The sequence below is a fragment of the Lutra lutra genome, chromosome 1 (assembly GCF_902655055.1).
Source record: "Lutra lutra chromosome 1, mLutLut1.2, whole genome shotgun sequence".
Lineage (NCBI taxonomy): Eukaryota > Metazoa > Chordata > Mammalia > Carnivora > Mustelidae > Lutra > Lutra lutra.
The window spans coordinates 95,656,120-95,800,298 of record NC_062278.1 but is presented as its reverse complement, the minus strand read 5'-3'; the positions used below and the strand labels follow the sequence as shown (position 1 = coordinate 95,800,298).

At 41.6% G+C, this 144,179-nt stretch overlaps 1 protein-coding gene across 1 annotated transcript; it reads left to right on the top strand.

The window, feature by feature from the left end:
- The first annotated feature begins 24,164 nt into the window (after nucleotides 1–24,164).
- Nucleotides 24,165–133,341, top strand: SLC7A14 (solute carrier family 7 member 14). Its single transcript, XM_047730361.1, has 8 exons — nucleotides 24,165–24,423; nucleotides 81,565–82,021; nucleotides 103,133–103,369; nucleotides 105,065–105,282; nucleotides 113,840–113,986; nucleotides 116,516–116,724; nucleotides 119,013–119,890; nucleotides 131,783–133,341. Exons 2-8 carry the CDS (start codon nucleotides 81,718–81,720, stop codon nucleotides 132,103–132,105), a joined length of 2,316 nt encoding a protein of 771 aa, XP_047586317.1. The 5' UTR covers nucleotides 24,165–24,423; nucleotides 81,565–81,717; the 3' UTR covers nucleotides 132,106–133,341.
- Nucleotides 133,342–144,179: the final 10,838 nt, after the last annotated feature.

Below are 144,179 nucleotides of genomic sequence, written 5' to 3'. Positions count from 1 at the left end.
CTTATGGTAAAGAGGGAATGGAATGGTTCCAACTGCCTGGTAGGTGTCTAAGAAAACTAGGTCTCCTTCCTCCAGTCAGGAGAAAGGACGGCATGGGAGTAGCTCTCAGAAGGTGTACTGTGGAAGCATGGACTATGAGTCCCATTACCTGAGACTATCCTGGAGGGACTGGGTAAGCCCTGAATCTTAACAAGAGTGGTAATGCCATTTCTTCACTAATTAAGCTGGTACATTCATACAGCAGATACATACTGAGCACCACAATAAGTCAGGCATTCATCTGCTTCACTGTCTGGTCACGTAAGTGAACACACAAAAATATCCTTACCCCTGTAGGGCTCAGATTGCAGTTTGGGGGAGAGAGATAATAAATGATCATCATATAATACACTTTTTTAAGCTAGTGAGGAAGTGGGCTGAGCAGTTATCTGCATTCTTGCATTCAAACAACCAACTGACTCAGCATTGAAAGATTACCTTTTCCTCTGCTATTCTTTTCCAGCAGGCCATATACCACATGAGCAACTTCATATAGTAGTGTCAAAAGGTTATCCATCATTGCCCTGACCTTTGATGTCAAGAAGACTTACAGTGAGCAGCATGTGCCCCTCCTTGAAAAGACTATCTGTGATAAAAATTATGTACACTAGACCAAGCAAAACAATCAGAAAACATTGTCACTTTCATGCTGTGCTCAGAGTACGTGCACTCTTTTTTATATCTGCAGGTTGTATTAACATTTAAATTAGAAAAGAGTCTTTCAAAAAACCTCCAGATCCTGGCCATTTCTCACCAAATCTGTCACTCTCACACTGATGTAAGTGGCCATCATTTTTTATTTTAGTATATAATCAAAGTTACAAACCAAAACAATAGTGAAAGAACTTATTATTTAGAAAATGATATTGGGAAAATATATCAGTATTCAAAAAAATTGAGGGAATCCCCATCTCTTACTATATATGAAAAAAAAAACCCTTCTTGTGATTAAATTTCTAAATGTGAAAGTAGATACAAATGAGTAAGGACAGATTTCAAATCCTGATTTTGGAAATAGAACAAAGGTATGTGCCACCATCCCTTCAATAGAACATTGTACTGAAGTCATAGCAATGTGAGGTGGGGCAGAGGGCAGTATGATCTTAGAAAAGAGAAATAAAACTGTCGTTATTTGCGCATGATATGTAGCGTAGACAATTCACAGGCTGTAAATATAAATTTTTAGAGTTACTCATTTAATTTAGCAAAGTTACTGGATACTAAGTCAATATTAAAAAATCAATAGTATTTCTATATATAAACAAAAAATTGGAAAATAATATCTTCATAATAGTATTAAAAATATAAATTCCCTGGAATAAATTTAACAAAAAATGCACAGAACCTCTACCAGAAAACTCTAAAGAATTGCTGAGATAAATAAAAGAAACCTAAGTAAGTGAAACTTCCAGTTGAAATCCTAAGTAGGTTTTTCTATGGAAATGGACAAGATGATTCCAAAATTAATAAAGAAATGTGAAGGGTCATGAATGGGCAAAAATCTTAAGTAATAAGGAAAAATGGAAGTACATGAATAAATTCAAGACATATGAAGATATAACTTTAATAGAGAGCAGAGTTGATTGGGAATAGACAAATAGATCAATGAAATGAACAGAATGTAGAAACAGAGCGACAACCACATGGATCTGTGAAGTGTTTACACAGGTGGTACTGCAGAGTAGTGGGAAAAGGCCATCTTTCAATGCTGACTCGACTGGTTATTTGAATGACATTAATTGATCTCTACTTCACCTTACACAACAATTAATGCCACGTGAATTGAGAATCTATCTGTAGAAGATAAAACAGTTCAACTTAATGAAGGTAATATAGACTCATGTCTTCATATTAGAGATAGAGAAAGATTAAACAGGTACAAAAACATTAATAACAAAGGAAAAGATTGATAAATTGAAGTAACGTCAAAAACTTCTGTTCATCAAAAGATGCCATTAAAAGAGTGAAAAAAGGAAGTATAAAGTAGAAAAAGATATTTGTAATTCATGAAATGAAAATTTATAAAGAATTCCCATAAATCAATAAGAAATAAGAAAACGCAATAGGAAAATGAACAAAATACCTGAAGAGACAATATATAAGAAAAGTTATCCAAATGGTCAATGAAATGAAAAGGAGTTCAATCTCATTAGAAATCAGATAAGTACAAATTAAAACTAAAATGAGATGTTGCTACACATTTCCGAGAACAGTTAAAATAAAAAAGACTGATAATACCTAGTGCTAACAAAAATGTAGAGTAACTGGAGCTCTCATACACTGCTGGTGAGAATGTAAATTGATAAAACCACTTAAAAAAAACTCTGGCATCATTTACCAAAGTTGCATATATGCATACTCTATGACCCAGCAGTTCACTCCAAGGTACATATCCATCAGGAATGCATGCACATGTGTACCAAAAGTTATGTACAAGAATATTTATGCAATATTATTTGTAATATTCCCAAACTGAAATCAACCCCTGCCTACAAATATACCAACTGTGAGATATTGGACTGCTATCCAGAAATTAAAGCGAATAGCATACTGCTATACTTAGAAATGAATCCTACAAATGTAATTCTGAGTGAAAGAAGCCAGATACAAAAGAATATACTCTATTTCTTTAAAGTTCACTCAGAAGAAAAATTCAAAGTTGTTAGAAGTAAAGGTAACTATAGTGATGATTTAAAAAGTGTATCTACAAATATTTTGATGTTGCTCGCTTTGGGAATTGGAGTCTAATTATCTTTTCTTGAAGTGTGGGCTGGACTTAGAGTCCAGCTTCCAACAAATAGGATAAAGTGAAAATGACAGTGTGTGACTTCAGACAGTAGGTCAGAAAAAGGCACTATAGATCTTCTTCCCACTCTCTCTTCTTCCCTCTACCACCTCCACTCTGGCAAAGGAGGCTAACACATTCTGGGAGTTTGAAAGGCTCACATGGTGAGAGAATGAGGCCTCTTACAATAACCTAGAGAACTAAGGACTCCAGTCAAGTCATATGAATGAGGCTTCTTGGAAGAAGATCCTCCAGTCTTAATAAAGCCTTTAGATGACTATAGCCCTTGACCACATCTTGACTTCAATCTCATGAGAGTCTGAGTTCAAATCACCAAGTTAAGCTGCCTCTAGAGTTCTGACATTCAAAACCTGTGGGATAATAAATGTTTATTATTTTAACTCACTAAGTCTGGGATAATTTGTTATGCAGAAATAGATGACTAAGGCAGAAAGAAAAGGTAGTAAAGAGAAGAGAGCAAAAGGGAGACATATATTCTTAATGTTCTATTTCTTGAAAGTGAACAGAGAAGAGTGCTCATTTAGTAGTAAACCATTAAGCTGTACACTTAGGTTGTGCAAAATTTGCATCTGTCATATTCCAGATATACCCCAACCTGAAAATTTTGCTAAATTCAACTACCTCATCCAAAAGGTTTCTGCTCTTTACAGAGAAGCTATAAACAAAATTTACAGTTATATAACTATTTAAGAAAAAATGTTTATAATGTCCATGACTGACAAGATCTAAAATATGCAAGAATTTTATAATGCAAAGAAAGGTAAGCAAATACTAAAGTGGTAAATAATAAAACCAATTCACAAGAAGCACAATTACTTAATAACCACGTAAAGAAATGTTCAACTTCACCAGTAAGCAGAGAAATTCAAATTACAATAGAAACATACCTCTTTGTATGCATCATGTTGGCAAAAAAACAGATAATTTCAAGTGCTGATGACAATGTGTGAAAACAGAATCTCTCTTACACTGCTGGTGGAAAGGCAAACTAGAATAGCCATTCCATAAAGCAATCGAGCCTACAAAGCCCACTTGACAGCTCTACTCCTGGATGTATAACCACAGAAACAAATGCACAGAGAAGCATATAAATTAATACTAATTGGAGTGTGGTTTGAAACAGTAAAGAATAAGATTCAACACCAGGGGATTTCATAAGTAAAATGCAGTGGATATACAAGAAGGAAACCTAGACAGGTGTCTGATAGAATGAACTAGGTCTGCATATTGAAATGACAACAAAGCTCAAAACATGGTTCTGAATTTTAAATTAAAGAACAAAATGATATTTCTGACAAAATGCCATTTCTGTACATTTAAAACACACAATACTATGTATTTTATTTATACACCTATGTGTACACAGGCATATGAATAGCAAAATGGGCCTTCATAAAATAAGCAGGAATGGGTCCTTTGAGTGAAGGAGGAAAGACAGGTTGAGTTTAGAGGGATATGGGAGTTAATATTGAAATAAAGTATAAATAAAGGAAGGGTTTTCTATAAACCAAGGTTGAGAATGAGGCATGAATTTAGGAGACAGTGAAGCATGAACTTGGGAGTATATATGATAAACTAATTCTGTACTCCAGAGTGAAGAGAAGAAAAGGAAATTCATGAACAGTGGATAATGCATTTGACTACCCTGGATAGGAAACTTAGCTTCAAAGCTCTCAAAGCCTCATTCTTAACTGCCCTAGCCTGTGCCATACACTTTACCATACAGCTTCTTTCTCAGTGAGAACAAGGGGGAAATGAACGTGCTCTGGGCCTACCTGTAGTGAGACTGCATTGGCTCCTATTGAAAGATAATATCTTCTTCTTCTCTGCCCACACACCCAACTCCAAGAGAAAAAAAAAACCTTACTGTAAATAGTAATATTTAAGTTTAATAACCACCATTTATGAGGCACCTACTGTCTGTCTTTTTTTTTTAAGATTTTATTTATTTATTTGTCAGAAAGAGAGAGAGCGAGCACAGGCAGAGGCAGAGGGAGAAGCAGGCTCCCCACAGAGCAAGGAGCCCGATGTGGGACTCGATCCCAGGACGCTGGGATCATGACCCGAGCCGAAGGCAGCTGCTTAACCAACTGAGCCACCCAGGTGTCCCCCTACTGTCTATCTTGAACTGTGCTTGCACTTTACATGTAAAGCCTCACCACAATTCTGTAAGTTAAGTTTCTTACCCCATTTTATAGATTAGCAAGCCAATGTTTACAGAATTAATTTCCCCAAAGTCATATATCTGACACATTAACAAACTGAGCTTCCAGGCCTCTCTGGCTTTCTACCACACTGTGCTGCCTCTACACTGGTTTTTGAAAAAGAAACCTATACAAACTCTTTGGGACAGAAAAATCTAGACACCATCTGACTAAGGTATAGAAAAAAGTCCCATGTTTAAACATGTTTTAAGTGTGTCCCTGGAAGTGGTGCATTTGTAAATACAGTCTCAGCCACAACCCTGACAATAACTGCTGGGAAAAGTGGTCCAGGAACAGCTGCTGAACTATGTGTCCAGACACCCACAGCCCGGCTGCCTACACATACCCGTGGCATTTGCTGCATCAGGACATGGGGGCAGAGAGCACCTACACTCACTGTGCTTCCCCCACACGAGTGTACTGAGCCTTCCTTGGAGTCAATGAATCATATAAGGAATTAAACAATGCACGACCTGTGCTGTCCTCAGTGATGACTGCTCATAAACATTTCGTTCTCTCTTAGTCCAAATGGAGTCTGCCTACCCTTTGCTCAGCCTTTCCTCTAGATAAAAGTCTTCATTTCTATCCCCCTCCCCCAATTTTAGAAACCAGTGCCATTTTTACAATCTGTTTTACCCACACAGAAATATCTGTTCCAGCACCAAGGACAGAGACCCCTGGCATCTTGGCTCTGTGGATGGTAGACCCTGCCACTCTAAGAACCACATGAAGTTTAAGGCAAAGGTCTTTAGCAGGTGAAAGGGACTTATAAATACTGTCTGATCATTACTGTCTAGCTGATCAACCCCTACTTTATTTCCAGGCCAGCTCATGAAATGAAAGCCATAAACACTAATGATTATTTTAGGCAATCCCTGATTATCTTAGGGCTTTTCAATAGCACCCACCAGAATGTACTATAATTTTCAGTGTACTTCTCTGCCTCCTCAGTTAGAGAGTAAGCTCCTGGAAGCCTAAGATTTTATCCATTTATTCCTAAAAACTAGCATGTCACAGAGTACATACAGGCTTTATAAATGATTGCTTAAATAAATGAGATAAAGACCCTGATGATGTGTCTAAATAAAAACCTAAAGGATATACAATGTTTTAAAACTAAAACCAAGGGCTAAATTTTACTATCACTTTCTCAGTCCTTCCTTGGCTTCCTCCCCAGCCCCAAGCCTTCCCTGCCCCATTTACTCAGGCCACCATCTTAAATCAAAAGAAGAATCATTAAACAATTTATTTATCCATTCAAAAATATTGTCTAGGAATTAATTGGGTATGGCTGGAAGGATGGTGAAAGGGAAATTCAATGGAGCTAAAGGGTGATGATTTCACGTAAGGTAATATCAACTCCCAAAATCAAAAGAGAAATTATAAAAGGTAAAAGAAGAATACAAGAGTGTTCAGCGAAAAATGAGAGGAGATTGTCCAAAGCCAAAGGAACTACAGGCAGGTACTGACATCATAGTTTGGAGTACAGATTAAAAATTGGAAGCAAGAGCAAGCATCAGTGAGTGCCATTATCTCTGAACATGGAGACACGAAGGAAAGTATAAGTCATATTCCATTGAGATACTATCTATTTAGATGTTTAAGAAAAGATGTTTTAAGAAAAACTGAATGCAAATATCTCTTAATGTTATTTTTCCAGAAAAAAAAAATTCCACAAATAACCCTTGGCATAAACACAGACAACTTCTAACCAAAGCGTTTAGTCATTTCTGCCATCTCTGAGTAGTTCCAGACATACTTTCACAGCAGTTCAAATTTAATATGACTTAAGATATTTTAAGAACTGTTCACTTAGTTTTACACTTAGTTCACAGAAGTACCCCTCTCCAAAATGATGCAATTTTCCATGAAAAATTGTGCTGAAGTATAAATCATGAATTCTGATGCAGATTGTTGCAGAGTGAAGCAATATGGAAAAGAAATTCTACTCATTTTTTTCTATAAATTCACAGTCTTTTGTGCATGCTCTGATTTTTCAACCACTCATCTGTGAAATGAATACAAAGCATGATAATTTAATCTGATTATAAATTTATTCCATTGGAAGAGAAAATTTTTTTTTGCACAGACATATGGAAGCTTTGACAAATCATCCATCTGAGTAGCCATGACTTACCAAAGTGATGTCTACAAAAATTATTATACACTGATTATTGGAGATGATCATTTGAGTAGTGTATTCTACCACTAACAACAAATATTTCAAATAAGAGTGGCTTTAAAAATTTATAAGTGAATTTTTCTCACACATAAAAGAAAACTCTATGTAGGAAGTCCAGGACCCAGCATTCTTCTATCTTTCTGCTCTTCTGCCCCTGCACATGGTCTCCATTCTCAAATCCCCTCCTGATCCAAAATGGCTGCCTGGGCTCTCATGATTACAACCTGCTTCAAGGTAAAGAGCGAGATAAAACAGAGAAAGTCAAGAAAGTCACACATCACTTGTCAGTTCAGCTTTTAAGATTTCCCAAAAGGCACAGAGACAGAGTAGACCAAAAAACATAGACATTAGCTGGCAATTTTCCAATCAGAACAGAAAGGCACTATTATTACTAAGGAAAGAGAAAATGGATATCAAGTAGGTGAGTAGCCCCTGTTATTCAGATAAGGAAAATAAAGCTTGAACTGGCTCGCTGGCTTGCCCAATCTCATACAGCTAGTGAAGAAAGATCCTAGACTAGTGTCTGGGCATTCATTCTTCTCTTTCTGCTGCTTCCCTAATGGAACCCTGATTTTACTCAGATATCCACTCCTCACACACATGGTGCCCTTGTATTGACAGAAGCTGTACACACATCAAGCCCCAAAGGTGGGGCTCAATTCACTTAAGACCATCCTACCTTTCTTGCTATAATTGGCTCCAGACTACTCACAGGTTATCAATTAGATCAATTAGATAGGAAAAAAATGTTTTCTCAAGGCTTCTGAAAAAGTTATTCCTTGATCTTCTAGAAGGAAGTCCCTGGAGGCAATACTTTATCGGTCTACCTTTATGCTCCCTCATTGGTAGACAGGAGGTTTAATTCTAGGCCAACACCTCAATACCAGCATGAAGCTACCATGCAGAGGGGAGAGAAGAACCAAGAAAACAGCAGAAAAATAAAGACGGAGTAAATGAATTTAGTTGGCATAGATAGTACCTACCTCTGGGTTATTGGTAAATTTCCTTATTCTTTATGATGATTTCAGTTTGGTAGTTCTTGTCATCAGACAGTCAGACACACCTGGTTTGACACTGGTCCCTGCTTGTTTGCCTGAACCATCTTGAAAGACTGTTTTTCTTTCTATAATGAGAGCCATGGTATTAACATGTTAGTGCCTAAGAGCACTTTGAAATTAACATACAAAAGGCCATGTGAGTAATAATAAGTGCTTTCTTCAATTTAGACTAACCCCAAGGATATTTCTGTATTTAGCTATTCACCGCAATAAGTATAATTAAAGCTTCCCTTTTTTCTGCTTTCACATAAATCCACATTTTCTTTCTCTAACAAAGCCTCATGTTATAGTATGGGTCACAGCATGTCTTCTTTACCTCAACAATCATGTCAGTTTTGTGGCTTGACATAGATTGAGCATCACTTGACTTCCCATTGCTTCCCATTGCTTAATACATTCTTCATTGTGTCTGATCTCTAGCTCCTCTAGCATATCAGCTGTCTCCTTAAATTGTTATTTGCTGGTGCATATATAAGGCAGCAATCTAATCAGCTGAAATTGATGCTGCTACATTTATTCCTCGGGGAGTTTCCATCACAAATACTACTGTAGCTTGAGTGAACATGCCATGACCAAAGTCCACCAATGGGTTAACCTCTATCAACACTAGCTTTTCAGAATTGTACACAAGCTGTCTTTACTGACAGCTGTTTACACATCCAACAATGTTTGTTGATCCCAGTGATTATCATAATTGGACATTTTAAATATTTTTTGTTGTGCTAAGTATTTTTATGATTAATTATTAAATAAGGAACAGGCCATTAGCGGATGTAAGCAGATTGTCAACAAATGCACAAATACTGATTAGAGGATTATTAATGAATTTTAGCCAGTTGATGGACATTTGCTGTAACAGCATATAAAATAGATAACAGTGTTTATAACTGGAGTTATTCACTTATATCAAGGTTGAAAAAGATAAGTTATTCACTTATATTGAGATTACATTTTATGTAATATGTATTAATAATGGAAGGTTATTAGCAAATTAGCTCAAAACTGGCCTATTTATATATCGATTGTCAAGTTAGTTTGTTATAGTATACTCAATAGTGTACTTATTGAGTATAAGTACTCAATAATGTACTTCAATTTCAGAAGTAATCATGAATTACACCCTTGCAGTTTACTCCCTGAGATTGGTCCTTAATCAAGTTTTTTAAAAATGTTTATATTTTATTTATTTTTTTAAAGGAAGTTCTATGCCCAGCATGGGGTTTGAACTCATGACCCTGAGATCAAGAGTTACATGCTCTACCAGCTGAGCCAGCCAAGTGCCCCAGTCCTTACTCAAGTTTTAAACAGTGATTCTTTTTACAAAGTCTTACTTAAGATTAAAAATAATGACTTTGGGGCAGTAACTGTTAATAAATTTGCTATAGACTACTCCCAGTTTTCCAAATGTAATCTAATTTGGTTCTTTAATAAGTACAGGTACCTGAGTGGTGCAGTTGGGTAAGTGTCTGACTCTTGGCTTCAGCTCAGGTCACGATCTCTAGGTCATGAGATCAAGCCCTGAACATGGGCCTGTTTTTCTCTCCCTCCTGGTCAAGCTTTCTTGTTCTCTCTCTCTAAAATAAATAAACCTTAAAAAAAAAGTACATATTACATATTAGAAGAGAAATATAAAACATTAAGAGCTAAAGGCATCTCAGCAATCATCTAGTACAACTCCCTTATTTTATAGATAACAAAGTTTAAGGCAGGGAGGTTAAGTGATTTCCCCAAAGTTGTGAAGATACTTAGTGTTTAGAACCTACACCTTCTAATTCTTAGTCTGTGATCTTTCTACTAGCCCACAGTATTTGGTTATTATTACTGTTGATAAATGTTTAATCATTCTTAAACATGAACTTCCATTCATTTGCACAATAGCTACAGCTTTTATTAGAGTACAAAGTCTACTTAGAATTCCCAATTAAATTGCTATTTCTCTATTATTTCCAGTCCAGAAACAAAGTTCTCAAGTTCAACCTATAAATATGTTTAGTGATAAGATAGAATTTGTGCCATAAATACAGATTTCAAAGAGTTTAAAATGGAACAAATGCATTTACCCCTAAGGCTGTTCTGAATGTTACTCTGCCTATGTTTGATAATTCAGAGATATTAACAATATCTTGAGAGTCACAATTACAAATATTAACCAACACTGAACTATTAATTCACATGTATACTGATCAGCATGAATTTCCAGTATATAAAGACAAAAATTGATTTTCCAAATTTCAAAAGGTGAGAAGTAGATCTATAAATTGACATATTGATAATTAATGGATGGCTATCTGTATTTTATACCCAAATCCCTCTGGTAAGGGGTTTGGTAAAAAATCAACTTGGAAACATTAAGCCAAGAATGCTAAGACACTTTAAGAAGTGTGGAAATCACCATTTTTAAATGTCTTAATGTCATCTCCTAATCATTTTTTAGGATTAAGAATATAAGGAATTTTATCCAAAATACTTATGGACTTCTGAGGTTTAAAGAAAAAGCTTCAGAGGTGAGGTCCTCCCATTATTACCTACTTATAAATTTACCAGTTACAGACAGCCTGAGGAATTACCACTTAGTAAGCAGCTACTATGTGCCAGGCACCATTTGGCACTATATAGTCACCAACTTACATAGCATCTCTCAAATATAATGAGGCCAGTGTCATTATCTCCTTTGTCATATGAGAAACCTAAGGATCGAAGAGGCTAATGATTGTTCCTGGTTATACCACAATATTGTGTCTATCTGTTCCAAAATTCATGTTTTTTACCTCTGGATATTCCAAGGGGAATAACTGGTACAGTACTTTACACTGCAGAGCATAATTTCTCCCCACATGACACTGTCCTAGGATACTGAACGTGTTTCTAAAAATAACTCATTTGATCATAGAGGCATCCATCTGGTCTTTCTCCAGCTATTCCAAAGTCATTGTTTCCGTGCTCAGCACCATATATCTAAAAGCCACTGCTGCTGCTTTTTTCGGCAACTGGAGGTTTAGGATAGAACATTTTCCAAAGCAAATATGCTGCTCTGAGTGATTGCTCTGAAATCTCTATTCCTCATTAAATGATGACAGCCATTAAAAAAATTAACAACTTACATTTGCATTGTAAACTAGAAAATGCTACTAAATTTGTAATCTTTTCTTTGCTCACAACAACCTTGTGAGGTAAATAGGGTAAATATTATTCTCATTTATCCAATGAGAGAGACCAAATTTCAGATATAAGATATGGGACTTGCCCAAGGTCACAGAGGTGGGATGTGGCATCAATGAATTCCAAATCCTATTTTCTCTCTGTTATCTTCAACCCCCTCATATAGATGGCCCATGTCAGCTTAAAATGCTTTGTAGAATGAAGATAAATAGATAATATCTCAAAGGTAAGAAAGATTGGGTAGGGGGAGAATATACAATAATATAATCCTACTCTAATGGGCTTTGTTTGAAGTTTCATCCCCTATATCTGACTCCCATTCCTTGATAACAACCCAGTTCACTCAGCCCACATATGATTCAGAGTAAATCAACCCCACATCTGACTGCAGGGACAGAATATCGATTGGCATAATCGAAATATCTGGTTAGAGCTTTTGATCAGGAAGGGGTATATGATCTATTCCAGGCCATTGAAACTGGAGAGTATATTTTCTAGGGTCTCATGGGATAGAAAGACATGCTCTCCCCTTCTTGATGGCATATGGAGCAGATGTAAAGCCTTTTCGATGCCATGTTAAGCTCTTTTTGATGACTGTGGTAAGCCACTGAATCAAACAAATGCTGAACTCTACCCTACATATTATCTATCTACCTACCTATATCTCTATCTGTCCAGTCGTCCATTCTTGTCCTAAGACTCTAAGGCAGACATAAGGTTATATGAGTCAATAAATTCCCCTTATTTTTAAGTCAATTTGAGTTGGACTTTCCTTTACTTACAACCAAATACATCCTCACTCATTCATCCTCACTCATTCAAATGTATATTCAAACACACTTATACATTCATGGTTAAAAATGAATTGCTCAAAGCTCAGTGACAACTCTAACTAGGCCATGTCAATGTCACTGCTCTTAAACCTAAATACCTTGGGGCCTGGAGCATTGCCTTCTGTCACTTTTCAGATTGAAAAGTGGGTGTTATTTGCCAGTCTTCTCCCTCCAATCAGCCTTTTCTTCTGCTAATTTCTTATGGCACTAAAATGAAAGATATTTTCACTAAGGCAAAGTTAATTAGCATACCTAACATCTTCATTACGAGTTTTTGAGTCCAGCAAGGTGACAGGTAGAGTTAAAGGGAGCTGGGAATTGGGTGTGATATTTTGACAACTAATAACAAGAAGATTGATGTCTGGTAGCTGTGGTCATTGAGTAATTAATTACATTTAATAACATCTAAGCGCTAATGAGATGGTATGTGGGGGTAAAATTTGATAAAATGTACAGTACTGAACAAATGCAGAGTGGTTCTTTTAAGAAGAAATTTAATCACAACTATCACTGTCAATATGGCTGGCCCTAGGGGTATAAAAACCACGCAATGCATTTGTCACCTTTATTTACAAACAGCTTTAATGGGGTCAGTTAAGAATTTCTAGGCATAAGACCATGATTGTTATGAGACATTTTTTAGGGATCAGATCACTTGAGACTGCATTTACCCAAGTATGTTCTATTGTATAGTAATCTCAAGGAAAAAGGATTCTATAGGCAATAAAGTGTGGAAAATCTCCATTGTTCTCACCTACCTATAATCTGTTACTTTCTCCTGATAACTGTCTTTTCCCCACTCCAAGCCCATGTGGTTTATATGGTTCTAATCTCTTCTTCTAGAACTATAGTGGACACTGGACATAAATCAGCCAATTAGCACATTCTATTTCCCTGAATTTAATGATTAGTAAAGGAATGGGCAAATGACATCAATCAGTCCAATGAGAATCAGCTCTGGGACTTGTGCTGGAACTATTAAAAATAGTTACTCTCAGGGCACCTGGGTGGCTCAGTTTCTTGAGCAACTGCCTTCAGCTCAAGTCATGATCCTGGAGTCCCGGGATGGAGTTCAGGGCTCCCTGCTCTGCAGGGGGTCTGCTTCTTCCTCTGACCTTCCCCACTCATGCTCGCTCTCTCTCATTCTCTCTCTCTCTCTCAAATAAATAAAAAAATCTTTTTAAAAAATAGATACTCCCCTTCCACTGGAGTTGTTAGCCTTTTTACAAAAAAAAAAAAAAAAGAAAGAAAGAAAGAAAGAAAGAAAGAAAGAAGAAAAGAAAAAAGAAAAGAAAAGAAAAAAGAAAAGAAAAGAAAAAGTGAGCCTGGGGCCAGTGGTGGTCATTTGCCACCTTTGAGGAGAGCTTGGCTGAGGCAGAAGCTAACTCAGAAATAAGCAGACAAACACCTTGTAATGGTCTTTCAGCACCTGAACCTGGCTGTATCTTTAGTCCCAAAATTTTCAGTTACTAGCTTTCCATTTAGAAAACCATTCACAAGAAAGATTGCAGAGGCCAAATCACAGCCACCTTCTCCTTACTGCTCACTCTAGTTTAGATCACAGCAAGGCGAACTAAATTGCTGGATGCCAACTGCCCCTCACTTCTACCTACTCTTCATTCACATATGTCATCCTAGGGTCTATATTAAAAAAAAAAAATCTCAGTTCTACTAAGCAATTCAATTTTAGGAATTCTGTTTTTCCTCTTTTTCTTTTATCACAAAGGCCCATGTTAATCCCAAATGACATCTGTCTTTCTCAAATCCCATCAAGTCAGCACCCAATATGTGTTAGCCTTTATAACTTTTTTTAAAGATTTTTATTTAATTATCTGAGAGAGAGAGACAGAAAGCATGAGCATGAGCAGAGGATGGGGGGAAGCAGAGGGAGAAGCAGACTCCATGCTGAGCAGGGAGCAGGGAGCAAGGTGCCTGACTCGGGGCTCAATCCCAGGACCCTGAGATCATGACCTGAGCCAAAGACAGACGCTTAAACAACTGAGCCACCCAGGTGTCCCTTTCATTTTTAAAAACCTTCTAGTTTTCTCAACCAGACTAAAATCACCCAAAAAGATGCTTTTTTACTTGTATCTTCCCATTTTGCCCAAATAAACATCTCTTCCAATAATTGTGTTAAACCAGCCCAAGTCTTATCAGAGAAGGCTTCAGGTCATAGCAGTCATTTCCATATCTCATATCACTGAAGATTATTTTACCTCTGACATAAACACAATACACAAAATTTAGGATTTCTTTATCTTGTAATTCACTTCCCCAACATGGCGAAAGGATATGATTCTCACAATCCTTAGTGCTATTCTCTTAACTAGACACACACCTGTCTCAAATCCCGGAGGTCATGTGCCTTTCTTGACCTCTCTTTCATGATGACCATTTTTCTCTTGTTTTATTAGAATTTCAAACCAGCCAAACCACTGGCACGTGTGACATTGGCCCAAGTTTAATACAGAGATCATAGCAAAGAATTTGGAATATTAAGCTACTTACAGAATTCAGAAGAGATGGGCACTTGCTTGTTAAACCAGCCAACATCAGCCACTGTTCTGGACAAAACAATTAGAGTCTTTAAGCTTTTGTAAGATAGGATTAATTTTGTCTCAGTTCTCACAGTAGCTTAAAGAACCTCTTCTGATGATACATTAATTGGTACAATGTTTTCAAGACTAAACATAGTGAAAAGAGCAGCAGCTGGTTCAGCCTGGGTAGGGGGCTTGGGGTACTGGGGAGTGGGAGGAAAGGCATCAACACTGTTACTGCACTGCCATCATCATCATCTTCATCACCATGTCTTCATAGCAGAAGGTGGAGATTCCAGGGAATAAGAAGAAAAGACCAAGACTGGAAACAAACCTCCTGGATGAAACAAACCTTTGCAATTACTTATCAGGACAAGGTAGGGGTAAAGGCAGCAAACCTTATTTCTCACCATTTCAATAGAGATTCAAGCCTCTATTGAACATGGATATATAAACATAGATCAAAACAAGGAATAATTCAGTGCAGCTCCTATACAATAATACAAGGCTTGGCTAGATCATTAAAAGAGAGGCATGTAGGGTCAGAACAAAAAGCAGTGAACTTGCGTCTGGTTCAAGACTTGGTCCCAAAAAGAGATGAATAGAGCACAGAAAATTTTTAGGGCTGTAAAAATACTGTGTATGCTATTACAGTGATGGATATATGTCATCATACATTTATCCAAATCCACAAAGTGTATACCAGGAGTGAATCCCGTGGTAAACTATGGACTTTAGGTGATAATGATATGTAGTGTAGCTTCATCCTTGACTAAAAAAAGAAAAAGTACCACTCTGGTGAGTGAAGAAGACTATGCATATGTAGGGGCAGAGGTTATAAGGGAAATCTCTGTATTTCCTTCTCAATTTTGTTGTAAACCTAAAATTGTTCTGAAAGAATTCAGTCAAAAAATAAAAATAAAAAAGACTTGGTCCAAGAAGCTAAGTCATATTTCAGGATCTGAAAGTTCATCAGTAGTTCCCCCAAGCTACACGGAGAAGGTGTCCCAAACGGATCTGAACACAGAATGAAGGGCCAGTGCCCAGGGGGTTCACCCAATCTGAAGACAGAGGGCTGCAGTCCTCCAAGCACTTGAACATACTGACTCTTGCTTGAATCAACTTATAGGCACCCCATACCTGAAATGATGAACATAGAAAGCCTTAATGCAAGGATAACTGAATACTATAACATTTTGTTGAAGGAGGAGTGGGGCAGCCAGGCTATAAATTCTCCCTCCCTGGGGATTCTGAAAACAGGTGTCTGTGGTCATTGACTTAGGCCTTCCCCACTAGGACCTGGAGGAGATGAAGACTGGAGTTTCATTGCCTTTTCTAAATTATCTCATAGCTTTCATCTACTGTGCTTGAATGCTTTACAGAGTCTTTGGTCTTCTTAAGAGCTTTAAGGAATGAGTAAATGGAATAAAATATTCTCATTTTCTAAAAGTCATTGAATTAAACAGGAGAAAGCTCTTACATAGCAGGTGAATACATATCTTTAAAAGGCTGACAATAAAATAATCACTGTTTTACACGATGGATGTTTACTCAGAGTGTAGTGGTTTGCCTGCCCATTTCATGAAGGGAGTGTGCTGTGGACATACTTGACCCACTACTGAGAAAATGCATCCTTTGAATGGTGGCAATAGCAAGGGTTGCAGAGACTGGAGCAAGCTTACAAACCCATTAGTGTGAGCTCCATTCTTCTTCCTGTATTTCTCTCTGATGTTTATTGATTGTTTTGTATTCAAATCTGCTGCTGAGGCTGCTGTCTCTGTTAATAATGTGACTTTCTTACATGCAAAGGTGGCTAAAAAGAGCGCCCCTTGACCCATAATCATCCTTACATTGCCTGTTGTAATGGGTCATTGGTTGATGGCAATGGCAATCGCAGCAGTTTATTGCTGTCTGGGACTCAGGAACTCTGATGATGGGCCCAGGGACTCCTTCATTCGGCACGAACTTTTCCCCTTCTCATTGCTGCACTAGGTATGACTCGTCACCTGGACTATTCCCTAGCTTTCCACAGGAGAACTCCATGACTCCAGGTTCATTGACTTGAGTTTATGGGAGAACTCTCAGAAGAAGAAGAAATCTGCTCCCATGCCCTCATTTTTCTGAAGAACAGATGAAGGCTCAGAACAGGAAACTGCCATAGTTAAACCTACTCAAATAATTGGAGGTTGAGTGTCTTCAGTCTCTTTCACATTCATCTTCTTTTTACTAATAACATTAATGATAGCCATTGATGTTGAGCAACTGTATGCAGTGGGCAGTTTATGCATATTATTTTCATTCTTCATCATAACTCTGAAGTTAGGCATTATGACCTCCTTTTTACATATTGGAATGCTGAACCTCAGAGAACTTGAATGATTTGCCACATGCCAAATGCCACATCTGTAACAACTGCTCTGACTCCCATGTCCCTGCTCCTTCCCATGATGACCTCAGCAGCACATGGGACAGTTCTAGACCACATCATTCTCAGGCTCCAGAGAAAGACCCCTCAAGGGGTGCCTGAGTGGTTCAGTCTTTAAGCATTTGCCTTTGGCTCCGGTCATGATCCCAGGGTCTTGGGATGGAACCCCACATTGGGATCCTTGCTCTGTGGGAAGCCTGCTTCTCCCTCTCCCACTCCCCCTGCTTCTGTCCCCTCTCTCGCTGTGTCTCTCTCTGTCAAATAAATAAATAAATAAATAAATAAATAAATAAATAAAATCTTTAAAAAGAAAGACTCCCCAATATCCATACTAGCCCTAACTATTACATCCCCCACCCCGGCCCGCTTAGTGGTCTCCCCTCAGAAGAAACTTGGCCTCCCGGGAGGACTGTATAATCCCACATAGTAACTACAATGAAATCAGGATGTTTCAGCTGTATGTCTGCAAATGCCTACTGCAACAGTGCCAAGTCTCAGGAATTTGAATGTCACTGTGACCAAGTAATCTATTCTCCAGGACCAATCTTGCCTTGTTCTGTAAGAGTGACTTTCTTAGACTTCCTGGGAGACATTCTAGGTTTACAGCCTGGCATTGATTCTTATTTATTCTCTGTGTTGACCTTGACAAGTTATATAAACCCTCTGGGCCTCTGTTTCCTTGAGTGTAAAACAGGCTAATAACAGCCTGACGGGAATTTTTTGAGGACAAAACCCGTAAGTGTCCTATTAAAGGGTCTAAAATTTTCTAAGCCCTATAGAAATGATCATTTCCTTTCCTTTCCTTTCTCTTTTTCTGTGCCCCTCCCCCTCTCACACCATAACATCTTTCCCTGACTGGTCTCTTTCTTTTGATGCCCCTGCTATCACTGAAGTTTTCTGGCATCCTACATTCTCAACAATTAAACTTTCTTTTCTTTCTATGTGATCCAGAAGGACCTGGGAGAGAAATGGACTAATGGTAGGCCTGTTAGCCTGGGGAGATCATGAGAAGAAGGAAAAGATTGACATGACAGAATCATGGATTGTTAGTGATAGGAAAACTATATTATCTGGTAGAGACTGTTAATGTTCACTGTTTCTGATTCTACTCTCATTCTAGGCAGATGGAAGTATTATTCTTCTCCAACCACTCTTTGTAATTGCAGGTGAGTTCTAGCCAATGGGTTGTGGAAGGAGGATGTGCATCACTTCTGAGGCAGGGCATTCAGTTGCTGGTACAAGGTCCTCCAGCTTTGGTCCTGTGAACTCTGAAGTTAGTAAGTAAGAGGCTCTTACTGCGAGTATAAATGAGGTAGAAGAGAGAATTAGTGATATAGAAAACCAAATGATGGAGAATAAAGAAGTATCACGTTGGTTGGAATGGGGCAACAAAAAAAGGCATAGAGTGACTACACAGAACAGAGCCCATAGTGACCTACAGTGGAAACATAATGTCAACAATAAGTAAACTAATTTTAGGCTACTGCCAGTTTGGGCATGTTTGCTACCACAGCATCACCTACAGAATACAGCAATCCAAATTGGCTTTCCTGTCACTGCCTGTTGAAAAACGTGGTTTTTTTTTTTTGTCCCGAGTATCAAGTCAGGGACTTTACAAGTCTTTCAGGAAAGAGCACTAGGCTGAGAGACAGGAATCCCATGAAGTGAGTTTTAGCCCTACCTTATCTACCAACTATAGGACCTTAGGTTATTCATAAATTCCAAGTCCTCACTTTCTTGTCTGTAAGCTAAGAGTTAGCATATCCCCAAACATGAGACACATAACACCACTGGTACTTTATTTAGGTCCTTGCTACTCAAAGAGTGGTCAAAGAACCAACAGCACTAGCATTCCTGAAATTGTATTAGAAATGCAAGTCCTGGGACATCTGGGTGGCTCAATTAGTTAAGCCTCTGTCTTTGGCTCAGGTCATGATCCCAGGATCCTGGGATCAAGTCCCGCATAGGGGTCCCAGCTTAGCGGGGAGTCTGCTTCTTCCGTGCTTGCTGCTCCCCTTGCTTGTGCTCGCTCTCTCTCTCTTTCTTACAAATAAATAAGTCTTTTAAAAAAGAAAAGAAATGGAAGTCCTTGGGTGGACCCGAGGATAATGAGTCCAATTCTACATTTTTAACAAAATCCCCACATAATTCCTATGCACATCAAAGTTAGGAGAAATATAGGGGCACCTGGGTGGCTCAGTCAGTTAAGCCTCTGACTCTTATTTTGGCTCAGTCCATGATCTCTGGTGGAGAGATCACACACCTCCCTCTCACCCCTGGGGACTCTGAGCCCAAGGAAACTCTGCACCCGGAGTGTGGAGTCTGTTTAAGATTCTCTCTCCTCTCCCTCTGCCCCTCCCCATTTTGAGTGCCTGTGTGCTTCAGCTCTCTAAATAAATAAATACATAAATAAATAAAGTTAGGAGAAATGCTGATTTAGATGGTACTAGGACTCAACACTAAATGGTGTATAATCACAGAGCGAGAAGTTATTCATTTTCCATTTGTTTTTCAATCTTTCTGATTACTTCATGGAGAAAGTCTCAGTTTGATGTCAATATGTCTTTAATACTTCTCTACAGTTGCTAATTTCCTTCTTTAATAAGGAAAAAACAAGCCTCAGGTTTCTAGCCAAGCAACAGTATTTAGTTTGACTATAATAGCATTGTTTTATTTTCATTGTGTTTATTTAAGTGGTTATCTTGTATTTATGGCAACTGATACCAGCTTTCTATTTAAAGTAGTAATAGAAACCTCTTCAAAATAAATTAATTTAAGTAGAAAAGTGAATGCATTTAAGGAAAACATAACAAATGGAAAGAAGTGTTTGCTCTAATGTTTCCCCCCATGTCAGGGAACTCCATTGTTTTGACACTCCTAACTCCTCTCCACAGCTTCATCATTAGAGGACTTTATTCACTCCACATGGTTGGGAGTGGAAAAAGTGACGTATGTCATTGTAAATTTGGGAAGAATGAAATGAACATGCTTAGGACAGAATCCCCCTTCTTCCTCTTAGAATTTAGATGCCCAGAGTATAATTACTCGTAAATAATTGACTTACAAACTCCCAGTTCAATTGGTAGAATCCTAGTGGCAGGATATTTATCCAATATACCTTTATCATGTGCCTATGACATACTGGGCTCTTCTCTTCTCCTCCGACTACCCAAAAACACCTCTCCCTTTGGATGGGTTTGGACCAGCCTCTGACCAGGCTGTTGTGGTGCTTTTGATTTCTCAGCTTCTAAATATGCTCAGAGGAAAATGTCAGTAGCATTGATGGACTTGGAATCCTTCCAGAAGAAAGCATCAGGTACTCATTATCATAAGTCATGAGACAAAAACCATGGAATTGTTCTTAAGGCATCCAGCCAATTCCTTCAGAGCTTAACCATAATCCACCCAAGCAGGTCTATCATGAAGGATTTTCATGATTACCCTGCTAATGACACAGAATTTTGGCAAAAAGCCCTTATATAAAAGGGTATTACCCCTTTCTTGCAGAGTAATCACTTTCATGTCTGGACCCTTGCATTTTCCTTTGTCAGTTCCCCACCATTCAATACAACGGTGCCCCTTTACTCCTGGTTATAACACACCATTTTGTTTTTATCATGGTACTTATCTCTACTTCTTTGTTTTCTTGCTTAGAGTCTGACTCTCTCCCTTAGATTGTAAGCTAAAGGAGAGCAGGAGTCATCTCTGTATCGTTTGTGGCCATATCTCAAGTGTCTAGAACATGTTGAATAAATGATTCAACCCTCCCATATTCCAACTGGAATAAATAAACAAGGATGTGTACTTTCAAGGTCTAATTAGCAGTCACTCTGTAGTATCATTGCTGAACCCTAGAACTGAGATATGTATGAAGTTTTCCTACTATGTGTGACTCTACACATTTTTATCTACTGCCTTTCTATTCGTTGGCTCATTTATGCTCTGCCAACAGCTGAAAAGTATCTCCACTGGCTTATAAAGGCAACAGTCAACAGGCAAAAGATAAGAGCTTATAAGTAAAGGAGTAGGACCCAAGGGAAATCTTATCAAGAAATCATTGTTAAGGTATAACCTTTCTAATGCAACCAATCCAAGATCTGTCCCCCAATCACATTTTTCTGCCCTTAGCTGGGTAAAAGTGATTTGGGTATTCAAAACTGGTTCAAAAAAAAAATTATTCAGAGTGCCAGAGAAATTTCTGGTGAAACTATTCAAAATTCTCTAAAATTTGTACTCATCAGAGTAACTGCTTATAAAAGCACCATTTTTGAAGCAAATTATTTCATGCTTATTCTTCCATTTCTCATGTTTTGTCGTGACAACAGAGAAGTGGGTAGGAGTCAGGGGCAGCATTTTACCTAGCCTGGACAATATTTTTAAATGATATGTTTAGAAGCATGAGTTGGCACCTTCTGGTCTTTTGATCTCTCTAAATTTAAAGAGGCCTAGATTGATACTTTCTAAGGAATATTAAAAGGAAATAAACCAGAAAACTGGACTAGAGTCTGCTTAAAGGTAGGGGAACTTCCTCGGAGGTTTCTGGTTTGTGTGAGGATTTTATTGGATTTATTGGCAGTGGATTGGAGATTCATATCACCATTTAGGTGCTGATGAATAACCAGAAATTGCTCCTGGATGCTGAATATTTTTTATTTTGAAATCAAACCCATTTTGAATTTCTAATGCAAATCAATTTTACCTAGTGAAGACAGGAAAATCTGAACTCTATTGTCCTGAAATACAAGCACTAACTTATCTCAGATATTAAATACTCAAAACCCCTGTGACTGTGGCTGGTGGTGTTTTAAAAATGAAAGGCCAGGGGAAAAAATGAGATTTAATCCAGCAATCCATCACAGAAGAGTGAAAAGGAAAAAACACAATGCTCAAAACACCACAACCCCTGAGTTGCATGCACACACACAGATTTACAGAAATACATTGACATCTTAGTAGGTGCCCATCTTATGACAAATCCTATCTTCCCATCATGCCCATAATGCATCTAGACAAATTCAGAGTTTTTTCAGTCCATATTCAGTCCATAATATTTTCATATTCAGTCCATAATATTAACAGCTTGCATTTGTTTACCCTTTTTTACCTTTCACAGTGTGTCTCCTTACACATTATCCCATTTTAGTATTACAACTATCTCATGGAGAAGGCAGATAAACATTCCATTTCCATTTTTTTTGAAAGATTTTATTTCTTTATTTGAGAGAGAGAAAGAATGAACAGTGGGGAGGGACAGAGGGAAAGAAAGAGAAGCAGACTCCCTGCTGAGCAGGGAGCCTTATGCAGGGCTCCACCCCAGGACCTGAAGATGGTGACCTGAGCCAAAGGCAGATGTTTAACCAACTGGGTCACCAAGGAACCCCTCTATTCCCATTTTAAAGGTGACACTCTGAAAGCTTGAATGATTTGCCAAAGACCATACAATAAGTAACAGGCAGAACATGCACTAAGACTCCAAACTTCTGATTATTTAACTCTATGACTTTCCTGCAATATTTCAGAGCTTCTTGGGTATACCAGGAGGTCTGACATACCCTGAAGGACTCTCATAATCTTGATTATGGGGATGTCTCAAGACTTCAGATCTGGATCCAAGATAGTAATGAGCTTGAGCTAGGTGTACTTACCAAGACTGTCCTGGCACCATTCAGTCAGTTTTCTGGGGAGAACCAGAGCCTCTAAACTAAAATCCACAAACTAAAGATAGATTTGAACTGCTCTATCCTAGGGAGGGGGTATCAGTCAGCCAGTATTCTTCTGAAACACAAGTCCAGTGAATTTATTTCCAAGGGTAGAGAGTTACATTTCATCAGTTTCCATGTATTTTTGAGGGCTTGGACCAAAGATGCAAGAATTCATGTGGGTAGTTTCCATCTGTATCAGTCTACTCAGTGCATGTTAAATAATTCTTTCTCTGATGAGACCAGACATGCCTGGATTAGTACAATGTAGTCCTCATCCTTTTGAGTCATAACATAGTTCTGGGATACTTACTATAATGGAACCAATGAAAAATATAAGTCTTGTGTCTCTCCTGCCTCATTTCAGACTGGTTATCTCTCTAGCTTAACTTCACAGATGCCCATCCCAATTTCATAGAAAATACTTGCATTCTGCTGGCACAAATCACAGTGTTCTTGTTTTCTAAAATTTATTTTAATAGAGGCAAGGGAAGAACTCTCATTTATTGAGTTACAAGTATGTGTCCAGGACTGTGCTAGGCAATTTCAAGAACATCATCGTTTAGAATTCTCATAACAGTCCTGTGAGGTGATCATTTCACAGATGAGAGAAGGAAGCATAGGAGTTAAATAACCCAAGCTCACACAGACTAGAATTCCTGGTGGGTCTTCAAATCTCAAACCCACAGTCTTTCCATTCATAAGATGCTGAGAACCCAAAGATGAATTTGACCTGCTTGAGTTTTGGAGAAGGGGGAGGGTCTTATCTTTTTTAGGAAGAAAGACGAAATCAATCTCTCCCATCCCTTCTCTCCAGTGATGCTGGGGAAGTGGAATAAATTTAAGAGCAGCAAGGCTCAGCAGAGGAGGGAAGCTTTCAGAGGGTAGAAGCAGGTCTAGAGAGCCTGCGTAGTTCAGCGCCAAGTCCAGCAAAGGTGGAGCTGCGGGAGGATGCCTTCTCAACACACCGACACTGCAGACTTCTGCCTGGCCCTGCTTTCTCAGGGCAGGGAACAGGAAAGGAGCCCCTAAGCCTTAGGACAGCCTGAGATACTGGAAACGGCACCCGGAGGCTCAGTAGACAACAGAGGAGTTGAGAGTGGCATAAAGCTGGGTGTGTGTGTGTGTGTGTGTGTGTGTGTGTGTGTGTGTGTGTACGCGCGCGCGCGTGTGCGTGTGTGCGCGCTGGGAGGCGGGGGCGTCTGGAGAGAGGCCTCAGCTCAATAATGTAATGGGCCGCCCACGTGACTCCAGGAAGGCGGAGACAGGCGAGCTGGAGAGAAGACTGACAGGCTGCCTGGAAGGAGGTGAGGAGGGGGTCGAACTGAATAATTGAGGAGCTGTTCAGCAGCAGCGGCTACCTCCAGCCTTCCTTTGCCACCGCCACTCCGCATCACAGTGGGAGAGACAGACTCCGGCGCTGTAAGTGCAGACGACTAGCCACCAGTCCCCGCAGCCTGTTAATCGCCTCCAGCCCTCTGGTGAGTTAACGTAACCCTTCGCCGCAGTCTGTCCCCCTCCAGAAACCCTGCACTCAAACTAGACCCCCACGAAGACGATGGTCGCTTCTTGTTGAATGAACGAGGGAGCCGGAGCCAGAGGGAGGGGGGAAACAGGAACATGGCGCGGAGGCTGAGGGCGCCCTCCGGGAAGGGGTCCGTTGGAAGAAGGAAGGAGCTGGGTTGGGGTCTCTTTGTATCTGGCCAGAAATGGGGTCTGGACAGTGTCCGGGGTCGGGGGACGCCAGATTCTGATTCAGGGGAGGCGGGGTTGGGGCAAATGCAGCCCTGGCGCGGCCGGAGTGAGACAGAGAAGGGAGCTTCGAGCAGTGTCCGGGTCGCCTGGGTCTCCACAGATGCCGGGCCTGTCCTTTTCTCCCTGCCTTGTCATATACCCAGCTCCCGCAGCTAGGTTATCGGCCTCGGACTGAGCCCACGGAAAGGAAGGGACGTTTTTCCGGCCGTAGCCCGAGGGGAGGGCGGGGACAACATCTGTCCTTTTACCTGGGAGCAAAACTCTTCAAAAGGACTCCAGCTGAGCCTGATACCCAGACCAGGCTGGTGCGCTACACAAGGGGTATCTGTCCCCAGAGAGTGGTGATACGCGGCGGGGCAGCGAGAAGGACGTGATGGGAGAAATGTCCAGGGAAGATCTCTGGCCAGAGAGGGCAGCCCCGGGGAGAGGATTCTCGCCCGCACTTATTCATCCCATCTGAGCTTCCTTTCTCCCCCCATCCCAAATACATCCGTGTGTAAGAACAAATCCAGAAGAACAGAGTAAGGCAGTGTGGCCTCGCGTGATGGAGCCCAAACCTTCTTCCCTCACGAGAGTCACCCCCCAACACACGTGTATTTTAGATTGTGATCGAAAAGTAGAATAGAAGTCGCCGAATGACTAGAAGCAAAGGGAAAACAGGAAAGATAGAAGGAAAGCTAGAACAGCAGGGCTGTCTCGCCTGCTCCTGGCACTCCTCACCGCACTATCTGTGCGAGACTCCATTCAGAGTCCTGCCTGAACTGATAGTCTTGAACTGGATGCAAATTCAGAGGAAAAACTTGGGAGGGGGAGCAGATGGAATCTTCAGAGTGATGGGGCCAGTCCCTGGAAGGAGTTGGCCAAGGACCACAGAGTGTAAATCCGCCAATCCCCCCCGGGTAAGGGGTCCCGAAGAACATCCCAGGCAGCAAAGCAGCACCAGGGTGGAGCCTGGGCCTGAGAGCAAGGGGACAGCGGGGTTGGGCGCTGTCCGCGGTGCTGAAAGTTCGGCGAGGTCGGGAACTAATAGCGCGGGAGAACTGGCGGCTCACCGCTTCCCAGCACTTCCCCCAGGCAGAAACTGCGTTAGAACCATGTAAGGAGGATCAGATGGAATAAGCAAGCTGGAGAGATAGGTGTAGGTGCTCTGCGTTCCGCGGTTCTGTGCCTTCCCCCGGACTCCTCTTGGAAAGAGGTACTCCGATCTCGGGTCGAGGAGCAAGGAGTGGGTGTCACTCCAGAATCCATATTTGCTAACTTCAGGTGGGAAAAGGATGTGTGGCTCCGCTTTCTATGTCTTCTGTCTGTGCGGTGAGTCTCCCTACTGGTAAAGTGTTGGAAAAGCAGTTAGGTTGTTATTCTGATGAACACTTTTGTGGCTTTCAGGAAACAGAGAACTGTGAGGCTTCACTTCATTAATGGCGAACCTGGGCTATCTATTCCTGGCTATGTTTTTTTCCTCTCTTTAGCACCCTTCCCTCCCCTCCACAGATTGTTTACATCCTCTAGATATAGATCTCTAAGCAGCCCTGCATGGCTGTTTCTTTGGTTAGTCTTTTATATTATGGGTAAAATGGGAAAGAATTGAACCAATTTGGGGAGGCCAAGTTAAGAAAATATTTACTGAACATCTACAATCTGCTGGGTAATATTATCTCATTTAATCTTCATAATAGCTGCTAACTGTAAATATCACAAAGATAAGAAAAATGAAGTTAGATGTCTTGAATCTAGAGCTTGGATTCAAATTCGGGTCTGCCTAACTCCAAACTCCAAGCAATTTTCATGCCCTCATTTTGGCATTTGGCTTTGGATAGCTGTTATTGGAAAATTAGCAAAAGAATGCCAAAAGAGGAAGGTCTACTTTCTTTTTCACACATGCTACTCTTTTCCAACCCATTCCTCTTTAATCTGTTCACCCACCCACTGTCACTCACTCCCACCATACCAACTGCTTTTGTGCATGCTGATTGAGATACCACTCTTCACACAACTTGATATTTAGTATTACAGAAACAAGTTTGAGGACTAAAACAATAGGCTTTCCTGATAGAGCAGCAAAGCTTCATGGGATCTGGAGGACTAGAGCCCACAAGTGGTTTCATATTTAGAATCATGCTCTTGAGTTTTAGGGCTGGAATAACCTTAAAGATCATTCAGCATCATGCAGATCATTGTTTTCCAAGAAGGGGAATTTGGGGACCAAAAGATGATGATTAGTCTAAGTCTCATGATTGAGAAGTTAGAATTGGAACCCCAATAACTCGATTCCAAGGTCAGTGTCCTTTTCACTACCCTCATAGTGACTCGAATATTCTTCCCTGCTTCTTTCTTGAGTTATTTTTGACAAGAACATTAGCATCAGTAAAGTACATTCAATAAAAGCCACAGATACAAATACCTAAAATACAAACACTCGTGTTACCTACATTTTCTTCCTATTCTTCTTCCCTCTGATCTCACTGTTTCATTTTTGTCTGACCCAACGTACCTGACCCACCTTCCTCAGCAACAGTTCTCCCTATGGTAGTAATTTGAAAATGGGGATGTGGCTATGACATTTCTCTACTTGCCTTTGTGTTGCCTGTACTTCCTCTTCTATGGTCTATTCCCAAAAAAATAATTTTTCAAATAAATTATCCTAAGCATTTTCCTATGTTCTCACAGGTACTTGGAAGAGGCCTTAAAAAGATCCAGGCAGAATTAAATGATCATTATAAGTGCTAATATCAATCAACTGTGAGGCACTATCCTAGGTCCTTTCATAAATAATTTCATTGAATCTTCACAATTCTGTCAAGTAGATAATTTCATTAGAGGTGGTGGTCCTACAGTTCTAGTCCACTCTAACATGCAGCAAATCTGATGTTCTATGTATTTCTTCTTGCTTCTCTTCAGTCCCTAATAAAATCTCAACTTTATTAATTGGATTCTTGTAACCCTAATAATTATACTGGCAAGAAGAAAATTTTTATATTGAATTGAATTGTTCTGTCCTGTTCCAATCTGTAAAGTTTAGAAACTCAAATTCAGTTCAAATGGTAATGTTCTATTCTTTTATCTCAATATTTACCACAACATATTTTCTCTTCATTTGTTATCTTTTACTTAAAGATCCCTATATACCTTCTTAATTCTAATATTAAAGATTTGCTTCAAACCCCTTCTAGAACCAACTAAGGCACAATTCATAACTAAATACATAACTTCTATTGTGCCCTCACAGAGTGATCCTGCAAGGATGTTGTTGCTGGGATGCTCTGGGCCCTGTAAACCATAATCTTAAACTGTCTAGAACCATTCTGCCCAATATAGTATCATTAGCCACATGTACCTATTTAAATTTTAATTAATTAACATTAGCATTTAATTAACTTTAAATCTTTAATTTTTTAATCACACTAGCCATATTTCAAGTGCCCAATAGCCATATGTGGCTAATGGCTACTTAATTGAACAATGTAGATATAGAACATTTCCAGCATTGCACAAAGTTCTATTGGACAATGCTGCTTTGGAAATTGCTGAAAACATCCTCACGGAAAATGAGAACTTGGAACTGTGAAGAAGAAATAGGAACAGTGCTTTAAAACTTCTTCCAACAAAGGCGGAAAAGCCACTTGTGGCCTAGGACGCCCCCAAAAGCCCAAATAGGCTCAAGACAATAAGACTAGCAAGGACAGTACATGTCTCATTAAAGGAGCTGGCAACCATGGGATTTGCTTCATATAGATTCCATTTTACCATGAAGTGAAACCAGGAATGGGTCTTGCTAGTTTCCTGGGTTCCAGCTTAGAAATAACCTGGAAGTTCTTATTCAAAATTCAGGTTTTATACATACACACACACACACACATACACACATGCATATTAAATATACATGTAACAACATGTATATATGTGTGTGTTTATGTGTTTATGTACGTGCATTTTGTCTTAGTAAGTATAGTATGATAAATATAGAAAGAATACAGGACTTAGAGATAGTAGTAAGTGAGCCACTTCCTACTTGGTGACATTATATGGCTCTCTGGAGCTCCACTCCTTCATTTGTAAAATGGTGATGAGAATTGCTACACCCATCTCAAAGGGTTATTGTGAGACTCAAAGTATAGGTAAATGAAAGTCCTTTTCAGAGAGCATGATTGATATGTAATGGTTGATAATCTCTTATAGAGATTGTATAGCATATAAACAAATAGGGTAGTTTAAACTGAATGCATTTCTGAACACTTTTAATCCCAGATAAATATATTTTGTTTTTTCCCCATGTAAGTGAAGTTTATTTTCAGTGAGTTAGATGACTAACACTATCCAGTTATGAGTGGTAGGAAAACTATGATGTGCAGATTTCTAAATATGTTAAAATATGGTGGTATATCAAGGAATAAAATAAATTATACTTCACATTGAATTTGAAAAAATATATTTTGCTTTTGTTGTAATTTTTTTCCCTGAAAAGTAGAATGCTGAAGAAAAAATCTTGTTGGTTAATTCCTATGAACTGAAATACTGTTTATTGCTCATGGTTTACTTTATTTTGCCCTGAATATTTTCCTTTTTCCAGAAAAAAAAAAAAACCTAGAAAGCCTCAGTGGTTCTGAAACAGCTTTTACCCTTTAACTAATAGTTTTTTTAAAACGATTTGTTTATTTATTTGAGAGCAAGAGGGCATGAGCTAGTGCATGAACAGGGGGAGGGACAGAAGGAGAGGGAGAAGTGAACTCCCTACTGAGTGGGAAACCTGATGCAGGCTTAATCCCAAAACCCTGAGATGGTGACCTGAGCCAAAATCAAGAGTCAACCTGAGCCACCAGGAGCCCCTCTTTAACTAAAAGGTCTAAGTCAATTGCCAGCCATTAACCAGTCATGACAATAGTGGTTCAGATAACAGAAAAAGTATTATTGATTTTCTTCAGCATGGATGGATGAAGGAGATGATTTAATGAGCTTCTACCCATCTCATGAACTGATGAAAACAAAAATAATTCTATTTCATGCACTGATTTACCCAATATAAAAGTAAAGACTATCAGTTTGACTGAATTCTTAAAGGTACATTAGGAATTCTGACCTTAAATAAAGGGTCTCTACACCATCCCTTCTCTAAAGTAAAATCTGTTGGGGGTCATAAGTGGAAGCTTAGCTTACTGACGGGGGAAACTGGAAGGCCAGAAGATCCAGGGCACGATGCAGTTATTCTCTACCCTCTCTGAACCTTAATCCACATCTTTTATAGAACAAAGGGCATTGTGGTGAGGTAAAGGGGTAGTTACCTAAAGTGGCACACCTGTGTGCCAGTCATCTCTACTGGTCATCTGAAGTGGAGACTTCTGTGTGCCACTTTAGGGAAGGTCAGAACAAGCCTTCCCGTATTCTGATCAAGACACACATTAACTTCTAAGGGGCCTGGAACACGTAGCCCTAAGGAAGTTCACTGCATGGGCAAGAACGAGATGAAAGGCCAAAGATGGAGACAATGCTGTCAGCATTCCTACAACTTAGCTAACATTTACTGCCAAACCTGGCATCTCTTGCCTATTCCTAAACCCTGATCTACAGTGTTTATAACTCAAGTAAGAGTGCTTTTTTATACCTCTGACTGGGTCAGGAAATCGCAGACAAAAACACAATCATGCCTTCTTTAATAGATCGTCATTTTGATACTTAAGTATTTTTCTCTTATAACACAAAATTAACACAATGCTCGGGCATTATAGGAAATAAGCCTGCAAAGGAAGTTATTCCATTAGCTGAGTCTTAACTCTATTATGTGTGCTATTAATCCTGAAAATTCAATGCAGTAATAATTTTGTTTATGGGGGCGGGCAGAAGCCCCTGAGAAATCAAGCTGAGTATAGCTAAGGGCTCTAGATTCTATCTCTAGTTCCAGGAGCTCCGGCAAGTTATTTCCTTTTCTGGAACCTAGTTTACCTTTATTCAGATTTTGTTAAGGCACGAATGGTAATTGATAAGATTCTATGCCAAAGAAATAGCTGAAATAACTCTCAGCCCCACGGAACAGTCAAGTGTGCCGTTCTCAGGCCTTTGTTGCATATGATTATATTACTAAAGGGAAAACTAGTTACATTGTCAACTCTGGTCTCTAGTAGCTCATGCTGGCTTTAAAAATAGACACCTTTTTGCTGGGAATCATGGTTTATTCATTTCATTGGAATTGTTTGTCTCTCGGAAGGACTTGGATTTTGGAAGGAGGAAAATACACTACCTTGGAGCTGAAAAGAGTTTACTTTTCACTGTCTTTAGCTTGGGAGATTTCAATAATTTTATATCTCAGAAAACAAAGAGAATTAACAATGTAGCTTTGAAATTTGTGCTGCTAGCAAGCAATCATTTGCTTGATAAAGTAACTGAGACTTGCCCTATATTGGTAATCATGGGTGTTTGGAACTCCTATAGCCCGGCACATGAATGCTCAATAAACATGTTGAATTAAGGCCATGGTTTCAGGTCAGTTCATGCCATACACTCATCTAGCCAAGAAATTAGTATACGCTGTGGCACTTTCCTTTAGCAAATAAAACAGGAGATAAGCACAGAACATAAAATCTTACCCTGAAAACCACACTTGTAACCCTTTTGGGGGTGTAGGTTGTGGTGGGCCAAGACAGACTGCTCCTGAGAATTGGGTCTTGCTGCCTTCCTCCAGGAAACAAGGGACACATTAGCTGATGGTCTCGCATTTCACTGCGATGAGGCAACTCCATAAAGTCAAAGCTTAAATAGAGTTGTATGTTATTCTCCACTTTTACTTTAAAGAGATATTTATTATTTCCTTGAGAAAGTATTTGACTGGTAATTACTATTGTTCTTAAATTCAAAAGGAGCTTAGCTTAGAATTAAAGCACATGCATTAGTTAGAGAGCTTTGACATCACAGTCTGGGAGATCACAGAATATTATCCTTTTCCAGGAATAATTGGGCCTTCCTCTAAGAGTTTTAACTGGTTGTTACTGACAAAAATGAAAGAAAAATCGATCATTCTATTCTAGCAAATCAATAACCAAATGCCTAGAATTAACTGACTCTCACTTGCTGAAGGCAAAATATTCCAGCCCGATAAACTGTCCTACAAATGAGCAAGCTGGCTTCCATGGCCTGTTCGTGTATTAAATTGTTATTTTTCTTTTTTCTTAAATAATTAGCAAATTTAAAAAAAGCAATTGCATTCAGGTGTTTGAACATTCTGATGACAAAATAGTCTTCATAATTATAAAGACTTAATGGTTCATTTGAGACTATATTTGTACAATATATTATCGCATCCGTGGTTTGTAATAATCACATAACCCAACTCTCTCATTTGACAGAGAAGAGCCTGAGAACAGTCACCCAAGTTAACAGCAAAGGCAGAAGTAAGATTTGAGCCTCCTCTCTCTCCATCCACTGCTCTTTGCAACTTTCAACCTCAGGCATCTTTTCATTAGTCATAAAAACCTATTTGATCAATGAGGTTAGCCACCAAAATTTACCAGGGTGACTAGGAGTAGGAAAGTATATGTATTTGGATTTCATAGTGTCTCCATTTGCCCCTTCAGGTGAAAGAACTTCTGAGTCAAGGATAGTCAACAAGTAGAAATTTCACGGACGATGAGCCAGAAGAAAAGCATCAAAACCCCAGATCCTTGTGAGAACCTGGGCTAGGATTTAAGGCGCACATTAGCCCTTAAACCATTATCTTCATCATTTTCATCTCTAAGAGATTTGAATTAAATAACTTCAGATCCTGTGAGCCCTAACATTCTATGGTTCTATGAAGGCCGGGATTTGAATTATCCATATTCTGCCTCATTCAGCCCACATAAAAAAAAAAAAAACAAAAACAAATCAAGATTCTTATTTTTATACCATTACTTATTGGAGGCTCACATTTCATGCTAATACTTTACTCAGTAAAACAATAATAGTAACAGCTCTAATGACCATAGCTAACAATTATTGACTTATTTACACTTACTATGACCCTATAATGTTGGTGATACTAGTATCCCCATTTTACAGTTAAGAAACCTGGGTCCCAAAGTAGTTAAATAACCTGCCCAAATTGATAAAACTTTGTGCTCTTAACCAGCATGCACACTGCCTCTTTGAAAAGCACTGGTCTCTCAAATAACCGATGGGCATCATTTACAAGCCACTCAACACACAGGCCCCTTTTCTGGGGGAATTACGGTTTTACCTCTATTTTCTGGCTAGAACAGCAATCAAGAGAGTAAATAGAACTTCAGGTCTCTGGAGCTGATGAAGCTGTAGGGTGATCTGCATTGTCTTTCTGCAGACAGCTCTTGCCCTTTTGAATTCACGCCATTGATCAATTTTTTCAGAGGTTTAGTATTGAATGTCAGTGCTTCGCTGCGTGTATTGAAGACCATTCTGCTGTGTTTTTCCCAGAACATGTGGACTGCTTGCATTACCACAAATGCATGGATGCTGGTGCAGGATTCAGCACCTTCGAAGGCCACAGAAGTCACCCTACCACATCTTCATTATTCAATGGCATCTTCTGGCTTTTGTCTCTAACTTTTTTTTTTTTTAAGATTTTATTTATTTATTTGACACAGAGAGAGAGTTCACAAGTAGGCAGAGAGGCAGGCAGAGAGAGAAGGGGAAGCAGGCTCCCCACTGAGCAGAAAGCCTGAAGCAGGGCTCTATCCCAGGACCCTGAGATCATGACCTGAGCCGAAGGCAGAGTCTTAACCCACTGAACTACGCGGGCGCCCCTTGTCTCTAACTTTTTGACTCAAAGTAACAATCTAGACAGTTTTTAAGGTAGAGGAAGAGAGAGTTTCCAGAGTGTCACTTCCTGGTGGTGGGATTTAGTCCAAAAAAAGACTAAAGCTTTCAAAATCGTGTGTGAAACTCATTTTCTTCTGAGTAAGCTTACCTTACCAAATTAGTCATAAACACAGTACACCACAGTTCCCATCTATTTCACTGTAGATTTCAACATGCTCTAAATCTGTTCATGGACATCCTTCGCTTAATATATCATATCTAATAAGCAAAAATGCTCTGACAACAGCCTAGTATGTACATATATTTTACTCCATAAATATATGATTATATAATAACTTATAAATATATAAATATTTGTTTATGTATTTTATATGCATTGTTTTATTCTTTATAAATTTAAAAATTTTTTTAAAGTTTTCATTTAAATTTGAGCTAGTTAACATACAGTGTAATATTAGTTTCAGATGTACAATAGAGTGTTTCAACACTTCCATAAAATACCCAATGTTCATCACAACAAGTGCACTCCTTAATCCCCATCACCCATTTCACCCATCCCCTCCCCACCTCCCCTCTGGTAACAATCAGTTGGTTCCCTATAGGTAAGAGTGTATTTCTTGGTTTGCCTCTCTCTTTCCCTCTCTCTCTCTTCCCTTTGCTCATTTGTTTGTTTCTTGAATTCCACATATGAGTGAAATCATATGGTATTTCTCTTTCTCCGACTGACTTATTTCACTTGGCATGATATTCTTTAGCTCCACCCATGTTGTTGCAAATGGTAAGATTTCATTCCTTTTCATGGCTGAGTAATATTCCATTGTATTTATATATACCATCTCTTCTTTACCCATTCATCAGTTGATGGACGCTTGAGCTCTTTCCATAATTTGGCTACTGTAGATAATTCTGCTCTAAACATTAGGGTGTGTGTATCCCTTTGAATTAGTATTTTTGTATTCTTTGGGTAAATATCTAGTACTGTGATTGCTGGATTGTAGGGGAATTGTCTTTTTACCTTTTTGAGGAAACTCTGTACTGTTTTCTGGAAAGGCTGCACTGGTTTGCATTCCTACCAACAGTGCAAGTGGGGGCTCCCCTTTCTCCACATCCTTGCCAACACCTGTTATTTCTTGTGTTGTTGATTTTAGCCATTCTGACAGGTGTGTGATTATATAATAATAATTTATATAATACAATAATATATATATATTATATACTTAATAGCTACATATCCCAGCAATACCAAAACCAACTATAGAATTCATAAGTTTACTCCTGCTTCTGTTTTTTTCTAGATACTTTATAGAGAGTGGAGATGGTTTAGGAGTCAGCTGAGACCTAGTTTCTAGTTTCCATTTTGAAATGGCTGTGAAACTTAAGCCAGCACCATTCACCTTCTTCTTTTTTTTTTTTTTTAAGATTTTACTTATTTATTTGTCAGAGAGAAAGAGAGAAAGAGCACACAAGGAGGCAGAGAGGCAGGCAGAGGCTGAGAGAGAAGCAGGCTCCCTGCCGAGCAAGGAGCCCACATGGCACTCGATCCCAGAACCCTGGGATCATGACCCAAGCCAAAGACAGTGGTTTAACCCACTGAGCCACCCAGATGTCCCATTCTTTAAGACTCAGTTTCTATACCTATAAAATTGAAGTAAAAGAATATGCTCCTCATATCACAAGAAGGGCCAATAAGATAGCATTTGTTAAAACTCCTTACAAACTATAAAGTCTATATAAAAGAAAGAAATGGGTTTTCCATCCTTTCAGTCTTTCTCAGTCAAAAATAACTCTCAAACAGAACAGAACTCTCAAGTTGCTGATACCCAGTCTTAAACCAAAGTTGACAGTTAAACCAAAATCTTATGGGTTAAGAAGACCTTGGATTGAAACATGCATGTCAAGAAAGTGGTATTTATAATGTGGGAGTCCTTCTTCTTCTAAATCAATTGTTCTCAACCTGGAGCAGTGCCACCTCATTAAGAGGTATTTTCTATTGTCCCAATCATTGGGGATCGAAGGATGCTAAATATCTTGCACTAGGCAGGACAATCTTGCAAAATAAAAATAATATGACTCCAAAATGCCAACAGCTCTTCTTGCAATGAGAAAGAGTGCTCAAAGTAATGTGCTGTTCATAGTCCCTAAATCCCTAATTGATATGGAGAGAATTTACTTTTGATATCCTCCCCCAGCTAAAGTCCAGCCAGTCACACTCATGAGAAGTCTGCAGCAGCTCAGAAGCAGCACTGGGCTTTCCATAATTTTATTAAGAAGGAAAATATGAGGTCAGAGATCAATAGTTTTCAAACTCACCCTCAGAACCTTCTACAAGAATCCCCCTCTAACATCAGCAGGAGCAAGGTGTCCCAAGAGGTTAACATGCCATATTGCAGGGCTCAGACTAAAGGCTGGCATACAAGGACCCAAGATGGATGAGTCATGGTTCTGAAAATCTTTGCAGTTCATTGGTGAAACACTGTGACTTACTTTGTGGTGGGCGTGGGTCTAGCTGAGCACTGGACACAATCCCTCCCCTCAGCAACAATCTGACAGTCAGACAGATATAATCTCCACTAATCGTGAGTGCAGCATATCAATATATGTTATGACATGTTATGAGGAAGTCTCAAGGACAGACCAGGGAATGATTTATGTCCATAGAAGAAGTTCAATGGAATCGTACTTTGAATGATATGAAGTATTTCCTCATGTGGGTAAATAAGAGTGAAGGCCATTGTAGAAATGGGAACATCATAAGCAAATGCTAGAAATGTGCATGTAAATGACATTATGTGCTGGCTGATGTGGTTAGTCAAAGACCTGGCTGGGAATAGTGGAAGGTCCTATCAGAAAGACTGACGAAACTTGAATGCAGCTGGGTGGATGTATTAATTCAACCTGAAGTTTATCCTTCGAATAGAGTTTTTTTATGAATATTTTAGAAATACCACTGAATTCAGGGCTGGTTCTGGCCAACACCAGAATCATCAAAGTCTAACTTCATGGCTAGAAAGAACCTCAGAAATCATCCTAGCCTTCCCCTTTCTCTATATTTTACAGTTGAAGTAATAAAACCCAGAGATATCAAGTGACTTGCCCAAGTTCAGCAGCAAATTAGTAACAGGACAAAAATTGGAGTCTTGTCTGTCCTCTTAGCCCATAGCATTTTGTCCTGCTCTGTGCTGCCTTCGGGAATTTTATTCATCATCTGAACATAATCCAATGTAACACATAATGTGATTATTAAGTATTTATGAAGCTCCAAGTTTTCCATTGCTCGTTATTAAGATGTAGTTCCCTCATTACAGCCAGATGATAGATCAGATCCTGAGCTGCTTCTACATGAGCGCATTCTCTCAGAAACACAGACAAACGTCATACCAAACACACGGGCATGACATTCTTCCCCCGCCTCACACGCCCTCCCCTGCCTCCTCATTTCAAACTGCCAGAGATTACAGAGGCACAGCCTGAACAGAAGCCATCTTAATCACTGGTGATTCTGTAAATAATATGCTATTCATGCTTGCATATAAATAATCACAGCCTCTCTATTTTCTACATGAGGGATCCTTCAGAAAAATGAAGTTGCTTGCACACATAGCACATCAGAGAGGATTTCAGATCCGAGAGCACCAGACCTCTTCGTAACAGGTTTAAATTTTTTACCCATCTGCACACTCCTAATAATTTATCCAGGCTTGTTGTCTTAAATTTATTTCATGGTGTACTTTGTCTTAAATTTTATTTCATAGTTTACTTAGTATGGGCATATTTAAGTTCTGAGACTGGTTATTCCCCACTTCTTTTTCTCTAGCCACCTTTCCTCCACCTCTTATTCAATATACATCCAATAGAAATCATCTAAATTAACCCATTCATTTTACACAGTGGAAACTGAGAACCAAAGAAGTGAAGCCACTTCTTCAAGGTTGCACAGTCAAAAGCAACATTGTGGCTAGATTCCCTGAGTCACGGACTCATGCTATTCCCTCCACACGGCTGATCCTTTCTGAGGGTTTATTTCTAATGCTTTCTAACACAGCATTTTCCCACTCTCCACCACCCCATCCCCCAATTCATTGCAAAATTCCCTAAGGATGGATGGAAATGACTAATTGCATTGTCCAGGAGTTCATTCCAAAACCTTATTTAGAATATCCACAACTTACCACCTCCCATACTATACTGGCCCATCTATCATATTAAGAAGCTGGTTATGGAAGAGCTTGGCACAGTTTCTGGTCTAGAGGATATATATACAATCATGGCCATTGCTCAAGTACAGATTGTCACAGAGAACAGTGTGCCCCAGAGGAAAGAGGACAGGGTCCATGGCTCCCATCATTTGATAATAGACCAAAGTTTGTCCAAAATTCATTGTAAGTAGCAGGTTATTAGATCCATAATCCCAGAAACCAGACAATTGGGTGGAGTTAAGCAAAATTGGTAGCACCCAAGAAAATGAAAAAAGACAAATCCCACACAACTTCTTCTTTAGGAGTGAAGTGTTTTGCCTGAATTGATCAGCATGGTGTGCTTAGTTTAGTGTACATAAAGTTTACAATGATAGGTTTTTTGTTTTTAGAAAATCAATGGAATTCACATTTTCTGTTTAAATTCCTTCTGGTGAGTCATTTTAAGACAAAAAAAAAAAAACAGGTGGTGTTTGAGTAAAGAGCATATTGGAAATAGAAGTAGAGAAGAGGGCAGAGAAATCCAAGAATTGGCTTCTCAGGGAGGGCTTCATAGACTCGTGACTGTCTCACAGTCTGACCAGGCACATTAGGTAAAGAAACCCAATTTTGTCAGTTCTATCAAAAGCTCTCTAGTTCTGCAGAATCAAGCTATGCCCCCCAAATCCCAAGAGGCTGATTTATAAATAAATGCAATATAGTCAGGTGCGATGGCAGGAAGCTGTAGAGTGTTGCCTGGGTCATTCCCTTCCTGGTATTAGGACAGGAAGAAAACTAAATGAGTGATCATAGATAAGCTGTATGCACCAAATAAGGATCAACAGCATTAGACAGACAGTCTCATGAAATGTCCCACCCAGGCTGCAACAGACAAAATTCTTTCAGATTCCACCCAAGAACACCTTTCAGAACACTGGAACAGTTGTGTCCTTCAAGTGGACCCTCACAAGAGGGCCTTCTTTCCACATTCCCTAGTGCTGGAGAAACTTCAGCAAATACTTTCAGTAGGAGACAGAGACCATCTAGTCTCTATGCAGTCCTCATTTCTGTTAGGATATGCCTTCAGACATGTTACGGCTTGTTAATTCATAGCCTATCTCCTATTAGTTACATGCTAGTCTCCTTTAGGGAGTTCTGGTAGATGTCCCAGTTTAACCACCAATCATGAATAAACCACCCTAGGATTTTTCTGTAAGGTTAGGTTAGGTTATTTCTGTAAGGGGCACATCTCTTGTACTTTGTGCTGGTTCTGTTTATTCTGCTTCAGAGGGTACCATGATCTGACCTTGCTCTGAGAGCATGGGGTCTGGTTTATCCTTGTCAGTAATCTCCGTGTATGGACTCTGACATTTGAAACTGTATCCCTTAGTCACTCTCAATACAGAAAACATTCATAGGTGACTATGACTCATCCACAAAATGCCAAGGAATCAACTTTTAAAGGGTTTTTTAAAAAAAATCAGACAATTACCGCTGAAAGAGGCCAAATAACCATTTTAACTATTTTTATTCTCCCTTTGACCTGACTGGTTATCCTGGTTCCATGCAGGCACAAACTACACAGACAGTCTGGGATTCATTTTAAATTCATTTCTAGTCACACAGACTTTTGACACACTTTCTATTCCAGCATCAGAATACAGAGGAAAAAAATATCTGAATGAGTATAAACTATTGTGCCAGAAATAAATTCCTAATATAGACAACTAAAATATGCCTCTATAGAACTTCGCTGTCAAAATAGAAGCAAAACTTCTGTTTCAATACTATCTTAGTGACTATTCTGTGTTCTTCCTTTCTGCCCCCGAGTTATAGTTATAAATAAATACTATAGTGCCATTGCACAGTACGTTAAGAATCTGGTGAGAACTTGTCCATTGAGCATTATGATGTTATCTCTTTACATATGTGATTCCAATACGGCCAATTATTGAGTATTCTTCTTTAAGTCAAGAATAACAAGATAGCTACATCATAATACTTCTAAACAGAATAGCTCACATTTACTCATTTAATCTTATGAAGTAGGTGGGATTATCCCAATTCTACATATAATGACTATCAAATTTAAATGACTTTCCCAAGGCTTTACAGCTAAAGAGCTTTAGGGTTGAGATTCAAATGCTATGCCTCCTGACACCAAAATCCTCCCCACTCACACTGCCCAACCACAATTTGAAAATTCTCTCCAAAAGAGACCAACCTTAATGTGTCTCATATGAGCAGATGGTTAATAAGAATGATCTTGCAGGTCTACCTTCATGGTCTTTCAGAGGATTAAACTTGGGGGTCCAAAGATTTAGTATGGGACTTTGGGCAACTCATATCTTTTTTTGGCCTCAGTCATTCTAAGAAATAACTATTTTTCTCTTTCTCTAAGAAAGAGAAAAATAGTGGCTCTTTATCTAGTTAATTTTTCATGTATTCAACAAATATCCTTAACACTGAAGCTACAATGGGAAAAAACACAGACCAGGAGCTGTTAGTAAAAATAAGAACCACTGTATAGAATATCGTTACTAAAATAAAAAACAATACCAAGTTCCCAGTGCTCACGATATGGGGATCCTAGGATTGCATCCAAGATTGACTGTTTAAAAAAAGGGGGGGGGATTGTTTGTTTGTTTGTTTGTTTAAGGTTTTATTTATTTATTTGACAAAGAGATCAAGGGGAGTGGCAGAGGGGGAGGGAGAAGCAAGTTCCCCACTGAGTAGGGAGCCTGATGTGCTGCTCAATCCCAGGACCCTGCCATCAGGACTTGAGTGAAGGCAGACACTTAACCAACTGAGCCACACAGGCACCCAAGAATTGGTTGTTTTGCTTTAGTTTTCGTGGTCAGTGAGGTGATTTGAATTCTTCTCATGTAATTGTCAAATAAACAATATTTTGGGCCAAACTAACCAATTAATGCAAGTTATTGCTTATAAAAACAGAAGCCTGGATCCTGAAGATTCTTGTGGATGGTTTCTGGAAGATAGATTTGCCCTAAAAGTATCAGTAATATAAATTGCATCTAAGGACTTAGTAAATTCGTATTCTAGAAATTCAAAGTTTATTTTCACTGCCTAAGGAACTCATTCCTTTCAGCAACAGCTAAGAGTATTTGATTGTCCCAAAGCAAGAACACAGTATAGGAAGACTAATAAGCTGTAATGGGAGACTGACAGCAGAGAGATATTTATTAAGCAAAACAAAACAGGGGATTTGAAAGAAAGAAAACTAATTTGAAAGGCAATTTTCAGATTAAGAGAATTCTAAAGTTTAATATTATTGATGGACTAGAGTATATTAAGGAAATGTTGAATGAGAGAGGAAAAAAGAAAATGAAGTCAATGAAAAAAGGAGAGGGAAAGAAATTACATTCATTCTAGGGCACTTTTCCTTAAAATTACACTCTTTTTGAGTACTTCCTCTTTAAAAGTCATGTGAGAGATATTTGCTGGGCAATGAGAAGGGAAGAGACATTTCATTCCACCTAATATCCCAGACTTGAAAGAAAAAGGTACACCCCACACATAAACAGATAGTTGGCTCTTTCTCAGTTCTGCATTATTCAATTTGTCACCAATTTTCAGAAGCCACTTGTGAGAGGCATCATCACAAAGCCATTATCTAATGACCCCAAATGTACTAAGCCGAGAGGCCTAATTTATACACAGGGAACTATTTGAACTTTCAAGGTGATTTTCCCCTTAAAACATGGAACATTAAGTCTTTCCTAGCATAAGAAGAAAGAAAGTGGTGGGGGGGACCAAAAAAAAAAAAAAATCAAGGAGAAACCACTGTCAGAAAATGAGGTAAATTTGCCAGCCTAGTCTTCCAGCTGAGCTTACGTGCAGGGCCAGTTTCAACCACGAAGTAGGATAATATCCACTGTAAATGTGGATATTACTACATCACATCTCTCAGGGTGGTCCATTTTAACTCCACTTTTAATATTAAAGCAAAGGTTTCAGTGCTGGCTGTTTTGGATTTTCTTTTTTTAAATAAACTATATAGTGATCCTCACCAACATTTGTTCGGGGCTCAGCTTTTTGGGGTTTTTTAGAGAAGCGTTTCATTACAAATTCTGTGGCTCCAAGGTGAGTAAAACTCATCTCTCCTGGATCTCGAACGCAGCACAAAAGAAATTAGGCTCTAAGCCACAATCAGTGGGAGCCATCAAAGGTTACTGTGCAGAGGCGTTGTGACCAGAGGAGTGACGGAAGTTTCCAACAACAGTGAGAGGGATAGATCGGGGAAACACAGAGAAAGGGTGGAAACAGAAAAGCAAGTCAGGAGATGAAACTGCAAAAAAAATGTGCAAGAAACGGGCACCTGGGTGCCTCAGTGGGTGAAAGCCTCTGCCTTCAGCTCAGGTCATGATCCCAGGGTTCTGGGATCGAGCCCCGAGTCGGGCTCTCTGCATAGAGGGGAGCCTGCTTCCCTTCCTCTCTCTCTGCCTGCCTCTCTGCCTACTTGTGACCTCTGTCTGTCAAATAAATAAATAAAATCTTTAAAAAAAATGTACAAGAGGAAAAAAAAAATTCATAGCTACAGAATCAGAGGCCATTGTTGCTATTTCTAGGCTGGTATTGAACCCTGTAACCCAAATCTTATTTGAGATGAGCATAGCACTGAGGGGACTAGGGAGAGAGCACCCTTCTCTTCTTGGCTTCTCACCTGACATTAGTGGTCCCACTTTCTCTCCGCAGACAGAGCCACTCTCTGCTGGTGGTGAAAGGGTTGGTAGGGGTGGCAGCAGTGCAGAGAAGGGGGAAACCAGAGAAGAGTTGCATGCCTGGAACCAAAACAAAGCCAAGTGGAGATGTGGAGCTGGGGAGTGGTTTCACAGCCTCTCCACTGTGGGCGCCTCTGCTCACACAGGTCCTTTTGCTTTGGGGGGCCCAGAGATGCCTCATCTATAAGACAGAAAGTCTGCCAGAGATGATTGCCATGGTTCTTAACAGCTGGATAATTTTTAACTTTGGCAGCACATTATTAATTTAAAGATGCATTTCATGGATCATTTTCAATTCAATTCAATTCCAGGGTAGATCATTGCACAGAAGTCCGAAGTCCCTAAGGGCTTGATTTCCTCGCTTTATTTTTCTGCCTTCCATTTCTTGTTTTTTTCCATTACTTCTCTAAGGCAGTATTTTTCCCCTCTTCCACTTTTTCCCCCTTCATTCTCTGGTGACAGCAGGGAAGGGGCTGTTTGAGTAAGACAAGAAGCTGAGGTCATTTGTTTATCCATAGGACAAGGAGGACCCGGTGCCGAGGCAGCCCACCATTCTGCTGCTGAACCTCAGTCCTCCCCAGCAAGAAGAGAAAGTCTTACTCAGCCTCCCTTCTGACTGATTTTTTTTTTTTTTATCACTGCTTTCTCTGCCAAACTGCAGGCTCACAGATGTTTTAAGCAACTCTCTCTCACTGCTGGCAGGCCAAGCCAGGTGATTGCTGTCACCCCATTCTCGTAGAAAAAGTATTTCAGAGGGAGGTGATTTGCACAAGTCTTGGTGTAGTTTTAGCTTGGTGATAACTCTGTGAGATGCCATGCACACAGGCACACCCAGGGCCAGTATCCCTTCTGCAACTGCCTCTATTTAAACTTGGCCTGCTCAAATCCAGCAAGTCCGTAGAGCCGTGGAGGTCACACTTCCCAAGAAAGAACTGGACCTTGAATCAGCATCTTCTAGTCTCCCAGGCTACATGTGCATTTCAGAATCATCACCTCCTTGCCTTGCTCATCCCAGTGGAGGCTGAGCTCAGGTAGGTTCTCCCCTACCTTATCACCCTTCTTCATCCCCACCTCCAGCCCAGAGCTTCTGCTTGAGTGACTCATTTCCTGTACTAGCCTGGTTCTCTCTGGAGACAACTGAATATGCCCTTGAAAGATGGGGAAGAACACAGATTTATTTCTGCTAGTCCTCAGAACCAGGAGAGGCTGGAGATTTCCTCCTAATGACACAAGAACTAGAGTAGTGATTGCCAGAGTCCTTTAAAAAAAAATTGATTCTCAAGAGAGGCAATAATCCTACAAGGTGGGCGTGATCATCTCCATTTTTTAGATGAAGAAACCAAGACTCGGACAGATTATAAAACCATAATAGGCACGGTGGGGACTCTAACACATGTCCACCTGACTTCAGAGGCTAGACCCCTATTACTTCTGTGAAATGGTAAACCACTAAAACTTAATAAGATAAAACCAAAGATAGACCTCTTGAGTCATGGAACCACTGCATCTCACCAGCAGCGTGACCCTGGGCACATCTTTTGGGTTTCACTTTCTTTGTCCATGAACTGAGAGTGCTGGATCCAATTATTTCTTCCAGCTCCAGCACCTAGGAGTGTGCTTTCTAGTCCCTGTGTCTCTTCCACAGCAGCCAGCAGCTAAAATCTTACCTCAGCATAATAGATGTCTAACAACAGGAAGTGCCACTTCAGAGGCTCTGGAAATGACTCAGATAATAATTCTGTTCTCCAGAGAGAACCTATTATTTATATGACTTCGATTACCCACGGGTCAGGGCTGGCTGAGGTCACATTCACAGCTGTTTATTCTGTGGCAGGAACGCTCCATGGCATTCTCTGCCGACGTTGGAGAGAGGATCTGGGCTCAATAGCTGTTATTCCCCAGTTTAAAGATTCAAAAGTAGTGATTCAAAAGTGAAACGGAGGAAAAAAATATATTACACACTGACTCATACTTTTTTAAAAAGATTTATTTATTTATTTTTAGAGAGAGAGAGAGCGCACGTGCAACCATGGGGAGGAGGAGAGGGGCAGAGGGAGGGAGAGAATCCCAAGCACACTCTCCACTGAGTGGGGGGTCTGATGGACCCCATGATCTGGACCCCAAGATCATGACCTGAGTTGAAACCAAGACTCTGACACTCAACCAACTTAGCCACCCAGACATCTCCATTCCTACTTCTTATGTGAAAACCTATTACAAGAATGTGGTACAGGTAGATAGAATTATTTAGCAGCAAAGATTCTTCACTTAAAAAAAGGAATCACCAGGATTCCTCAATAATATGTATTTAGTCTGAATATTAGAGACTGAATTTGATGGAGAAATACATAATAAATCCAATGCTGACTGAATACAGATCCTAATCAAAAGGGGGAAATGTGTTGTTTAAAGTGAGAAAATGATATCCTATTTGCAACAGTTTGCTTTACACACAGCTGTTAGGAACCAGTGTTTGTTAAACTGAGGTGAATGTATCTTTTGTGTGGCAGGAGGCCCACTGGTGTAAATCTACACGGGGGATCTGGGTTGTACACTGGTAAGGGAAAAGAAAAGGAGGCAAAGACCAGATGTAAGTGAACCCCATTTCTGCCTAGAAAAGCATCATGTGGCAAATGTTCAACTGACTTAAAAAAAAAACTGGAATGATGTTATTAAAAGGGATGATGACATTGGTGCAATTCTTTCATTAAACAGCTAAAAATGAAGCTTTTTCTAAGCCATCTAGAATAACAGTAAGACTCCTTTGGTCAGCATATTAACCATTAAAGAAATTTTGACAAGTGAAAATAATATTTCTATAGCACAGCCTGTAATAATGCCAGAATAAGTAATATTTCCGAGGAGGAATCAGGAAATCTTATTACTGCCTCTGTGGTTTACCATGTCCTGACCCACAAACAATAACACAATATCAACAACACCCATGGATCGACTTTTAAAGTTTATACCAATTTTGCACATGGCATTTCTTATTTAATCTATGTCTCGGTCCTGTGGGGTAAACAGAGTAGATATACTATCTTCATGTCAGAGACAGAAAACATGAGATCCAGGAAGGTAGAATTATTTGTCTGAAGACACATAATTTTGCTATAATAGATTCATCTAAAATCCTGGCCTTCTGACTCCTTGTCCAGTGATCTCTTCACAACACCCCAATAGGATCTGAGGCTTAGAACACTCCCAACTTTATCAGTTTAATTGGAAAACAGCTTATATATTTTTTGTGAAGATACACACACAGCAATTGCCCGGACTGGTGGGTCTGTAGATCAGAGAACAGGAAGTTGCAGGAAGCTTGCTAGGTTTTACATTAACCCCGAAAAAGAGTAAAACATGGGTGATATGCTCAGCAAGCTGACAGTTGTGAGGTCTAGACTATGAAGGGACTTGAAGCCATAAGATGTATTATCAGAAGAAATATTAGTAAAAATTAAGGCTCAGAAAATGAAGAGACATAAGAGTCAGAGGAAAGAAATGGGAGCATGTTCTTACAGGTAAGGATGAGAGGAGGAAGAGTTATAATACCCAGGAAAGGGTACTAATGCATAAGGACTTGGATTTGAAGGCCCATGTAGGAAAGACAGCAGATTAATGCTCCCTGGAAGAAGGGAGTTGGAACTGAGACCCCTACATGAAGCTAGGACCGTCAAAGGACTTCATTCTCAATGAAAAGAGGGGCTAGAGAAACACTCCCTGCATCACTGATCGTCAAGGAAGCGTGTCCCTGCCCCAAGTTCTGAGTAGAGGACATACAATGTCTTGCATGAGAAATAAAAATCTTAAGCCTTTCCATGTAAGGATTTAGAGTCCAGGTTCATACTACTCACATGATATGAGACTCCCAAGGCTGAGAATTTAATAAAAAAATTGAGCATGGATATTTGTGAAGCACCCTGCAGAGGGAAAATGCAGAACAACCCTGGAGGGATGTACTTCCACAACCCAGGCTAGACAGGATACCCCAGAGAAAACAAACCCTGCTGAAGTTAGCTCACACACAAAAAGTCAAGAAACATACAAAATTCAGAATGAGTAAAAACAAAGAACTGAAGGTTAGCATTCCAAGAGCCTTATATAAAAGAAAATCTGAAGGAGACTATGAAATAAATGAGTTTGAAGTAATTCAAGAGCTCAAAGAAAGGGGGCAGGGAACCACAAAGTAAAAATAAGATGTCATGAGAAAAAAGTAAACTGTTTGGAAAAGGAACCAATTGAATATTTAGAAATAAAAAATATGCTCCTGAAATTTAAAGCTTAAGCAGATTACACCTAATTAGAAAGAGACATGGTGAACTGGAAGAGTTTAAGGCAATTGCACAAGATGCATTAGAGAAAGATTAAAAAGCTAAATATATGAAAATATCATTAAGAGAAAAGAAGAATAAAATGAGAAGGCCAAGCATTTATCAAATAGGCATTTCAGAAAGAGGGATCAGAGAAAATTTATAGGCAGCTATGTTTGAAAACATAATGTCTGAGAATTTTCCAGAATTTTCCAGAATGCTTAATGAAAGTACAATTAAAGAGTATTCTTAGGGAAGAAGGAGATTGAACCCAAAGGAATAATGAGCAAAGAAAGAAATTGGGAAACTTGCCACAAATCTAGGAAAGCAGCTACCTGTTAAAAATAAATAAACGAATGAATGAAAAATAAAGGATGATTATCAAGGCAGTGGGGTCTTAAAAACAAGGTGGGAATAAAATAGTAGGCAATAATACTACTGAAGGATAGGGGAAATTAGTAAGAGTGAAAGGAGTTAAAGCACTTGTTTTATGCAGAAAGTAGGCAAAGACACTGACCAGCTTCAGATTTTTAGTCAATACTTACTCAAATGTTTAGTCAATATTTACTCAATATATTTACAAATATTTAAGTTAATATTTGTAACTTACAAAAATAATATATTCTGTAGTGATAAAATAAGTAGAAGGGAGAATTTATTCAGTCTATAGAAACATAAAGGGAAGGGGGCAAAGGATGCAGTGAAGAAAAGGCACAGTAAATACACAACACAGTACAATGGATATAATTCTAACTATTCCAGCAATCCAATAAATATAAATAGATTAAATGAACAATTTTAAGGTTCTAAGATATTTTTAATATTTTAGTTACGAGATATACTTGAAAAACATAAAAACACAGTAAGTTTTTTGTTTTTTGTTTTTTTTTAAGATTTTTTTTTTTTTTTATTTGACAGAGAGAGAGATCACAAGTAGACGGAGAGGCAGGCAGAGAGAGAGAGAGAGGGAAGCAGGCTTCTCGCTGAGCAGAGAGCCCGATGCGGGACTCGATCCCAGGACCCTGAGATCATGACCTGAGCCGAAGGCAGCGGCTTAACCCACTGAGCCACCCAGGCACCCCTGTTTTTTGTTTTTAAAGATTTTATTTTATGTATTTGACAGAGAGAGATCACAAGTAGGTGGAGAGGCAGGCAGAGAGAGAGAGGGAAGCAGGCTCCCTGCTGAGCAGAGAGCCCGATGTGGGGCTCTATCCCAGGACCCTGGGATCATGACCTGAGCTGAAGACAGAGGCTTTAACTCACTGAGCCACCCAGGTGCCCCAAAACACAGTAAGTTTTAACATAAAGAGGTAGAAGAATATAATCAACACTTTTCAAATTCTGATTAAAAGAGGCTATTGTCGACACCTGGGTGGCTCAGTCAGTTAAGCATCTGCCTTCAGCTCAGGTCATGATCTCAGGGTCTTGGGATCAAGCCCCATATCGGGCTCCCAGCTCAGTGGGGAGCCTCTTTCTCCTTCTTCCTCTGTCTGCCACTCCCCCCTGCTTGTGCTCTCTTTCTTTCTCCAATCAGATAAATAAAATCTTAAAAAAAAAAAAAAGAGGCTATTGTAGCTCCATTAATATCAGACAAAATAATTACAGGATAAAAACATGATTATTATAAATAAAAAATAGTAATAACATAATAATAAAAGGAAGAACTTACCAGGAATATATCATAATTCTGAACCTCTATATCCCTAACAACATAGCCTCAAAATATGTAAAGCAAAAATTGTCAAATGAATAAAGTTCCCAAATGTAAAAAAGTAAATTTTAAAACTTTTAGATCAATAGATAAGATAAAATCCTTATGACATCAGAAGAAAAAGGATTTCTTAAACAAATCACAGACACACACACAAAACAGTAAATCATAAGGTAAAATGGTTAATGACTACATTAAAATCAAAGACTTCTATATAAGATGCTATTTAAAAAAAAAAGAGATAAGCCACAGACTCATTATAGCTGTGTATTATGAACCACACATAAAATAATAGAATGCAGAGTAAATGTTAAAATAGAAAACAAAACTAGCTCCCACAGCTCCTCATATATGTAAGAATTAAAAAAAAAAAAAAAAACAAATGGAGGCAACTGGCCAGCACTGTTTTTTACAGGTCAACACTGGAGTTAAATGTGTATGTGTATGTGTGTGTGTGATGGTGGTTATATATGTGACTGAGGCAATTTCAATGTGCAGGCTAAAATAAAATAAGTCAAACAGATTAGCTGAATATAATTGTTATTGAAAATTAAAAACAATGTCCAATAATGCTCAGGATTTTCCTGAAAAAAACTTACTGCTATTTTTGAGAAAAAAAAAATTGTTACTAAGAAGAGTTGCAAATGCTAAACCACCTTTTTTTTTTTTTTTTTTTTTTTTTTGCTGAGCCACTTTTTGATCATGCTATTTTCTTCCATGAACCAAAATCTTGCTCCATTATGTGCAGATTATATGGGACTCTGTAGAGAGACAGTGCTTGCTTTGTCTCTCAGGGAAGAGACTCATCTCCCAGTTAAATGATTTCTTTTGGCTTTAGAACATAGGTGTCATTTTAACCAAAAACATTTTTGCAGGACTCGAGCTGTTTTGAATAAAGAAAATCCAATCCCCATCCCCATAATTCCTTTTTTTTTTTTGTAAAATTTCTCTCAATGGCTTGAAGAAGTATGTGACTAAAGCATTACCCCAACTAAATTCTCTTTTAAAGCAAACTTTACATTAGCTATCAGAAGTGGTAGGAAACTGTACAGGAGGTCTACAAGTCTTAAATAATTTTATCATCTTTCGTTTTAGTTTCTGAAAGCGAAACTGCATCAGAAAGAAAACTCTCTTTAATTTTTAGGATTCTGTCACCAAAATAAGTGCATTAGTTGTAAGTCTCCTTGATACCATGATAAAAATATACTTAAAAAAAAAAAGAAAAAGAAAGAAAAACCACAGACCTGGGGAAGATATATTCAATGTCTATAACTAAGAAAAGATTAGTAGAAATCATATGCATCTTTAAATTCCTACAGATATACAAGAAGAAAATGAACAATGATGTGAACAAGCAGTTCACAGAAAAGGAAACTCAGATGGTCAAAAGTTCGTGAAAAGACCCACTTGACTAAAGGAAGAATTAGAGAAATACAAATGAGACCATGGAAGCCATTTCAAACCTATCATATAAGCAACAGTTTGAAAGTCCAGTAACAAGAGGTGTTGGTGAAGTTATATATTGCTTGTAGAAGTACAATTTCTGCCCTCACTTTTTTTTTTTAAGATTTTTTTAAATTTATTTGTCAGAGGAAAAGAGAGAGAGCATAAGCAGGGAGAGCAGAAGGCAGAGGGAGAAGCAAGCTCCCTGCTGAGCAAGGAGCCTGATGTGGGACTAGATCCCAGGACCGGGGGATCATGACCTGAGCTGAAGGCAGACACTTAATCAACTGAGCCACCCAGGTGTCCCACTGCCCCCATTTTAAAGAACAACTTGGCAAAATCTAGTCAAGTTAAACGTCCCCCCAGCTTAAAGCCCAGCAGCAACCCCAACCACACATGTCAGGAGACATGTACCACAAAGATATTCACTGCAGCTTTGTGGCTATTCATGGTGAAAAGAGAAGTAACCAAATTCCCAGCACTAAGAGAATGAATCAATAATCTAGTATATTCACACAGTGAGATACTGTACCGAATTAAGATAGATTATTTAGACCAAGAGACAGGTAAATCTCAAAAATTAAAATTTGAGTGAAAAAGCTAGTATATACTGCCTAGTATAAATATTCTGGACATTTACAAAACAATAATCTATATGGATACAACTTATGATTTTTTTTTTTTTTAAGTGTTAAATATCCATAGGAATGGTGCATAGGGTCTCTAGGATAGCGGCTCCCTCTATGGAGGGAAGAGATGAAATGGCTGGGCCTTAGCTATTTACTTTTTGCCTTTTCTTTCTTTTCAGAAAGAGTGATCTAAACCAAGAATGTTAAATAGGACTGGCTATGACATTGCTCTCTATACTTTCATATATGTGTGAAATATTCGCAATTTTAATAATTTTATTTTCATGTATTTGGGTTTCAAGGTTTCTTTTCTCAAGGAGAGGCACCGTGCTTGGTCCCATATCAGAGTAGGATGGTGTTGGTGAGGTTGGGGGGATTATAGAAAAGTCTTCCTGACAATTCATGAAAGGGTGGAGTTTTGGAGGGCACAGTCCCATGGAGAGAGATGGGGATGGTAAGATCCTCGGGCACCCCAGGCAGGGCTCTTGCACACTTCAACCAGCCCTATCCTAGTCATGCTTGTTTCTTCGAAGACTTAGGATCCTGGCAGCATCAGCCACAGGTGCTTCATACCGAAGTTCTTCCTCCTGGTTACTGCTGATCAGGATGGATGACTCAGCCAGGCCAAAGGGGAAACAAAAACTGACCAGTCCTTCTCACCTCTGAAATGTCAGGGGACCAAAAGGGTGCAGAGGAACATTTGGTTGTTAATTACACATTGTGTGAGACTGGAATCCGAGGACAGAATCAACTTCACTGGGGAGTGAAGCCTCCCAAATTCAATAAAGAGAGAGCTAAAGAGGGAGGGAGAGGGTGACGGAGAGAGAGAGAGAGATGTATGATGCCAGTTTAATCTATTTGCTTTTCTAACTCAGGTATGAGAATTTGTAATTTTTTTCAAAATCTGTGGCATTTAGTTAGAACATGGAGTAATCAGTGTTAATGAGTGGATTAATCCCTTTCTTGAATAATGCAAACTAGTGAGTATTCAGGGATTTAAAAAAAAAAAGATTTGACAGAGAAAATGAGAGGAACAAAAAATGACTCTGTGAATGCTGCATGTCTTACATAAAAATAATTAAAAGCTGTTAACAGTAGGCACATTAAAGTGATAAGAGTATAGGTTTTTTCCCTACTTTCTAAATTTTCTATAGTGATAGTTAATTATTACTTTTATAGTAACAGATTTTTTTAAGAAAAAGGGGTAACATTGCATTTCTGACACCAATTACTTCTACTGATTAAAAGAAACATCTTTTCTGCTATCCAGAAGACAATTTTATTTTTCATTTTTTCATTAATTATTTTTATGAACATATAATGTGTTATTTGCCCCAGGGTCACAATTTTATAATCGCTTTAGGAGTTGGTTTTAATTTGGCAACAATCTACTTTTCCAAAAGACACTAGAATCACATTCTGTCTTCTCCCCCTGGACAAATTTAAAATTCAAAACAACCCTTTGAAACTACTAACCTGCTGTTTAAATAGGTCCTTTATCAGTATTAATACTCGCAATTGGTAAGATCGTATTAATTAGTAATTTTGTGAGGTGCAACTTTAGAAAGCCCTGCCTGTCATTTGTGGGTTGTGTGAACAAACTTGCATGCCGTTGAACTCCTATATAAGCCTCCTAAGACAGTCACTTGGCCTGGCAGCTACTAATGTGAAAATCAACAACTCACATCCTTCAGCTCAGCGGGGCCACACACAGGGAAAACTATTTATAACAGGAAAGAATTGTCTGTTTGAGGTGTAAGGAGAAGCTGAAACCGGCCATTCCCATACTATAACCTTATACTTGCAGCCAATGAAAAAGCCCCGTCATAAAAACCCAACTTTGTAATTCTCCATTCAGAATGACACTGTAGGAAAAACATCATGTTTAACTCTGTCATTTGACATTTTTCATATGCAGTGGGTGTGTTTCCTATTTGAATTTCAGCCATGTAGCCTTATTACTGAGCTACTCACATCTACCATAGTGATCTGAAAATAAAACTGGCTAGTTGCCCAGATACCTCCGTGTACAAAACACAGTAAATTAGAAGTAGCCTGGGTATTTAGAACTTAAGAATTATAAATCTGAAAGGGAATTTAAGTAGTTAACCCCTCCCACCAGGCTTTTTCCTAAATTGAGAATATCAAGGCTCAGACAACTCTTGCCTGAATCTGGTTGTCACCGTTTCCCATTGACACTGACCACTGAAGTGCCCTGGGGGAGCTCCTGTATTCCCAATATGCCCTTCCTACCCACCGTGTGTTTTAAATCCAGTTTCTCCTTGACAGTCAGGACCAATCAGCCCAACCAAGATAGTAACCCCCTTCTTTCCCTTTTGATTCAGAGGCACGAGTCTTGCCTGAGATTTTACAAGACTATTCAGTGGGAAAAAGAAGGGCTAGAATTCAGGGCTTTTGCCGCTCAATCGTTGGTAATAAACAAGATTTCCTGATACCCTGCATTTTCTTTTTTTTTTTTTAAAGATTTTATTTATTTATTTATTTTGTCATAGAGAGAGAAGCGAGAGTGGGCACAGGCAGACAGAGTGGCAGGCAGAGGCAGAGGGAGAAGCAGGCTCCCTGATGAGCGAGGAGCCCAATGTGGGACTCGATCCCAGGACGCCGGGATCATGACCTGAGCCGAAGGCAGCTGCCTAACCAACTGAGCCACCCAGGCGTCCCTACCCTGCATTTTCTAAGCAAGTTCCATGGAACATCTCATTTAATGCTTACGGTAATACTTTTGGGGAAGATGCTATTATTACCTCTAGTTTACAAAAGGAAGATATCAAACTCAGATGTGATGAATTCAGTTTACAAGCTCACACAGCTGGTCATGGAAAGAGCTGGGATGTGAATGAAGGTAGTTGGACCCAGATTTCTGCTCTTAACCACCAGGTCATATACTCTCTTTCGGTCCATGTCTCCCAATCCAATGGCATTTCCACTACACAGGCTAGAAGCGACTGAGTAAGAGAAGCCTGAGGACAGTCCCCTTCATCTCCTGTTCCAGCACTCAGCTGACACAGAATCCGTGCTCATTACACATTTGATAAATGGGATTGAACTCTAGGTAACAATTGGGCAACTCCAGACTCCTGTTCTTAAAATCAATATGGAATGACAGAACTCAGGGAGAGTTACAAATGAAGGCTGAATGCAAACTTTCTGACCTGAAGCCATGAGATTATAAATAATAGACAGGTTGGTTTGTGGGTTTGTTTGGGTTTGTTTCTTTAGCACTTCCAAGAGCTGGGACTGGTGCTAAGCACTTCAGGTAACTTGTTCCATAGTAATTGTTCACAACAATTCTGCAAGACGGGTGCTATTATCTCCTCAATTTACACACAAGAAAACTCAGGTTTGGAGGACTGGAGTAACAACTTGCCCAAGACCACACAGCTAGTAAATGGCAAAGACAGGCTTTTAACACAGGAATGTCTTATTCCAATATGTGCATTTTACTATCATAAATACAAGATCTGTGTAAATCTAGCCATTTTGACTTTTTTCCCAAAAATCTTTTTATCAGTTGGTGAATATAAAGATTCTTGTTGGGCACTCCAACCCCCACTCCACTTGTTCAGAGTGGTCTTTGGGGCCCAGTGGCTAGAAAGAAGAAGCCACAAGGACGGTGACAAGCTCTCTCTCCAGACATGACTGGGCCCTTTCCTCTGAGGTACCAACAGTAAAGATGTAGGCAATGCCCAGGCAGCAAGCATTAAAGTTACTTATAATATGGCCCTGCCCTCCTTAGCCTGGGCCCAGCTCAGCCTACTGCCTCTGTTGATAGAGTGCCTACATCTCTCCACCCTGTTCCTTGTGGACTCAGGCTCAGCTGAGAACTGCCCGCTGCTATGTGACTTCTGTGAAAGTGGGCTCCATGTTCCACAGAATAAGCTTACCAGTGAACCCCCATAATACAACACATTAGAAAGTCTGGTGTGGCCTACACTCAGGAAAGGGGGAAAAAAAAAGATTCATCCCTGAAAAAGCAGGGATTTAGTACAGAAATATACTTAACAGAATTGTGCTCCATAATCCAACTGGAAGCCACAGGATAGAATAGACAGTGAGAATTCACAGGAAGCCCAACACATCTCCCCAGCTGATTAGGACAAAGAGAAAGGGGAAGAAACAAGATTCCTTGAGGTACCAGAAAGGCCACATGAACACTGTTTTTAAGTGAGACTCCCATTTATTCGTGTATTCCTCTGGGCTCTTATAGGACCTTCTTGTTTTTCTCCTCAGTGCCTCAGTGCTTTTAATTTTACGTTTGTTACAAAGTTTGTGACGGGAGTTGGGGAGAGCCTGATAAGTTATATTTCAGGAAGAATAATGTAGTTCTTAAAATTATTTACCTCAAATATCAATGAACTGGCTTCCTTCGGTGTGTCTATGTCTGTCTATGGTGGGGCAAAATCAAAACCTAGTTCCTCTGCATTTTCTGGGAAGTGCCCAAGTAGGCCCTGTGTCCAGATTCTGCCATTACAAACACACATGTAGAAAACAGGCTTAGACAGTGACTCACCATTTAGTGTGCTGTTACTGAAAAAGAGAATTAATGCTTTCCTTGAAGACTAACCCCGATATAGCAAACTTGTGTGTCACCATCTAGAGCACATGGTGCCTACATGGTTTATTAAAATATATATTACAGTAATAGCTATGATGATTCAAACACGCTATTACAAGGAGCCCTACATACATTATCCCATTTAGTTCTCCCATAACCCTTGCAAAGTAGGCCTGACTAATAACATTTACAGAAGAAGACCTGAAATCCAGAGAGGCTAAGGTACTTTGCCCTAGGTCACACAAAGGAGAAATTGAAGCTGGGGCTGATGGAATGCAAATCCATGACTTTCCCAACTTGTCATATTGCCTTTCAACAGCTAGACCCAGTCATCATCCAGGCTGTAGGTCATCCTGAGCACCATGGAAAATTAGCTAGCCATACCAGAAGAAAGAAAAAAAAAGAAAAAAGCTATGATCACAACTATTTGTGAATATGGTATCTTAGATAAATGTTATTAGCTCAAGTCTGAAGGTACAAAAACCATAGCATGTCTTTGCTAAAAGGTATCAAAATTCAATGCTTCATTTTACAAACAAAGGGAACTACTGAGGAAAACTGAGACCCAGGGAGGTGAATTGCCTTTTATTTTAACCAACATTTTAGTGCACCTGCTTCGGACAGAACTTTGTGCCACTTTACACAGGATAGGCACACATTTAGAAGGCGAGATAAAACAAATATGCCAATTATTAAAACAATAGGTAAAAGAGATGTAAGATACCATCTTTTAGGAATCTATTCTAAGCAAAAAAAAAAAAAAAGTATTCATCAAAGATTTATATGTAAGCAAATTCATTTTAGCATTATTTATAATAATGATGATAAAAATGGATAGAAACCTAAATGTCTAACAACACCCAACAATAGATTTATGATTAAATTATGACAGAACTAAATAATGGAACAGTGAACAATGATTCAAATCACATTTTATAAAAATGTTTGAATAATCTGAGCAAATGTCTAGGATATAATAATAAGTAAAAACACAAGACCATGATATTGTATGTACAGTTTGAGCATAATTTTGGACCATTTTGCACCAAAATGTTAACAGTGGCTAATTCTAGGCAGTGGGATATGGGTGATTATTTGCTTCTTTATACTCCGTGCATTTTCCAAACTGTCTACAATGAATAGTATGAAAGCCTAACTTTCATAACTAGCTAAACAAACAATATATTTTTTTAAAGTGCTTGGCAGCCTCTTCAGACATTAGTTTCCATCTAGAGACATCTGAGAGTCACAGAATATAAGACAGGGAAGGCACATTTGACAAATAACTTGCTAAGGGTGTGAATTTCATTCCTTTTGCATTAAAGGAACTGTTGAAGTTTTCTGAGCAAAGAGGTGATAAGCAGGGTTGGCCTTTGGAAGCAGTGTCTGTGCTGGGGCAGAGGCTGGGATGGGAGGAACTGAAAGCAGAAACTGATCTAACTTCCTGTTAGAAGTGGTCAGAGTAGCCGTGGCTCCCAAAGGCTGACATGAGTGAGGGCTGTGGCAAGAAAAGACGGGGTCGTACCAGGGACTCTGCATGGACCTAATGGAGTTGAAGGAAAAGCCACCCTCCCCTCCCCGCCAGTGAGGAGAAGGAAATGCTGAATATCAGTTAAGGTGCATTTTCAACATGACACCTTGGATTTTGGACTGAACAAATGAAACATAGACACAGAGGAGAATATGTTGAATTAATAACCCTTACAAAAATCATTTCTCCTCAGTTTAAGGAGCCATGAGCTGCCATCTGACTCAGTTAATTTTGTTCTGGTCATTCTGAATTGCATTACTGACGTCAAGCCTGGGCAATGGAGGATGTAATAGAATCAATATTCTAATCACTCCTAGCCATGCCCAGCAGAGTCCCAGATGGAGAAGAGCTGACAAACTCTGCAACGGGTTTTGTTTATACTCTTCTTGGTATTGCTTTTTTTTTCTTTTTCAGCTTTGAAATTCACAGTTTTCCCCAATGACTGACTATCAGAGTCACACCAAGGAGGGGTTAAAAAAACGAGGGAGAAAAAAAAAGTTACTGAAAGCATGTACACCAGAATATTCACAGTGCCATCTGTAGGCAGTAGAATTCATGATGGTGGATGTTGCTTCATTTTACTTAACCATATTTTTAAAAGATTTTTCCAATTAATGTGTATTAATTTTGGAAAGAAAAAATTAATTTTAAAGTGTCAAGTCATGCAAGGAAAAAAATGATTAACAGTGGCTGAGGCATCAGAGCTGACACAGGAGGATTTGTGTCCAAGGTTGACTCCAGGGCCAATGTTTGCAAACAGGTCACTTAAACATAGCAGTTGCCACTTCAGACAAACTTAGTCTTCCAAATGTTTCTTTGTAGGGACCTCTGCACTATAGTTCCTTCTAGATCCCCAGGGCCTCCTCATCTCTCCATTGCCTCTGCTTATCTTCCAACAGACGTTTCCACTATCCTTGAATATCTTACATGAAACATTTGAGTTTTAAACTGTCTCTTTACTTTATAAAAACGAAAAGGCTTTGCCCTGTTAGAGAATTTCCAGTACTTAAAAGACTTTCTGGGGGCACCTGGGATCAAACCCCACATTGGACTCTTTGCTTGGCGGGGAGCCTGCTTCCTCCTCTCTCTGTCTCTGCCTGCCTCTCTGCCTAATTGTGATCTCTGTCTGTCAAATAAATAAATAAATAAATAATCTTTTAAAAATAAATAAATAAAAGACTTTCTGTTGTTAACGATGATAATGATGGCGGCGGCAGTGGAAGGTGGGGGAGAATGTGGATGTTTTGAACCAGGAGCTTTCTTCCCTATTCTATGAAATTACACATAAAGACCCCTATCTATCTTCTCAAATAAAGGCAGGCACATGATATCAATAAATGGTCATAAATCCTTATAAGCTGCAAGACTAATCAATGTCTCAGGAGACCTGGAGCAGTAAGAACTTATGGTAGTACTGCGGATTTATTCTTTCAGTCAAAATTCACTGACCCCAACAGTATGTCAGGCAGTGCACTTGGCATTGAGGTGGAGCCAGCGTTGCCCAGATGAATAAGGCAGGGCACTTAACAGCAGCAGCAGAAAGAGAATTCAGCTCTTGCATTTCAAATGATAAATGCCGGAATGGAAGTCTCCCAAAGGTGTTTTGAGAGCTCAAGGCAGGGAAGCACCAGCTGGAGTGAAGACCCACAGGTCTTCCCAGGGAGCTGATGAAGTTGATCCCAAAGGATGAATGTGATTTCCAAAAAGCTGTCAATGTGCCCAACGGAGGGGCATTGTCTACTGGCAAGCCCAGTTCCAGAGGCCAGGTGGCATGCAGCATGAGGATTTGAAGGGTCATGGAACTGATGGTCCAGGTTGAAAATTTTGAGCTTCACCTCACAGGGCATAAGGAGTCACTGAAACTTTCAAAGAAGGAATAACCTAGAAAGACTCCTATTTTAGCCATGTAGGAGATGGGCTGAAGAGGCAGAGAAAGAAAGATACTGAAGAGTGCAGAAGGTAACTTTAGAGAAGCAGCTCTCAAATGTGGCATTAACTTTTTTTTTTTAAGATTTTATTTATTTACTTGGCAGAGATCACAAGGAGGCAGTGAAGCAGGCAGAGAGGGGAAGCAGGCTCCCCGCTGAGCAGAGAGCCAATGCGGCTCCTTCCCAGGATCCTGAGATCATGACCTGAGCCAAAGGCAGAGGCCTTAACCCACTGAGCCACCCAGGTTGCTCTAGATGTTTACAAGACCTTTTATTTTTTTTTTCTAAAGATTTTATTTATTTATTTGACAGACAGAGATCACAAGTAGGCAGAGAGGCAGACAGAGAGAGAGAGAGAAGCAGGCTCCCCACTGAGCAGAGACCCCAATGCGGGGCTGGATCCCAGGACCCTGGGATCATGACCTGAGCTGAAGGCAGAGGCCCTAACCCACTGAGCCAACTAGGTGCCCCTACAATGTCAAATTGGTTGGGGCACACTGACATTTTGTTAGATTGTAGATATATTGCAATGGGCCACACTATGTGGAACTATGCCTAGTTCCACACTAGGAAGAATTGCCTTCCCTCCCTCATGACTTTCAAATGTCCACAAAACAACCATACAGGTGAAAGCCTATTAATTGTCTGAATCCAGAACATAATTCCATTATACTTGTAAATGTTGTATGCAAATTTTATATATGCTATAGATGTACAGATCAATAGAATAGAATTGAGAGTTCAGAAATAAACCCTCACACTTACACGCAATTGATTTTGTCAAGGACAGCAAGGCAATTCAATGGGATAAAAATAGTCTTTTCAACCAATGGTACTGGAGCAACTAGATATCCACATGCAAAAGAATGAAGCTGGACTCATCTCAGATCACATACAATAATTAATGCAGGATGTATCAAAGGCCTATAGTTTTAAACTATAAAACTCTTAGAAGAAAACATAAACATAAATCTCTGTGACCTTGAATTAGGTAATAGTTTCTTAGATATGACACCAAAAGTATAAACAATAAAAGGAAAAAAGAGGTAAATTAGACTACATTAAAATCAAAAACTTTTGCAATGCAAATGATGCCATTAACAAGGTGAAAAGATAGTCCATTGAATGGGGAAAATATTTGCAAATCATGTAACTGGTAAGGGTCTAGTATCCAGAATATATAAAGAACTCCTACGATTCAATAATAAAAAGACAAATGACCCAATTTTAAAAATGAGCAAAGGATTTGAATAGACATTTCTTTAAAGGAGATATACAAATGGCCAACAAGCATGTGAAAAGATGCTCATTATTTATTAGTGAAATGAAAATCTAAACCACAATAAGATATCACTTCGCACTAAGACAGTTATGGTAAAAAGATGGACAATAATAAGTGTTGATGAAGATGGAGAGAAACTGAAACCTTCAAATATTGCTGATGGGAATGTAAAATATGACTGCTGCCTTGGAACACAGTCTGTAGTTCCTCAAAATGTTAAACATAGATTGCCATGTGTCCCAGAAATCCCACTCCTACTGTATAGCCAGCAGACTTGAAACCATATGTCCATACAAAAATCTGTGCCCAAATTCTCCTGCAATTTATTCATAATAGCCAAAAAATATAGATGACCCACATGGCCTCAACTAATGAATGGATAAAGAAAATGTGGTATATCAATGCCATGGAATTTTATACAGCCATAAAAAGAATTGAATTTCTGATATATGATACGATATGGATGAATTTTTAAAACATTTTGAGAGAAGCCAGACAAAAAAGGCCACATATTATAATATTGTATGTATATAAAATGTTCAAAATAAGCAAATCCATTGAGACAGAAAGTAGATTAGTGTTTTCCGGGAGTCGGGTGTAGGGGCGATAGACAGTAACTGCTAATGGATATGGATTTCCTTTGGGAGAGGGGTGGTAAAAATGTTCTGAAATTAGGTCATTGTGATGATCTACAACTCTGTGAATATGCTAAAAATTGCTGAATTATACTCTTTAAAGGACGGATTTTGTGGCATGGGTATTATACCTCAAATTCAAAAATGTATATGTGTTGAATTTTTCAGAAAAGCAACTAACATACAAATCAAGGAAAGACGGTATTAGGTTTAGTCTGGAATTTTACATGAGTTGTTCACCATTTCACAAAATCACTTCACGCCTAAGTGCTCATCCATGGCGTTTGAATCACACTTGATCGTGTGTGGCTGTTGAGATCTCAGGGACTTGAATGCTCGGATGCAAGTTTGAGGACTTCATTATATGGAGCTTGAGCATCTATAATTTGAAGAGCATGTTTCTTATAAATTAATTGTCCTCCAGTTCTTCTTCATATTATGAGTGCACTATATTGATTTTTCTTAACAAATACCTGTGGATTGGTTACATTTTCTATGAATCTCATGTGAGGATAGGCATAGGTGTGATGCTCCATCACATTCGTGGTGCGATGCGTGCTGTGGTAAAAGGTGGCAGGGGGGCTAGAAAAATTGAGATCCATTGACCTATTTTCAGATCACACTCACTAAACACACTGGTCGCAAATACCATTTAATTGTAGCCGCAGGTCTTCCCCTTTTCCCCTCTGCACGTAAAATCACCAAGGAGTAAAACCACAGCAAGCCCAGCTTTGGCATTTTCCTAGACTGAAGCTTTCACCTATTGGGCCTCTGCCCCTGAAATTATAAGGATTTCCTTGTAAAGAGCTTAAATTGCTTTCCACTCTTCACTCTCATTCAGAGTCCCCCCGCCTCTGTGGGTATGGGAGGAAGCTGATTTTTGCTGATTGGTCTACATATGTTTTATCCCCCACCCCCTCCACTGCTCACATTTTAAAAATGTAACATGGAAGTGACCAGGGTAACCACTGTTTATTCTCAAAGGATGTGCTCTTCATGTCACTGTTCAAACTAAGTGCTTCTCTCTAGGATGTCAGGTGGGGATAACTGTTAGCATTTTCAATTCTGAAACCATAATAAAGGTCACCCTAGGGACACTTAAACAGATGTCTTCACGTGGGCTGAGTATGGAAGCTGTAGAGGAGGGGCACGGGCAGGCAGAGAGGGGCTGGCTGGTATTCAGAAGGCCAGTGGCCAGGTCTACCTCAAGCTGTGTCAACACTGAATGAGTCACTCTCTCTCTACAAACTTTTGTCTTTTCATTTGCGAGATGGGGACATGCCTGCACTTCCTGCCTTACAGACGTAGGACAATTGAATGTGAAAATTTTTACAAAGTGTTTTATAAGGTATGTCTACTCATTTATTCTCACCTGTGTCCTGAGTGCCACCAACTTGCCAGCAGGCCCTGAGTACCCAAGAGAGACACAGCTGTGCCTTCATGGAACGCAGAGACTAAAAGGGACACAGACTCTAATGAGTAAGGGCACAGTTCATGTATTACATGGAGTGGGGGCTCCAAAGGAGAAGTGCAGAGTGCTACAGAAGTTTACAGTTGGGGTAGAATCCAAACCCACTCATAGAACAGAAGCGACATGCAGACTGAGACCTGGGGATCAGTAGGAACAACCTAATCAGCAGTTCCAATAGTCTGGTCTGTGGTTTTGTTTAAAATACTGATTCTTCCCAGAGATATAAACTCAATAGCTCCATAGAAAAGGCTGAGGAGCTGTGTTTGTGCTTTTGTTTCTTTAAGGTTCCTACGTGATTCTCATGTGCAGCCAGGTAGGGGAACGATTGAGCTAAGCAAAGAAGGGGAAGAACAGAACGGGCAAAGGGAACAGCTATTCCAATGACCCAGAGGTAGGATGGAGCCTTGCTGCTAGATGCAGACCAACTGTACAGGCACAAGCACCTTCTAGAAGCTTCTTAGAAATGCAGAATCACAAGGCATCTGGGTGGCTCAGTCCATTAAGTATCCAACTCTTGGTTTCAGCTCGGGTTGTAATCTCATGGGTCATTGGATGGAGCCCTCTGTCAGGCTCCCCCCACAATGGGGAATCTGCTCAGGGATTCTCTCTCTCTTCCCTTCCCCCCTCCACAAATAAGTAAATAAATCCTTTTTAAAAAGAAAAAAAGAAATACAGAATTACAGGCCCCATCTGGGACTTACAGAAGCAGAAACTGCATTTTATCAAGATGCTCACATGATATTTATATACATTAAAGTGCCCAGAAGCACTAAGTAGAAGAAGGCAAGAACTCTGGCTTACATGTCATGGTGCTTAGCACCCAGCCCATATTAGGCACTATGTAAATGCAGCTTAAATCAAGTTTTACAGATACAAATTTTTGTTTTATGGTTTCTACCTATTTCAGAGACTGTTAAGACTGATGGGAAATGGGCACAGGCATGTTATCCTGGGGAATCATGTAAACTGATGCAATCTTTTGAGAGGACAGTTTGGCAAAGGCCTCATAACATCAAATTTACATACCCATTAACTTGGTAATTCCACTTTTAGGAACTTAGAGTAAGGGATTATACAAAAGTGTCTGCAAAATGTATGTCCACTGAGGCATTGTTTACTAGAGCAACATAATGAGAAGAGCTTCAATTTCCATTAAAAAAATTAAACTAATTATTGAATATACATAAAATGAGCAACTCCTACAGTTCTTTAAAGGGGTGTTTATCTACATTACAGTCATAGAATGATACCTCTGATATACTAAGTGAAAAAAAGAAAGATCATAAAATAGTGTCTCAATTTTGTAAAAGTGTATGTGTGTGTGTGTGTGTGTGTGTGTATGGATAAAAAAAAAATACTTATGTCTAGAAAACATTCTAGAAAGTCATATACCAAAATCAAGTTCTCATCTCTAGTGGAAGGTAATGAGTGGTTTTGACTTTTTTTTTAGACTCCAAATTGTTTGAAATTATTTACAATATGTATAGATTGCTCTGTTTCTAAAGGATGGAAAATATTTTCATGTTCATAAAAGGAAAAAACCCTCCCACACACTTCAGAAAGTAGAAACTACCTGTTTGTCTCATTGAGTCACTGCAGTAGACACTGAGGAGGGGGAAGGGAAGGAAAGGGGGCTCCTGAGAGCCTGAGGCTGCTGGTTGCTCTATATGTTGGTCTCAGCTCTGGCTGTGCACTGGGATCACCTGGGGAGCTCTCCAACTTCATCAATGCCAGGTTTCCACCTCAGACCAATTAAATATAAATATAAATATTTTTTAAAAAACAAATAAATATTTAAAAATCTTGGAAGTGAGACTGGACATTGTTATTTTTAGAAGCTCCCAGGTGACTCAAATGCTTATAAATGATTCTAAAGAGTTGAGAACCCTTGGGAGTCTAGCTTGAAAGACCAAGGAGACATGTGCCTCATCCACTTGCATGTGATATTATTCATGGTGCTATGGCTCTCACCAGCAATACTAGTTCAAGTCCAGCCTTTAAGGTGAAAAAGAAAAATGACTGGACTCATGAAAAACTGATCCAAATAGCCTTCTAGAGCCAGCTGCCCATCTGTATGAGGGTCTTTCCATCTGATTGCTTTCCAGGTGGATGCACAAGGGAACAGCACAGTTTGACAGTGGGATAGCTCCAGGAAGGGGCTTGTATGTCTGATTGGGAGTAGAAAACTGTTTAAAACTCCAATGCGAGATGTCATGTCTTGAGAAATTATAAAATGCCTTCTTTTCTCTTCTGTTGTGCTACCATATGAGCTCGTTCCCTCTAAATGAGTCAGTGGAAGTGAGAAAACTAACTTACATTAATGTTCTGGGTTTCTAAGTACCATCAGTTTGGCTATACTGGCATTAACTCAATCATCATTTGAGATTCCCCAAGTCTAGGGTCTGTCACAGGGGAAGTAGAAGAATCAAGGAGGCCCAAATACAGATGTCCTTTCTCTCCATTTTTATAATGTCCTAAAAGAGTCCTGCCTCTGTCTCTTCTCAAGCTGCTTTCCAATGGACTCTGACTTTCCAGGTCATTGGAAATAGTGGTGTGCTCCTCCCCCCACCCCCCGGAAACATTAGATTCTGCCTCCTTCTGTCTGGGACCTGCGTGAGTCTTTGTCTCCAGATAAGACAGTGATCACATCTTGTGATCAGATGGGCAGACTGCTATCTGACAAGTGACAGCATTTCTTCTCTTTTGAAGCCAAAAAAGATTGCCTGGGTGCTTTAAGCCTGGGTGCACAGTATTTGAATTGGGTTTTTTGTTGTTGTTGAACAAAGTTCTGTTTTCTCTGTTCATGCCCAGTGGTTAAATTGAGGTTTCCTATTCAGATAATTCCTAAGTCACTAATGGAAGGTAGAAAAAGGCCAATCAATGAAATGTTAATCATTGAGAGATTACTGGATACAAGACACTATGTCTGGCTCACCATGAGTTAACATAAGGTTGATTTATTCAAAACCATGCTTAAAAAAAGTGACAGTCTTCTAAACCATTAATTTAAGGTTGTATTTTTTTCTTTAATAATAGTATTAGCCAACGAACCTAATTGGAAGAAGTTTGTTTTCGGAGTAGGGGAGCAAATAGCAAAGCTTGAAGTAGATAAAACTTTAATACTTTTAATCAAAGGTTGTTTGATTCTGCAGCATATATTTTATTACCAATGATGGGAGAATTGGGGTGGGTTGGAGAAAAGAATAACAGAAGATAAAGACAACAAAAGAATAGCCTGGGATCAGCATTCAAGAATGTTAAGAATGAGTACACCGCTTACCGCTTACTACCAAGTCAAGCTATTACAGTTTGGCCAATTAGACTCTACGGGACCACGTCCCCTCCCCCACGCATGTTGCATGATGTTCTGCTGCCATGTGCTACTCTTCTACTGTTACTGCATTCATAATAGAGGAAGGGAAAAAGACTTTGATAAGGGTGAAGGAAGAAAGATATGCTTTCCGATCCTCTTTGGAAAGAGATGCAGAGACAGAGGGCGGGGTGTGCATCTCTGGTGACCAAAGTATGTGGTGTTAGAGGCTGGCATCTTGGCTTTTCCACATTCTAGCTTCAAAGCGTTGGATAAATCCCCTAACTTTTCTAACACTCAGTGTCCTCTTCTGTAAAGGATACCATTACCTTTCTGATGTTATTTTGGAAGTTATTAAGTGCAGGTTATATAGCTTCTAGCCACATGTGGCCATTTAAAGTTAAATTGATTATAACTAAATACAACTTAAAATTCATTCCTTCAGTGGCAGTAGCCACATTTCAATGCCTGTTACTGGCATGTGGTTACTGGCTATCAGCAAAAGCACCCATAGAAGACAGCACAAAGAACATTTCTATCATCACAGAGCTCTACCGAACAGGGCTACTCCAGCTGGTTCACTGTTCTGGAGCTACACTGCCTGCACTGAAAGCTCAGCTCTGCCATTTAGTAGCTGTGTTCATTGCTCTGTGCCTCAGTTTCCCCCTATTTAATGTGGAGGTGGTTAAAAATATTAGTGAGAGTAGTGTTATTGTAAAAGTAATATAGGGATGCCTGGATGACTCAGTTAGTTAAGCATCCAACTCTTGACTTTCGCTCAGGTCATGATCTCAGGGTCTGTGGGATTGAGCCTCTCATTGGGCTCTGCTCTGGGTGAGGATCCTGCTTAAGATTCTCTCTCCCTCTGCCCCTACCCCACTTGCACTGGCTCACTCTCACACTCTCTCTTAAATAAATAAATCTTTTTTAAAAAAGCAATATATGTGTGTGCATGTGTGTGTATCATATAAGTGATGCTATTATTTAGGTGAGGACCACCCAAGACAAGGCATGGGCAGTATCTGGCACATAGGTGGAAATGGGCAAATATTTCTACCTCAGGTGTGCAAACATAGAAGACAGAGAAGGAAGACACTCTTATTTAAGTTCTATGATTGGTATTTTAGGTATATCACCACTTAACATACCATTTTTAAGCATTGCAATAAGAAACCCTCTTTTTGTCTATTTAACACGTTTTCTACTGGAAACAGAATAAGACTCAGAATCCAAAACAATAATGGAAGCTGTTTCAAACCTTTGACATGCCCAAGGGTAGTTCACCCTTTCCTACTTGGAGATTCCTCACAAACTGAATGGAATGGGGGTTCCAGTCTGACCTAAACCACAGACAAGAAGGACTTACATGTTCAGTCCTTGCCTATGGGAGGTAGAAATAATTAAGCATTCTGGATACCAGGCTCTGAGTGCAGAGGCTCATTTGTTGGGATACATTTCAGCTGCCAAAATATAAAACGCAATTTGGCATATCTCTTTCCCCACCTCGCTTGGTTCTAGAGAGATTGTGCTTCTTACAGATGAAGGACCATGTACTCATGGACCTCATTGATGCAGAACATAGAACAATGGGCTCTTCCTGGGCTGATTCTAAACAGCAGGAACCATGGCCTTCCGTAGAGAAGGCATAAAAGAATAGGTCAGATCTGGGCGGGTGTCTTCTGAGGGAAGGGAAGAGGTCAAAGACACCAGGGCAGCAGGTGTACCAGCCTCACTTGGCAAGCGGACTGTACACTTTCAACCTGAGCTTCAATCTCAAGGAAGGCAACAGCCTCAGACAGGTCAGCTTCAAGCATGGGTCAGGTGCAGAGATGGCCAGACAGTCCAGGTGGACATGAAAGTTTGTAAACCATTGGATGCTCTACCTCAAGGGTTATTTGTATTCTTGTTCCTATTGTCAAGCAAATTCTCACATTTCTTTTTCATGTCTCTTTACACTTAGGGACCACTCTTTCAGCAAAGACATTCCAGGCATCAAGACACAATGGTTTCTTGATATTGACTCACACCAATACACGGTCACACCAGAACCTCATTGTGTAGACTCCATATTGAGAACTAAAAGCCTACAAGCTGTAAAGGTCTTCTGGGGGATGTGTTCTTCCTTTTAAAATCTCATTACACTGAATAAGAAAAAAAAAAAACCACAAGAGCTTATTCTCAAAAAAAATGATAGGAGGTCACCATCCAGTTTGCATGTGACATACACACACACACACATACACACACACACACACACACACACCCCATAACTCTCATTGCTGTAAGATGAAATCCAAATCTCTTAGGGATAAAATGAGAGTGTTTTGAGAAGAGGAACTTAAACAACTGTGTTGAATGCCTCTGACAGCCTAGGTGAGAGGGAGGAGGGCTAAAATATGTTCACTGGGTTTAGCAACAGGGACCTCTTTGGTGGCAAGAAAGATGCGGAAGGCAGAATGGAGAGTCTCAATGACTGATAAGATCCAAAGAAGTGGAGATAACCCCTAGGACAGGAGTTTAAGTGTGGCAATAGCTAAAGAAGGTGTGATGTTTGGGTGAAGAAGTGTTTTTACTTGTTTTATAAAAAGCGATGAATATAGTAGAAATAATTAGAATTTTTACAACAGTTCTTGAAATTATCAGAATTAGTTGCCTTTGGGGATGACCAATATGGAAAGAAAGAAAACGAAGCTATGAGAAAGCAAAGTGATAGGACTAAGGTATTTGCTTTAGGGACTGATACTATCTTTCCAGCAGAGAGGCTGTTCTGAGCTTCGTGTAGCAACTGGGAAAATCCCACCTCCAGGTTTCTGGTAATCCAAACTTGCTGTGTGAAGCTGATTCTGTAACCAAGTCCAAGCTTTCCCTGGGCCTGAAAATTCTATCTCCAAAGTGAAAATAATGGTAGTGATAACGGCTAATCTCATTTTATGGGAGAACAGATCCTAAAACAGTTTTCCATAATAAAGATGCATAGACACGACATGTAACTACAGAAATCAAGGATATCTCTCCATGGCCAGAAATAAAATCAGGCTCATCATTCTGGGAAGGTCTGTGTTCTGTTTTGGTTTTTAATTAAATATTTCTTTTTTTTATTTTAAAGGGATACATGCTGCCCACAGGAAAAAAAATGAAATAGAAATCATTCCTACCGCCACACTTCAGTCCATATTTTTAACATTTTGGCACATTGCCTTCAGAAGGAGAGAATGAAATTGGATCACACTGAATACTCAATGTTATAGTAACTGTAGTTGATTTTTGTGTCATTAAATATTATTTTGGAATCACATTGTAATGTTTGCTTAGTATTTTATTCTTTGAATAGCTCATAATTGAAATCCATCCTTAGTTTTGGGCACTTAGATTGTCTCCAGTTTTTACTACTATAGATAATATTGCAGTAGATGCTCTTGAAAAAAAATTTGCCTCTGAATATTTCTACATGATATATTTACTTTCCGAAAACATTTATGACAGTTTATACTGCCATCATCAGTGTATGGCAGTATCCCCACCATCAGGAATGAGTGTTTTTTTTTAAACCTTTGCCATGTTAAAAAGTGAAAATGTCTCCCTTTTTTGGCATTTATTTGAATACTTGTGATAATGGACATATTGTCTCATACTGTTGGACATTTGTATTTGTGTTAACAGTTGCTTTTTACTGTGCTCTATGAGGAATAGATTCAAACTCAAGAATTTGCAGTCTGGAAAAATTTGAACTCAACAGTTTGGTAGCAAGCACTTTTCAGTTGAATAGCTTGTGGGTTGGAAATTCATTTCAAAGTCTCCAACTGAAACCTGGCATTTTTCTGTGAATTAGTGTTGTTGGCATTGAAAGATGCACCCCCAGCTTTCAGATTCCCTAAGGAAATGACTGATAACAGTCAGGAAAAGAATCTACCCCGAAGAAGAATTTTCTGGGCTATGGATCCAGAAAATATCGAGGGCCTACAGACTAACCAACCCTGCACAGACACCATTCTCAAAAGAGGCTCAGAAGTTAGACATGAATAGTACACCCACAGGGCAAAGCACATCTCTATTTTTCAAAAACATGTTAAATTCCCAGACTATCAAAAGTCTCAACTATTTTCCTCCCAGATGGGAAAAAAAAAAAAAGCAATAAACCAAACTAAAAAATATACTTCTATGGTGCATACTCTATAATTTAAGAGGTTTCTGCTGCTCTGGTTGGGAAAAAGACGAAGGTCTACCAGTTGCTGCGTGGAACATCCGTATCAAAAAGTACAACTCTAACCTTAAGTGGATTTTAATATTTTAATATTGTGTATTTCTCATTCAGGCTTCTCTTGACTTAATGGATATAAAAGAATCAAAAACATAAAGAGATAATTTATTTATAATTAGACATACTTACTTATATAGATAATTTAATTTCCCAAAGGGATTTGTGAAAGCATTCAACAAAGAGAGAATTTTCTCATTTGTAAAATCAGATACTTGGACCAGTTGTTTCTCAAATTCTGTGTTCTGTGATTTTATGCACAAAGAGTAATTAACAAAGAAAATCATCTTACATTGCAATGATATCTCAAGATCGCAAGGATTATTACATACTGCTATTATAGGGTGCCTGGGTGGCTCAGTCATTAGACCTCTCCCTTCAGCTCGGTTCATGATCCCAGGGTCCTGGGACTAAGCGCCACATCAGGCTCCCTGCTCAACAGGAAGCCTGCTTCTCCCTCTCCCACTCCCCCTGCTTGTGTTCCCTCTCCTGTTGTCTCTCTGTCACATAAACAAAATAAAATAAAATCTTTTTTTTTTAAAAATTCTATTATAAATTATATCTTTTATAAAGAAATGCTTTATGCCCAACTGTCTTTTAACCACTGTGGAGGAATTGTTACTTTACAAGTACTTATTGATTACCTCCTATGTGCCAGTTCCTGCTGTGGTGACTAGGGATTCAGCAAAACACAAGATGGACAAAATCCCTACCTTCAGGGAGTTTACAGTCTAGAGGGAGAATACAGACAATGAAGACAGAAACAAATAAATATCAAATAGGGATAAATTCCTCAAAAATAGGTAGATAAATGGACAGATGGATGGATGGATAGAACGCGAGGGAAAGAGTACAAAAGACAGGGCTACTTCTAGCTTAGGTAGCTCGGGAGGGCCTCTTCTTTCAGGGCAACACCCCAGCTGAGACTGGAATTACGAGAAGGACAGAGCCACGCAAAGACCTGGAGCTGGAGATCCCAGGTCGAGAAAGAAGTGCAACCGCTGAAATAACAATTCGCTGTGTTTGAAGAACAGAAAGGAGGACAGCATGGCTGCATCAAAGAGAAGGCTGGCAGAGATGAATTCAGGGGTGAAGTAGACACCAGACTGTGTAGGAGTTTGGCTTTCATTTTCTTTCAAAAATAGGAAGGTTTTAAGGAGACCCTGGTCCTCAAGTGTATAACAATCTGTGCAAGGCCATTGAAAAATACATGTGGACTTGGGGGCTCCATAGGAAATCAGAGAAGAGGAGGCCCAAATGGTTAACACACATTTAATGGCAGATGGAGGACGAGTTGGGTTGCCAAAAGAACAGGAAAATGTGGAGGGCTGTGGGGGAAAGGTGAAAAAAACAGCCCAAAAAAAGGCTAAGAAGTGAAGTCATTGTAATCAGTGGGGAGACATACTGTATCACACTCGCTGGTCACTGCCTTGGCAGGCCCACCTTCCTGGGCCACTCGGGAGCTCCTGGAGGAACAGGGCCATCTTCTTCCTCCTTCTGTCCCTGCATCTTGCACACGTGCTGCCAGACATTTACTACATGCTCCGAGCCCATTGAAGCAGATGGTGTGTATTGAGAACAGTACAAACGAAGAGGAGAGTGGGGCCGGGTGTGTGGAGTCAGGCTTTGTTCAGAGCTGGAAGTTCATGGAGCATGGAAAATGACCTACATCGATTAAAATTAAGATTCTGTGCACTTGTCTGTTTATGGCTGTATTACATAAAAATGGCCATTATCAAAACTTGAACGGTCCACTTGAAATGATCTGATTTAAAATGCAGACTCTTTAGAAGAGTAGAAATTTCCTTTGGGGGCAGCGGATGGAAACTCAGGTGACTGGCCTCTGGAATACTGAATCCACAGTACAAAAGAGTCCTGGGTATCGGTTAAGACATGGTGAATAAAGAAAACAAAACAGTTTCAAATATGAGCTCCACCCCCAAAGGCACAAAGTCAGTTACGCAGTTGTGGATTTGTATTTAGCCTCTCTGGGGAGAGCGGCTGCAGGGTTACACCTACTGAAGGATTTTCCTGAGCAACCCTGGGGAAGCTAGCTAGCTCATCATGTGAATAACAGCATTTGGAAGATTCCTATAGGAGCCATGCTTCTCCAAACTGGGGGGAGGAAATGCCCAGTGAGGCCAAGCCACCAGGTAGAGTTCTGCTTATTTTCCTTTGGGCATCATCCCAAGCCTGGCATGGGAGTGATAGCATACAAAGAAAATATAGGTAGCTCCATTCACCTTCTTTTATTTTTTTAAATTTAACTTAATTTTATTTAAATTCAATTAATTAACATATGGTATATTATTAGTTTCTTAAATGCAGAGCAGTAGGGAAGGCCCGGGGTGGAGGAAGGGAGACCCACATCACCACATTACCTGGTGCGTGGCCTTGGGTATGTCCCTTCAGTGCTCAGTCCCCAGAGCTGCTCATCGAAAAGTAGCTGAAAGTAACTGAGTAAATCACTCTACCGAGGGTATTCTTAAAGGAACAGTGGGCAAACATAGTTTTGGTTAAGTTTTAGTTGGAATTAGGGATGGAACCCTGGAGAGAGGGTACAGAGAAAGCCTGAGCCAAGTATTTTCAGAAAAAGAAGAAAGAGGTGAAAGTATGCCATAGTGTGGGCCTATGAAGAGATATGTGTGAAGAGTATGAAAAAGGCGTGTGGGCTAAAGAATGACCCCTCCAGGGATGTCCACACCTAATCTCTAAAACCTGTGACTAGGTTCCTTTACATGATAAAGGGGATCCTGTAGAGGTGATCAAATGAAGGATCTTGAGGTGGGGATATTACCCCTATTAAATGAATGGGCTGATGTAATCACATGGATCCTTATTAGAAGGGGTCAGGAGGAGAGGAGAGAAGATGCTATGCAGCTACCTTTGAAGATGGAGGCTCAAGCCCCATTCCTGATATTCTGTGCCTTGTATTAGTTTCTTTGATGGCCACAATAGCTACCATTGAGCTAAGCGCATAGTAGAAACTCATTAAATACTTTTGGCAATGATTAATTTAATGCAATTTCTTAAATCTTTTCTAATGGCATGGAGAAATTAGCTGATTTTCTTGTGTGATTTGTCCCTTCTGAAAGAAGTGTTCACCCAACAGAATTTGAACAGTACAGAGTTTTGCATTTTCCTGGGCTCTGGTTTTGTTCATATTGCCATATGTACAATAAGTAACACAGGATCCCGCACAGAGACCAGAGCCCCTGGACCTTGGATCGGTGGGAGGGAAGAGTGGAAGGTGACATCAGGCTGTGAGATCCTCTCTGACTGGGGTGTTGGAGGAAAGATGTGATATCTTAGTGCTTCTCCTCAATTTTCCCACTAAGTAGGTGCCAGTCATTCCCCTTAGAGTGTTTTCACAACAGTTTGTGCCAAATATGTACATAGATAATATTCTCTGTTGACAAACAAAGAAGCAGAATGGGAAATTTTAAAATCAGAAATGTTGTCCTAGACCAGGTAAAAATAAATTATCTTCATAAGGTTAAATATATAATTATATATTTATACATATATATATGTATCTAGCATTCGAGGTTAGAATGACTTCCCATTGTTTTGTTGTGCTTGGTGTCTCTCAAAAGCAGATGAATTTTGGATTTATACTGGTCATTAAAGGAAATCGATATTCATACCTTTACAGAACTAATTGTGGAAGTACAGAAATGAGCAAATCAGAGTCTCCAAGGTTATATACCAGACAGATGGACTTCTAACCATTCCAGAAAAACTAGCCTCAAAAAAAAATTATAATGCAGTTGCTTTGCTAGTACATAGTAGTACATGTGAGAGAAGTTATATTACTGTCACAGCTTTTCATATCTTCCTTTATAAGGAAAGTATACAACCTCACACTTTGCCATCTGACTTACCTGTCTTCAGTGACAGCACTCTACATCCCACCGCATTAACTTTGACCTTGGTCATGTGCCTCACTTTAACCCATGGAAAATCCGTGGAGTTCCAGCTCCCGCCAAAAAAAGAATAAGCATCATACATTTCCACCAGACCCTCTTCTTGGCCTGTGCCACAAATCAATAGCCTGTGTCAGCTAGGGATTGCTCCTTTAGCCTGAATCTCATGTCTGAGAAGACATGCAGAGACTCGCGTCCACCGTGAGGAAAAACCTTGAAGTCAATCCACTGCCTGGAGTAGAGTCATAGCAAGAGATAAATGTAATTGTTGTAATGTATTAAAATATGATGTCATTTGCTATGGCAGCAAAAGCTGATTAATGCACTCAATAACATTTTAGAAATAGAAAAAGAGAAACAATAGTATTTGAAAAGGAAGCTGAATGGAAACAACATTTTTGCTTAGCTACACAACTGTCATAGATCCAGACCCCTCTTTAGAAACATTCTAAGCAAAAAAAGCCAGCTGGCCTCAGGCTCCACATACAATATAAATGGGGTAGCATGTTGTTAAGTTATACGGTAGGTGACCACAAGATACTTGAAGTGGGTTCGATCAATCCAGCATTTCACAAAGACTAACTGGGAAGATTAGCAATCTAAAGTCAGGAACCCTACTTTTGAGGTCGACAGTATCTCTGAGTTGATTTGTCAGGGAACAGCATTGTGTAACTTAAGACACACACAGCGCTAGACTGATCAAAAACATCTTCCTTACTGCTTTGCCACGGTCCCAAAATGTCAACAATGATACACTGCAGCCTGCTCAAGAAGTATAAATTAAAATGTGATTGATTTAGAAGCTGTACCATGTGAGACACTGCTAATCACTGAAGAAATTGAAGATGTTTTGTCTGGAGAGGCTAAAACTCCCAAGAGTTATGTTAGTTGTCTTCGAAACCCTGAAGACTTTTCCTATAAGCAGATTAACCCTAATCTGTATAGATACAGAGAGCAAAACTGGGGACGACAGGAGAAAGCTACCCGGACACAGATGTTAATTCCATTACTAGGATGTTCTGTTGGAGCAGACCCTGGGATCAGACACCCAGCATACCGTTACAGTGACTGACAGGCAAGTGTATCCACAGTCAGGGTGCAAACAGAGAGCCGTATCTGGCAAGCTTGGAAGGAACAGAAGAGCAACAGAAAAGAGGACCTCAGCAGAAGTTCCACCATCAGAGACTCTGGCTGCAGTAAGGGATGGGCATAAAGGTCAGAAGTGGAGCATGTTTTCAGGGATAGGGTGATGACTGTGGGGGAACACATCATGTCCTAACCACCTCATGGTGTGTGTGTGTCTTGCGGAGAAAAGTCAAGGGCATAAAAGAATGAGAAGAGATATAACACCCAAAGGGCCAAGCAAATCTGCTAGGAAGCCCATTTCAATAGTGAAACATAGGAAAGGAGAAAACCATTCTCTACAAGCATGAGAAAGGGAAGCACAAATCCTTGGTGGGAAGGTCAGCAGCCAGAGGAAACCCAAGGGAGTTTCGGTAGAGAAAAGCTCTGGGTGAGGTCTGGGCAACAGGCCAAAAGTCCTCCGAAAACTCCCTAGGGAGGTGAAAGCAGTGGGAGGGGGTGTCAGCAGTAGGGGACAGAAAGACCTGGTCAGGGAGCAGGGTGATGCCAGCTAGGGCTCTCGGGGCGCTCACACTGTGTGAGGCACTGTGCTAAAATCTTCACACTTGTGAACTCCTCTGCTCCTCGCCACAAACCGATGAGCTAGTACCATTATTATCCCATTTTATAGATGGCAAAACTGAAGCACAGAAAGGCTCCATGCAAGTCCACTTAGCTAGTAAGGGCAGAGCTAGCACTTGAACCCAGAGAACCCAGAAAACTCAACTCCTGAATTATGTCCTTAACTAGGAGCCAGAAGCTCAGCCCAGAGGAGAAGTAGGAGGCTAGTGGGGAGGAGGGTTAGCTCCAGACCCCAGGATACAGGAGTGGGGCAGACCTCAGAGGGCTCCTCCAGATCCTCCAGGTGGGGCTCATCAAACCAGGCACCTTCTAGTCAAACACTAACCTCGTTTTGCCAGGGGACACTGATTAAAAGAATTTTGCAGCAATCCTGACTCTCCACATCAGGATGGGGTGAAGGGGCTGCTTCCATCAGCCCATGTTCCCTGCTGCTCCAGATGTTCGGCTGGATAGCTATTCTCAGGGGATGTCACGGAGGGATTTTTGTAATCCCTTGGTGTATTTACAAAATCAAGCCAGAACAATGTTTGGCTGTTCACTGTTTTATTAGCCTTCATTTCCTTCCTCTCCTCACTTCCAAAGTCAGGCTCCAACCTAATTCGATAATCCTACCTATTCAGTGAACTTGTCTCTCTCTTTTTTTTTTTTTTAAGATTTTGTTTATTTATTTGACACAGAGAGAGACAGATCACAAGCAGGCAGAGAGGCAGGCAGAGAAAGGGGGGAAGCAGGCTCCCCGCTGAGCAGAGAGCCCAATGTGGGGCCCAATCCCAGGACCCTGAGATCATGACCTGAGCCTAAGGCAGAGGCTTAACCCACTGAGCCACCCAGGTGCCCCATTCAGTGAACTTCTAAGCCATGATTATTTTCATCCCAACACAAACCTGCTTTTACCATCATTAGACTTAGGAGTCCTCTGAACCCTCAAGCACACCAGCAAACGCCACAATGATGACTCTCCCCTCCCAGAGGCCCTGTAAGCCTTTCTTAGTTATCGCTGTGAAGTATTTTGAGAAACCTGAATAAAAGTGCTAGAGAAAGCACAACACACATTTGTTGCTCATCTTGGAAAGACAACAGCAGAGAGCTTCCAAAACTATCTTTGATTAACATAATCTGAGAGTAATGAATATGGATATTGTCAATAGTCACTTAGAAGCATGTTTTCTCGTACATTTTGTTCTTTCCAGTAAATTTCCAACCGAGAAAGAAAATGCCCCAAGTCCCTGTTTGCATCAATAAAGCGAATACTCAGAGGAATTACACAGAGGAAAGAGAGCCAGGAAGGAACGCTCGCCACCCCCAACCCATGTTCCCGTTGCTTCTCTGTGTTTTCACCATGCTTATGATTACCTATCAAATCAAAGCCGTCACCTCCCTAACAAGCCTGGTTCATTTCTCAGTGTCCTTGCGACAGTTTCTGAGGAAGAAGGCTGCTCAGACAAGTATCCCAGAGGGTGTCTCCAGACCGACAGCATCCGTAGTCACTACTTGCAGGAGATAGCTACCAAGAGGCCCAGCTACCTGCCCAAAGAGAAAAACAGGAGGTACCTGTCTGACTGTGGCCCCATGTGGGAAATGACAATGTATTAGGGTTCTCCAGAGAAACAGAACTAGGACATCTACAGATACATATGAAAATCTGGATTTATTACAGGAACTGGCTCCCATGTTACAGAGACCGAGAAGTCCCATAGTCTGCTGTCGTCAAGCTGGAGACCCAGAAAAGCCAGAGGTATAATTAAATCTGAGTCTGAAGGCCCAAGAATCAGGGTGGAGGGGCCAATCATATAAACCCCCCTCTGCGTCCAAAAGCTCAAGGACCAGGAGCACCAATGCACGAGAATCGAAACTGGGTGTCAGCTCCAGCAAAGACAGTGAGCTTACCCTTCCTCTGCCTATCTGTTCTATTCTGGCCCTCAGGGGATCGAAAGATGCCCACCCACATGAGGAAGGAGGACCTTCTTTCCTCAGTCTACAGAGTTAAAGGCTGATCTCCTCCAGAAACCCTCTCACAGATACATCCAGAAATGTTTCACCAGCTATCTGGGCATCCCGTAGCACATAAAATCAATCATCACAGGAAATACCTGGTTTTCCACACCCACCACTTTAGTCTTCCCTGGTGGCATGTGGACCCAACTGGGCCTTGCTAGAACCAACCAGGGGAGCCTTACAGAATGCCCATCTCCAGATCACACCTCAGGCCAATTGAACAAATTTCTAGGGTGGGAGCCAGGCAACAGTGTTTCTGGAAGAACCCTGGGGCAATTCTCTATGATGATCCTTCAGAAAGCCAACATTAAGGCTCCTGCCCTGCCCTGACATGGGCCCACTCTCCTCATTTCTGACACAGGTGACCTGTGAGGCTGTACCTGGCCCTCTAGATGGTTGTCCCCTTCCCTCTATGTCCCTTGTCTTTGTGCACAGCCTGTTATGTAACTGCTCTGGTGATGGTTCTCCGTTGGCTGATCTGTCTCCTCAGAGGCCAGGCCATACCTCAAGCACCTTTTTACTCCATCCTGGAACTAACTTATCATTAGCACATGATTCTTCGGTTAACCTCACAGACACTAAAAGGAGACTTCTTTTTTTTTTCTTTATTGTGTTATGTAAGTCACCATAAAACACATCATTAGTTTTTGATGTAGTGTTCCAAAATTCATTGCATAAGCAATGAATAAGCACACCCAGTGCTCCACGCAATACGTGTGCTCCTTAATACCCACCACCAGCTCACCCAACCCCCCAACACCCCCCGCAAAACCCTCAGTTTGTTTCTCAGAGTCCACAGTCTCTCATGGTTCATCTCCCCGTCCGATTTCCCCCAACTCGCTTCTCCTCTCCATCTCCCAATGTCCTCCGTGTTATTCCTTATGCTCCACAAGTAAGTGAAACCATATGATAATTGACTCTCTCTGCTTGACTTATTTCACTCATCATAGTCTCCTCCAGTCCCGTCCATGTTGATATAAAAGTTGGGTATTCATCCTTTCTGATGGTGGCATAATACTCCACTGTCTATATGGACCATATCTTCTTGATCCATTCATCTGTTGAAGGGCATCTTGGCTCTTTCCCAGTTTGGCTATTGTGGACATTGCTGCTATGAACATTGGGTACATATGGCCCTTCTTTTCACTACAGGAGCCTTTTAAAATGTAAATCATATCATGTCACTCACTTAAATAAAACCTCCAGCACTTCTCGCTGTGCTCAGAGTGACTCAAGCCCTGTCTTAGCTCCGAAGCTCTCTGCAGGCTGAGGCCGGACCTCAGGTGAGAGGGCCAGGAGGAAGGACATGAGCTCGCAAGCAGGTGTCCCTGGGGCTGGCACTATGGGCTCCTCGACTCTGGAGACGTTACTGAACCTCTCCCGGCCTCCTCTCTAAAGGCAGATTTGTCATGAGGATTAAATTAGCTGGCACACGTAAAGCTCTGACAAGACACCGGATTCTTCCTCCTCACCACATCCCAGCTTCATTCAGTCCAGGGAACGGGTCACACCCGCTCTCGCATTGGGACTGAGGCGTAGGACCGCTCTCTCCTGACAGCTGGCACGACTGACTCCCCGTCACTCAGGGGCCAGTGCCAATCCGTGGCCTCATAGACCCTCTCTCACCCCTTCAGCACCCCGTTCTGTATCCTTCACGACTGCAGTTAGCTTGTGAGGGCCGCTATGACCAAGCACCCCAAACTGCGCATCTGAAAACCAGATATGTATTGTCTCCCTGTTCCGGAGACTGGAAGTCTGCGATGACGGTGCAGCAGGGTGAGGAAGAAGCGCGCTCCGCGGCGCTCTCCCAGCCTCTCCTCTGGGGGTTTGCTGGCAGCCCTTGGTGTTCCTTGGTCTTTAGATGCATCAGCCTGGCCTCTGCTTTCATCTTCACACCTCATTCTGTGTCCAAATGTCCTCTTTCACAAGGACACCTGTCATATTAGATTAAGTGCCCACCCTATTCCAGAAGACCTCATCTTAACTAATTACATCTGTAACAACTATTTCCAAATGAGGGCACATTCTGAGACCCTGGGGGTTAAGACTTCAACATACGAATTTGGGGGGTACACAATTCAACATCTGATATGCCCGTCATGTCTCCCTGGAATGATCAGATTTTATTTATCATCCTGCGTATTGTGTTATATTCTTTCCTCTCTGAACAGCACTGTTTATGTTGTCTGATTTTTCTGCGGTAGACATCCTATGGCTTTATAATAAGAAAAACAATATAACATAAGCCTCTTAGAATATTTTATTTATTTATTTGACAGAGAGAGAGAGAGAGCACAAGCAGGGGGAGTAGCAGGAACAGGGAGAGGGAGAAGCAGACTCCCTGCTGAACTGGGACACCACCCCCCCTCCCAACATGAGGCTTGATTCCAGGACCCTGGGATCATGACCTGAGCCAAAAGCAGATGCTTAACTGACTAAGCCACCCAGGCACCCCTAAAAAATAACCTTTTCAGGAAAAAGCAAAAACAAACCTTAGTCCTTGCCTTGTGATTTAGGTGTTCATCACCTCGCATTCTAGATTGAAAGCTCCATGCGAGCAAGAACCATGTCTTTGTACCCCAAGTCTAAGACCACGCCTGGCACATAACAGATACTTGGTATATGCTGGCTGAGTTGAAATTAAATAGATATATACATTAATTTCTCACAAGAGCTCAAGCAAAACAATTGTTCTCACAGACTCTCTGGTATATATGTGATACATTTTCTGACAAATCTCGAAATCTTAGAAAGAAAGGAAGGAAGGAAGAAAGAAGGAAAGATGGAAGGGAGGGAGGGAGGGAGAAGAAAAGGAAAGGAAAGGAAAGAAGAGAGAAAAGAGACTGCTGACACTCTAGGCTTTTAAAATAACTCTGCCATATACAATGGCACTATCCACATGTACTGATATTTAAGGTGTTAAGAATTAAAACACAGTATGAAACAGCACTGTCAAAACTAGGAGGAAATTAAACCAGTAGGTCCATTGCCCAAACCCTGTAAACCAAACTGCTTCATGTTGTCTGATTCTTCTAATTAGGTTGTGTTTGTAAAGCCTTTAAAAGCAGACAAATGTTACATTAAACATTAAGTAGTATTAATTAATAATATTGGTAGATTACATGGGCTGGTACTTCTTGTAAATGTAAATGTCCTAGGCTTGTCAGCACCATAGTTGGAATTAATGTTCAACTGTACCTGAACTTTATAGAACTGTATAAAACTTCTGGCTTCCAAAGAAAGTAGCTTCATATCATCTCGGCACTCTCTAACTGTTCAAAACTTGGGAAATAATCTAATATAATAGTTCTCAGCTCTATGAAGACCAGCACCTCTTTTCTGTAATAAAGGCTTTGTTAGACCACCCCCTTTTAATACCCTGAAGCAGAATGCATGAATAACCTGCCTGTATAGAACATACTTGAGTATGGAAAGACTCAGGCGGGCACCCAGGGAGCTGTCAAATGCTTTCACTGTATACAGAACCACTGTCAGTGTGCTGCTTCCAAAGGGCAGGCAGTCACAGGTATGCTGCATGGGAGATCCATGGGTGGTGCTGAGAGGGGGCCTTGAGTTTCTGAAGCCGTGAAGAATTCCTTTTTGATTCCAGACTAAAGAGTTTACAATCATCCTTCCATTTACTCTATAGTTGGATTCCTGGAAAAGTCAATGTATATTAAAACCATCCCTGAAAACCATATGTTTATACATAATACTATTAGCGTTTGGGTTCAAATTATCATAAGCAGAATTTTCATCTACAAGAATGTCTGCGAGATCATGGAAAATTGGATGACACCTTCCCACCCAGTTAGCGTCTCTGGGGCTCACCCACCAAATACCAAGAACACGTCCTCTTCTTCGATCTTTGAGAGCAAAAAAAGGCTCAAGACACTTTTCATTTTATTTGAGAGCAAAGTTCCGAAACAACACCATGGGGTGGGACTGTCCCCCTTAAAAGTCATAAATCTAATTTTACATCTTTGTATTTAAAAAATGAGGATGTTGTTTCCCCCAAAGAATGTGTCCAAAAAATCACAGACCGAGTCTACCAAGAAGCAGCAGCAACAAGGTAAGTCTTGGCAGAGCCAGGCCAAGTGAGCATTTTCCATGTGCCAGGCATTGTCTTAAGCTCTTTTTAGATACTAATCTAATCTTCACATCAACACTAGGTGGAAAGTTTTATTAACCCCATTATACAGTTGAAGCTGAGGCACAGAGAAGGAGGGTGACTTACCCAAGGTCCCATAGCAGTAAGTGGCAGAGCCCTGACTCAGACCATCTTCTTCAGAACGACTCAGGGACAAAGTGCAAATAGCAGATTGTTATTTAGGACCTGAGGTAACACACAGGAGAATACAACCCTCCCGCATTGTGAGTACACAAGATAGACCTATTTAAACGGTTCAGTATATCGACCTCCAACCATGCCTCCAAGTGATCGTTTGTCCCTGCTTAGTCTCATCTTCTTCTTTCTTGTGTTTTTCCTGCAGACATTCATGCCCAGGAGAAGGCTGCTTTGGGTCCCTCTGGACCTTTCCTAAAAAGGATATCCCTACTCACTAGATGAGTTCCAGAAGCACCCACTAAGGCTCCCATAGAACCTCTTTCATCAGTTGGCCTTCACCAAGACCCTATCACACAGGATGAGTGGCTTCCTTGCCTCCCTGGACCCCCGGCGGGTGCAGTGGGGGGCCGCCTGGTATGCCATGCACTCCAGGATCTTACGCACCAAACCAGTGGAGTCCATGCTGGAGGGAACTGGGGCAACCACAGCCCATGGCACCAAGCTAGCTCAGGTGCTCACCACCATGGACCTCATCTCACTTGGCGTTGGCAGCTGCGTGGGCACGGGGATGTACGTGGTATCTGGTCTGGTGGCTAAGGAAATGGCAGGACCCGGTGTCATTGTGTCCTTCATCATTGCAGCCGTTGCATCCATATTATCAGGTAAGTGTCTCAGTACAGTGGAAGGCCTGTGGAAAGTGCACTGGTCAGTCTGTTACTTCTCATCCCACTCCTCTAGAATATTCAGTGCTGAGAAGTATGAAGTGTCAGCAAAGGGGTCATCAGGCTCCTTTCTTGCCTTCACTGCCAGAAAGCTCAAGACTCAACTGTAGCAGCTTCTTTTTTCTTCGGTTTTTTGTTACAGATAATTATTCTGGTGTCTGACCACCTCCTAACTTCTCATTCCCTGTCATGTCTTAATGTCTCCGTTTTTATCATAACTCTCTCTTTCGATGGAAGTTAGGTCAATCCCTTTGTGGGAAGGTGGATATAGCTGGATTATAAGTAATACATAAAGGCTAGGCAGAGTAGCAAAAGGACAAATCACTAAATCTGATATGATTGGGATTTGATGAGCCAAAAACTGGCATTGTGACCCCCAAGCAGGAGGAAACCAAGCTAGGAAATATAAAGCCATCGTGAGAATCACAAAGCACCATCTGCCACAAGCACTTCAACAGATTGTTTTCTACAGGGGTAGTTCAGCCATAGCCGCCTCTCTCCTTGGGAAAGAATCATAAAACTCATTTTTTACATAAGGCACCAGGACTTATATATGGATAATTTGTGAAAAGGCTCCTCTATTTTCCTTTTCCTCTTCCCTCCTTTTCTCTTGATCTGTGATCCACAGTATCTTCCCAGGAATAGGTCAATAGATATAATAACTTGAAAAAGAAGGACAAAGAACACATCCAGCTTCTTGAGAGTTGTAAATGCACAAGCATTTCGCTGGGGTTTTGGTGGCAGATCGCGTAGGTCAGCTCCTATCCTGGCAGGGAACATCATGGCCTCGTCCAGTCCCTCAAAAGCAAGAATTCTTAATATATCAGGATTCCTATGTACAAAAGCACACCATCACAAGGAAAGTTCTACATGAATATTGTCTGTCTAGACTAGCCTTCATCCACAGGGGATGCATAGCCCAGGAACACACAACCAGAAAGCTTATATCATTTTAACTTAATGAGGGAAGTAATTCCAAACTGATTTTATTTATCTCTTGTCAAGGCTTACTTCCCTATTGGTTGTACAAGTATCCCTTTTCCTGAAGTCATCTCTAAGATGCATGAATAGCCTAATAATTGAAGTTCCTTCAGAACCTATGTTTTCCTATAGATGAAAATAAATTATTCAATTGGATGAATTCTGTGGATACTTCAAAATGCTATTAACCCAATGGCAATCATTTTCAAGCTTATTGGCAAAAAAACTATTTGGAGGAAAGTGCCAGATTCTTACTTACTATAAATTTATAGATCTAGAAGTATTAGCATATAGAACAAATTAACGATAGTAGGACAAAAAGCAGACATATTACCAGGGGTTCCACTGAAGGCATAGGCCAGATGGCTGAGTCCTGCCCAGTTAATGCAGATTGCCCACTCTCCTCTAGTTCCATTCTGTTATGACCCTATCTCCCATACCACAATGAGTCCTACAAATAAGTCACCCACATTTTATCCTTTGCAGTGTTACATTATATTTAGAAACCAGAACAAGGCTCAGTTGCATTCTGGAAGGCTGACCCCTGCCAAGATGCTTGTGGTACTACATAGCTCAGACATTTCTGCTGCTCATATGGAGGACCAAAGACTGACCCAGCCAGTGCTGTGCTGGGACCAGCTTGTGCCAGCTGCCAAGAGCCGTAACTGTGCACACCGCTCCCCAATTTTCCATTGTTACCTTGAAATTGGCTATAGTAGGAATATTTACACCATAAAAATTGGCAAGTGCTCCCAACAGAGTCTGGTGTGTTGCCTGGTTTCAGAGAATCCATTGTTAAGAATTTGTCAGCAAAACTGGCCCAGCTCTACTGAAGGTCTTGGAACTGCCCAGTAACTGGTGACTTCACCACCACACCAGACACCAAAACAAAACCCTACCTCTTTCCAAATCAAGGACCCCCCCCCGCTTTCAACATGTGGCTGTATCCATACATTTCTCTACACTAACTGAGGCCAGCCAGAATTCTCCGATAGCTCCCAGGCAGAACCCGGGCCAAAATAATTTGTGACAAATTTGTGCATATTTATAACACACGCCTCCAACCAGGCCTCTTGTTCTGTAATCCTTTGTCACTAAACTGAGGGAAGTCCCCCTCTGCTATCTTCTTTCCACTCCTGTATCATCATCGCTATATTTCATCTCCCCTGACCAAACTTCCCACCACTTCTCCGTATCACAATATTCAAACTCCCCTCTACCTTCAGACTTTTAAATACATGCTCCTTTCTCCTTCTGGCCTTCCCAAAACCTGGCCCAACCATGAGGACACCATTGAAAATACTGAGAAAGTGTGCTAGAACAGTAGACATGAAGCCAAAAAGCAGGATGTTGAAATTGAGATTTCAGAAGTGGTATAGTAATCAGCAAAGTTAAGATTAGACTTGGGGGGTGCCTGGGTGGCTCAGTGGGTTAGAGCCTCTGTCTTCCGCTCAGATTATGATCTCAGGGTCCTGGGATCGAGCCCCGCATCGGGCTCTCTGCTCAGTGGGGAGCCTGCTTCCTCCTCTCTCTGCCTGCCTCTCTGCCTACTTGTGATCTCTGTCGGTCAAATAAATAAAATCTTTAAAAAAAAAAAAAAAAAGATTAGACTTGGAAATGGACTGGGCCACTGGCTGGCTGTGAGACCTTGAGCAAGTTCCATAATTTCTCTAAGCCTCAGTTTCTCCACCTTGAAAATGGTCATAATGATATCTCCTTCACAGAGTTGCTGTAAAGATTAGAGATGCCTGGGAGTGCTGTGGCAATGCCTGGCACATAGTGCTACATAAGCAGTTGTTATTATTGTGTGCCAAATCCTGTATTCGGAGCTTGTCGTACATTATCACATTTAATACTCATAACACCTCTGCACCACACCTGGGTGGTGGGTTGAGCATCAAACTCTTGATTTTGGCTCAGGTCATGATCTCAGGTTCATGGGATCAAGCCCTGCATCACATTGGTCTTCACACTCAGTAAGGAGTCTGCTTGAGTCTTTCTCCCTCTCCCTCTGCCCCTCCCACAGGTCCTCTCTCTCTCTCTCTCTCTAAATAAATCTTTAAAATTAAAAAAATTCATAATATCTCTTCAAGGTGGGTTTTATTATCTTCAGTTTCACATATAAGAAAACTGAAATTTAAATACCAGAACCTAGATTCAAATTTGTTATACCAACAACATCTTTTGAAGTTGGCTATGAATTTAAATCACTTGGGGAATTTTTTTTTTCTAAAGAATCGTTTGGGAGAGAGAAGTCAGCTTTATTGATATAATTACATACAGTAAAATGTATCCTTTTAAATATACAATTTTATGAGCTTGACCAACACAATTACATAACTGCCACCACACTCAAGATATAGAAGAGTTCCATCATCCCCAAATAATTCCTTCTTGTTAACTCTTTGTAATTCTCCTCTCTTCCACCCCCACCCCTGACAACCACTAACCTGTTTTCTGTCCCTATACTTTTGCCTTTTCCAGAATGTTATACACATAGAATCATTCAGTATATACTCTTTTGAGTTTGGTTTATTTCACTTAGTATGATGCATCTAATGTTCATTCATATTGCATATATCGTTGGGTCATTTCATTGTATTTTTTAGTAGGATCCCATTGCATGGATATACTACAGTATATTTACCCATTTACTAGTTGAATGTTGAATTGAGTTGGTTCCAGTCTGAGATCATTATAAATAAAGCCATTACAAATATTTATGTACAGGTTTTTGTGAGAACACAAGCTGTCAGTTCTCTTGAGCAAATACCTAGGAGTGGAATTATCAGATTGTGTGGTAAGTGTAGGTTTAACTTCATAATAAACTGCTAAACTCTTTTCCAAAGTGACTGTATTATTTTTCATTCCCACCAGCTCTACCTGAGAACTCCAGTTGTTCTGCTCCTTGCTAGCCCTCAGAATTGTCAGATGTTGCTTTTTCTTGCTGCTTTGTTTGCCATTTTAAAAGGTATATAATGATATTTCAATGTGGTTTTCATTTGCATTTCCCTAGTTGCTAATATTGTGAACAACTTTTTATGTGTTTATTTGCCATCCATCTTCTTTGGTGAAGTGTTCAAATCTTTTGCCCATTCTTTAACTGGGTTCTTCATTTTCTTATTATTAACTTTTAAGATTTCCTTATATATTCTGGATACAATTCCTTTATTACATATGTGATTTTGTAAATATTTTCTCCCACTTTGTGACTCAACTTTTAGTTTTCTATTAATTCCTGTATATTTCCTTTTTAAAATGCTAATGCCCTGGCGCTACCCCAGAGATTCTAACCCAGTTGCCCTGGGGTGAAACCCGGAGAATGGTCTCTTATTAAGAGCTTCAGAGGATTTCAATGTGCAGCCAGAGTTAAGAACTACTCTGTCATTGGCACCAAAACTTAACTCCTACTTCAGCTATGACCTACAAAAAGAGAAAGCATATGTTAGAATATAAATTATTTGGCCAGCAGATTCTTAAGAGATTTTCTCGGTCCTATGGCATCATCCCCTGTGCCCTGCAAACTAGCTTATACCATGAAACAAATCTAAGACAGAGAGCCACTTCCTCTATAATTTGACAAGAGCTAAAATTACAGGAACCTCCCAAGCTCCTCCTACTAATCAACATCATTACTGCCCACAGCCCTATTGCAGGTGGAGGGAAACTTATCAGAGGAAGCAGCTTGTGCTGCAACATTTACCCTCTATCCATAAGGCCTTATCTACTCTTTAATATTCAACAGGTCACAACCAGACCCCATGCTCATACCAAATCTTAAAAACTCTTTGAATACACCAGATTAAATAAACGAGATAGGGGAAATTGTTTTTCTTCCTGGTTCCCACCTACAACCATGTTGAGAGACTGAGGGACGAAAGCGGGATGGCTTCCAGAGGTTCTCTAATTCTGTTGACTCAGGATGAAACACAGAACAAAGCCACCATGCTGGTGACATCTGGCCACTCAAAGCCCTACAAGCCTCCTACGAGTTGAGTAAGGTTGCCTGCTTTGATTCTTTTTCCGAAGTTTATTTCCAGTTCTCTTTTAAGATTATCAAATTTGAACCTTAAATAGAATGTAGTTCTGAATGACTCCTAAGTTCATGCACATCCTACAATAACCCTTTAGTCCTGTATCTCAGATTGTTTTAGGAGGGATGAAGTGACAGTGTGCTTACAGGGCATCAGTCCCCAGTCTGATGCACGAAACCAGTGAGTTTCATCATTACTCATAAGAAATAGTTGACAAAAATATAAGAAGATGTGGTTCAGTAAAAATGTATTGTGTGCCCACCATCTACCAGTTCTGAGGCAGTCCCAAAAGCAAATAAGAAATTTTTTCTACTCTAAAGGACCCATTGCTTATGGATGAAGATGAACACCAAATCTGATGGGTAAGTATGACAACTGTAGTAGTAATAATAGTAATAACAGCAGGGGCAACTAACATTTACTGAGCACTTACTGTGTACCAAGAGTTCTAAGTGTTTAACACATTATGTTACTTAATCCTCATATCAACTCTATGTGATAAGTGGTGTCATTGTCTTCACATTACACATGAGAAAATGGAAGCTCGTAAAAAGTTTGGTAACTTGCTTAAGGCACCTGATTGAGAGGTGACAGAGAAAGGAATGGAGTGAAAGCAGCCTGATTCCAGAGCCCACGTAGTAATCACTTTGCTCATCTGCCACTGTATTAGCAGATTAGGGTCAGATCAATCACACACAACAGAAAAGCAAAAATGAGAAACAATATCACTTCTTTCCTGCGTAGAAAGAATCTGGAAGGAGGCTGCTATTGTGGCTCTGTGGTCATGGGGACTGAGACACTTCCATCTTTGTGTTCTACCATAAAGAATGCTTGGCTTCCCTCCTTAAGGTGACTTCAAGATCCAAGAAGGCTGCTGGAGCTCCAGTCAGTGTATCTGAGTTCCAGAAGACAGGAAGGAGAACAGGTTAAGGCAGGTCTTTTCCCATATTTCTGTGTCCTTTTTAAGAGACTTTTTCATAAGTCCTTCTCTGTAACTTACATTGGCTGAAACTGGAACACTTGGCCACAGCAGGGGAGGGTATGAAGTGTAGTCTTCTGCCTGCATATATTGTCAACTCCAGTATTAGAGGAGCTCTACTGATGGAAAAGAAAAGGAAAACTGTCTGTCACTTCCACATCTAGTGGATGTCCAACCCTTAAGCCCTCAAGCTTGCTGAGGTCAAGTTGTCCTAAAATATTTAAGTAGAATTGTCTCTGATGCCCTGTAATGTAGAATTGGAAAATATAGAGTCCCCTTCAATATCTCAATAGGGAGTTGTAAGGCTTACCTTTTCCTAGTTGTGCCAACTCTGAGTCTCTGCTCCCATGGAGTCTCTGTCTCTATCTCTCTACAATTTCATCCCTGCCATTCTCCAAAGACTATTGTCCCCTAACTAAAATGGCCCATCAGGATCATTCATTAAACAAAGTGGGTTCTTGGAGGAGGGACTTGGGGGCCAAGCAGGAAGGCCTGCCCCTCAGGACAGACCAAGAGATCATTCTGTCAGTGGAGAAGTTCAGCGACACAGCCAGAACCATGCTGTAGTAACACAGTGGGGAGAGAGGAGAGGTGGAGACACTGGTTATGCTCGTATTGTACAGAACAGGCAAGAGATCACGAGCAAGAGTAGAAGGAAGCTTAGGATGGAGAGGGTGTGGGCATGGGTGGGCGAGGGAGGATGTGGCAGAGGGATAAATGCTCTCTCTAGCTGAGAAGACAGAACCAATGAAAGTGTTTTTGAAAGAATGTCATTAGAATAACAGACTTACAACACAGCTCTGGTGACAGAAAGTGAAAGTAGAAGCAGAAAACCCTAGGAAAGGGGACACCACAGAACGCCACAATAAACAAATCTACGTGTCCAGAACACCACAGGGGAGCTCCCACATAACAGCTCCTTCCCATCCTCACCAACACGGTGGAGGGAAGAGTGATTTTATTTCTTTCCTCAACTGAGGAGGCAGACAGCGGTTAAAGTAACTTCCTGAGGGTCAGGCTGATAGTGGCAGGGCCAGAACTCTCACCTCAGAATACAGGATTTCAAAGCTCATGCTCTTCTGTTTCAGCAAGCTGCCTCTGGGATCCTTGAACCCAAGCATCTAAAAGGCAATTCAGGCCATCAGGCTGAGTAGCATTTTTCTTGGCATTCTTAGTTTATGGTTTGGCACTGGAATTTCTAATCTGTGCTTCCTGCCTTCTTCATTTGCTATTTGGCATCTTCTAATCCATCATCAGGTGAGACCATGGGAACCGAATCCCTGGGGAGGTGGTGAGGGAGCACTGCTCCATCAAGCAGATGCCTTTCCCACAGGCAGAGCTCCCCAGCTTCCTCCCTGGCTGGGTATCCACAAAGCCTAAGAAGAATCTCCCCATTGCAGTATTCATCTCACATTGGATTCTCATGACCAAAGAAGATTTCTAAAGATTCTAAGTCTATTTAGATAATCCGCTAAGTTCCCTTGTTTTGTTTTTTGCAGAACAGACCATTCTCCCCTCCTCAAATTGAAGCCAAACTAGAGAGATGAACACAGGCCCTTTTGCATGGCTAGTCATTCTCAGGGATCAAGGATCACGCATTCATTCCACAAGCTTGCATCTCGTTGTTCACCCAAACATATCTGAGCACTGCTCTTAGCCACACTGGCTGTGGGAGAGGCAGGAACACTGAAAGGGTAGAGAGGAAATGCAAAGACAAATAGATGCATGCCAGTGTTCAAGCCTCTGGAAAAATAGCTCTCCAAAATACTGTCCAAACTCATAGCTCTATGTTGTAATATTGATAATGATAGCAACTACCCTCACCGTTTATAAAGTCTCTAAGATATAATTTAATAAGCACTTGGTAAATGTAAGTCATTATTATTGTTATTGTTTTTTTATTATTAATCCAATACTGTGCTCCAGGCACCGTGCACTTAATGCTTTCAGTCTCCCTACTGGGTGACTATTAGTGTCCACATTTTATTAATCATAACAGCTAAACCCCTGGGGACTTCTGATGTGTCTGGCACTAGCTGCACACAGTGGCATAATCTTTGCAGCAAATCCCCAAAACTGACATTGTATATTTATTTTGCAGATGACAAAACTGAGGGTTAGAGAAGTAAGGTGACTTACCCAGGTCCTTAAGGTAGTCAGTGGCCAAGGTTGAATCTAACTTTGATTCTGCCTGGCTCCAGAGGCTGTTACCCCCAAGCTGCCTCATGCAGACCTGTGCCCCAAAGTTAAGAGCTCACCAAAGGGAATCAGGTGTATCAAGAAACCCTTCCCTCTTACTGGGGTTTCAAAAGATCTTGTAGCCCACCTTATTCTATTGATGAGTTGAGCGGTTTTCTAGATCATAACTTCTATAACCCAGGTCATGAAAGTGCATTCTAAGCTCAGTGTTTTCCTGCCGCCTGTCAGCAGTGAGAAGGGTGTTGTTAAGTTCATGTAAGCCTTCTACACAGAGCTGGATTGACAGCCATGTAGGAAGGATGTCAATTACCAGTTCAGAGAAGGTGAGCTCATTTTAATAAAACTTTACAAGTCTCTTAAATTGATGATTCTGAAATGAGCTCCCTCCAGCAAACCAAGGAGAACCTGGGCTCCTTTCACATCTTCTGCGGCACCTGGGAGAGTGGACAGTGCATGTCAAGAACAGCTAGTGTGTTGTGGGAGAGACCGGCCACCTGCTTAGGGCTCAGCATCAGGGCGGATGTGCTGCAGAACGCAGGAAAGAACTCTGCGACATCCGTGCGAAGAAACCATACAGGCACACGTGAAATCATCTTGAGCACTAATGGGGACTACAGGGGCTGGGACAGAAGTCAGGACACCCAAGCCCTCATTCCAGCTCTGTTCTTTGGCAGCTCAGGACATTTAGGCAAGTCCCTCACCTCTTGAATTCACTTTCCTTCTCTACAAAATGAACAGTTCAGATTCGATTGCCTGTAGGAGGGTAAAAAAAAAGAAACCAGGGAGGGGAAGATTTGTATAGAAACATCCAATGTCTCAACAAACACACATACACACGCACGCACGCGCGCGCACCTTCCAATCCCAGGTAGCACCAAGGTGCCGGTTGGGGTCAGCCCCCAGAATGGATCCAGCTCACTTCAAGCCTTGCTCTGCCATTTACAACTTGTGTGACTTGGGAAATGTACTTAACCTAGACCCTCCCGGTTTGCCAAAAGTTACAGCTGTGCAGCGGTACTGATCCCTCACTCAGCCCTCGGCACAGCTGGAAGGTGGCAGAGGCCCCAGGCTATCACCGCTGCCCATGATTGGCCTCATCCCTGTGCATACTGACCTCTTCATCAGAGCCATCCAAATGTGACCATTCTCTGGGTGTGTGCTGTCAGGTGGGAAAGATCGGGAAGTCCCAATAGCTTGTCTAGATCTTGGATTTGTCATCTGTAACTGGAAATAATAACAGCTTTGCATCATAAGCATCTCGTGAAGAGTGCATATGTAATGTGCTTAGGATAGCCAGTGTGCGTGACAAATGCTCAGTACCTTTTGCTCATGTTCTTATCACCACTCCCACACTATTTGCCAGCTCTCCAACCTAACAAGGCTCCATTTGTTCTTAATGCAAATGAACATCCATGTTTCAGATTCTGATGCCCCTCGGTGCATCCCTAGCAAAAGACCCAGCAGGCCTGCCTCCTATCCACACTTTTGCCAGATGAACTTTGTACAAAGAGCATTCTTTTGGATCTGAAGGTATTTTCCCAAGAGGAATTCTCATCTCTACCAGGATAGCCCCCTTCAAGACGATTGTGCTTCAAAATATGCAAGGAGGCTATGCCTCAGAAAACAAGTAAATGAATACATATAACTACGAATTGTGGTTAAGGGCTGTAAGGAAGTTAAACAGGCCCCCATAACAAAGTACACCTTCTGAAGAAGAGATATTTAAGCAGCCTCAACTCTGTGCACTGAAAAAGGTGCTCGAAATGAGTGAGGCATGACCACCATGAGATAAAAGAGGAGTGACACCAAGCATCGGCCCTCGCCCTAGGGGGGCCTGGTACAGAGCCGACTCAGTGCGCGGCGGCTCAGGAGATTTGCACATGCTCAGCGTCCACTCTGAACACCAGTACCCATCTTCACATTGCCCTCCCTGCATATTAGCCCTGTATGGAAAGAAGCTGAGATGGCACCCCTCTTTTATGGGGAGTGGCTCATGTCTCTAGGAATGTCCTCCACAAAGAACATATCCAGGCCCATGAGAGATCCACTGTGTCTCACACTCCCGGGCATCTGCTGGGAAGGCAGTCCATCCCAGAGGAACCCAGAACCCCTGCTTGTCAGATGGGCTGAGGAGTCACACGAGGGCTGGGGCATGCTGTCTTGGCACTCAGATTTAACCCCAACCACAAAATCCTCAGGGCAGGAAGGGATGGCTTCATCCCTTCACAGAAAATTCTTACATCTGTCCTTGCTGACACCCTTTTCATCAGCTTCAGAAATGGGGGTACTGCCTTCTCCTGGAATGTGGTGAGCTGAAAAATATCTGGGTGCTTGAGAATTGCCAGCTGGCACTTTAGTCCTGTTCTGTCCTCTCTGCACAAAGCCTTTCTAGCCCAGTTGTCAGAATCCTCGAACAAGGGGCTGGAGGCCTCCTGCAGAAAGGCTGAGCAAGTCAATGGGAAATTTCTCTCCACACTCACAGTCTCTAACTGGACCTGGAGAAGAGAACACATGCTTCCAGATTAAATATTTAGAACCTAAGAAGGAACTTTCCCCGGTTCTGATGTAGAAGTGAATTGGGCACACAGAGGGCTTGGTCTAGACTTCAGATGATTTCTGATATCCTTGCCAAGGCTGAGCCTCTAAAATCGTCTGCCAACAATTCTTGCTTCAACCCCTTTGATCCCACCCACAAGGCAGAGGGACCTGCCTGAACAGTCAGGAGGCTACTGCTAAGAAAGTCTGTGCGATTCCCTTTCCTCCTCTGTAAAGATCGCCATGGCTCCCACTGGAGGAGTGCCCACTGCATGACAGAACGGTGCATGTGTTCCTTTACAGACCATAGCAAAGCCCTAGCAGGGATCACCATTGCCGCTTTCCAGATGGGGAAAGTAACACTTGTGAATTGGATGCCTTACTCAAGGCCACAGTTAGTACTAATTATAGTTGTCATTTAGTAAACACTTGCTCTGTGCCAAACACCGGGCAAAGGGATCTGCATGCAGTATCTCATTTAGTTGTCACAGGCACTCTCCAGACCTCTCTCCAGAGACTGGGCGGTTCCCATGACACTCACTGCTTCTCCTAAAGCAGAGACGGGCTGCTGATGGTGGCCTCAGCATTTGCAAACAGCTGACCAGAGCATGAGATGAGAAACCATGTACAATGGGCCTAGCACAGGTAGATGCAAAAAAAAAAGTTGCTTTTCTCTTTTGTAACATCTTTTTCCCTCCAAGACTGCCTTTGACATTGACCTAAGGTCACCTACATAAAAATGTTAGGAGCAGAGAAAAGGGCAACCCCAGCCCACCTGCCGCCACAGCAATGAAGAGGGACTAATCCAGGTCAAATGGGTTCCAGGAACAGCTAACCCTGTGGGTCATTTAATTGAAAGCAACCGCGTGAGCATTGTTTTCATCATCATTTGATAAAGCTATAAAATAAACTAGCGTACACTAATGATATTAAAGATAGCATGACCAAATGATACAATATTCTAATTCATGATGCTGTAGAAATTGTACCTCCAACGAGCTCTAAAATATTTTCACGGAAGGAGATCTAGAGAAGAAAGTCAACAGATAGTCTGGTCACATTTAATCAGTAAATTACTAAACTTCCTTGACCTGCCTCAGGGGTCACTTCTCTGACTATGAGAACAGCTTCCTTCCTTCCCATGTATGTGTTGATACATCAGTGCTCTGGTGTGGGGACCTTGCAAACCCTCTGTTCCCTACCCAACTTAATTGAAGCCCTGTCAGGTTCTGTAAAGAACAGTGTCACACACACACCATGATTGTTGATGCTGCCCTTCCCCTAAATACAGGCTCTTACTGTCCACCTAGGGCCTGCTTTGACAGAAAAATTACAAGTGTCTTCTTAGACGCAAAGAAAGAGGCGTTGCCAGACAAACTGCTTTTTTTCCAGACACATTTGTTAAAATTGCCTGGGCTTCACTGACAGGTGACAGAGTGAGCAAGGTTAGTAAGGTAGATGAGACAGAAGCAGAGAAGGGAGAGGGAGAGAGACCCTAATGGATTCCTCCTGGGGAAAGAAATAGACAATTTTCTCTGCTAATCAAGAGTGTTGGGAAGAAGAACTGGGTGCAAGATGGCAAGCTCCCACATGCCAGGGGGCTGAATAGAGGTTTCTGAGAACCCAGCAACCTGCTTCTCAAGGGGAACAGCAGTGACGGGGGATACTTCACTGCTCACCATCTGGAATTCAGTGTCACAAACAAAACAAATGTTTCCAAGAGAATTCACACTCTATTTCTCTCTGAGGTCCCGTGATTTCTCCTTACAGCCCACTCCCAATCCACATTTAAGCAGTGCTACCAACCACAGCAGTATAGAAAATGTGTCTTAGCCCTGCTGTGAATTTATAAACAGAACAAAGATGTTTTAAGAAAACTAACAAAATGAGAAAGAAATGAGTAACAACCATCATGTTAAATGCTGTTTGGTGAGGACTTTCTTAAAGACATGTTTGGGCCTAATTGGTGGGGTGCACTGGTTCAGTCCAATGGCTGATTCCATCCTGTGTCTGGGAGATGGCAGCTAACTGGTATTCAGAAGTAACTGACTTCATGACTGAGAACACTGATAGATAGTGTGTTCAAAGTAACTGCTCGGGCCTGCTATCTGTGACCTATGGCCAGTCACCCAAGACAGCCCAACTGACACTCTGAGCAACACTACCAATATTACGGATCCCAGACATCTAAATAAAGATGCAGTGTTGGCAAATTGTCTTCTTGGAGACCCCTCTCCACCCCTTCTCTCATCTCTTGATACCCTCTTTCCCAAGGGAAAGTCCTTCTGGCTGTCCCAAGACTTTACTTCAGAATTCAACTTTGCAGCTCTTTAAAGCAATGCCTGCATTTTCCCCCAACCCCTGCAGTGAATATCTCCTCTGTTATTTTATTATAATTGTTGGTTTTCTTGTCTGTCTTCTCCACTAAACGATAAGACCCACAAAAAAGGAACTGTGTTCTTCCTCCTCACCTCTAAATGTTGGAAAGCTAACATGGATGCATAGAGATGGAACCTTATAAGTGTTTTGAATGGATGAACGAGTTGGAAAGTCCTAGGACTGCATATCAGTAGGCTTTGATTCTAGCCATTAATCTCTGTCATTATTCAAAGGGACAGCTTCAGGTCTGGGGCTTGGGCACATCAACCATCAAGAGAACAACCCCAATAAGCAGTTGACACTCATCTCCCCCCACCCCCGCACATGCTCAGTGCAGCCCTGTGAGTCCACGGAGGAAGGTCAGAGCTTCGGGAAAATATGGGATGAGGGGGATCCTTAGTGGACCAGCCTCAGGCCTCCCACCCCCTCCTCAAACAGAGCCACTGCTTTTACTTATTTTCATATGAGACTATCAAAAAACACTATGTGTGCAAAGAGGGTTTTACAACCAAGACAAGCTTTAAAACTACAGAAGTAAAAGAACTGGGTGGATTTTTTTCAGCTAGATTCCCCCAATTTATTAAGAAGGTCTCACTCCCTCAATCACTTGAACCCAGTTCACCTCTGCAGACTCATCCTCCTCAATCTCCAGAGCAGCCCGCATGAGCCGCTCCAGCTACCCACCCCTTCCATCTGCCTGAGACCACCCTCTCCCATCTGGTTTTGCTTGGAGAAGCCCACCTCACCCTTCAATATGTGATCAGAAGCTTACCCCTTCATCCCGACTTCCCCAGCAATGAAGGACTGTGTTATCTAAAAACTGCTCACCCCACCGGGCTCCCTGAGCACCTCATAAATACTATATGGTATTAAATACTGGGTATGTGGAATCATCTGTTTATCAAACTCTTTCCTGATTGGAATATAGATGCTTTAAGGTCAGGAGATCTCTGTCTCTGGTATTCATTTCAGGGCCTAACATAGTAGGTACTTAACCACATGTGTCACTTTGGGGTGTCTGAATGGCTCTGTTGGTTAAGCATCTGACTCTAGTTTTGGCTCAGGTCATGATCTCAGGGTCATATGATTGAGCCCTGCATCAGGCTCTGCACTCAGTGTGATGTCTACTTGAGATTCTCTCTCCCTCTCCCTCTACGCCTAACCATACTTGCATTCTCTCTCTAAAATAAAATAGAATGGGGCACCTGGGTGGCTCAGTGGGTTAAAGCCTCTGCCTTCGGCTCAGGTCATGATCTCAGGGTCCTGGGATTGAACCCCACATCGGGCTCTCTGCTCAGCAGGGAGCCTCCTTCCCTCTCTCTCTCTCTGCCTGCCTCTCTGCCTACTTGTGATCTCTCTCTCTCTCTCTTTCTGTCAAATAAATAAATAATCTTTTAAAAAATAAAATAAGATAGAATAATATAAAATCTTTTTAAAAAGCAACAATGGGTGTCACTTAAAAGAAACTAGGAAGTCAGAAGTTATTGTAAGAAATTGGTATGTTAGTTGATAGATAGGTTAGGGAATTAGTCAATAAGTTAAACTACCTGTTAGTGGAAAAACGTCTATTTAAGTAGAGTAATTGGAATTCAAGTGTGAATAACCTCTAGATGTAATCTCTCCAGGTGAAAGTACACTTTTAAAAAGTACTGGTATAGCTAATGGCTTTCTTTAGTGGAATGTTAAGGGAAATAGAGTTCTTGAATGGAGAAATCCTTGTCTTTCACCTACTCCCAGGGGGATCTTTCTCTTTTACACCTTCCTAGGATGTAGGAGATGGTCCTAAGAGAGTAAAGGAGAGGCAGAGCAGGCTGTGAGTGGTGGGAGGCACAAACAGTGATTATTTTGACTACTGGAGGCATCACACTGAGCACAGTTTGGAAAGGTCAACATCATACATGGGGTCTCTGGGAGTACTTAGTGTAAGGAGGGTTGATTATACCTGTATGTGACAGAAGCACAGACTCTCTGAGTGGGAAAGACATTCACACTGAAAAGGAGCAAATTTCTCGTAACTCCAAATTATACATCACTTACAGTACACAAGAGGAGATCAATAGAGAATATTTCAAATACGGAATCCCCTTGCTATCTTATCTCAAGCCTCTTTTCAATGCGTAATTCCTAAGTTTGACTTCTCTTTAGGCTGGCAGTTTGTCAATTTAACCAAAAAGAGTCCTGGGTATAGAAATAAAACAAAACAATAGGGAAGTGACAAAATATATATTATAAACATAATATTCTTAAAGAGTGGATCATTTGAAAAGGATATCTGAGTTGCAGGCTATGAGAAATCACTCTATTTCCTCTTGTTCTGCTCAAATGAATCCTCTGTATTTGTCAGGGATCAGGACTTGCCATCTCTGAACAGCTCCATTGGGAAACTTCCACCCAATGGTCTGCAGCAGGTGGTCACTCATGATGGCCGTCTGTACCCCAACATTGCACTTCATGTTGATTTTCTCCAGGTATGCAGTTACACTTTTGGAATCAATATGTCTCTCCCTCTCCAATCACCTGATGGTTAGCTAAGAGATACAGAATCACTTTGATAATAGCATAAGGCAAATATGACTCAGGAAGATAACCCCAGGGGAAGAAATTTTTTAATGCATTACTAAATTGAATAGGGAATAGTTATAAATTTTTCTCTCATTTAGAATAGTGATTCTACCCCCTAGTATACCAAATTGACTTCAGGTAATAAATACTTTGAAATTCTTCCTTTGCTACCTTAATATGCAAACTAGAGATAATGCTATCTTCCTACACAATTTTTTATAGACATTAATATTAAATTTTGTTTTTTTAAGTTTTTATTTAAATTCCAGTTCGTTAACATACAGTATAGGGGCACCTGGTTGGCTCAGTCAGTTAAGCATCTGCCTTCAGCTTAGGTCATGATCCCAGGGTCCTGGGATCAGGCCTCACATGGGGTTCTCAGCTCAGCAGGGAGTCTGCTTCTCCTTCTCCCTCTACCTGCCACTCCTCCTGCTTGTGCTCTGTGCATGTGTGTGTGTCAGATAAATAAATAAAATCTTTATTAAAAAAACATAGAGTGCAATATTAATTTCAGGTATACAACACAGTCAGGTATATAATAAGACTTCCATAAAACACCCAGTGCTCATCACAACAGGTGCACTTCTTAATCCCCATCACCTATATAACCCATCCCTCCACTCAACTCCCCTCTGTAACCCTCAGTTTGTTCTCTACAGGTAAGAGTCTGTTTCTTGGTTTGCCTCTCTCTGTCTCTCTCTTTTTCCTCTTTGCTCATTTGTTTTGTTTCTTGAATTCCACATATGACTGAAATCATATGGTCTTTGTCTTTCTCTAAAGACAGACACTGGGACTGTTTCCATAATGTGGCTATTGTAGATAATGCTGCTATAAACATTGGGGTGCATGTATCCCTTTGAATTAGTATTCTTGTATTCTTTGGGTAAATGCCTAACAGTGCTGGATCACAGGGTAGTTCTATTTTTAACTTTTTGAGGAAACCTCTACTGTCTTCCAGAACTACAAACTTAATTTTTTAAAAAATCAATATGCCATGAGTATGGAAGTTAGATAAAAGAAAAGTCACTTCTAGTAAAAATAACATTTCGTTGTACTTAACCTGGGGCATAAGTGCATTAAGAGACATAATGCACTTATCAGAAGTCTGCTGTATTTACACAACTGCTGTTGTGTAAATGTGTAAATTTACACAACTCACACAGGTGTGCTGTTTGATGTCCAGAGACCATGAGTCATGTTACTCTTGATGATATGGTTTTCCAAAATAATGGCCAACAATTGGGAAATTCCAAACAAAACAAATCACAAAAGTCCCTCAATTTGCCCAGTTGTTGTAGCCCTGGAAAATTCAATGTATATGATATCATTTTTATAAAAATGTGTTAATATATAAAATGGAGATCAATTCAGGCTCAGAAATTATTAACAGGTTTTTATACTTTATAAACCTGTTTTTATAAACAGGTCCATTGGGACCCTCAGGATTTATGGAAGACACAGGACAATGCCTCATTCTGTGGGAATGTCTAACATTCTGTTAGAATGTCTAACCACACAGGCTCCTCCCTACTCAATGCCTCAGGGGCCCACAATCATCATGAGAATGATGGGCACCCCCAGAGATTTCCAAAATGTCCCTAGGCAGCAGTATCACTTTTGCTGAGAACTACTGGTTTGCTGTTTTTTCTCCAGGGCTGCCCCCACTGACTCAAATGACTGAAAGTTGATTCTAACTGTGAAACCAAAGAATGATAGCACTAGAAGGGGCCCTAAAGTTTAGCTATGTGGCCCCCTCCCTTTACCCATGTTAGGTAAGTAACTTGCCCTTAGACACCCAGTTATTACACGGTCTAGGATAAAAACCATGGTTTCCCTTCGGTTTTTCTTTTTAATTGAAAATAGAAAGATACCTTTGAATATGTCTCTCTTACACACCAGATATTTTTAAAAAGTTGAGTGATTGACAATATTTTCTGGTTTCTTTCAGGACATTTGGGGTTGAAATCATTCCTCACCACTGAGCTTCAGTGTCAGGCTGGATACTCTCTAGTGCCCACTAAAATCCTGGATTCTTGCATGCAAATAAATCAGAAAGAGGCAAAAATAAAATCCTTTACAAAATGTCCAAAAGACTGGCCTCTAGGAGCAGAATTGTCTTACCCGGTTAGTGTCCAATTGGTTTTCTCACTATTCTTCCCAAACTCTAGCTATCAGAATCTAAGCAGGACCTTGGGAACTAAATAACTGACTTCATACGCTCCTGCCCTGTGCCCAGCGCAGGGCCTCTGGCTCTGCCATAGGACAGCAATGCACTGGTTCCTTCACATGACCTAAGGAAGACTTGGCTATTTGCCAACTACCCTTGGCGAGTGTGTTCTTTTTTTTTTTTTTTTAAAGATTTTATTTATTTATTTGACAGACAGAAATCACAAGTAGGCAGAGAGGCAGGCAGAGAGAGAGAGGAAGGGAAGCAGGCTCCCCGCTGAGCAGAGAGCCCGACGCGGGGCTCGATTCCAGGACCCCGGGATCATGACCCGAGCCGAAGGCAGCGGCTTTAACCCACTGAGCCACCCAGGCGCCCCTGGCGAGTGGGTTCTGATGGTGAATTGGGTATTTTTACATCTAATTTGGCAGATCAAATTAAGGAGAGAAACACTGATTGCCCAAACTTCATAATAATGGCTCTCCAAATTAAATTTACAATCAAATTTAATGCCAATTTCAAAAGCACTGGCTGAGAAACTTCAATTTACAAGACTTGTGCACTATCAGGAGTAAAGAGGGTGAAGAGAAGAAACTCATAGGATATCAGACTTACTGGGTAAAGCTGTGGATCCCACACCAAAGAGTAGAATTAGGATTGCCTCCTAATCCCTTCCTCATGACACACTAAAAGGGCAACCTAATGTATATCTGCAAACCCATCTTCAGGAGATGAAAACACAAAAGTTCCTTCAAGCATTCAAGAAAACACTATCAGGGGACGCCTGGGTGGCTCATTTGGTTGAGCAGCTGCCTTCAGCTCAGGTCATGATCCCGGTGTCCTGGGATCGAGTCCCACATCGGGCTCCTCGCTCATCAGGGAGCCTGCTTCTCCCTCTGCCTCTGCCTGCCACTCTGTCTGCCTATGCTCGCTCTAGCTCCTCTCTCTCTGACAATAAATAAAATCTTTAAAAAAAAAAAAAAAAGAAAACACTATCAGGTCCTCATACTCAACATTTATACACTCTCTACTTTCCTCACAGAAAAATTCTCCAGCCCTTCCTTCGGAGAATAACTCCTCTTAATTTTAGACTCACTAATAATTTAAAGAACAGGTGTTGAAAACAGCAATTTAGAAAATGAGGTGGTCTGCCTGCTCAAGGTAATCCCTGTGACAGCAACAAAAAGAAACAACTGACAGACCTCCAGGAAGGAGGTGGAGAACTGTTTTATAAAGGGGCAAGGGGATGACATAGGAACTCAAAATGAGGGGCCTAGAATGGCCTAGGTTATTCAGTGCAGAGACTGGTGGCTTTGCTAGCCCTGAGAATGTCTCCATATATAGAAAAATACAGTAAATGATGTAAGGGGAAAATATGCCTAATATATTTAGCAGCAAAATCTGTAAAATTCAATGAAACAAGTAGAATCCTTGAGTGTCAGAGTAGGAATACCCTTAAGAGGACATCCTTATCTAATTCCTTTATTTTACAAAAAAGGAAACAGAATATAAAGGAATGAGCAGGGTCAAGCAGAGTTGAGACAAGAGCACAGCCCCGCTGGTCCAGTGCTCCTTCCACACAGACATCCTGAGAGCTGACAGCACTAAGGGGTAGGAAAAGAGATGTTGCATCAACTTTAATCATTCATTTGTGTCCTGGCTTCTGACATCTCTGCTTTTGCTTCCTTGCACTGATTTTACTCCCTGATTTGTGATGAGATAACCTCAGGATTGGCCCTGAAAATTAGGACCAGAGGTAAAGTTTACCTTGAAATCCTTCCTACATCCCATTCCTGGTGTGTTTTCTCTAAGCCGTCCTATGTTTGCCATCTGGCTTGGCACCTCACCCACTGGCCTCACACCCAGAGTTCCCAGGATGATGTAGGAAATGCTCCCAACTCCCAGAAGTTTGGCATATTCCCAATTTGATCTATAACTCCATCAAAGAAAGAGGGAATATGGTAGTGTTTTTCAATAGTAAGTGGAGAGCTTGAGAAAACGTAGATTCCTGATCCTCATCCCTAAAATTATGATTGAATAGATGATTCTATTGGAAGTGGGTCTTGACCCACTTTGGAAAACACATGGCTTCTACTTACCTCTCCAGGCTCCTCTGCCCCTCAGTCCCCTAATGCACACTCCCCTCCACCCAAGTTCTTCAGACTGCCCACCCACCATGTCTTCGCTTCATGTTCCACCTTCTTTGCCCAGTTAATTTTTCCCTATACCTCAAAACCAGCTGATGCACATGTCTCTCCTCTCTCCTTTCTGTATTCCCATATGCCTCTGTATTATTAAGTTTATACAGCCTATGATGGACACTGACTTTTTGGTATATCTCCCCTTGAGGTCAGTTTCACGTCTCCCTTGCCTTTTTTATTCCCAGCATTTAGCACCCTGCCAAGCACATAGTGTGCCCTCTATAAATGTTCATTAAATTATCTTTTCCACTTGCTAAATTTCCTTGTTAAAAACTAGTCACTTTCTTAGATTTGCATTTTTTATCAACCCCACCCCCCACATACAGTACAAAATTGTCACAGATAGCTTGAACCCAGGGTCCTGGGATTCTCCTCATTCTCAAATGAGGAGCACCTTCCGTCATATGGAAAAATGAAAGAGAAGAATGTTAGCATAATGTAACCATGAAGTGCAGAGGTCATAATGACCTAGGCTTTCATTCAGGATCTCTGACACCTAAGGAACATCACAGAGACATATACAACAAATAGGAATTTTTCTAAATAAAGAGCAGTTACCAATAGTTCATTAGAATTATTTCTGATTGCCTTTCCAAACATTCAGGTTAAAAGTTTTTCAGAACTGGGGCGCCTGGGTGGCTAAGTGGGTTAAGCCTCTGCCTTCGGCTCAGGTCATGATCTCAGGGTCCTGGGATCGAGTCCCGCATCAGCCTCTCTGCTTGGCAGGGAGCCTGCTTTCTCCTCTCTCTCTCTGCCTGCCTGTCTACCTACTTGTGATCTCTCTCTCTGTCAAATAAATAAATAAAATCTTAAAAAAAAAAAAAGTTTTTCAGAACTGACATTGAAAGACGTTAGAATTGGCCTTGAATTTTATTTGTATACATATGTAAATTTCACGTGTTTGTTCTAAGATCGCAGAAGCTCCCAGTATTTCGTACCCAAGATGGTTAAACCTCTTGGTGAAGAGGTTAGCTCCTCTCCTGAAGTCCACCACCCACGTGTGCTTGTCCCATGCAGGCGTATGCTATGCAGAGTTCGGAGTCCGCGTCCCCAAGACCACTGGGTCAGCCTATACCTACAGTTACGTCACCGTCGGGGAATTTGTGGCGTTTTTCATTGGCTGGAACCTGATCCTGGAGTACCTGATTGGCACTGCGGCTGGCGCCAGCGCTCTGAGCAGCATGTTCGACTCGTTAGCAAACCACACCATCAGCCGCTGGATGGTGGACAGCGTGGGAACTCTCAATGGCCTGGGTGAGACTGCCATGTCCTCTTACCCCAACCAGCAGACCCACCCCAACACATAAATGGGTTCCCCTTTCAGGATTCAATTTGGCGAAATGTATCAAGAGCCTTAAATATGTCTTTTTTTTTTTTTTTTTTCAAAGTAGTTCTCCTGTGAATCTATCCTAAGGAAATTATCCTAATTTCCATAAAAGCTTTATATGAAAAGATACTTATCACAGCCTTATTTGAAATTTAAAAAAATTTAGAAACAGCATAAGGATTCTACAGTGGAGGAAATGATTAAGTAAATTGTGAAAGCATATTGTGTAGCGATTAAAAGGATGATTAGGAAGACTGTTGTAATAACATGGAATCCATTTTTTATATGATGTCATGTGACAAAGGATACATATTATATATACATCATGCTTATAACTATATAAAAATAAAACCAATGCAGAAAAAATAATTGTAATGAACTTCTCCAGTGGTTTCACCAGATTTTTTAAGATTTTCATAAATAAGCATGTGTTAAATTTTAAGTGACAAAATATACTTTTAAAAGGGACAAAATGGATTCAAGTCTAGCAGAAGTTAAGGAGGGGCAATATAACTGGGTAAATACTAAATCATCAGAACTTCACAAAACAAAGACCAGGAGTTCCATCCATCACTTGCTCCCACTTTCCATCCTGATGTCTAACTTTACCCTCTCTGATATTCATGGGAAGCCAAACAATAGTTGAGGAAGATTGGGGGTCTTGCCCCCAGAACTTCCAAGTACAGTTTCGGTGGCTGTGTGCCACTCATGTGACTTTGATGTCCCTATCTCAGATGAACTGATAAAAATGCTGAGCATCCAGATACCATGAGAAGATAAAAAGTATGAAGACCACACGTCTGCACAGTATGCTGATTTCATGGAGTTTTTAGGTCTGGAAGGGCCTCCAAAATCAGGCAGTGCACACCCTTCACTTTACAGATGAGGTCCGGGGAACTGAAGCATTTGCCCAAGACCACACAGCTGGTCGTGAGCAAAAGTGCAACTGAAATTCAGGAGTCTCACAGCTGAGGCAATGCTTTTTCCCCTCTATAGAGGGCAGGAGTCCACTGGCCAACAGGCCAGACCAAACAGGTGGGGTGTGTCCACGGCTTCTTTTCTCTGCAACCACATACACATAAATGCAAAGAACACCCTTCTTCCAACAGTTTTCAAAGATACACATTTTAAAACTTTCTAAAAATGAAAAGATTCCAGGAATGGAATGGAAAATTTATGGACTATAAAGTGAACAACAGTGAAGATAAACCACTTTTCAAATAACATGTTAAATCCATATATACAGCATGAATGTCTCAGGACAGTTCTGACTTCAGGAGTTCTATGCCATGGTTCCATAGACAGTGTTGTCATTGTCATGTCGTATAGCCCAATTCTGGGTCCGGGATATCAGGTCATCTTACCTACATACCAAAACCTTCCCATTTGCAAATAGACACTTGTGGACCACAATGTAGACACATGTGCACACACATATATACTTGCACACAAACACACACGTGGACACACATGCATGTCTGCACACACTTGCTTCTCCTCCCTCCATGACAAAGTGATCACCCTTGCCAGAGCTGAGAGCAAATGCCCTGACGGGGATGCTGCGAGTTTGCATGGCCCTTTTTTCCCTCTGGACAATATTAACTCATGTCTTTACCCCCTAGGGAAAGGGGAAGAATCGTACCCTGACCTTCTGGCTCTAGTGATTGCAATCATCGTCACCATCATTGTTGCACTGGGGGTGAAGAATTCCGTGGGCTTCAACAACGTCCTCAATGTGCTGAACCTGGCAGTGTGGGTGTTCATCATGATCGCAGGCCTCTTCTTCATCAATGGGAAGTACTGGGCTGAGGGCCAGTTCTTGCCCCATGGCTGGTCAGGGGTGAGTGCTTCTCTAAAGCCTCGTAAGGCTATTGCACACCTGCCTTTCGCCCTGTGGCTAGTCTGAAACATATTTTCGAAAAATGCTGCTCTGTCCCATAATCTTCATGTCATCTTTTTCATCATTTTTTATCTGAATTTAATGGTTCTGAAGCAGTTCCCATATCATTTTTTTACTTGTTTCACAAACATTTATTGAGACCCTATTTTATGCAAATAACCATAATAGATTTGATGTTTAGGCTATCTGAAATATGCCTAATCCTATGTGAAGTGCTCTGCATGTAATATTTAAGTGTCCTAATAACTTTGGAAGGAAGATATTTATATTCTGGTCTTACCGATGAAAAACTCATGCTCAGAGAGGGCAGGGGACTCGCTATTAAGCACACAATGTAAGTAGCAGAGTCAAAACCCAAAGCCAGGACTGTCTGACTCCAAAGCCTGTATATGAACAGCTTGGTCCTAGAGAATCCCTCTAGAGTATTTTCAGAGAGACGGATAACCCGAAATAGGCAAGGCAGTAAAGGAGCCAGAAGAGCGGGTAGGTAGGTAAGGGATGAGTGTTGCCTGGGTATAGGACTAGGGAAACAATAGTTATTAAACTTAATCCCAAAGTTTGACCCAATGTGGAGAGCCCCATTAAGGTCTAGGTGCAGTTGAGTGGGCACAGTGTGGGCTGGTCATAAATCCCACTCTAGTGGCATGGCTCATGGCAGAGAAGTCCACGTAGTGTGGTCTGAGAGTTGGCCAGAGAGTGGGATGGACCAAAAGGACATTTTCAGATCTCAACCCCCTGATCTGGGTGGTGAGGTTTACACTAAAGAAAAATGGGAAGGTCGGGGGGCAAAATCTTAATACTGACAAGGAGTTCTAAATTGTGCCTGGATCCTTTTCCTGGTATGATGAAAAATGCTTACTTGATTGAATTCACTGGTAAAATTCAACCACCTATTCCTTTCTTGAAAATAGTAGAACATAAATCAGAGAATTTTGAGCTGGAAGAGATCTAAAGAATCACCTGCTGCTACCCCTCATCTAGCAGGAGAAGAAACTGAGCCCAAGGGAGGCACGTCTGCCTAGTGCTGGCAGAGAGCAAGTCTGGGACTCCACCAGACTTGCTTTTGTAAAAAGCTCTGGCTTAGACTGGTTTCCCTCCAAGATGTCCAGGGACCAGAAATCTCTCTTGGAGAATGCTCAAAATAACTCCTATCTATTCTGAACCGTGCCACACTGTTCAATGCAGAGAAATAAGCAAGATAGCAATTCAAGCCAAGATTTCTAGTCTTCTTATCTGTAAGAATTCCACAGTACCAAAAATTTCATCCCTCCTCCTTGAAATGCATAAATCCTGAAACTGGTCAAAACCAGAAGAGACAAAGACACTGTTGACCTCATTCTTGATCCCCAAGTCAACAATTTCTTCTAATACAAATCGTTCCTTTCCTATCAAATAAAAGAAACAACAATTTACAAGAGTGGCAAAGAAAAAGTGTTTTTCCGGAACTCAACTGCATTTTTATCCTAGCACACAAAAACGTTCTCACCATTTTTTTTTTTCATAATGTAAGAAATTTTGAGGTCATGGACTTATTGTTAAGACTTTGGCCAACAGCTAACTTTTGTGCTTTTGGATTTTCTCATTCATCACCTGGGAAAACTAATTGTACCAAAAGTTTGCCAAGACAAATAACATCCTGGATGGTTTCTTGCTACACCTTGTGAGGTAAATAATAGTGATACTTATTATCACTATTTACAGTTTAGAGTTTATCAACTATCTATTAGGTGCCCAGCATTGTGCTCTAACAAAACTTTAAAGCAGGTACTGCTGTGCCCAACTTAACAGATAGAGAATCCACGGCTCAGAGAGGCAGAACTCATTTAGCCAGGGTCACTTAGCCAGTCAGCACCAGGGCTGAAATTCCTAGTTGGGCCTATGTGACTCCAAATCGCTTCCTATTACATGGCCGTTCCTTGCTTCTGAGTCTTCTTTAAAAATGTAATAGGATAACTAATCCAACATGTTATGTTCTCACTTCCTTTAAACTTTCACAAAGCCATAGAGTCTTAGAGCTAGAAGAAGCATTAGGACATGGTCTAGCCTCTTTTCTTACCTTCACATGGGAGTGTAAACCAGCCCAGACCAAAGTCCTTTGTTTACTAAGACATCATAGCAAAACAATTTGAAAATATTTTGTAGGGGCGCCTGGGTGGCTCAGTGGGTTAAGCCGCTGCCTTCGGCTCAGGTCATGATCTCAGGGTCCTGGGATCGAGTCCCGCATCGGGCTCGCTGCTCAGCAGGAAGCCTGCTTCCCTCTCTCTCTCTCTGCCTGCCTCTCCGTCTACTAGTGATCTCTCTCTGTCAAATAAATAAATAAAATCTTAAAAAAAAAAAAGAAGAAAAGAAAATATTTTGTAATTACTCAGTTCATGTCTAATTTTCAAAAATCTAAGAGCTCACCCAAATGGCACACATTATAGTCTAGGCCCCATGTAAAGACTGGAAGCAGTTAATCTCTTCTGTCCAAATACCCTTTGTTCATGCTGAAGAAGATGAACCGGTCTTTGAACCTGTCCCTCTGTCTTTGTTCTGGGGTCTTTATTCTCTCTGGGGGTCTCCTCTTCATACTCAAGGGCCCCATATCCCTCTTTGGGATAGTCAGGAATCCACCCCACGAGGAAGGAACTAATCAAGGCAGACTTAGGGGCTCCCATTTATACACCCAGGTTTTCACTAGCTTTTGTAAAGAAAAGAAGATCAGAAGTCAGGCATAAAAGAAAAGAAAGGAAGGATGCCATTCTTAACTTAACCATTTTCTTTGTGACACATGCTTTCATAGACACTTTTCAGGTAATCTTCACTACAGCCCTGATCTCTACTTTTACATCAAAATACCTTAAGTTGAGAAAAGTTAAGGTTACAGATCTAGATTGTAATAGAGCTGAAATTCAATCCCAGTCCTGGCTGAGTCAAAGTCCTTATTTACTCCACTACTCCCCCGACCTGGGTTTGGACACGTGAAACCAATTGTCTCTTTTTTGCAACTTCAACCTCACTAACCTCATTCCAACCCAATCTTACTGTCTTGAGTAGGTTTGTCACTGGCCACTAAAAAAGTTTGCTGGGATTTTGCATTTTTCACTGCAAATTCATTATCCCTGTAGGAAATTCAAATATGTGTTCTAGTGGCTGTGACTAAAACCATCAGCTGAGCACAAAGGACGGCCCAGTTTGAGGATGGTGCTGATTCATCCTCTTTCCTATCCGCCTGGCCTTGGGTTCCTCTGTAGTACATTTCCTCCCTAGCAAACTGGCCTGGACCTGTTCTTTCTCAACTTTGTTTCCTGGTCACTCTTCCAGTCCAGTGAGGCCACTTTGGTTTCGGTTTGGTTTGGTTTTATTTTTAAGTAAGCTCAATGCCCAACATGGGGCTTGAATCCATGACCCCAAGTTCAAGAGTTCTACTGACTGAGCCACCCAGGCAACCCTAGCAAGGACACTTTGAATATGGATCCCAATTTTTAAGGTGGGACACCCTCTCATGAACATGTCATCCACTGAGTTAACAAACACACTTGCGACGCTCTTACCTAACAATTGTCAACAAAGGTGAGTCACCTACTTGGCAGCTGTATGGTCTCCTCCTTAGGGAAAACCTGACCTCCACCCCTGACAGGGGGCCGCGTTCAGAGTTCTCATCCACTTCAGGTAGGAGGGGGTGGAGAAGATCATTGTGTTGGAGATGATTTTATAAGGATACCATTACTTGACTTGAAACACAACTCTCACGTACTTTGAAAGGGTTAATAATGAACAGTCTATCCTCTGGCCATGGACCCCTCATAAGCTTACTCTTTCCCTGCTCCAACCACATACTTCCAAAGAAAATAGCTTAAGGAATGGTTTACTCACTTACAGGTTCTGGGTCAAATGCTTCTTTGGTCTTGAAGAGCTTAAGAACAACAAACAATTTTCTCTAGATCAAGTAACTGCTGGCCCTCAGCTGAACCCCTGCTTCCCTCTATAGTTCCTCAGCCCCTGAACATTGCTGGATGTGTATTCCCTGTATGTTATTTGTTCTTGATGGTATCTTATGGTTTTTCTTGAACCAAATGAGACACTCTGCCCGCACAAATAGCTCCCAGGAAAATGGTTCATGACAAGTATTTGTGGGGAATGCTGGCCGCCTCCAAACAAAGGGAAAGTTGTTTTTCATGTTCTCCACATTTTAATTCACTTGCTGGAACCTATTAGCACATTCCACTGTCACTGTGGACAGGGTGCTAATAGATCTGGAGCATGAGGGTGGTAGAAAACGCTATTAAAGTCAGAGTTTTGTCTTGTTACCTTGGGAGTGAATTATATAAAGGTACCTAATTAGCTCCTAGGCATCTGGCAGAATGGCCAAGGCAGAGTATGGAGAGCTGCCTCACGAATACCAGTTCCACATAGGAGGCCAGCTTTTAGGGACTCCACACCCTGAATAGCACACCACTAATGACATTGCTTGACAGCTAAATAAGCAGCAGCCAGCCCTCCAGCAACTGAGGCACATGCTGCTTTCCCCACTAAAGCTCTCTAAGGGGATGGGCTGATCTGTATCACCCAGCTGAGAAACTACACCAGCTTTACTTTGGAAAACCATTTCTGCTTATGTCATCAAATTAAAAAGTCAATTTTAAAAGTTGGGATAAGGCACCAGTGAACCTAGAGACACACATATACACACACTTCACCCACTAATTTCATTCACAGATGCTCACTCCTAAGTGTACACACATTCTTCCATACTTGGAAGGGAATCCTAATCACAGATCCCAGTGGCCAGATCTGCGGTCTGGATAGAGCGAAGTGGAAAGTAGTTTTAGTAGTGGTCTTTAGGGTAGAGACACACCCAAACACAGTTTCATTTCCTGGCTCTTTTGTATTCATCACTCAGGGATCATTTGTTAACAAGCAAGAAAAACTCATTCAAACTAACAAGTAAAATAGGTGAATTCATTTGCTAATTTTATTCTCTTTTCTTCGATAATCTGTTTATTTGATCTATGTCTCGTTAGATCAGAATCTGTTTGATCTTGCAGGTTTGCACCCCCCACCAGATCCATTATTCACCCTTCATACTCTGTTTTATGCTCCAGAAGGCCCCTTGCTCATTGCTCCCTGTTGGACTTAGCCAATGGGGCCTTCACTGAAATCATTTCATTCAAACCATCCGAGTTAAATTCTGATTCCTACCTAATGCAGTGGAACCTCTAAACATCCTACCTTTGATCTGTCCAGTCGACCTTCAGTCATATTGGCTTTCCAGTTCTACATAGCAAATTCAGGCTGACAGATGTTCTCTTCACAAACTTTCCCCCTCCATTCCCAACTTGACCAGAGTTAGTCAATATTCTGGTAACCCATAATTATCAGTAATTGCCATCTATTCTTTAAATTGTTTGGAAAATAGTAACATTTGTGTCTTACAAAGAATATAAACACCTATTAATCTTGTTCAGTTTATTACCACAGTCAAGGTCGCACTTGGGGTCTTGCAGTGTCCTCTAGACTCCAAGCCCCAGGGGGTTAAGCTCATGGCCGTATCCATATCACAAAGTGCCTGTCAAAATGGAGCAGTTAATAAAATATATGTCCAGTTCTAAAAAAAAGAAACAAGGAGGAGGAAGATTTTGTTTATGCCTTTAGGTTCATCTGTTCTAGAAAACTTACTCTATTAATAAAAAATGCTGTTAGCAAGAGATGATATTTATTAAGCACCTACTGTGGTCTATGACTGAAGTTCACTATATTATCTCATTTAATCCTCATAACCACACTATGAACTAAACACTATTTTCATCTCCATTTAAGAAAATGAGACTCCAAGATTAGAAGGTTGTTCTAGGTCACCAAGCCTATGTGTGACAGAACCACCCTCAGTTTGATAGTCTCCAAAATCTGCTCTCTTAACCAAATCCAATGCCTGCCCCCCAACACCCCCACCCTCTGTATGGCTTTGCAATTCCCTCTGGAGCCCACAGTATACTTCTCCTCCAACTGTTTCATGGTCAGTACGTCAAAACTGTAAGGTGTCTTCCATGTCTTTCACTGAGTTTTCTTTTCACGTTACACATCTCTGGGTCCCCAGTGATTCCTTACACAGCATGGTTTACAGACCTCTCATCTTGTTCTAGTGTAGATGTGCCCCAAAGTTCTTATTTAACACACTTCCACCCTCCCCCTTCCTCAGCAGTAAGGGCTGGCAATATCTATTAACTTTCCATCCAGAACCAACCACACCAAAGAGGCATCACACTGTCTCCCTGGGACCCCCTAACTGAGAACAATACATCATCAGACTAATTATCGTAACAGATCCGTATGATTTACAGGAGTTGTGTGTGCACACATGTGCATAAACGTGTAAGGGAAGAAGGATGTTCAAGGAAGAGAAAGCAGAGCCTGTTTTCTGGAAGCTGTCTTGAAGCAACGCTTTCCTTGATGGGGGCAGTTTAAGGAGTCTGCAATTCCAGCATCTGTTCATCCTTAAAAACCAAAAACATTTCCTAGACAACTGAAAACAAGCACGTTTCCAAACCTGTGAACCTCCATGCACAATGAAGTGAGATCTGTTTTCTGTCTTTGACTGGAGATCCAAACACTTTCCATTCCCTGAAATGAAGGACTTTACTGAAGTGAAATGAGAGTTATCTCCCCTCCCAGAAAGTAGCCCCTATACCCTGACAACAACTGCTTGTTTGAGAAGTTCTTTCTACCTGACTTATTAGAATAGACCAGGAACTCTTTGATTGTTCTGTGCCACGTGCTCCTTGGCAGTCTGGTGAAGACTCTGAGCCTGTTCTAAGAATCGTGTTTATAAATGAAGAACCTAATTACATAGGAATTCAAAAGAAATCAAATACATTAAAATATAGTTATAAAAATATTTTTAAATTGTGATATAATAACAATGTGCTTCTTTGGCACTGTTTTAAATATTGGTATCTATGTCTAATAACTATCATAATTTGGAAGTAGCAACAAGCACAAGTGATACTTCAACATCTCTACAACAATCTATTATGGAAAAAAGATCTGATCACTATTGGTGATACAGTCACAGGTACTGTCTGTTACCTACATTCGTTATTAAAAGAAATGCTGATGTTCAGTCAGAGGTTAGTAAAAATAAAAAGGTAATCTCTTCCCAGCAAAATTCATAGACCCCCTGAGTTGAATGGACCCCAGGATAAGAACCCCCAGTTAGGAAACTGAGACTTTAGAAACCTGGAAGGGGGGAGACTTGTGACCAAAACTTGCTTCTGAGGTTTGAGAAGATCTTCAGTTTGTAATGTACCGGTAGGTTCCAGTACTTAGTATTTTGTCTTTTACTTATTGAGAAACCAGTAGGATAGTTTAAGAGTGAAAATTTGGACACAGGTTCTCCGCTTAGCACATGTATTGAATTTCATCATTTATAAGCTATATGTGGAGAAAAGGTGGGAAATGGTCTATTCTGTAATGAATCTCATTCCTGAACCCCTGGCTAGAGCTTGCATACTGCCAAGGCCCCTCACCCTCTACACACAAGCCTGGAAAAAGTTCTCTCACCTTCCCCTAAAAGGACATTCCCCAAGCATTCAAAGAGGCATACTTTTTCCTTTCAGCTAACACTGCAAATGCTTAAGTGGGGAAATATTAGTTGATTCCTTGGAAGAAAGTAACACTCTCATTAAGGGAAGATTTTCACTGACATCTTGACTTGTCAAGTCCCAACCACCCTTGGAGCCAGGCAGGCTCCTGTCTGACAGACATCCAGCAGATGTCACTGGATACCACCTCCACAGCCTACAGGGCCTCTTACCACACATCCCCTCCTGTCTTGTAGTCCAACTAGGTCACTCAAGCCTCCAAAAGAGCAAAAAATCCAGCTGTCTCTACCAGTGTTCCCATGAAAGACAATAGGATATCTGAAGATCTGAACATCTTTTATAGCATTTCAGATCTAGAAGTTACCAAAGAGATGATCTATCAGGGGCACTAATGGTAATTTGGGCAGGACAACTTCTTGTGCATTAGCATTTGAGCCCCGTCCACTAAATGCTGGAAGTGCATGCCCCATGTCTCTGTGACCCTCACAAGTAGCTCCTTATATTTCCAAACATCCCCTAAGGGAGGTCACACAGCCCCTGGTTGTGGGTCAGAACCACTGAATGAAAATGAAGCACAGAGAGTTTTCATGAGTTCCCCCAAGACATAGGGATAGCCAACTTACTGATTTGCTTATAACCCCACTTATTTCCCAAAATGATCTGAATGTGTTGAACAACCCAGTTTTCATTTGGCCAAAATTCTCCTTATCTCCATTTTACGCATGAAGGAATTGCCCAGGGTCGCACAGCTAGAAAGTACAGGAGATCAGAACTCACGCTTTGAGCACAAGTTCCACTGTGTTACTCCCTCTGCTGCTCAGTAATGTCACCAGACACTGGGCAGTTGCTGGTACCGTGTGTTAGGCCCTTGTGCTGCCCTGACACTCTGAGTCTGAGAAATGCCATTATCCCACCAGGTGCTGCAAGGAGCAGCCACGTGTTTCTATGCTTTCATCGGCTTTGACATCATCGCCACCACTGGAGAAGAAGCCAAGAATCCAAACACGTCCATCCCTTATGCTATCACCGCCTCCCTGGTCATCTGCCTGACAGCATATGTTTCTGTAAGTACTATATCCTTTCAGGACCATCCTGATGGCCTTTTCGTATCTGACTTTAAAATGGAGCTCTGGGGCTGGGTTACCTTCTGTCAGGAAGTGGTCCTTCCTTGTGCAATCTTGGTAACTGTATGCATGTGTCCACACATGCTCTATCCCCATCCACACATGACAAGAAGAAAATCAGGACTGCAAACGGGACACAGGAGCAGCCCTGAGCCCTCACCTCACCCTTGGTCTCTGAGCCTCCATCCCCATTCCTCCCCACACACGCAGGCTCTGGGTGTCTGCTGCTGCCCAGGGATGGTGTACAGGGAGTGGGCTGCTGTCCAAGGAGCTCAGATCATAGGCTGGCAGTAACGGGTGGGTGTGCAAGCAGAGGCATTGTGGACCTCTGTGCACCCTCCTCAATGCTCTTCTGTCTTCTGGGAACTTCCCGGCAGCGAGAGGCAAGGCTCTCCCAGAGTGGGGAGAGAGAACACATCATCCTCTAGAGACACTCTTCCCCTTAAATTTCAGAGGAAATTTCTTTTTGCTGTTGCTCCCTCTTTTTACACTGGTCCAAGCTTCTTTTTAAGGTTTTCCAACTAAATGGAATCTTCAGAAGGAAGTCTTCAGCCTTGTCTTCTCAGGGTCACTTCCCTGAGACAATCTTCACACTCTTCATGTGTCATTTGTCAGCTCCCATCTCAGAATTTCTATCACAGAAATAGTTCACTCACAACCAACATTCCCCCCACCCAACCCCTGGCAATGGAAAGAACCAGTTGAGAAGCCAATAGGTATTTCATTACACCAATGCCCCAGGCCCTGAGGGTCCCACTCACTTCAGTTACCAGAAATAGGAAAGAGCCAGCAGCTGAGGACATGTCCTATCAACACTGCTACACCAGCTGCATAGCATAGGAAAAGTACCTTTCTCCCAGAAACTAAAGCAAAACAATAACATCTTTAGCAACTAAGGAAGCCAGACCAGTGGCTGGCTTGATCATGATGGCAAGCTGCAAAATAATATTGTCCTGGACACCAAAGGAAAACACAAGAGGAGCCTTCAATGTGGTTTATAAGGAATTCACCTGCTTCTCACAATTGTTTTATGGGTAGGTCAATCATCACCTAGCCCTATGCACACACAGGCAAGTGGCTTCATTTTATCCATACCCTAGTTATCCCTGCAGACAGCGTGTTCAGGGAGTGATGTGGGAATAGCAGCAGAGACACTCCGCTCTGCCTTTCCCCTCTTATTCCTCCCTCATATCCCTCCGCCTTCTCCTGGGGTCAACCCCTGTGGCACACACAATAAAGTTAATAATCACAATTCCTTTCTTAGAACAGCGCTTTATAGACTGCAGAGTACTTCTATGCATCCATCAACTTTTTGCCCATCCTGATCTAACGTGAGCAGCAGGCTCAAAGCAAATTGTTGTAGGGATCTGTCCCACTCTCCTCTAGCCTACCCCCGAAGAGGATGTTGCAAGTGGTGAAGTTGCTGGGAAACATTCTCTTCTACAACACATGGCCCTTACCCATGACTCAGGGGGTGTTTGGTGTTGTGCTGGTCAGCAGGCTGTCATCCCACCATCTGAAAAGCCAAACTGTGGGGCTGTGGTAGTCCATCCTCCCGTCCTCCCTAGCAGCTCGTAGCTTTGCCGGAGGATTTTGGCTCCTGAGAAATATGCAAAGAAGTGGTCTAGAAATGCACTGCCCTCTCCCTTTCAGGCTCTGAACTCTCTTCTTGATGCCAATATTGGCCTCTGCCGGCCAGGGAAGGCCTGGCCTTATGACCTGTGGCTTCATGGCCCAGGGCCATGAGGAAGGGATGTTATGGCAGATTTATCACATACAAAGGAAGATAGGTCCTGGGAGCCAAGTGATTCCTGGCTAAGCAAAGCCACAATAGCCTTACAAAACCAGAGTAGAACTGGGTTCCATCTCAATGCCATAATTTGTTTGTTGGTCTGCTTGGCTCCTGGCACTGAGCTGCAGAGAAGAAATGGAAATATGAGCCCTTATCTGGGTCACATCTGTTAACTGGCTATGGATTTCCAATCACTTATCTTTGGAGTTTCTATCTCTGGTGTTCAGGGTGAAAGGGATTATATAGTTAAGACTGCATAGGACCCTGAAAATATAAAATAAATGAGAGTCTGGGCTATGTGGGCAGTGTGCCCATGGTCACTGCTAGGCCCTGGCTCCAGAGCCTTTGGCTGCCATTCCTTCCTTCTGGTAATATCTGCCCTTCATTGGACTGTCAATGTAGTTCTGCTGTTGTGGGGCTTACATACCTGCATTTACTCCTCAGTTATGAAAGGGCCAGAGAGATACTGAGGATCATCTCACCAAGACCACTAAATTCTAATGGGAGGAGAAAATACTGAGACCAAGAGTTCTGGAACCCAAGTGACTGGTCTAAATTAAGGGCATTTGCCAGGAAGTGGCAAATCCAACATCCAGGTCTCTTTACTCTCCTGTGGGACATCCATCCATGCTGACTGTCCTCTCTGCCTCCAGCCATGTTTTCTCTTGTTTTAACAGGTGAGCATGATCTTAACTCTGATGGTGCCATACAGTGCCATCGACACGGAATCCCCGCTCATGGAGATGTTTGTGGCCCATGGGTTCTACGCTGCAAAATTCATAGTGGCCATTGGGTCAGTTGCAGGACTGACAGTCAGCTTGCTGGGCTCCCTCTTCCCAATGCCAAGGGTCATTTATGCCATGGCTGGTGATGGGCTCCTTTTCAGGTAAGGGCTATGCTCCATGGAATGTATTCTATTTTGCCATGCCTATCCAGGGAGAATGTCACTCACTGTCAGCCTGACTATAATTTTTTTTAAAGATTTTATTTATTTCTTTATTTATTTATTTGGCAGAGAGAGAGAGAGATCACAAGTAGGCAGAGAGGCAGGCAGAGAGAGGCAGGAAGCAGGCTCCCCACTGAGCAGAGATCTCGACTCAGGGCTTAAACCCAGGGCCCTGAGATCATGACCTGAGCCGAAGGCAGAGGCTTAACCCACTGAGCCACCCAGGTGCCCCAGCCTGACTATAATTTTCATGTGAATGTTAAGTCGCATAGACTATGGAATTTGTCACATACCCTAACAAAGAGTTTGAGTGAAAGGAATATAAGCCCTGAAAGGGTCCCTCAGTTTGACTCTGGGTCCCTCAATCTAGCATAAACTAGTATGTTCCCTTAACTGCCCCACCCTTCCTGTTCAGCATTGTGTGTTGCTTTGTGAAGATTCTGGGTGTCCAACTGTCACACTGGGGCGGCTTCCAGAGGGAAGGATCCCAGGAAAATCTCAGGCCTGCCCTCACATTGAGGCCTGGTACTGCCCATCTCTCCACAGCCCCTCTGAAGCCACAAACATTCCAACCTACCATCACAGGAAGGATAAGACCATCCGAACAGAGCCTAATATCAGTAGCAACAATAGCTACCATTTATTGAATATTTGTGTATCCTAGGTGCTTTGTATACAGTATTTCAGTTAGTTTTGCTAATGAATATAGTAGATGAGTATACTCAGGTGAAAATTACTTGCCCCGACACCCAGTTACTGAGTGGGGGGCCAGGATTTAAACTCATGACAGTCTGACTCCAAAGACCAGATTTTTAACTACACCAACATTGGCCATGAAGTGGCCAATCTGCCCATGGACACAAAGGGAATGTGCCCCATTTCTTGGTTCCCAGTGCCCACCATATGAGGGCTTGCAGTGAAGGCATTCTTCAAGTGCACGAAGCAAGGAGTAAATCATAGAGACCAAGGAGCTCTCAGGGGTATGGAGGGATCTCCTCAGGGACTTTCTGCCATCAGCTGTCATCTTCTGCTTCATTTCCTCTGCATACCTTCAAAGTCATCACAAGGTCCAAGCTTCCATGTTTGGGAGCTGGACTGATCCAGAAGAGGCCAATTATCATGGAGATGTGACAACTTCACACATCCAAAAGGTTTTTCTGCTCTCAAAGAAAATTAAGAGGAAAGACCAAGCTCAGCCAACAGTCATGTGTAAAACACAAAAATAAGGGAAGGGAACCTGGAAGGCTTAGTCGGTTAAGTGACCAACTCTCAATTTTGGTTCAGGTCATGATCTCAGGGTTGTGGGATCAAGCCCCATGCCATGCTGGGCATGGAGTCTGCTAAGATTCTCTCTCTCCCTCTCCCTTTGCCCGAACCCTCATTCACACTCACTCTCTCAGAGGGAAGGAAGGAAGGAAGGAAGGAAGGAAGGAAGGAAGGAAGAGGAAAAAGGAAAAAGAAAAGAAGGGAGAAATGGAAGAGAGGGGAGGAGGGAGGATTAGGAGGAGAGTGAGGAGGAGAGCAGGAACCAACTTAAGGCCCACAGGAACTACTAAAATAGTACCTGTCATTCATTCACCTTTGTTGGTCTTCTCCAGTTGGTAACTGGCTGGATTTAGCCTGCATCTATGAGCACATGTTCTGAATTATTGTGCTGTTTTGCCAGCTAAAACCCTGCACTTTCATTATAGAGCAGTGCTTCTCAAGTTTTGGCATAAATCAGAATCCTCTGGAGGTTTTCTAAAGTATAATTTGTTAGGCTCCATGCCCAGAGATTCTGATGTAGTAGGTCTCTGGTGAAACCTGAAAATATGCATTTCTAATAAGCTCCAAGGTGACACTGATGTTGCTGATCCGTGGACTGACCACACTGGGTAACACAGGGAACCCCAAGCAGGTATGTGAATTCTCCGTCCATCACTTCTTCCTAGGAAAGCTTGCACTTCAATTCAGGTTTCTGACATACTTCCTAAATTCAATCAACCCTTCACATCACATAATGAAGTAGGAACTTTAATAAAGAAGTTTGCCTCAAAACCAAGGCATTCAAGTAAATTCTTTTTAAATTATACTTCGAAAACCAAATCCTGCGGTAGGAATAGGAGCTGAATTGAAACCAGTGAATCCAGAAGTAAATTGGAGGAGCAGGACCAGGAGGAGTTAAACCACGTTAGGGTCTGTCACCCTTTGTAGCTCACTGCTAACCCTGTGCTTGCCCCTCCCTCCAGGTTCCTGGCTCACGTGAGTTCCTACACAGAGACGCCAGTGGTGGCCTGCATTGTGTCGGGGTTCCTGGCAGCTCTCCTCTCACTATTAGTCAGCCTGAGAGACCTAATAGAGATGATGTCCATCGGCACACTCCTTGCCTACACCTTGGTTTCTGTCTGCGTCTTGCTCCTTCGATACCAACCAGAGAGTGACATTGACGGTTTTGTCAAGTTCTTGTCCCAGGAGCACACAAAGAAGAAGGAAGGCATCCTGGCTGACTGTGACAAGGAAGTTTGTTCTCCTGTGAGTGAAGGGGAAGAGTTTTCTGGCCCAGCCACCAACACATGTGGGGCCAAGAACCTACCATCTCTGGGAGACAACGAGATGCTCATAGGCAAATCCGATAAGTCAACCTACAATGTGAACCACCCCAACTATGGCACTGTGGACATGACCACAGGCATAGAAGCTGACGAATCCGAAAACATTTATCTCATCAAACTAAAGAAGCTGATTGGGCCCCGTTACTACACCATGAGGATCCGGCTGGGCCTTCCAGGCAAGATGGATCGGCCCACGGCAGCTACAGGGCACACGGTGACCATCTGCGTGCTGCTGCTCTTCATCCTCATGTTCATCTTCTGCTCCTTCATCATCTTTGGTTCTGACTACATCTCAGAGCAGAGCTGGTGGGCCATCCTTCTGGTTGTTCTGATGGTGCTGCTGATCAGCGCCCTGGTGTTCGTGATCCTGCAGCAGCCAGAGAACCCCAAAAAGCTGCCCTATATGGCCCCCTGCCTCCCCTTTGTGCCTGCCTTTGCCATGCTGGTGAACATTTATCTCATGCTAAAGCTCTCTACCATCACATGGATCCGGTTTGCAGTCTGGTGCTTTGTGGGTAAGCAACTTCCTTTGGAGCCTTTAGAGTTCCCTCTCAAGGCCTTGAGCAGGCTTATCCCAAAATTACCTCCTAGCTGGACTAGGTTTCTCCATTGCAAGAGAAATCTGGCTGATTCTACAGACACTTGCTTTCTGCATTAGAGTCAGTAAAGCCATTTATGCCCTTTCTGCCTATTAGGCTCTTGGTCTTTAGTTCTGAAGAATGATGCTGATCAATCCATCACTTTCCATCACCTCATTGAATACCATTACCGGACATTCTTTTTATGGATAATTAATTCCATAAAAAGTCCACTTAAAATGAATCCACATAATAAAGGGACAAAAATAGCACAGTAAAAGTGAGAGTAGAAATGTTCAACTGGAATTCTACCTTGGAAACTAAAAATTATGAAACTAAAGTTTAAAAAAGCATTTTTCTTACATTTGACAGAATTAAATTAAAATACCAATCATGCCCTAATTTCTTTAACAAGCAAAGTATGAATTAAGTGTGGATTTTGGGGCATAATATTTCTGACTAAATTATACCATTTCATATCCCCACTTCATATTGACTTTTATGAAATATCTAAGACTTTTTCATTTTTTCCCAAGATTCTTTCTTCACCCTTCAGATATTCTAGTCATTCTCTGGGGAGGACCTATCAGGCCATCGGTCTTACTGATTTTCTCTTCTCTTGTTGGTAACTGATATAACTCTGCCAGCTCCTCGACCGTCCACAACTTTGGGTGTAAAACAGAAATGCTCTCTCCAAATTCATATTTATTGCCTTCGAAAAGTCCTGCAGCTTTCCCAAGATTTTTAATCTCCCTTTGCAGCCGATTTATATTATCACATGTTTCTCACACCCAACAAGCACTGATGTTCGTGAGATGGCTGGGGATTGGTGCTCATGATAAGTTGAGAAGGAGGTTTACGTGAAGTCTAACTTTAAAGTTCCTTAGTCACCCTCTTGTAGTTCCCTATACAGATTGGTAGCCCTGAAGCCCCATCCTCTCCTTGAAGTCAGGAAGATGGGTGTTCAGCACTGCTGTCCTCTGTGCCTGGAACACAGCATGTGCTTAATAAATGCTCCTCTCTGACTACTGTTTCGATGAGAAAAAAAATGGAATAGCTGGAAAGAAGCATGAGGAGGCGGAATTTAAACTGTAAACCTGGAAGATAAGATTTACATAGAGGGAAGTAGGGGAGAAACAGTGCTCTGAGGACAGGGCTTTGGTCTTCCAGCAGATTCCTCACTGCTGAAGACCGGCCTGTGTCTTCTTGTAAGCATCCTGGCCCAATTTTTCATGACTCTAGGTCTCATCCTTTGTTAGGCTTTCAGAGGAGTTCTTGAGAGAACCCCACTAACTCGTCGGGGTTTTAACTACTTACATGATTTATTCACAGTTTCTCTTCTCCATTTAAACATATTTCTGTTGGAACATGTAGCTAACCAATGGAAAGATTTGACTGAAGAAGGGAGAAATGTTTCACTCATGTATTTGTTAAATGACTGAAGGCATAGACATGAAGACACAGGCATTCATTCCTAGAGTGTTAAAGCTGGAAGGGACCTTCACTATCTAGTACAATATTACCCACAGGGTGGTGACCAGTCTATTGTTAATATTTGGGCTGATTTTAGAGAGTCTAGGAATGAACTTTTTTGAGTTTTTAAAAATATTACATAGTTATTATACATTTTCACACATACTAGAAAAAATATATTTGCTCACATCAATCTGGTAATTATTTTTAAATTTTAAATGAGTCAAATTAAAGAAAAAAACATCAGTACTAGTACAGGTGCCATGATTCATAGTAATAATTAACACTTAATATAGTCCTTAGCACATACCAGCCATTATGCAAGGACTTTCCTCACATTAACGTATGTAACCCTCAAAATGACCTTCATTTTACAGATGAGGAAGCTGCGACATTTGACTGAGGTCACATAGCTAGAATTTGGTAAAGTCAAAATTAGCAATCAGGTGGTGTGGGTCCAGGGATAGTGATCACAGCCACTGTACTAAGTACGTGGTATAGAAATAATGGAAGTTGGAGAAACACCAACATCATCTATCCCTCCCCACTTCTCCATCTCTCGGTTTTACAGATGACAAAACTAAACTTCCAAAAAGTTAAATAACATGCTCAAGGTCAACAAGAATAATGGGAAGCTCTTCACAGGGCTATTACTAAAACCCAATGTCTCCACGCTCAGCTCTGCACCTGGTACCGCCCCACCACAGTGCCCCTGAGCATCCTCCATATTGGAGCAGAAAGTTTGATATGTAGTTCCTGCAGATTAACGTCTAACATCAGGGCTGACTCCGCAGGTGCACAACCTCTGCACACAGGGCCCCACATTTGGTCTAATGCTCTGCTGCTGCTGCTTCCTTGAATTCTTACCAAATTTTTTTCTTCTTAACAACTTTTTCACAAGAGGCTCTATGATTTCATTTTGCACTGGAGCCCACAAATTACATTACCAGTTCTGCATTGTATCTGTGGTTTCTGGAGCACCAGAGGCATTTTGCAAAAGTGGTAAGGTGGTAGGGATCCTTGCCTTTGGAATTAAACCACCCAAGTTCAAATCACAGCTCTGCCACCTCTGTGTCTTGTGACCTTGGGAAGTTCACTTAGCTCCTCTGTGTTTCAGTTTACTCATCTGTAAAAATGCAAATAATTCACTAGTCTTGATCTGGTTGCTCTTTGAGGCTTAGATAAGAAAAGGGGTGCCTGGGTGGCTCAGTTGGTTAAGCATCCGACACTTGATCTCAGCTAGTCTCAGGGTTATGATCTCAGGGTTGTGAGGTCAAGCCCTGCACCGGGCCCCATGCTGGGTGTGGAATCTGCTTGGGAGTCTTTCTCTCCCACTCCCTCTGCCCCTCCCTGCCTCTCCCCTCCTAAAAATAATAATAATAATAATAATTAATTAAAATTTTAAAATAATATATTGGGGAAAGTGATATGGATTATTTCTCTCCTGCCCTTCTTTTTAAAATCTAAAATGATTCATTGTCCTCCAGACTAGCTATCACATGCCAAAGTACAGCATGAACCTGTTCAGACTCAGGTTGCCCTCCCAGTTATCAGGCTGAAGAAAACTCCCAGAGAGCCTTTTGCAATCTTGCTGATAGCATAAACTTCAAACCTGTTCCAGAAACGGATACTCCCTGACATGGGAGGAAGTCACCCTGCAGCCTGGGGCTGCCCAGAGGGCACAGGAGCTCACAGCTCAACAAGCGCCCAGCTGTTAGCCACCAATTTCCTTAGCATCATGGTCTTTGAAGACTGGTACATGAGTAAGCTTTGCCTAAAACAAAAAATCGCAATCTCAACTACACAGCAGAATTGCCTGACTGCTGAAATATTCTGTGCCCAGGATCCCCCCCTCAGAGATTGTCTCAAGTACTGGGCCTTTTTTAAGGCTCCCCAGGTAATCATGAGCAGTCAGGTTTAAAATGATCTAGAACAGTGCTTCTCAGAGTTGAGTCCGCGACCAACAGCATCAGTATTACCTAGGAACTAGTTAGAAATGAGATTTTGAACTCTACCCCAGACCTACCAAGTCAGAATCTCTGAGAGCAATTTAGGTTTTAAAAAACCCTACAGAGTATTCTGATGTATGCTCAAATGTGAGAACCACTGACCCAGAGAGAAAAATAAGAAGATAATTAGTAAGCAGGGTAGATAATTTAATTACAAAAACTCCCTGTTTTCCAAAAACAAATTTTTACCCATATAAAATATATCTATCCCACAACCCCATATTGGCTTATAAAATTTTCAGTGCTCTCATAGAACAAAGATTCCACCTCTAAATTTCTGAGTCTCCAAAATGTCAGATTTTTCTTCCTAATTTCTCTATTCATAGTATAACTTTCCTGGGGAGAACAGAAGAGATATTTTTAAATGGAACTTCTTATGAAACAGCAGCTACTTTTTAAAAAGATTTACATGGTTGAGCTGAGTCATAACTTGATAATCTTCTTGGGCACATTTTTTTTTAAACCAGGCTTCTCTAAATGAATCTTAATTACAACATTTTTCTAACAATGTTTTGCTAAGCTTTTGACCTTCAGATGAGCACGACTCATAGAGTAAAATAAGGCCCAAGTCCCAACAAGATTACTCAGCACTTGTTTCTTTTCCTTCAGACAAGAGGAATAACACACATAGCAAATGTTTGATAATCCCAACAAAATGAGCACAGAGAAGCCTGAGTTTTCCTTTCTTCTTAGCTGATGTGGTTTTGTAAAAGAACACTTCAAGGGGTTGGGCAGAGTCTCAGGGAGTCTGAAGCTAGCAGCGACCAGTGATGACACTACTCAGTGGCACTTTCCAGCTCTATGGTTCCCTGTGGGACTTTGTTAGAAAGTAGCCATCTGGTAGACCAGCTCATGGGCCCCCTCACCCCAAGGGCTGCCAAGTTCTTGCCTGCATTTTTTCAGCCCCTCTGAGAAAGCAAATTCTTGTCTATAGATTTAGAGAACAGACAGTGATTTGGCAATGAACCTCATAAATCTTGTACTAAGACTTAATTTCCAAAGAGAAGACACACCTATAGTCTTTACCTTTGCTATCATTTGAAAATCCTTTTGGAAATGGACTCAAAGCAGCCGTTGTCATGAAGGGAAGAGGAGGAAGGAAGGGGGTTGTGAACTGGGGGCAGAAGGCATCAAGACAAATCAACTCCTGAGAATGTGTCCCATAAATAAGCTTGAAACTCTCCCTGTAGGCAGAGGAGAAAACAATTGGCAACTTCACCAAATAAATGATGCTCAAAGGGGGAAAAAAAAAAATAATGAAGGCCAGGATGAGGATGGTAACATAGCCAGTGCAACTGGGAGTGTGGAGGGGATCCCGCTACAGTCTACAGTCCAGGCTGTGTGCTGGACGGGGCTGTGCATGGAGGAGAGGGCCTGGGGATCCCATGGCTCTACGCCCAGTGGCAGTTGCAGGGGTGCTCTCCTTTGAGACAAAGGAATGAAGGAGAGGGGACCTTGGCAGAGACAAAGGTCCTGGAGCAGGTGTGTGCAGCGTGCCTGGGACACAGAGCCATGACACAGTGAGCCCTGGGCATCTTTCCCTCAACATCACATTTATAAGATTCATCCACACTGTTGCTTGTGGTTAAGTTGTTCCTTCTCCTTGCCTGGGCAAGCCTTCCCCCGTGAGAATAATACACCGTTCTCATGCTCATGGACATTTAGCTGGCTTCCAGTCTGGGGCTCTTACAAATGGAGCTGCTGTGAACATTCTTGTACATAGTGTTTGGTGGACACGTGGGGTTTCTGTGGAGTTAGAAGCCGAATTGCTGGCTTGGATTACTGGGTTTTTAAAATATTCCTTTACAAGCTTGTATTCTGTCTCCTGGCCATTCCAGCCCCTCAAATTGAAAAAAGGATCCCCAGTTCCATTTTGCGTATGGGAGACTGAGGCATAAAGTCATGTGACTTTATATTTGATCTGTGGCAGAGCCAGGGAGAGAATCTCCAGCGCCCCCCAAACCCCCACTCAATCCGAGCCTGCTCCTCCTGGCCGCATCAAACTAAACAAACCTTATTGTTATTCTAATCAACAGGGCTTGTGGCGGTATTTTAAAAACTAAACAACAAAGTGGGAGTTGGTAGGGATTGCAGCGGGTGGGGAGGACACCTTCTCATTACCATCCGTCTTCCTTTCCGCACTGGCAAATGTCTGTTTTGGAAAGCTGATCCCAGGGTAGTAAAAATAAAAAACGCTCTGCGCATAACAAAGTGCCTTCAGTTATCTGCAGCGGGCAGGGCTTCCTGCTGGAAAGTGAGCCCCAGGAAGAGGCTGCTCCACCCAGCCCAAGGTCAGGTGGCCCTCCTCCTCTGGCCGCCAGGCCTGTGACTGCCTACAGAGGACAGGAAGCTCCCAGGGGACTCTGGAGATCAGGCAGCTGCTCCTCAGCCAGAGTTCGGGCCAGTGGGGTTAGAAATCTGCTGTTACCGTCCATCTCCAGGTCCCCGGGCTCTGTGCAGAGCTGAGCTTTTGTTCAAGGTGTTCCCCCATATGATACAGAGATACTCCCCACTCCTCCCAACCCTCTCACTTTTAGCTTTGGGGTCATTTACTTAATTTGCCCAGGTGGATCCACACAAGCAGAGTAAATGGGTGTGTTGACCCCTGATGCTCAGGGATCCCAGCTTCTGAAAGCAAACCTGGCATTTCTAACCCTTCCTGGAGGTGCCTGGGTGGGTTTGGAAGGGCCATCAGTTTAGACTCAGGAGATGGAAGTTCCAGCACCATTTCAGTCACTGATTTATTAAACAGGTCTTAACCTCTCTGGGATGATCGATGAGAAAGGACTTTTTTACAAAGGGTTTTACGATCACAGAGTGTTCTACCACATAAAGAAAGCCCATTAAATTGCCAAAGTCATGATTCTTCATCTTGTCTAGCCTGAGTCTCTCTTGGGCACATTCTCCATCAGGGAATATCTGTCTGGAAGAAAAGCCAAGGCCTCCTTTCAGATATTTCCCTTCACTGCAAACAGCCTTTCACTAGACTCATTGCCATTACCTAGGAGCAGGCCTGGCATTCGGCCCATGTGCCTGGAGAACAACCATGTCTGTTTTTCAAATACTGAAACCCTTCTGTGCCTACTGCTAACTAGTGGGTGCCCTACATCTCTGCTCTCCCTAACTCAACAACTCAAAAAAATAACTCCAGCCCAGCTGGAGGGTCTCCAAGACCCCCTACAACACAAAAGCTAATTCCCTTCTGATTTTTAACACCACACGTGCCTTTCATGTATTAGAGCTAGAAGATGTAGAACTACAAAGCAATGGAGCTGAGTTTTTAAGGAACAGCAGGATTAAATATGCAAATATCAGTTAGCCTTCTCATTCTTGAGGCTTGGTTCCAAATGACTTCTGCTTATGCGGAAAGCAAATCCTCTCTGAAAAGTAAAACTTTGCCATCTGTAAGGGTTTATGAAAGAACATGAAGCCCGTCCCAGTGACAAATGACAGTGCCCAAAAACTATATGAAGCAGTAATAGCATCATTGGAGTGAATCTATAGTCTCATAAAGTGAAGAATTTTTCCCTACGTGCTTAATAATTCATGGAAATTTCAATAATTCTGGATATCAGAAGATATTAAGGAATTATTATCAGTGTTTAGATGTGATAATGATACTAAGTTTTTAAGTCTATTTTAAAGATACATACTTAATTATTTACAGATGGAGCATAGGATGGAAAGGATTTGTTTCCAAATGATCTAAAAACAAGGACTCAGTGGGGTGGGTGTCAGGAGGAAGCAAGTGATGAGTATTTGAGCTTCTTTATACTACTCTCTCCACTTTGGTACACGTTTGGAATTCTTCAAACTAAAAAGCCAAGCAAAATTGTTTTCAATAAGTCTATCCCCCGTGGCCACCCCTGGTAGGTGAGATACATCCTGGATGGGGACCCGGGGAGCCCCTAAGAACTCACAGTCCCAACACCATCCATGTTGCTGTGGAAAATCTTATTTTGTCCTATGCCCCCGTTTCCTGTCTCTGAGACGTATGTAATCCTAACCTCCCCACTCCCTGCCCCCACACACACACTCACACACTCTCACACTCACACTCTCATGCACATTCCCAAACAGGCTGCAAGGAATCTAAACAAGATAACATGTATAATGTTTTGAACTCCTTGGGAGAAAGATACAACATAAATCACGCATCATGAGGACCTCAGCACCCAGAAGTGTTGTGTGAAGTTCGGTTTAGATGATTCAGAATTCCCAGAATCCCCACAGATTTTTCAGAAACTACCTCATGCTTAGTTTTCTAAGCCAACTGAAGAAAGAAAAAAAAAAAAAAAAGGAGCAGAAACAAAACACCCTGCTGCTACACAGGAGGCTTTTAGCAGCTCTGTTTACTCCTCCGACACAAAGCCTTTGTTTCTGTGTGACAGATGGTCGTCCATGCTTGTCTCCTCACTCTCTCTACCTCCCTTCCACCCTCCCTCCCTCCCTCACTTCATTTGATCCCCTCTGCTGCTTTGTGCCCCTCCATTTTTCCTTTTCTCCAATCCTTGGTGCCTTACACCACTTTCCTTGAACTTACTCAAGGGCCAACAAGAAGTGTCAGGCAGAATGCCAGTCCTTTGCCCGGGCTGACCGTTGGCTGCGTGGCTTCCACCAGGCTGCGTGCACACAGTCACTTCTTGGTTCAGAGCACTCGTGTTTGAAATATATATATTTTTTTTTTTAATTTATTTATTTGAGATCGAGAGAAAGAGAGCATGGTGGAGAGAGGCAGAGGGAGAGAGAGTCTCAGGCAGGCTCCCCACTGAGCACAGAGCCTGACACCGGGCTCCATCCCCCACGACCCTGAGATCATGACCTGAGCCGAAACCAAAGAGTCAGATGCTCAGCCAACTGCGCCCCCTGGGCACCCCGAAATATATTTTTAAAGACAAAATAACACCTTTGAAATTATAGGAGGCTCAGAGCAAATATTAAAAGGCCCATAAATACACGACAGATTTCCATGGGTTGCTTTTTCAAAGTAATCATAGTCAGTGCATTCAGGAGCACACATGTTCCTCCGGACGCCATCATTCCCAAAGAACAAAGAACGAATGTAGCCATAACCCCTTACTCAGTGCATACTGTGATAAACATAGTCGGTAAGCCGGCCTGCAGAGCGCAGGTGTGAAGGACTGGGCTTATAAGACTCCTCTCTCTCTCCATGCGAATGCTGTTTCGGCCCTCAGCCTGCTTCTTTTTTTTGTAAAATGAAGGTACTGAAACAGATCTAGAGACTCTTTCCAGCTCTAAATATCTAGGATTCTATGAGGGTCTTAGAGAATTTCCATAAATCAGTCTACCTGACACCACCACACCTGGTGGGGCAGGGGAAGATCTGTCAGAATAGATGTCAGACCATGTGGAATGATGACCTGTGTGATGGCCGAGCAGAGAGCTGAGAGGCAAAGGCGAAAGAAAAGAAAGGGTATTAAGTTCAGTAGGGAAATAACTCACTTATAAATAGGGTCTGAGAAGGGGATCAGATGGAAAGAATTGATATAATAGAGACAAAGCAGGAATTGGAGGCAGGATTCGACCCCTGCCTCAATGCCTATGGGAAAAGATAGCAAAACAGCAAAAATGGGCAAAAAGAGTTGTGTGCCTGTTGATCCCACCTGGTCTCCTGAAATTTATTCTCAGGTCTCAGACATGCTTCCAAAAGAGGCATTCTCCAACCAGGAACATACTGTCCCTTTTAGAAAGGACCTTAACTTGATGCCTTGTGCTACACAAGGGTAATAACTATCGCCCATGGCTACGCCCCCCCACCCCCCCACCGACAAGAAAGAGTAAAGATCCATGTTCAGAAAAATGAAGTCGCTATTTGAGAGTAGTTACATCTGCAAATGATTAACTCTAGGATTTATTATCAATTAGGACTATAAATCTCTGCTTTCTTTGGCTCCTAGAAAGTTGATTTCACTGGGGGATGGGGCAGGGGGTAAGGAGAAAGTCATTTGAAACAGAGAGGGAGAAATCCAAGTTGAAAAAGGGTGCCTGGGTGGCTCAGTGGGTTAAGCTGCTGCCTTCGGCTCAGGTCGTGATCTCAGAGTCCTGGGATCGAGCCCCGCATCGGGCTCTCTGCTCAGCAGGGAGCCTGCTTCCTCCTCTCTCTCTGCCTGCCTCTCTGCCTGCTTGTGATCTCTCTGTCAAATAAATAAATAAAATCTTAAAAAAAAAAAAAAAGAAAAGAAAAAGAAAAAGACCCACTTCAAATTCAAAAGGAGCAGGATTTCTCAGGCACCAAAGAGGAAAACAGAACAGAACGTGACCTTGTGGTTCTGAGCAACAGCTGTGCAGATGCCTGCAGGGTTAGCAAAGTCAAAGGAATGGGTGCCACTCAGAGGAGGGATTCTGGGGTTTGGAAGGGAGTTGTGTAACTGAGTGGCATCCAGTGGCCAAGCCCTAATATGGCCAGTGTAGGCAACAGAGTACAGGTCTCAGGAGCTTTATGCTCCTGGTCTGAAGGAGTCCCAGTCTTGGCTGCCCATTGGACTCACCTGTGAAGCTTTAAAACATACCCATGCTAAGCAAAATAAGTCGATCAGAGAAAGACAATTATGTCTCTCTGATATGATCTCTCTGATATGAGGAATTTGAGGGGGGGGGTCATGGGGGTTAGGGAGGGAAAAAATGAAACAAGATGGGATCAGGAGGGAGACAAACCATAAGAGACTCCTAATCCCAGGAAACAAACCGAGGGTTGCTGGGGGGTCGGGGGGTAGGGATAGGGTGGCTGGGTGATGGACATTGGGGAGGGTATGTGCTATCGTGAGTGCTGTGAACTGTGTAAGACTGATGATTCACAGACTTGTACCCCTGGGGCAAATAATACATTATATGTTAATTTAAAAAAATAAAAGATATAATGAAGAGAAAAAAAAATAACCATACCTATGCTTTGATCACACTGCAGACCCATTAAATTAGAATCTCTAGGGGTGGGGCTTAGGTGTAAGGGCGGTTCAAAAACTCCCCAGGTGGCCCTCCAGCTGAAGTCAGAGTTGAAAGCACTGCTTACCCATTTCAGCCTCATGGCAACCCCATGTCATAGGTGCAGTGACTATCTTGAAGAGAAAATGAGGCACAAAGAAGCTAAGTAACTGGTCCAGAGTTACATGGCTAATAGTGATGGCGGCAGGATTTGAACCCAGGGCTCACACTCTTAATCATCATGCCCTATGACACCGCCCCCCCCCCCGCAAGGCTATGATTCTCAGCTATTTCAAACTCTGAGCCTCTGTGAGCTTTTCAAGATAGAAAATGGGTGTTGTCGAACAATTTTTTAATATTTATTTATTTATTTTGAGAGAGAGAAAGAGAGCATGAGCAGGGGGGCAGAGGGAGAAGCAGAGAGAATCCCAAGCAGACTCCGAGCTGAGTGGACCCTGAGATCACCGTCCAAGCAGAAACCAAGAGCTGGATGTTTAATGGACTGCCCCACCCAAGCACCCCTCAAACTATTTTTATACTTAATTACAGAAAAATTATAATAGAAATGAAACATTAACCCTAATTAATGTTCCATATTGCCTAGGAAAACAAGTTTCTTCCCGTGGCCTGGAATGACATCATCTAAGGAGGTTGCACTGGAAATTTCATGCTCATCAGAAGTTCTCATTCATTCATTCATTCATTCAACAAAGATTAAGTGCCAGTTTTTCCGCAGAGTCTCAAAATAGAAGCACCCTGGGCAGATAATCACACAGTAGGCGTTCCAAGGGCCCTAACAGTGGCAGGCAGCAGAGCCTTTGAGAGCGAACAGCTCTGAATGGCAGTGATACAATACTCCTTTGGTGAGTGAAAAATGGCGAAGTAAACCATGGGGCAGTATATGTGCACTGCTGGGTGGGGAGATAAAAGATGGCGTCCCTAACCGGGGCGTGGGGTAATAAAACGCTACAAGAAGGTTGGGGAGACACTGTGGGTGATTCACAAATATTTAAGTCGGGGCGGAAAATGCAAATTCCTAGTTGGCACCTGCATGAGTGTAGTGATACAGGAAGGTGGGGACAGAGGTGACTAGAGAGTCCACATTCTGTCTAAAGAGGCAGCTAGCGCTAGCCTCCCGTCACACCTGCCATATAGGACTGTGGCAGTAGGGTCGTGAGACCCTCTGACTTTTTTAGGGGAAGCTGTAAATACGGGTTGCTTCATGCCAGACAGACCAGTTTTTAAATGACACTTAACTCGAGTCTCTTCCAGACACGATGTAGACCAAAGAAAACACATCCACCGCGGACTCTGCTTTCACCACTGAGCACCCCCCCCCGCCCCCGCTGGTCCCGTGGATCCCCAGAGCAACTGCTTACGGGCCTGTGCCTCTCCCTCCCTGCAGGTATGCTCATTTACTTCGGGTACGGCATCTGGAACAGCACCCTGGAAATCAGCGCGCGCGAAGAAGCCCTGCACCAGAGCACGTACCAGCGCTACGACGTGGACGACCCCTTCTCGGTGGAGGAGGGCTTCTCCTACGCCACGGAAGGCGAGAGCCAGGAGAACTGGGGCGGGCCTGCGGAAGACAAAGGCTTCTATTACCAGCAGATGTCAGATGCCAAGGCCAACACCCGGACAAGTAGCAAAGCGAAGAGCAAAAGCAAACACAAACAGAACTCAGAGGCCCTGATTGCAAATGATGAGTTAGATTACTCTCCCGAGTAGAAGTAAACACACAAGAAACGTGTAGAAACAGTGGTGATTCCTTTTCAGTAACTTAAACCGTGGGCTAGAGGATGAAAACATTTTTGGCTCTCATTTCAAAAATCCAGCCTTCCCCAGAGTCAGTCCCCAGTCATAGCCTGTCATTTGCTAGTTTTGCTCTTCCGGATAGTTCTGTCGAAGAGTTTAACCTGGGTTTCATCACTGATCCCCTTGTTTAAAAAAAAAAAAAAAAAGCTAAACCAGAGGCTGCAAGAAATTCTGTCTTAGGTGTGACCATCAGAGCTGATGGCGGCAAGTGTTTCCTAGGCCTTTGCTTTGCTGGTTGAATCTTTTTGCTTCTTATGGAGACCCCAGAAGCAAGGGGCTCACTTTGGGAGCCACCCTGAGGCTGCAGCTCCTCCTGGAGATGTGCCAAAGCAGGCAGGTGTGGGTGTGGGCAGGTGGACGTGGGCACTTTCTCAGCAAGAAACACTTGGTCTGAAATCTCACAAAAACGAAATCATGGAGAAGACACAGGCTTCTTTTTATTCACCAAGGTTCTCCCAATCTCCAAACTCTCACTTTAGGATCCAGCAAAGGTTAGGGACTCTGAGACCGTTTTCCCCAGAGGTCTGAGAGCTACCCTAAGGCAGCCTTGCAGACCCAACGATGTGATAAGAAGCACCATCAAAGCACTACTTGAATGCCCAGAAAAAAAAAAAAAAAATTAAAAAATCAGCTAACCATCTCTTGCGGTGAAGGCCAGAAGGGCACTGGCAGAAATTAACTCTCTGTCATACCTTTTCTTTTACCAGCCTCTCGGCTCCTGCTGATATAATGAAAGGGGGCAAAGTCGGAGCATGATTTCATGGCATTAATATGCCTTGAAGAAGTAGGTCGTTTGTTTTCTAATCGGATAAAAATCTTTACAAGGAGAAGTGACCCAGCCGCTGCGATCACATTGCAAATTCTATTTCAGACTTCCAAAATTATAAATTGCGTAGTTTGTTGAGATTTGCCACCGCGTGAGCCATGAGCCGCGGGGGCTTCTCTGAAAACAGAACTGTTGCAGCTCGGCTTGTGAGGTAATGGCATTCCAAGAGATCACATTTCACTTCTGAACCTTACTCTCAGATATGAGTAGCTTGCTTTTAGATTACATATTTTGTCTGTTTTTCCCAGAGCAGGTTCACCGAAGCCCAGAAAAATGCCTACCTGGTAAGGTCTGCATCGGGCCCTAAGAGGGGTTCTTAAAGGAATTTTTTTTTTTAATTTTTTTTTTAATTTATTTGACAAAGATCACAGGTAGGCAGAGAGGCAGGCAGAGAGAGAGGAAGGAAAGCAGGCTCCTTGCTGAGCAGAGAGCCCAATGCGGGGCTCGATCCCAGGACCCTGGGATCATGACCTGAGCCGAAAGCAGAGGCTTTAACCCACTGAGCCACCCAGGGGCCCCTCTTAAAGGAATTTTCTCCTAAATAACCTAGATGAGAGAATGTGTGGCAGGAAAAAAACACACGGCTTATCAGTTCTACTCCTGGGTCCCCGGGATTCCTGCGGCAGCCCGCAGTCTTGCACGTGTGAACTCGAAGGCACGGTGGCGATCAAGCTACAGTCTTTATGGGGGCTTCCTGAAAGGGGGGCAAAATAGCAGATTTCTTGCCCTCCCTCTCCCAGATCTAGCGCTATGCCAAAAGTTTTCTAGACTACATCGACTAATGTGAAATCTATTCTTTGTTGAAAGGTTGAGGTTCGTGCCATCTTGGCATACCTTAGGATTACAGACAGGAGGCAGAAGTCCATTTTTTCACTCAGTGAACAGTGACTGAGACTGTATCAAGTGTGAAGCAATGGGAATAGAACAAAGTATAATATTCTGCCCTTGGGGGCTCCCAGGGCAGGGAATGAGCAGCACTGGCATCTGACAAACGCAGATAAAACCACCAAGCCTGACAAGTCTTCCTGGCTGATGCCCTGGGCTTTAATATAGAATAAAATAGAAGGTCAAAAGAAACTAGTTTTTTTTTTTTTTAAACATGCTTTTAAGTAAATTGCATATCGCAGCTATGGCCGACGAATGCCGGTAAATTCAAGTAACGCCTATTTTCTAGAACTTCTTTTCCATTCTTCTGTATGAATTGTTTAGAATTCTGGTTTCCTGGGGTCACTTTGTCAATGTAACGCGTGGCAACACCATGTTTTTTTCTTCCCTAAACTCACCCCTAAAGATACAGTGCCTGGTCTGTGAAACACACCCTTGGGGAGGAACTATGGACAAATTATCAGTAGTTTTTTGTGAATACAAAGTTTTGAACTAGTTTTGAGACTCAACAAGTCTGCCTAAACTAAATACAACGTGTGAAGCCTGAAATATCCAGAGAGATGGCGGGCTGGGGGGGCTATATTCATTAAAAATGTCCAAAAAGAAATATGGGTGTAAAACAACAAAATCTTAACGTGGCTGAAAGAGCTCCCTTTCAGTAGTGAGTGTTAAGTGTTAAGGTTATGATAGCTTGCTGGCAGATGTATGGAATTTCTGTAGCATGAGGAGAGAGAATACGGAGTGAACACCGTCGGTATTGATTTTGCGAAGACTCTATGAAGTCTTCTGGTTCTGGAGACATTTCTCCCAGGTTGTATCTCCTTTCTATAATCTTGGTCTCTTTATTTCTCTAAAGTTAGTCATCTCCCTAGCAATCTTAGTTTAAAAAAAAATTAGTATGATAGAGAAAGATTTTTTTAAGTAAATTGACATGTTTTTGTTCATGTTTCCCAGCCTCTGTGAAATGGTCCCAGGTTTCACAATGTAGTTTCAAATACCGTCAATTACTAGAATGATTATATTAGTGTTTCCTAGCAATTTTCTCAAGACCGTGTTAGTGGAATCATGTTAAAAGTAAGATCACCTTATAATTACCGTAGAGACTTAGCCTTCTTGAATGGGTCCAAGGAAGACCTACAATTTATTGAATTCTTCTCTGCTGCAGGAGCTTTTCCAGGAAGGTTTCATTGTGTGAATTAGTAGTGTGAAGCCAATTATGAACTTTTTTGTAATTGTATTCAATTTATTGGTACCCTGCTTCCTTTCAGAAGGATTTCAAGGTGGCTGTTAAAAAACATATAATGCAAAAATAAGCGAGGAGCTTGGGTAAATAAAAACAGAAATAGAAAGGATAAGACGAGGCTTGAGTGTGTTCAGTGCACAAATGCAAAATCCTGACATGCATTGCTAAATTTGCCAATGAGGTAGCAACTTAAAAAACACTGAAATTGTTGGAAAGGACAAGACAAAATACTCCTGCATGATAAGAACAAATCTTTCCCCATGAGAGAATAGCATAGAACATTGAAACCCACATACAAGCTCCAGGCTTAGATTTTGCCAGCTCCCCGTGCCTGGCATAGAGTGGGTGTTCAGTAAAGTATCTGATGATCAGATGGATGGCTGAATGGACAGATGAAAGGAAAAGGAAACATCACCTATTCAAGAATGTTTTGTGGAGTCCTTATCTGTGCTATGGTCTAAGACATGGAGGAACCAGGACATATAATATATATCAATAAAAACCATAGAGAAGGTGACACATAAGATGAGGGAGTTACAATGTTCAACAAGAGTTCAAATACAGAAAAGACTTCCTTCCATTGGGAAAAACGATAGAGAATGTAGTCCTTGCATGGAGCCCTGTGGAATGGGCAGAACATTTCCCCCAGGTAGAAATGGGGGAAAGGTTTGCCAAGTGGAGAATCAGCATGAGTAAGGCAGAGATGGGCTGACAGCGGTCTCTGACTAATAATGTGTACTGTGCCTCCTGCACGGGAAACAAGAAGCTAGTTTGAAAGGAGCTTATGATGTACGCATGATTGAGCTATGGAACAGTAAGAAATAATGCTGAGAGGGTGGCGAGGGCTTATTCACAGACAGACTTGAACAACGAACTAAGCTGGCTGGCTCTCCTTGGGTGGGGAGGCACCAGGGAAATGATGAACGTATGAATCAGGGAGGACTGGGCTTTAGGAACCCAGGGCAGTGGCTTCATTCACTTGTGTAAGGACCTAACAGATCACACACACACTTCGAATAGATTCAATATGCTAAAGGGGAAAAAATATCCAAATTTTAGCAATGTATGATTGATTCCTCTTTTGAATCCTGTCTGATTTCATCCTTAACCTAGGAGAAGCATAGTCATTTAACATGTAGACAGACAATACAAAGTTGTTCACAGACATTTTAAAGTTTTCAACAGTAACTTTAAACAACCCTACCTAACTATTTTTCTAGCTAACTAATCTAAAAAGTAAAATCTCAGCTCCAGATTTTACTGAGCTTGAGCACAAGGCCACTTTGAACTGGTGAAAGGAATCAGATGATAGAATTCGGTGAAGAATCCAGTTCTACGGCTTAGTCACTAACAGCTAATCAAATGTCTACATCATGATCATGATGTTAGATATATGGGGGAGAGGGGAAGCTGTTGAGATTAACAACACATTTCTGTACATACAAACCCAGCAATTACTGGGAAACAAAACACAAGCTCCTCCAAAGAAATATCTTTCCCCTATTCTCCTGAAAAGGACTGATAGACTTGACCCTCCTTCACATCACATTTGTTGGAAGTTTACAAGGGCGTACCTTTTCTCTGCATTATAAATAGAAGCTACAGGAGTATGAGAATCAGCCCACAAGACTACTAGAAATGCTTGTCCCCTCTCCCCAGCTTTTACCAGGCACTGAGATGACCGTGGAAGCTCATGGATGGTCAGCTACAGGTTCACCCAAGTTTGTATGTCAGAACAGAGAAGTCAGAAGTCAGGGAGCATGTCCAAATCCAGGGCTGGAACCAACTCACTGAATCCAGGCAGAGTGAATGGCCCGCTCTTGGATGTAAGCTTTCAGGCTAGCAAACAATCCAGGGATGGCCTTAATTTCTGATGCTGGCGGGGAGCAGAGGAGCGAAGGAAACACACACTGGGGGTGCATGATAGCACTCCATTTCTATGCCATGTGGAACAAGACTGGTCAAAGAAGGTGTTTCTAAGCAACATTTTCTCGGAGTCTCGGTTTCTTCTGCATGCTTGTATCTCCCTGACACCGAGGACCCATTTGTCTTCAAGGGCCCTTTCCAGTTCCTAAGAGAGAGAGAGGCACCTGCTGCTAACCACGGATGGCCTGGCCGTGAAAGAACTAGCGCTTGTCATTAAACAGCAGGCAAAGCCAGGAACCACATCCCAAACCACAGGAACCCGGATGTTGTTCATTGAAGGGTGGACTTTGTATTTCCCAGTTCCGTGGTGATGGGGAGCAAAAAGGCCCCTTTCCTGTACATAACTGTTAGTGCCGTGTCCATTTTTCTCTCTAAGACTCCAGAGGAGAAGCTATTGTAATTCCTTTTTCTCCTCAGGAGCTACCGCTTTCGAAAATGCTTTCCTCCTCCTGCTCGGCTCGACTAACACACGCATCATTCTGAAATACCTAGGCAGCTGCCTTTTGTCAAAATTATCTAAGAAAATGTCCTTTTTTTCTTTTAGGACTGAAAGCCCAAAAGGGATTAGTGGAAGTTTTGCCGCCCACCAAAAGTGAACGTAATTCTGCAGTATCAACTAAAATCGTGTTAGAAACCATTAAACAGTATTCTACATGCGTGGAATTACGAAATTCGTAGAGAACGTTCACAAAATCAGCTTTGGGCTTGAAGCCTTCCGAAAGCAGGGAGCTGTAATTTCTTACCCTCCGAGAACTTATTAGTGCATTCTGGTACGATATGGAGAGAAAATGGCTTTGTGTAAGAATGAAGAAACAGGGCAGCCTAGATTTTTTTCATCAGGGACCCCCTCTGTGCTTTCTTTCTATGACACTTTCCTAACATGGCCACTGGTGACATTGGCTTTTAAAGAGAACGTGGGTCATGTAAATTTCCCTTGAAGCACAGACTTTGAAGGACTGTGCTCCTTCAGAGGGTGAGATGAGGTGAGTGCTTCTTGCATATCTCCTCCTGGTGGGTATCGGCAGTTGCCAGTTCACGGATCTCACTCACTCATGCTCCTGGAAGCAAGAATCTACCCCAGAAACCGTGGACTCCCCAAAGCAAAGACATGCTATGTTAATGCTACAATAGCGCATAAATACCTCAACTGTCTGGGCTGATAGAGGGGCTGCAGGTTTTAAGAGAGCAGATACTGTCCTCCTCCGTGTAGTCACACCATCTAACGACAGGACTCGACATTCTAGCTTTCTTCACTGTGGAAAAGAAACGTCACTGTTTAATCCGTATCCAAAGTTCTAAATACAGCTTGTAAATTTTACTGACCTGTTTCCTTCTGTTGGGTCCTTGAGAAGTACAACTTGCTTTTTGCAGATGGTAATTTCTAGTGTCTTTCTCTGCTATTTTTTTGTTTTTGGTATGAAATTGCTGTATTTGTTAAAGTTTGTTCGTTCTGTGGTTTTTAATTCCCATTGGTGCACCGTACAATGGGGTGTTGTAGTGTATCATCAAGAAAGAAATAATATGCCGATATGTTATGGAGTGTGTTTTATTTTCAAATGACTGTGGTGTTGATGGTATATTGATTTACCATGATACTAAGGGAAAATTCTAAATTTACCAAAATGTGTATATTTTAATAAATGTGTAAAGCTTTATTGTGTGCCTTTAAATTTAAAAATGGGTTATAAAGAAAGTCAGAAACAAAAGTGTCCTACTATAAATCCATAGCAATGTAAAGCTTTTACACAGAAGACTACCAAAAGAAAAAAAAAGAAAAGAAAAAGGAGCTTTCCCATATTTTGTTAACCTTAACCAGTATCTGAAGTCTGATATTTTCTTTCCATTCTAAAATGGAGAAGAATAAGTGAATCTTGCCTTAAATGTTTCAATTGTCCTTTGTAGAAAAGCCAGATAAATGAGCTCATTTCTTTTGGAACCTATTGCATTATTGTGGAAAATTCGTTTTCAGAATAAAAATATTTTAAAAATTACAGCTAATCGACTATTAAAATTAAAATTTGAAGAAAGTCAGTGCTATCCTACCGTTTTAAATTCACTTCATTTCCATGAAGAGAATAGAAGTTCTTCTTTAGTGGACTCTTGGGAGAACAACAAGTGACCTGATCTCCTCTTGACCATTTTCTTCTAGCATGGTCCCAGACTCTGTCAAGGACCCCCACTACACTGCCTCCTGAATTACCCCATTCCCAGTGCCTGCTCCTAGGCACAGCCACACCCCTGCCCTGCACCCTCAGTACCAACCACCATTCCAATTCCTTGCCCCCATTCATTTTAAGGACAAATCAGAGGAACATTATCTGCCTCCAGATAGCATTCGTGGTGGTTTCTTTTGACTTTTTGACCATATAGTGGTGACATCTGGAGAAAAGGTAGAGGCATAGGGTTACATAATGTCATACCCCATGAGCTACAAAGAATCCACAATGTTTTTATTTTCTCCAACACATTGCAGTCCTTTGCAAAGGGCTACCCGCCTGAGCAGCAAGGAGAGAAAAACAAACTTTAAATGCATTAATTTGCGGAATCACAGTTGTCTTCCAGTTTAGACTCCTTTTAGATGATCGAGTCTCTTTGGGATAAACACTCAGTCTTCTGGATTTCCTGCCCTCGCTCCGTCTTGTTTCGCTACAAAATGGCATCTGGGAACAGAGCCTATAGAATCTCAAAGAAGCGGGGTTGAAGGGGTTGTGGGGTGGAGACTGGGAGAGTGATGAGAACTGGGGTGCTCTGGACCCTCGCTGCTGTGGAGTGGCCATGTGGACGGCTCCCTGCACGGGGACCGCTAAAGGAAAACTGACTCTTCCAGCCGTGTGGGTTTCATGATGACATTCACTTCCAAAATCCACAAGTCTGGCTGGCCCTTAACCCCAGTTGTGAAGTTCCCTGCACACACATGCTCCTTTGTATGGTTCCAAGCCTCTGCTGGTCCACCAAGCCCTCAGCACTTTCACTTCAGAATCCACTGCATGCACTCTGGGACCCGGGGAACAAAGAGCACCACCTCAGGTAAAAGTATCCAGCTACTTCCCTCACTAATGATATGTGATCATTTCCAGACTCTGCTCATTGATGCTTACAGCCCATGACTGCGGCTTACAGCCTGTGATGTGCGGCAGCCGGCTCCCAAGAACAACCGTTAACTTTCATATCTTTGGCCCTGTTATATGCCCTGTAATTCATTCTTACTGGTGGAGGAGTTGCCCATTTGCCTATTTACAGATAGTCTCCAAGAAGAGCCACAGGACAACCTGGAACAGGGGATTACCAGGGTCAAAAGTAATTGGATTCATATTCCAAAATACAACCTCATTACATGGGTCTTAATGTTGAAAGGTTACTTAACAACAAGTGTCATTGAAGATGGAGAAACTGGAACACTTACGCACTCGTAGCAGGAACGTAAAATGATGCAGCAGGCCCTGTGGGAAACAGTATGGCTATTCCTCAAAAAAAAAAAAAAAAAAAGAAATGCCCTATGATCCAACAACACCACTTCTGGGTATATATCCAAAAGAATTGCAAGAGGGATCTCAAAGGCATTTGTTTTCACAGCATTACTCACAGTGGCTTAAATTTGAATGCAGTCTAAGTGTCCATCAATGAATGAATAGGTAAACAAAATTTGTTCTTATATATGTTTGTATATATGTAATGGGATATTATTCAACCTTAAAAAAGAAGGAAATCCTGGGCTCCTGGGTGGCTCAGTGGGTTAAGCGTCTGACTTCAGCTCAGGTCATGATCTCAGGGTCCTGGGATCAAGCCTCACATCAACTCCATGCTCAGCAGGGAGTCTGCTCATCCTTCTGTCCCACACCTCCTCTGTCTCACCCCCTGCCTTCTCTCCCATGAATAAATAAAAATCTTTATTTGAAAAAGAAAGGAAGGAAATCCTGACATATGGTACATCATGGATAAACTCTGAGGACTCTATGCTAAGTAAGCCAGTGCCAAAAAGGCAAAGACTATATGACTCCACTTATATGGGGTACCTAGAGTAATCAAAATCAGGGAAGCAGTAAGAAGAGCAGTAGTTGTCAGGGGCTGGTGTGGCGGGGAAAGCAGGGAGTTATTGCTTATGGGCTTACAGTTTCAGTTTTGCAAAATATAAGAGTTCACGAGATAGGGCACCTGGGTGGCTCAGACAGTTAAGTGTCCCACTCTTTTTAATTTTTTTTTTTTTTAGATTTTATTTATTTATTTGACAGAGAGAGAGATCACAAGCAGGCAGAGAGGCAGGCAGAGACAGAGAAGGAAGCAGGCTCCCCACTGAGCAGAGAGCCCGATGTGGGGCTCGATCCCAGGACCCTGAGATCATGACCTGAGCCGAAGTCAGAGGCTTAACCCATTGAGCCACCCAGGTGCCCCAAGTGTTCCACTCTTGATATCAGCTCAGGCCATGATCTCACGGTTGTGAGATCAAGCCTGGCATTAGGCTCTGCGGTCAAGGGGGGAGTCTGCTTGAGATTCTCTCTCTCTCCCTCTCCTCCTGTACTCTCTCTTTCTGGCTCTCAAATAAATAAATAAATAAATCTTTCTTTAAAAAGAGTTCACAAGATGATGGAGTTATGGCCGTGCAACAATATGAATGTACTTAATTCCACTGAACCATACACTTAAAAATGGTTAAGATGATACATGTCATGTATATTTTAACCACAATTTTAAAAACTGGAAAAAAAATTCAAAGGCTATTCAGAATATCAAAGCCACTTAAGAGGATTTTCTCTTAGGCCATAACTTGAAATCATTTTAAAAATTAAATACCCTATTGGAAATGTCAAGGGGGCACCCAGGTGCCTCAGTCAGTAAAGCATCTGCCTTCAGCTCAGGTCATGATCCCGGGGTCCTGGGATCCAGCCCCATGTCAGGCTCCCTGCCCAGCAGGAAATGTGCTTCTCTCTCTCCTCCCACTCATGCTGTCTCTCTCTCTCAAATACATTAAAAAAAAAAAAAAGAAAGAAAGAAAGAAAGGAAATGTAAGGGATCCCCATAACCTAAACATTAAGCTGACAGCTCTTCTTCATTTTATTTCCAACTGCTAGCAGTCCAGTGCCTGGCAATGAGAGACCTTTCTGTGTCCAGTTCCTTTTCCTCTCCTTGGCCCACAAGCATCTCTTCTTCTACCTGAGGATAGGTGTTTTCCATTCTTACTCTGGCCTCAATCAAATCAAGAAAATCTCTAAGCTATGAAGCTCAGAAAGAAAACCACACACCCACCCCATTTCTATGCCCTAGAAATTTGAATTCTCCAAGCTTCTATTACATCTATGTGTAAGCCTGATGCCTACCCATCAGAGCCATTTAGAGGGTTTTCAGAAAGGTATGAACCCTCTATAAGTCAATTAACTGGCTGAGATAAGTACAGTGGCAGGCTTTCCTTTTGAGAAGGGAAATACAAATGATTTGTGATTCTAATTAACTTCAAACACAGCAGCAGGAATACAATTTGGCACAGAATCCAAAGAGGAAATAGTCCATCTAAATTCAATTCTGGTGGCTGGAAGACCTTAATTGAATTTCCTTCCTAACAGAGACACTCCTCACAGGGCAGGATGGGGTGGGGGTAGGGGTTTCCTAGCCAATGGGGTTTCCCTGTTCTGTGAAGCTCTGTACCCAAAGCAGCCCCTTGAATGTCCTGGAAACAGTTCAAGGTATGGATACAACGTCCTCAACTTTGTCACCCAGCCTTGTCAATCTTGTACAAAAAGGTGGAGATTGGGCTGACCAACCCCATGGAAAGGGCATGGGAAGGAGATAGGCCGTGAGCCTTGAGGACCAGCAGAGGGAGGGCACCTCTGCCCTATCTGCTCCTGGACGCCCAAATGCGTCCACTGGAAACAAAATCTGACATTCCTCAATGAGAAAGAGATCTTTAAATGCCTCCTCAGTTAACTCCCCTTGGAAGAAGGAACACAGTGTCTTAACTCAAATCAGGTTGAGATAGGAATGACTGATACCAGTTTCTTCTCAGAAACTGGATTTTCACTAGTCATGAGAAAAGACTGTGATATCTCTGGGCACCTGACACGGGGTGAGGAGATGCCAAGAGGTGAAATGACACAGAAGGGAGACACCAGGGTCCCAAAGACACACTTGGCCCCATTCATTTCACAGCGTTGCTGACAGCTAGATCTGAACACATCAAGGCAGAAGACACCATAAGCCCACCCTGAACGGAAGCCCCCAAGATCACTTGGAGGGGACAGACGGCAGGTAGAGATGCAAAGAGGCTTGGACTGCCAGACAGAAACCTTATTCCAGTCTAGGCCCTCCATGGCTGGCTCTGGAAACTGTTTCCTCATCTGTAAATAAGAAGTTGACCTGTGATTTCTTTTTTTTTTTTTTAAGGTTTTATGTATTTATTTGACAGAGACATAGTGAGAGAGGAAATACAAGCATGGGGAGTGGGAGAGGGAGAAGCAGATTTCTTGCTGAGCAAGGAGCCCGATGTGGGGCTCCATCCCAGGATCCTGGGATCATGACTGAGCCGAAGGCAGACGCTTAATGATTGAGCCATCCAGGTGCCCCTGACCCGCGACTTCTAACTTTCCAGACCGCTGCCATGAGAGCAGTGAACACACCTCTCTTGCTTCCTGCCTCACCTTGGCACGTAGGGCAGAGCCTGGGATGCAGGAGGCATTCACAGAATATTTGTTGAAGGACTGAATGAATAGAAGTTGAGTTTTCCTTCACCGTCCAGAGGCCCTCCTACACTTTGGCCAAAGTGGAGAACAATTTCAATCGCTCTATTTAATTATTTGACAATTCACCTCCCTTGAGATCCTTTAACTCAACTTTTTAGAAATAGATCCCAAGAAAATAAATCATCAGAGATATGGTCAAAGGTTTATGGCAAAGAATATATCTATAATTACAGGGGGGATATGCCTAAAAATCGAAGTCAACCTAATGTCCCAAACAGGAGGTTGTTTAAGTAAAGTAAGGGGTAACTGTAGAACTCAGTACGGCACAGCCAACTATAAATGTGTTCAGAATGTTTCATGACATGAGAATCTTCATTTGTTATTAAATTTTAGAAGTAGGATGCAAAGGTTATATGTGGTATGTTTTTAGTTTCAAAAA

What these genes read in the sequence shown, in the direction of transcription:
- SLC7A14 (XM_047730361.1), top strand. Translation starts at nt 81,718, where the DNA reads ATGAGTGGCTTCCTTGCCTCCCTGGACCCCCGGCGGGTGCAGTGGGGG. An exon ending in GGGAACTCTCAATGGCCTGG is followed by an intron (nt 103,370 to 105,064) that starts GTGAGACTGCCA and finishes TTTACCCCCTAG; the next exon opens with GGAAAGGGGAAGAATCGTAC. An exon ending in GCCTGACAGCATATGTTTCT is followed by an intron (nt 113,987 to 116,515) that starts GTAAGTACTATA and finishes TTGTTTTAACAG; the next exon opens with GTGAGCATGATCTTAACTCT.